A 137,701-nucleotide genomic window follows, 5' to 3' on the forward strand; every position below is an offset into this window, starting at 1 on the left:
GATGTATCAAATGAACAAATCCACAAGGGCCGTGACGAGGATTCTAACTTGCGTCCGAGAGCATCCCAGACGCTGCCTTAATCGACTGAGCAACGACATGGTAAAAAGAGTTGAAACCGAAGTTCTACTGAACTTGCTGGATTCTGCAGCCTCTCCGAGACACAAATCAGAGTTTTACACAACTATGTAACAGGATTTACATTACAGGATTTACACGAATCCTCGTCACGGCCCTTGTTGATTTGTACACCAAATCCCTTTTTTCGCGCTTAACCGCCCTTCACCCTACACCACAAGCACTGCACCTACGCCACACTAAACTCACCCCCTCACCCTAAACCTGGAGCCTTAAGTACAAACAGGAATGAGCGGAACCTGGTCGGCATCTTCATCATTCTCAAATTAAATAACTAAGATTGAAAGCGTAGTACATGAGCAGTGGAGGTTGTTCCAAGCTTGAACAAGTGTACAAGTGTGCAGCTCTACAGCCACAGGTGCTCGGCAGTTCTGAGCACACCTGTGCCTCGCTGACTCACTTGATAGGCGCACACGCGTGCGCACACCCGCCCATGGTTTCTTTACAAAGTAGGGCAGGAACCATCTTAAGAAGATTCATGCATATACCAAACATACCAATAATTTCAGAAATGCATTTCGTAAAACTTAGACAGGATAACTCGTCTTGTAACTGCAATTAGGCAACATACACGCCTAGAGACGTCGGGCAGCGTTTTATTAGTACAAGAGTTACGAAAATGTAATGAACTGTACGGGGCTACAGAAGCCAACTCGGCATAACATTTCAGAAATAAATACGATAGAAATTTAGGTCGGCTAGAAAGGCTAGGTCGGCTAGAAAGGCGAGGCCCAGGAGCTGGAGTTTAATCGTTCAAGCACAAACTAGTAAAACACATGAACCTGCACAGATGTACTGCGACTGGCAACAAGTGACAGCGCGCGCACACAGAAGTACACAGACTTGTATGGTGACCCAAATTCACAGTAGCATCTGCAAGTGAGACAGACAGACAACAGCATTTAACTATCTACACTACACCATCCCCACACCACTGCGCGGTTGATGACATCAGCTACAAATGTTCACGTGTTTTTTTTATTACTATTTATCTATTTGCAAGTATTTTTTAAATGCCTATGCGTTACTATGTTCAAGAAGGATAACTGGAGTAGAGAAGATGAAGCAGCAGTTTCAGAGCCGTTTCTATCTGATGAATGAATGAATGACGATGATGTATCCTGCAGTACACTAGGGCGAAACTGCACATGGCCTACTGACCAATACGGGTTCGCTTTATATTCAACTACACCCACTTATACACACGTCTAACCTACCCCCCCCCCCCCCTCCCACCCCAAAAAACGGCCACCAAGCCAAGTGTACAATTTTGTTATAGCAAGGCCAAATGTGTAGTGCCGTCACCCTGGTGCCACACTACACACAGCGTCATCCAGCACACCACCATCAAGCAGGCCAGGGCCTAAAAAAACAAGTTCAACAGGGAAGAGAGAGAGAGGAACAGCAAATAACATGATTGAATTCATATCCCTGTAATGTACAAGTCAGCAGTTCATCCCACTCAGTATATGAACGAGAAAAATAAACCTCTGATTCAACTACAACTAAAGATGACTAGCACTCCGTGTGAAGAATTGAAACTGTTGATAGATGTTTAATTGCCAAATGGCCTCCCTTCGAAGAGAGCAACAGTGCGAGTACTGTACTGGTTTTGGAGATGGGTGGTGGTTTTAGATTCAGCTATTGGGAACAAAAAGTTACAAGTAGCACGGGCTATGGTGAACCCGTAGTGGACTTACCTGGCACAGGAGCGGGGCTGTACGTGTGTATGGCTTTGGAGTTATTTAACCTCGTCTCTATAACCTTACAACTCCGACGGATCTAGGCTGTGCTGTAGTCCGGTAGGGATGAGAGGGGAGGGGATAGGGAAATGTGTGTGTGTGGGGGGGGGGGGAGGGGAGGGGAGCTGTGAACGAGGGCGGTGTTAAGTGATGGCGAACTAACTAGGCCGAGGCACACTTGCTACCTCTTCTCTTTTCTCCATCTGTTCCATTTTAAAATGTACACTTAACTGGGATTATGGTGAAATTGTACACGAGGAATCGACAAATCCAGTTTTCAGATGGTCAAAACCGTTATATTGCTATGTTGTATTAGCTTAGGTCAGGCTATGTTAGGCGCTTACTTTAGAGATGAATACGCTGGCGAAGGATGTAGGAGTGTAGTTGTGTAGGATGCGACTTTTAACCGTGTAGAACACCTGTAAATTCGCAGTTATCAAGTATTGGACCTTATAACATGTTACACTCGTCAATATATGTGTGTGTATAAACCTTCAACTAGACAGTTCTCACCCTAGCCTCCAGAACCGTTGGCGACTTCATCTTGTCATCACCATAAAATGTTGCCTGGGAAATCTGCAGTAATGTTGTCGCAGTGGAACACCAGCACCCATTCTCCATCCTCTCGCCCATATTACCAGGCAGCCTCGTGGCAACATTCCTCCATCACACCTTAGTTTCGCCTCTTATTACAATGTGTGGGTGTTTCTCTCCCCCCTCCCCCCCTCTCTCCGCATTACTATCCCCGTATCTGGAAGTCCATCTACATTCATTACGTGAATGCAAATTCGTTTACTTGACTGCAGTAGCTGTCGGGAAGGAGTAGAGGTTCGGTTGTTCCAAACCCAATCCTTGGGAGGAAAGGGGGGAATGTTGAACTAGTCATTCATATTTGACCCGTTGGGTAGATTTCTAGATAGCAACATAGTGAGTTCACCCCCACCCAGTGTTGTACTCCGTTGCAGGCCTTGCCGGTTCCGCTTGGGCACTGTTTCCTCGTCCGCTTGTGCTGGGTGTGTACGCGTCAGGAGGATACCTGGGGCATGCCTGTAGAGGGTTCTGGGAGTTCCTACTTGTACCTGCGAGATTGAGCTTCCGCTGTTGGACAATTCTTCAATATATGTAGATTATTTCATACGGCAAGTATAAATGATATGATAAGATGTAACAAAGTAATTATTTTTATTGATATAAAAAATACAGTAATAGGTCCACGTAAAATTGGGTTTGTGTAGAATTTTACTTTTGTCCGTTCGGTTGGTTTAGGTGTATTTACATTCAAGTCTGGCAGTGGAAATATGCTTCAAACTTTGAATATATATCATTCTAAAAGTACAACCATGACAACCAGGTGCTTATGTAAGCCAAATGAGCATTCTGAAGTGCCGTGGTCCAGCCAGAGCGCAATGCTAGAGTTGACGACATTCCCAGCGCCAGGAAGTAGCCTATGCTGGCCCAGCCTTTCAAACTGGTAAACTTTCAGAGTTGGTAAACATGTGAAAAGGTCTCGCCACAAGCCTATATATATCTACTAGAACCAACACTACTCTAGGAGGAGGCATATTCTATCTATTCTGGAATAGGCTGATCTATATTCTACCCAAACTTCCCAACAGCAGCACACTGAATGTACCAAAAAAGTCGTCAGTATTTATCTTACACCTGACGACGCAAAGCTGGTGTGGGATTTAAATATTTTTAACTACGAAAAATGACCGTAGTATAACAAACTGCGGTGATGGAACCAATTAATATTTATTAATTGAAGAAATGTATCAAGCCCACCTATAACACACAGCACATAACTGGGCAAAAAAAAGTAAATCCAAGACGCGTCACCTTGACAACTACAATAAAGTTTTTATACACGGCAGAAAAACTGGACCATCTGAAAGTGACACCCCCCCGCAACCCCAAGCCAAGTCTATCTTTCTCCCACGCCTCATACCGACGGACTAGTTACATCAACTAAAAAAAGGCTTAAACTTAATTAGTATAAACATTATACCTAATCATGCCTTGAGAAGACCCATTATTTGTTTTCGAGTGGATATACATGGGCCGCTATCTCTAAAAATGGATGGTTAGGATTCCTCCTAGTTATCAATATTTACTACAGAAATCTTAGTGACAAAGCTAAGCAAACTGGTAAGCCAAACAATTTTGTAGGCAAGTAGGTTCATATGTATTTACATAAATAGGTAAGTGGGTCGATGATTATAGACAACACGCCCCAGAAGTGCTGCTGGGGCAGCCGTGTGTAGGATGGGGAGAGGGAGGAGACCTTGCATTAATGGACTACGTGCAGCTGGACCAGACAATCTCCACCACTGTCGACCCAAGTGAAAACTAGAGAAGGGCTATCACCAGCCGGTGTTCCCCTTCCCTCATATTTTACACGAAAAAATAAGTCAAAACATAAAATACATATTTAAGACATACGAGTTACATGCTTCACCCACAGGTGGGTAAGAGACGCAAGAACTTGCGTAAAGGTCAACCCAGAGCTATGTAAAACAATGGGAAGAGTTCCGCAGGGGTCAGGGGTGCCGCAGGGGTCAGGGGTGCCGCAGCACCCTAGCGATGAAACAGTCACACTGGGCCAGTATTCAACAAGCATTTACGCATCTAGTTACGAACCTGTACATCTTTTTTCAATCTTTGACGGAGTTGTTTACATTAAACAGTATACGAGCATTAAAACTTGCTAATCAAGTATTATAAACAGTCTGATAGTGCTTCGGAGGTGCTTCTGTTTAATGTAAACAAAGCCACTAGGGATTAAGGAAAGATGTACAGGGGCCAGATTCACGAAAGCACTTACGAACCTGTTCATCTTTTCTTAATCTTTGGCGGCTTTGTTTACAATTATTAAACAGTTAATGAGCTCCGAATCACCAGGAGGCTGTTTATAACAATAACAACAGTTGATTGGGAAGTTTTCATGTTTGTAATCTGTTTAATAAATGGAACCAAAGCTGTCAAAGATTGAGGAAAGATGTACACGTTCGTAAGTGCTTGCGTAAGTGCTTTCGTGAATCTGGCCCCAGGTTCGTGAGTACTTGTGTAACTGCTTGATGAAGTCTGGATTGTATCTGAATGGGGTTCTACTCTAAGCCCGGCCCGGGGCCAGGCTCTTACTTGTGAGAGCTTGGTCCAACAGGCTGTTGCTTGAGTGCTCGCAAGCCCACATATGTCCACTACAACCCAGTTGGTCAGGCATTGCTCGCAAAAAAAACTATCCAGTTTTTTCTTTAAGACTTCCAAAGTTGTTCCGGCAATATTCCTTATACTTGCTGGGAGGATATCGAACAGCAGAGGACCTCTGATGTTTAGAGTGTTCTCTGATCTGAGCCCATGGATTCGATCAGAGTTGTTGATTTGTAGAACCAATTATCGCGTAACGTAGTGGAGGTGGGGTCCTTCCATTGTTTCAAACGTGGGTTGGACATGTATGAGTAGGATTGGGTGGTTATAAATAGCTCCGCCTCGTATGGGCCAATAGGCCTTCTGCAGTTACCTGTATTCTTATGTTCTATGGCACCCCAGTTCTTCACTGGCTCTTGGTCTGCATTTCCTTCCATATCGATTACTCCAGCATGTTTTACTGTGCAAATTAGGGACCTGGCCCTTCCAGTATTTGTCATGTACCGTATATATAATTTGCTACTCTTTTCCTTCTCCATTCTAGTCAGCACATTTTTGAGAGCTTTGAGACGATTCCAATAATTTAGGTACTTTATCCTGTCTATGCGTACCGTAAATGTTCTCTGTGTTCCCTCTATTTAATTCTCTCCTGCTCTGAAGGGAGAAGTGAGTATCGAGCAGTACTCAAGGCGGGACAGCACAAGTAATTAGAATAGTATTAGCACTAATGGGATCCCTGGATTTAAAGGTTCTTATAATACATCCTATCATTTGTCTAGCTGACTCTGTATGTACTATGTTGTGCCCCCAAAACGTTAGGTTGTCAGAGGCGGGACCAGAGCTGAAGCTTAACTTCTGCAGGCCTATGCCTGTTGGCGTCATTTATATTTATCTCCTGTTAAAACAACCGTGTATTAATCTTTAGTCAATTTTTCATCATGCAAACCAAGAATCTATATTTCTATCGGACTTGCCTTCAAGTTTATGAACAAAAAACAACCGACTGGCGTGTGATACCTACTGTGTGCAGCCTTGAAATCGTCTACACTTACTGATAAAAACCCAACCGGTATTACCAGACGTGAAAATGTCGCGCGCACATCACTTACCATGACCACCTTAGGCATCAACCAACTGAAGGCAGCACAAAACTCTACACCTCACTCGCGGGATACTACTGAGAACCCGTCATAGCATCACCGACCACAGGGCAACACCAAGAGCACACCGCAAAAACACAAAAAAAGGCTTGGCGAACGAGCATTTCCGGTGGGATTACCTGACGAGCCTTAGGGACCACAGCCTGTTGCGCGGGTTTTTATCGAGGTGGATTCTAGGCAAGCAACCAGAAACCTGGCTGGTGTTTGGGGTCGGGCAAAACGCCGAGAGTGAAAGTTGTGAGGCTTCTTGCACACGCGGCCCTCATCCCTACCCATCCCCAACCCACCCACCCACACTAGCGGAAGCTACATTAATGTTTGTATACCTTTGGGTTTTTTTTCAAATGTGCAGTTTTGCTATTTTATCACCTCGTCAAAATAATATATATCGTAATATATCACAAAATTGCAGCAGCATTACCAACATCCAGTCTAAAATTTCAGAACACTAAGTAAACAGTCTAAACAATAACATTTTAAGGTCAAACTTTGCAATATTAATTTTTGGGTCAAGTCGAACAGGGATGTCAACCTTTTTATCATATTATATCACCAAGAGGAAAACCAAGACAACGAACCGGCACTTGATAACCATTTCCTATAACTTGGATCACTGCAGGAGGCCTGGTCGGGGACCGGACCGCGGAGAAGTTGAGCCCCGAAATCATCGCAAGGTCAGGCACCAATATTAATAATTTTATTTATAGCCTAGCAATAAGTAGCCTTTCTAAATTTACTTATATACCCAAAACTCTCAGCCTGAGTATTTTAACTATGCTCAAAGAGGTCAAAATTAGGTTTTGCAGGTATACAATAATTTATAATTCTAAATTCTTATGTGCAGCTCTTTTACCGCTTTATATAATTAAAATTACAGTACGTATAAATGGACGAGTCTAATATGTATTATTCACTACTATGAACCATATCCGAGGAGAAAGAAGGCAGTGACTTTTCTTCACGTTTTGCACACCCTTATACCACAAATTTAGAACCTTGTGCCATAGAAACAGAACAGGAGCACACACTGCCCCGCTCCTGTGCCAGGTAAGTCCACAACGGGCTCACCATAGCCCGTGCTACTTGCAACTTGTTCCGAGTAGCTGAATCTTTAACAGAGAACCTTTGTGCCATAGAAACCTCCAACCTTTGTGCCATAGAAACCGCCAACCTTTGTGCCATAGAAACCGACAACCTTTGTGCCATAGAAACCGACAACCTTTGTGCCATAGAAACCGACAACCTTTGTGCCATAGAAACCGACAACCTTTGTGCCATAGAAACCGACAACCTTTGTGCCATAGAAACCGACAACCTTTGTGCCATAGAAACCGACAACCTTTGTGCCATAGAAACCGACAACCTTTGTGCCATAGAAACCGACAACCTTGTGCCATAGAAACCGACAACCTTGTGCCATAGAAACCGACAACCTTTGTGCCATAGAAACCGACAACCTTGTGCCATAGAAACCGACAACCTTGTGCCATAGAAACCGACAACCTTGTGCCATAGAAACCGACAACCTTGTGCCATAGAAACCGACAACCTTGTGCCATAGAAACCGACAACCTTGTGCCATAGAAACCGACAACCTTGTGCCATAGAAACTGACAACCTTGTGTCATAGAAACTGAGAAAATTACGTCTGGTGAAGACGAGAGGAGTTCGGGACGCGCCCTTATATGGTCTTTGTCACACTGGAGGACAAATAAAACCAGTTCATCAGGCTATTATAGTATGCAGCTCACGTCCCTGTACAACTGTTGCGGGAGGGTGGGTGGGAGGAAGAAGAAGCCTCCTGGACTTTATAGTGTAGTCCAATCTACTCGGAGGGATCTCTAGATGCAATTAGGAATGTTAAGGTAAGGAAGGTCACAGCCATTATATATTGCGAAATATATGCATTATACTATATATTATACTTATACTGTATTTTTGTGTCGATAGTGGGATGGAATGAGCTAGTGTAACTAACTGAAACAGAGGGTGGAGAAAAACAAAGTTCGTAATTACATTAGTTATTTGGCAACTGAGATTCCAGGTGAAGCGTAAGAAGAGACTAAGACCAATAAAGAAATGTGGGAAAGCACGATTACTTTTTTTGTTTGGAGTACAATAGGTACCCAAAGTACGTATTGCACCTATTCAGTACCTATGAACATCAGAGGTCAGAAACTGTTCAACACGCTTCCACTACACATTAGGGGCATAAGTGGCAGACCCCCCTCACAGTGTTTATGAGAGAAAAACACCTCTAAGGTATACCTGATCAACCCGACTGTGATTCATAAGTCAGGCTGCGAGCAGCCGCATCCAACAGCCTGGATGACCAGTCCATCGACCCGGAGCCTAATGTTTATTTCTTCAAATTTGAGATACAGAATATTAGTACCCATTCAGGTTACAAATTATTGACTACGTTAACCCTATTTTTGTTCGACATTTTTATCAGCAATCAAAATGCACCGAAGGTGGATTCAACCCCGCACACTTTGTACTCCTAAGCCCACGCCCTAGCCCACTACACCACGACATAAGAAACAATGCAACGCGAGCTCGGGAGTACAAAGTGTGGGGGTTCGAACCCTGTCCGAGAAGATCTAAGGTATACTATATGCACCGTTCTTCGCTCCGTCCTTGTATCTAAGCCATACTGCTGCCCGTCCTCAAAACAAAAGTCAAGGTCCATTCCATGCACTCGCCAAACCCTCTGTTTATGAAAAACGGTTTACACGCGCAACCCATTCGAACACATGGAACTGTTCGAACGTCATCAATTGCTAGTCTTGTAAACTTTTTTTTATTCACAAACAGGTGGTTTGGCGGGTGCATGGAATGTACTTTGGCTTTAGTTATGAGGACGAGATGACACGACTCCACTGATGACGTCCGAACACTTCCGGAATAAGTGCTTAGCTGAAGACTTTTATTCGAACCACAACACTGCAAATGCTTCACCCACGTACTACAAATACAAATAATCGCCAACAGAACCTAAACACCTAGCCTGACCAATGCCTAAATATGCACATTATGCTAATATATAACAATATTAATCTATGTTTGAGAAAACACATTTTGAATGAACATATTAAAGTTAATGAATGCGTCTTTGGGGTCGACCGCTGGATGGAATGGACTTGGTCTGAGGACAGGTTGCATGTTGGTTTAGCGCTTCTTTCTTATAAGAACATAAGAATAAAGGTAACTGCAGAAGGCCTATAGGCCCATACGAGGCAGCTATTTATAACCACCCAACTCGTATACATGCCCAACCCACGCTTGAAACAATCAAGGGACCCCACTTCCACCACATTACGCGGTAATTGGTTCCACAAATCAACAACCCTGTTACCGAACCAGTATTTACCCAGGTCTTTCCTAAATCTAAACTTATCCAATTTATACATAAGAACAGAACATGCGTCTATGGGGTTATAATATTTATCATCATCATTATTAGAGGAAACGTCAAAAAATTTAGTCTTAATCTGGGCGTCTACTGTAGAACTTTTAAACATAGAACATAAGAACATAAGAACAAAGGTAACTGCAGAAGGCCTATTGGCCCATACGAGGCAGCTCCTATCTATAACCACCCAATCCCAAACCTAGGATAAAACATGGCATGACTATATATTAGTATATCAGGCCTAAAAATATAAAGTAACTGTTTGGTTCCCGAGCCCATTATGTGCCTCTAACCCTTTTCATCACCGCCCGCGGAATGGACACGGGGTGCATAATTAATGACTAAAATGAATCGATGAAAAGGACCCCCCGAATAGCAAGCGAAAACTTAAAAGCAAGGCAACTGTGTACTAATTTAAAAACTTTATCATGCTCTAGTACGAACTCTGGCTGCAGGAGTCTCTTCACCATACTATAGAAGACAGGTTGATATTTCTACAGTTTACACGAGTGGAAGGTATTATAAAGGGGGGATATGAAGAGCTTAGAATAAATATATATATATATATATATATATATATATATATATATATATATATATATATATATATCACATACACACACACACACACATACAGTACTTGCTTATTATGAGAACTCTGAACTGTTGATTTAAATTTGAAAAATTTAGATTTAAAATGGGGATAGACTACAAATGTTTTGGCAACAATAGTTAACGAGTGGGATATGAAAAATCAACGAATTAGCCTTATGACGCTAATACCGATTGTAAACTAATAGAATGGATAGATAAACAAAACAACGGTTAGAGTTGTGTGCTGTGAATACGTGCAGCAGGAGAAAATCCACAGCAGCCGTGGTGAGGATTCGAACCTATGCACTGGGTATTCCCAGATGCGCACACTAAACGACTACGCCACATGGTCATATTTTCTCATTGATATATGGCGATAATGTGATTGTGTGTGTGTGTGTGTGTACGAGCAGCATGTCATCCTGGGAGGCTGAGCACAGCGGGACATCAAAACACACTAGGCTATTTGCGTGGCGGCAAGCATACACGACCGTTATCGTGGACGTCAACATGATAGCACAAGGCAGGAAACGGAACACGACACCACAATACACCTCTCGACACAATACACACCAGCACACACACATCACGTTCACCTGAACATACAGTATACCGCACGAGGTATACAACACTACCCACTCGCACGACCCCGACGCCCGTCAACCTAAAACATCAATTAATTAAACCAACGGTACAACATAAACAACAATTTTAACTGTTTATTTTGAGTTATATAGACGGAGAGTAGCGGGTGCATCAGCGCTGCCTGCTTATCATTTCATCAACTTCAACACACATCACCTTGATAATGGCACACGATAATGGTCTTGCAACCTGGGAACAGTCACAGCGGTGGTGTAGCAAGCTCGCGGTGTGGTCGTCCTCGCCACATTAAGACTCAACACCCCATGATGTGGCGAGGGAACTATGAAGAGAAAGCGCTAGGCCATTACGACTGTATATCGCTAGGAAAGGATCATGATAAGGATTTGGGATGGGACCGGGGAGGGAGGGAGGGAGAAGAATGGCGCCCAGCCATTTGGACGGTCGGGGATTGAACGCCGACCTGCATAAAGGTGTTACGGGCTCACCATAGCCCGTGCTACATGGACACTTCGTTCTGAGTAGCTAAATCTAAAACCATCTCGCGACGGGTGTTGAACAACCGCGGACCTCTGATGTTTATACAGTGTTCTCTGATTGTGCCTATGGCACCCCTGCTCTTCACTGGTTCTATTCTGCATTTTCTTCCATATGGTTCACTCCAGTATGTTATTTTACTGTGTAGATTTGGGACCTGTCCCTCCAGTATTTTCCACGTGAATATTATTGTGGCAGGTAAATTTTAATCCTACATGTATGGCAGGATTAGTGTTAAAGGATTTTAGTGTTGTATGCAACCTATCCTCCTAAAATTATGAAACATGGCAACTACGTTGCTTGAACGTACCAATATGTAATAAAAAAAGCTCTATTAATTTGAGAAAAAATTAAATGCAAACATCCCTATGCCTAATATAGCATATGAACATGTACTATATTAGGCCTAAGATAGCGTACATTATGCCTAGGATTGATTGAGCAGGTTTGGAGAGGTTCTTTAATTTCCTATTTTCTATACCATCATTTGGCCCAATTTACTAATACAAAATTGGAACTTTAAGGGTCCAACAGTACATATTGTACGTTTGACCAAGTGACTGCCATTAGTACCATCATTTTAAGAAGATGGGCCGAGCCCGGGACTCAATGTACCCAGAACTGTAAATGTCGCTGATGACAACACAACGATGGAGGGAAAGGGGCCTCTGGAGCCTCACTTGCAAATACTCTGCGGCGGTGACTACAGATGTCGGTGGGGGCGACAGGTGTGTGTGAGGGAGTACAAACGCAGAAAGTGTGTCATGGATGTTAAAGAGTGAGTCAGGCTGGGCTCGGGGTGTGGCTGTGATGGTGAGCAACACCCACATAAGCTGACTCTCATTATCCCTTAGTGCATACACAAACATGTCTCACGGGCTGTCACATCCTCCCATATGGGGGCAGGCAACACGCCACCATATTACTTGAATTAGTATATTATTTACATTTACCCCGTACCCATCCCGAGTGATACCTTAGTAGGACAGTTTGGAGGGAAGGAAGTCGATGTCGAACCCATATTATTTCTTCCCACTTTCCAAGTTTACATAAAGTTACGTCAGTCAACTTCAATGCAACGACTTCTCCCTTATATTTAGCCTATCATGATATCTTTCGAACCTTTTATTTTCCTTGCTTATCATTTCGTTCTATTTATTTTTGGCTACCATTTAAGTTCTTTAAAACGTAGTTCATTTACACGTCTTTTTTTCCAACAAAGTTTTCTAACAATGTTACTTCCGTTGTTTGTTTAAACACTGCTGCTTTGTCTATCGGTTACGTTAACCGGAAATGTATATAAATATATTTTATTTTGTTTAGTAGTTAAGATTTAGTCGCGACATACCTAGCGAGGGTTCTGGGAGTTATTCTACTCCCAGATCCTCTCCTCCCTGTGGCCAGACTGGAGATAACTTGATCCAACAGATTGTTGCTTGGAGCGGCCTGCAGGTCCACATATCTACTACAACCCGGTTGGTCTGGCACTTCTTGGACTGGAGTCGCATCCTTTCGTTTAATGCTACACACACACACACACACACACACACACACACACACACACACACACACACACACACACACACACACACACACACACACACACACACACACGTATCCAAACCCTCCTCTTTAGTTCATTTACTCTACGAGTAAAAAAAAAATTAATTTTAAATTTGGCCCCGAGGGGCGAGTTTATTGGGCAGCGTCAGTCAGCCAGCCAGCCAACTCCAGCCTTATATGGTTGTCCAATTCTATAGTTTAGTACTTTGCTTTAAAACGCTATCTACTCCTATTTCCATCATTTTTACATACAATGGCCTCTGTCTTAGAAAATCTATGATGGTTCTCTTCTTCCATTATCAACATTTCTTGAATGTCCTACTGCATCTCCTTTTGGCCTTTCAAACCAAGGACTCGCTGTGTGCTTTGAGACTTTCTTTACACATGGAATTAAATTCAACTTATCCACATTTTATGCTACACACACCTGATTGCTTTCCATACGGGTTCTCATTTTCTTGAGACGACTCCGATATTATCCTTTGCAGCGTGTTTTGTTTTCTCCCTCTCTTCTCAGGCTGCGAGCAGCGGCGTCAAACAGCCTGGTTGACCGAACCACCAACCTGGAGGCCTGGTCAGAGCTCGGGGCGGCGAGGGCATTGATCCACTACCACCAAGCACTAAAATACTTAAGACGACTTTCTTTGGGCCCCAAAAGCAATTTCATAGTCAATGCATTCCATGTTCGTCCCGGTGTGAAGACAAGGTTTTTAGCCATGTTCATCAATTTAGCACAGTTAGGATACTCCTCTCCGGTGGGCGAATGGGTGTGGGGGGGTGGGACGAGAGGTGTGGGGGGGTGGGACGAGAGGTGTGGGGGGGTGGGACGAGAGGTGTGGGGGGGTGGGACGAGAAGTGTGGGGGGGTGAGATGAGAAGTGTGGGGGAGGGATGAGAGGTGTGGGGGTGGGATGAGAGGTGTGGGGGTGGGATGAGAGGTGTGGGGGTGGGATGAGAGGTGTGGGGGTGGGATGAGAGGTGTGGGGGTGGGATGAGAGGTGTGGGGGTGGGATGAGAGGTGTGGGGGTGGGATGAGAGGTGTGGGGGTGGGATGAGAGGTGTGGGGTGGGATGAGAGGTGTGGGGGTGGGATGAGAGGTGTGGGGGTGGGATGAGAGGTGTGGGGGTGGGATGAGAGGTGTGGGGGTGGGATGAGAGGTGTGGGGGTGGGATGAGAGGTGTGGGGGTGGGATGAGAGGTGTGGGGGTGGGATGAGAGGTGTGGGGGTGGGATGAGAGGTGTGGGGGTGAGATGAGAGGTGGGGGGTGGGATGAGAGGTGGGGGGGTGGGATGAGAGGTGTGGGGGAGGGATGAGAGGTGTGGGGAGTGGGATGAGAGGTGTGGGGAGTGGGATGAGAGGTGTGGGGAGTGGGATGAGAGGTGTGGGGAGTGGGATGAGAGGTGTGGGGGTGGGATGAGAGGTGTGGGGGTGGGATGAGAGGTGTGGGGGTGGGATGAGAGGTGTGGGGGGTGGGATGAGAGGTGTGGGGGTGGGATGAGAGGTGTGGGGGTGGGATGAGAGGTGTGGAGGTGGGATGAGAGGTGTGGGGGTGGGATGAGAGGTGTGGGGGGTGGGATGAGAGGTGTGGGGGGTGGGATGAGAGGTGTGGGGGGTGGGATGAGAGGTGTGGGGGGTGGGATGAGAGGTGTGGGGGGTGGGATGAGAGGTGTGGGGGGTGGGATGAGAGGTGTGGGGGGTGGGATGAGAGGTGTGGGGGGTGGGATGAGAGGTGTGGGGGGTGGGATGAGAGGTGTGGGGGTGGGATGAGAGGTGTGGGGGGGATGGAAACCAGAGATTGTGCACGTGAAAGGAGGACGTGGGGAGGGGATGGGAGGACGGCGGGAAGGCTGAATGCGCTTATCTGTTTACGCAGCTGACTACAATTTCACATCTTGGTCCCTGCTTCTCAGGTTATTACTATCTGATGCAACTACACCCACCCTTGTTAAGCGCTAGTTTATATATCACTGGTTAGAATCTAACACATCTTAAAAACTAAGATATACTCTATATACGGCTTAAAATAGTGTATTCAAGACTGAAACACTTTTATTCATCACCACAATTGATGACTGAAAACAGTTGACCTAGAGATTGTACAGAGACCTAGAAACCTAGTACAATCTCTAGGTCAACTATTACTGCCAAGCATCTAATTCAGTGGGCGGGATTAAATACCCTCAAACTGCTAATTTTAGAACATACCTAAAACTGTTTTCAAAATGTCTCTGATCAGTTAAAATGCAGTTCATCAACAAGAACCAAAACATGCAGCCGCCAAACCCTTTTGTTCATTAATGAAGAACACTTTACACGAGACTACTGATTACGTTCGAACATTTCTCGAACAGTGTTTCGCTGACGACATTTGCACGAATCTGAACTCTAAATGCTTTACGCACGTACTACAAATGCACGTAATTAAACAAATTCTAAATATGCACAAGGTGCATATAATATAATGCACATTATAATATAATTTTGAGAAAATTCCTATTTTGAATGAACGCCACATTAAAAATGATGGAGTCTTTGGGGTCGGCCGCAAATAGATTGAGTCCCAGATTGTCCTCTTAAGAATTGTATACTTGTTTACACAAGATATTTTAGTAGTGTAACTCTTCTTTAGAGTTAACGCGGGCCTGCAGAGATTGTTTACATTGCACCTACGTTTTCAACGTTCACATTTTCCACTGCGTGCATACATCATGCGCTAGAAATCAAAGTACTATATTTTAGATTTATTGCATTTCCTATGCAGTTCTATTTACGTTCACCCATTTACTAATCTTAATTGCCTTTCATTTCGAATCCATCTACATATCTTTACTAATATATAAATTAAACCATGTGGATAAATCCAGTGAAGATAAAATGGAGCAAGAATGAGGTGGGTACTTGATCAAAGTCTAAAATTAGAGTGACGTAATTTGACACATTAGCACCAACTCAAAAGGTCTCTGTACGGGCTACCTAAGGAATTTCAGGGGAGGGAGGAAGGGAGGGAGGGGTTACAGAGGCTGCCATTGATAAAAGGCAGCTCCGGGTTGCCGCAGCACTATGGCAGGACGAGGATTGTTGCCATGCAGTGGTGGTAACGTTGGGATGGTGGTGGGGGTGGTTGATTGCTGGTCGTAGTGGCGATAATATTGCCATGTGGTGGTGGTTGTAGGTACTAACCTAGTTAGAGGATAGTAGTAGTCGAGTGAAAACTGATAACCTAGGAAAGTTCAGTTTAAATATGCACATAAATCACAGTAAAGTTATGGATCAGTTTAAGCCAAGAGGAGGATTCGAACCTGCACTCTGAGTACTCCCAAGCACACGCCTTAAACCACTGGACCATGAGATGCTAAAAAGCAATGTAACTCGAGATTTAACCTAATCCGCGAGGGTGTCCCGCAGCATAGACACACCTTCAGGTTGTACACTGAGCTACGGGTGGCAATGGGAAACACAAACCTCCAAACTTGACAATAACATATTTCACAGTAATGCCAGAAAGAGTCATTAGTAAAGGTGCCGATGAGTACAGCGACATTTAAAAAAAATTAAATTTTGCCCCGAGGGGCGAGTTTATTGGGCAGAGCAGCATGTACAACACTCCCCAATAGGAAGAAAACCCGCTGGGTTGTTCATCCTGTAGAGTACAGCGAGTTTAGTGGGAAAAAAGTGTGGGGAGGGGGTTGAAAATAACTACTGCCAAAAGCGACGTTATTTTTAAGAGGACAGGTTGGTTCACCTGAGGTCACAAGCACAACACAGTTCACACATCCCATCACTTTCCATCTTGGCAAATGACACCAATTTCACACTCCAGCCAAGCGTGGTGTGCAAGGCGCATTAATGTTTCCACGCATGCCTAATTTGATGTATTCTTGCGCTCTCTGCTCCCCAGTTCCGTGTCACATTCCTCTTTTTACACCAGTTTTCACTTCCATTAATGTTGTGAACTTTGACTCTAGCCAGGGTTATACAGCCCCTTTGAAGGACCTTCCCTTGTGGCGTGTCCTAACTCACCAAGCACAGTGTTCACAAATTAGTTGTTTTTGTAACTTCTACTTTAGATGCTTAATGTAGGCTATCAAAAACCAAGTATAAAACATGTCACAAAGGCTTAAGTTTAGAGGTAGTTTAATTAACTTAAAAACGCATTAGATGCATGTGTGGTCGAGAATAGAATTAACACAATTTCACAAGATTTTTACACAATTACACAATTTGGAAAACATCTCTAGCGCCATATAAATTCGCGAGAATAGTACACGCAAATTAATATGAACTGCAGCATACACAAGAAGATATAAACTAAATATATTTGAAAGAATGGGACTAGCATCCCTCTCCCCCCCCCCCCCCCCCTACATCAGCGTTGAACTGGAACACTGTAGCTCTGACAGCACAACCATACGAATCGTCTCTCAAGACTTCCACTTACTCAACACAAGGGTAGCAATAGTATCCTATTAGTATTTAGCCTGAAGAGGGGCTTCACAAACTGCCTACTGGGTCATTGGAAACACCCTTCTGATCCAAACACAAAAATGGTGTTACAAGAGAAGGCGTCATGCATACACAGGCAAACACCACCACCACTTACCCAAGCCCGTCATTTCAGTCGTACCATCTTACATACTACATACAGCCCAATTCACAAATTAATAATCAAAACTTAAGAGAGCGCTGAACTATAAAACTTCGTGAAGGTTTCTGATCCATTCACCCGCTTTAGCGTATGGAACTCGCCAGTAATATTCTGAAGTACGAGTTCAACATTCTAATTTTCAACAAAGAAGCTGAAAAGGAGTACAGAAGCACCGGTGGTATTGTCCTATTTTTACAATAGAGGTAGATAACCGACTTGACTTTATATTTTTGTCATGCAATTATTCTTAAGCTTTTCCCGTACCAGCTTTCCGCGGAACACTACTTGTCAGTTGTGAGCTACAACCAGAACCCTTACTGATGGCGTAACAAGAATCAACAGTCGAGGATCGGTGGTCAATCGTCTATCCCTGGCCACAGGAGGGAGGTGCGAGCCTGGCCTCAAGCCGGGCTCGGGAGAACAACATCTCTCGCAACTCTCCAGGTAAACCCTCTCCAGGTACGTACCCGGTAAAACTAAAGGCATCAAACCTCACATCACTGGAAGACACGAGACTTACAAGGGGTATTGGCAGGACAGACACCATGCTATATTGTGTTCATGTATCAAAAATGTGATACATGAACACAATATCTTTGCATCCCACTCCTCATCTATGGCAATAATACCTTTTACATATACCAGTCAGGAGCATGTATCCTAAGCTAACAATGTAATATGCACTAATATGAATACCCAATAATATTGCGTGTGTCAAGTGAGGTAGGTGACAAAGAAGCAATGACTTGCCATGCTGATATAATTCACTCCTGCCCAACCACCTTGTGTAGCTTTCAGGGATCAACAGCCCCGCGGCCCGGTCTACACGATCACATTCCACAAAAAAGGGCAGAGTATTCAAGGTACAATATTTGAATGGCATTGGTGTCTCAGTCACCCCACTTACTGATCAATAGTCATTCATCTCTTCTATAATTTGATCTCCTTACTGCTACACAACAGTTCCTCTGAGAACCTCCAGGAATATCAAGGCAAGTTAAATATCTACTTATGCAATATAAGGAATTAAGCAAGGTTAATATACAAGTTATGATATCGGCTGTAAAATAAAAATTCATTGCCCTGCAAACTATGAATAATTCCAATAAAGGAATATGCATATTGGTGTACATGCACCAATATGCATATTCCTAAGAATACGGAAGAGCAATGAACATGACAGCTGCAAGCAACAGCCTGTTGGATCAAGTTATCGTAAAGTGAACCTGACCCCAGGCCGGGCTCCTGAAGTAGAGCTACTCTCGAGACCCTCTCAGGTAAGATTCAGGTAAGAATTGGGGAGGGGAGGGGGGAGAAATTCTTCAAGTGATCCAATAAATCTTCCGCCATTTATGAAACATTAATTGCAAAACCAAGACTGGTCGATAAATATAAATGTTGAGCATTGCTTCTAGAACCATTATTGTTTTATGTAGTATTAGATCAACTCTTAAGAGAACTGCCGCCGATTATATAAATATCTCCGTATACCTGAAATAGGTACACTTGTTTTGACTGCTAGGCCTAGTGACACACAACTGTCATTACTACAAAGCTTAAGAGCATTTGTTTTGGATGTAGAAAGTGGGCAGCTGGAGAGCAGGAGCCTCCAGTCAGAGGCGTGGTTCTTGAGGTGAGTAATGCGCCCTCTGAATGCAGATGTCCTTAATCCACTAGCCTACCTTCTTGTAACATCCTAGCCTACAGCGCCCCACTACCCTCCAGCCAGAGTGACTGTGGGCTGTCATTCTATAAAACAAATCCGCACGGCCCCTCTAGAAAATACAATTCTCCAGCATTATTGCATCATATAGTGTTTAGGTCTGCGTGTAAACCGGTATATTAATCAAACCACTACATTAAGCTCTTAACACTTATCACCAAAACCATGGTGTTGGAAGTACCACCAGCGAGTGAAGAGTAGTTACTATCTGTGCCTGCAGGATCGACCTGTTAGCTCTTGTGGTAGTTAAGTGCTAAATATATATGCCAGTGGCGATAAAACAGTCTTGATATTGCATCATGTTTCACTGCCATCAATATATTCTCTAAATGAGCGAACAGGACAGGTGATCAAGGCCTAAGGGCCGCGTCCTCAGTTACAAGGGCGCTGTGGAGGCTGGTGCTATAATAAATAAGCCTAAGTATACTGTGACTCATTAGTCAATCGCCACAAGACAAGAAATATTGTGCAAATAGCATCCTCGAGATAGTGGCCAGCAGTTCACCTCTACACCTTGTGTGGGCGACCAGGTGAATAGGGGAGTGGAAGAGCGGGGGTGAAGTGGGGGAGGGTGAGACTGAGTCACTCCACCACGATAACCCCTCCCCCACGCTCCCTAACCCCCCCCCCCCCCCCCTCTACCCTTTACCAGCACCTATTCAACGACTATAATTCTCATTTCAACCCCAGGCAAAAGTCTTACAGTAATGGCCTATTTTGTTGACCAGACCACACACTAGAAGGTGAAGGGACGACGACGTTTCGGTCCATCCTGGACCATTCTCAAGTCGATTTGAGAATGGTCCAGGACGGACCGAAACGTCGTCGTCCCTTCACCTTCTAGTATGTGGTCTGGTCAACATACTTCAGGCACGTTATTGTGACTCATCGCCTGCAGTAATGGCCTACATTAACACCAAGTAACTTCCATGATCAATTATCTACATATTACCCAAGAAGCTCTGGCAATAAATTGCAAAACACCATAGATAAACCGAGATAAAACCTGTACCTGATACAGGTCATTCAGGAGTATATGGTCACTAACCATTTTGCTTTATGAAATCTGCGATTACGATGAGTTGAATAGTTGAATCGGAGGATAGAAATAACTTAAGCTATACACACAAAAATCTCAATAGCGTGATACATCAAATGAACAAAATCCACAAGGGCCGTGATGAGGGTTCGAACCTACGTCCGGGATGATCCCAGACGCGCCTTAGTCGATTGTGCCACGACACAGTCAAAAGAATTGCAAAGTCGGGAAGACCAAGTAGCACAGAAGCTTTGCAAGAATGTACCACTTAATCGCCAAGAATTACGCGCTTTCACAACCCATTGTACCTTCTCCTTTATACCGGGTATAAATAAAATAATTAAACCCAGGAACTTTGAATGCGCCTGGATTATACACTAAGGTAAACGACAGGCTATAGGGCCGATAGGCATCAACCTGTCCTAACCGCGTCGCATTTTGACTAATACTTTCCCAAAGGCCAAAAATCGTCGTGCTAAAAAATGGAAGCGGCTCACGAAATTAACACTGTCCCGTTTTCTGTGTTGGGTCCTCTAGGTTAGGATAAGGGCACTTTAGTACGACCGTTTCTTGACGTTAGGAAACCTTAAGAGGAAAAGCAGAGTATCAATGTGCACCAAGATTACTTTTTCGGCAGAGAATTAAGCACAATAAGGGCCCAGGACGGACGGAAACTTCACTTATTTCGTGTGGGGCTGGATTTATACAATTTATATATAGCTATATATATATATATATCGATTTACATAAATATAGGTCCCAGCCCACTGTCTGGGCCCTATATTCATATAATAAGAGTTTAATGTAATGTTAATGGGGAATGTACAAGGTGCAGTGATAAGTTCAAGGAACCGTTAGAACCATCACTAAACATAAGGAGTCACCAGAGATCCTGATCTTCAGCTAGTTTAATAACAAGACCAACAAATATTCAAAACTTTTGGCCAACTAATTTAGTCACCAGGAAGTGACGCGCCTTCTAAGGTTACATTACTAATACAATCAGTATTGAGGTCTATTTCCTCACAGTGTTCAAGAGAGAACTGGATAAGCACCTCCAAAGGATACCTGATCAACCAGGCTGTGACTCATACGTCAGGCTGCGAGCAGCCGCGTCTAACAGCCTGGTTGATCAGTCCAGCAACCAGGAGGCCTGTTCGACGACCGGGCCGCGGGGACGCTAAGCCCCGGAAGCACCTCAAGGTAAGGTAAGGTACTTGAGGTCGACACACACTAGCAGCAGCATTCTGGGGCTCTTAGATTATATATTAAATCCTTGTCCATTGGCAAGATTTCCGGCGTACCATTACCATGGACTGGAAACTTTGTAAGGTTATTGAAGTTTTCCCTAGCCAAAGGCGAGTGCGCGCGCGTAGTTACTCATTAGGCTACTGGTTAAGAGTCCGCTTCATACCTGCTTGTCAGCGTTAGACCCAACGGTGCTTGCTTAACCCGACTGGCAGGATAATACGAACATCTCCCACGGGCTAAAAAACCATGCCACTTGCTCATCTCGACTCTTCTACATGCAAAAAATGTACTTATAATCTGTAAAATATAACTAACACTATTTTACAACTGTAAATTCCTCGTAAATAAAACTACACAGTGAAAATGTTATGGACGTTCGACAAGCTATAAATGTTTCAAGAGGTTATACAAGACTTACGAAATCGAGAAAAGTGAGCCAAGAAAACCAGTGAACGAGAGCAGCAGCCCGTTTAGCAACTTGGTAAGCCGAGGAAAAAACTGAGTAACAAACTATTGTAATAATTTACGTAGAGCATCGTTGGTATGTTCTGTGCGAGCCACGATTTGGCTGAAGGGTATGTCAGTACATTAAAACCCTTAAAACCTAAAACTACCCTGCTATATTGTTGACCAATCCACACTAGAAAATGAAGGGACGACGATGTTTCAGTCCGTCCTGGACCATTCTCAAGTCGATGGTCCAGGACGGACCGAAACGTCGTCGTCTCTTAATTTTCTAGTGTGGATTGGTCAACATACTTCAGCCACGTTTCTGTTGCCTGCATACCCTACTATACTTAGGTTAAAGGCCGCCCTATATAATATACTTTTAAGTATGAATTCCCTATTTGTGTTAGTAGGGGGTTTGCACTTGTACTCTTTATATGCCTGTCAACTCTCACCACCTGAAGATGGCGAAACCTGACGTCAGGCTATTTCTAGCCTTATCAAGACCGAAGGGGAAAAACTAAGTATGAGACCACTGACGCGCGACGTTCAAGGACTAGACCAACATGTCCTTGAGAACACCCTAACCTGTCTTGGGAGATCCCATCTTGAAGTTTATTTGCCACTTTGCTACAAAAAAAATAGTTTTGGCGAAAAACAGTGTATATAATATATGGATGCTGGGATTATATTTACGTCCCTATCAAGGTCTAATACTACTGACCTACAAAGATCCAACCCCACAATAGTTAACTACCTCCTGGGTACCTATTTACTGATAGGTGAACACGCAAATTAGGTGAAAGGAAACTTGCCCAATCGTTTCTGTCCCGCCCGGGATTCCCGACAGACCCTTAAACAAATTTTTAAATTTTGCCCTTAAACAAGATTACAACTTCATACAAATATTAATATATAACTTACATATAAGTAAGGGCACAAGACATAGAAAAGGATGTATTCAACTAGAAGATACGAAACAATACTTGGCACAATGATAGTTTAAATAACTTGAGAGGAGATGTGAGGTTGAAGCAGAGTTGGCAGGGCTTGCACACGACCTTGCAAGTGTTCCCCAGGGCGTTAACGGATGGCCGCGGCGACCATGCTGGTCCCGCCAGGCTGGTTATGGCAACAACTTCCCAGGTTATATAGTAATGACACGCTGAACCACCGGTTGTCGTGAGGGTGACGCTAACAACTTCAATGTGCAGACGAGTCCTTATGTTATACTGATGCGCTGGCACCATGATGTATGTTATACATAGGGTCTACAGTGGTATACATGGTACTAATACTGGACATTTTATATTAACATCAGTTTATACAACAAAAGGGGTACTCCGCTTCTGTGTATACTGTATACAGAGATTACTGTAGTCTTGGACTGATGTATACTTGCTGGTTGATCAGTAATAATAACCCTCCAGAAGTTGATAAAACTAAGCCAAACACAAAACCTTTTACATATCATATACAAACTCGACAATAATGGCCACCATTAATGTGGATGTACAAATTAGAAAATTAGTACATGTATTGCTGAGGCTAATCTGACATTTCTTATGGAGTATAATTGGCATAGTTAATCCTCACACTTGAAACTTGATAATGTGGAGATTCATATGGGCATGTAGGTTAAATAATCTTTAAAGTAAATGATCTAAACGTAGGCGGGTGAGATTATCCTAATCTATGAAGGATGTTACTAGATGTCCCCGTGGCGTAGGGGTAAAACACTTGCTTGGCGCTTCGCAAAGCTTTGGCCTGAGTTCATATCATGGGCTGGGTTCGAATCCCATTGAATTTACTTGGCGCCAATCCTTAACTGAAGTCTCTGTTCACCCAGCAGTGAATGGGCACCTCGTTGTTAAAACGATTTGGCGGGTCGTATTCCGGGGAAAATTAGGATTAAGGACCTGGCCGAATCCTACGCGTGCTAGTGGCTGTACAATAATGTAAAAACTCTTGAATATATAAATAAACAAAATAGATCGCAGTCAATCGAAGTTGATGGGTGCTAGTGAAAAGATGAGGGAAATGAGAAAATCGAAAGACGAGGAGAAAGATTAATTACATTAAGCTTTCTCACTCTTCAATCATAGAAAACAACGCAGTGATGTTCAACTGAAGGCACGCTCTTGATAGGCCGGTCACGAAAACAAAGTTAAAACTATTACAGTAAAGACAATGGAATAATCATGTCGAGAGGCCTTGCATTTATGCTAAAAGGAGCCAGTAACCGTCACAACTGCACGCAAAATTACAAGTACCTTCTCCAACATGAAATGCGAAACTAATATTATTTAAGTCGCATGTTGTTTAGACAATCCATATGCAGAAGATGAGTCACAATAATGTGCCTGAAGAGTCGACACCAAACCACAAACTACTTTATAATAGTTCAGAACATGACCGAAATGTCTGTGTTCTTTACGTCGGTATCTGTACGTCTCTCCATGGAGGCCAGACGCATGGAGCTCTCAAAAGCTACAGCCCCGCTCCTGTGCCAGGTTAGTCCACTACGGGTTCACCATAGCCCGTGCTACTTGGAACTTTTTGTTCCAATCTTAAACAACTTTAGCAACAGCCTGGAGCCGACATCAAACTTTGCAGAGTAACTGTTGGGTGTAAGGGTACAGCCAATGATATTGGGGAGGGGGGTCGTAACTCGTTACCCTTTCATGAGGTCGGTGGTGGTGAAATGTTCAAAGCCAAGTCAGTCAAGTTATCAAGCCTAGCGAAAACTTTTCTGTGCAATGCGTCGGTGTATTGGTATATTTGTTATATGGCCCATTGCCCCAGTCATGGATTTGAGTGTGTTGTGATTGAAGCTGTGTCAAAACTGGTTCTGATGACAGATTCGCATTCTACGGTTACTACTATGTTTAGCAAACAGTTCAGTGTTTGCATTAGTAAAACTGTTTAGTGTTTTCAGGTTACAGTTGTGTGTGTGTAAACTTAAGTCTTTGAAAATGTAATAAGTTATTACGAAACGCGCTCAAGCGTCGCGTCAGACTAGAAATAAAAATGAATTTTGGAGAATTGATTTTTCAATTACCATCGACAGTAAAAAGAAAGAAAATTCGTGTTAGAATTATTAATCTTACTTTTTCGGTCATATATATATATTATATATATACACACATACATACATTATTATATTATATATATATATATATATATATATATATATATATATATATATAATATATATATATATAATATATATATATATATATATGTATGTATATATTTGAGGCATTTGGTAGGCATTTGAGCAGAGTTCCGTGCTGCGTTTCACTTACGAGATGGAAAAGGATGGGAAGCTGCCCTTTCTAGATGTAACAGTCATGGAAAAGAGCGGAGGTTTCCACACTGCAGTCTACACTAAGGAAACGAACATAGGAATGTGCCTAAATGCCAACAGCGACTGCCCAGACAGGTACAAGAGGAGTGTTGTTAACGCACATGTCGACCGTGCTCTCAGCCACAGCTCAGAATGGAAGCAAGTCGACGAAGAACTCTGTAGGGTAAGGCAGGTCCTAGTCAACAACGGCTTCTCCAATGGTTTCGTCGAAGACATCATAAGAAGGAAAGTGAAACGCCATGCAACCTCTGAAGAGACAACCAACACAACACCTATACCCCCTATTAGACTATTTTACAGGAACTTCTTTTCCACAGCTCATAAAATGGAGGAAAGGGTCCTGAAAGATATTGTTAATAGAAACGTTATCCCCACAGACAAAAATCAGAGGATACAACTGACGATTTACTATAAAACCAGAAAAACGGCCAGCCTACTCATGAGAAACTCTCCAGACACAAAGCAGAACGCTTTAAAAGAGACCAACGTCGTCTATGCCTTCAAATGCCCACTTGGGGACTGTAAGCTCCAAAAAACCCAGTATATAGGCAAGACAACAACATCTCTTTCTAGGCGTTTAACGATGCATAAGCAACAGGGCTCCATTAAGGAACATATAATCTCTTCCCACAACCAAACCATCGCCAGAGAAATCCTAGTAAACAACACAGAAATCATCGATAGATACAGCGATAGCAGACGGCTTGACGTTTGCGAGGCACTGCACATTAAGAAGTCAACACCAGCAATCAACAGCCAATTAATGCACAACTATATTCTACCCACCTCAAGACTCCGCTCCAATATAGAAGCATCAAGAAATATGGACCAATAGGCTTTCTACAATCACTTCCATTTCAATACCCATTGTTTCGTGTTCTGTCTTGTGTTGATGAAATTAATACCCTATTAAATACCACCTCACCCCATCCACCTCACTCAAATGTAGATATAAACAAATCGGAGATATGTAAGTTCTATTCAGTTGTGTATGTGTAAAGTCTTTGAAAATGTAATAAGTTTTACGAAACGCGCTCAAGTGTCGCGTCAGACTAGAAATAAAAATGAATTTTGGAGAATTGATTTTTGAATTACCTCCAACAGTGAAAAGAAATGTACGAAAGATTGAGAAAATTCGTGTTAGAATTATTAATCTTACTTTTTCGGTCATATTTAATAATATATGTCTACAGGAAAGACTGCTACCAAAATATACTAGTATGTATATATATATAATATATATATATATATATATATACACATACACACACACTATAAACATTTAAGTTACAAATTAGTTCATCAGCCGGGCTGTGGTGCGTACGACAGGGTGCAAGCAATAACAGTCTGGTTAATCAAGCCGTGTCAGTGCCCCCCCCCCTCCCCGGAATCACCTAAAATATTCCAATCACTCCTTACCTGCCTGCCTAGCAAGGCTGGCTAGTGGGTAGAATTTTAATTTTCTTTCTTTATTATGCACCCCATACCCATCCCGTGGGCGGTGGTGTAAAGGCTTACAGAGGCACATAATCGGTTCAGGCACTGAACCCTTTAGTTCGTTTAGGTAAGCACATTATCTTTTGACGCTAGTTACAAAGTTATTATTGTTATATATACATATACACATACTCAATATACATGTACATATACATACGTATACATATATACAAACACAAACATATTTAATCACACACACAAATACACACATCAATAATCTTTTGTCACAAGTGATTCAACAAGTCTCACAAGAGTCACTATACAAGGCTAGTGGGTAGAAGGCGTGCTGGATTACAAGTCCCGCTGCCAGCCAGCTTTACGTACCTGCAGCTACGTTAGTCATTTTTCCATGATACACACTACAAAATAAACAAAGGCTGTAAGTAGTACTGTCCAGTATATATACCATCTCGATACAACCTTACAATTCGGTGGGCTAAGTACACACGATGCTATTAATAATTCACAGCATACAAGCTCGTATTATTAACAGCAAATTAAATGAGACATATTTAACATGTTCTGTATAGTTCTAATGAAGCAAAATTGAGAAAACAAAGAACCACTACCCCACACAAACACACCTAGCCTAACCAGTGTCCAGAATATATGGATGCTTACTTGTAGGGTGTGGAGCTGGGACCGGAACTCCACCCACTCCCACACCCTCCCCACTCCTAAAACTTTATGCCCACATTTTTTAAAATATTTTTTTGAAGTGGGGGGGGGGGGGGGTCTATCTGTACACAATTACTTCCCCAAATTGATCATCATTGATCATCAGCCTGTGGGGTTTCGAAAGCAGAGACATGTATCAGAGTTATGTTTTTCAACGAGTAGAGTGGCTATATTCCAAGAGTGGGGCGCGGTTGCCATATTTGGGAGGGAGTCTGGGCTGGTGCGGGGGTCCATGCGTCACAGGATCACATCCTCCTGCGCCCACCTAAATTCAACATCCACGACACTCTTATTGCCTCTTCACAAAATCACTCAATAAAACAATTACACAGTATAAGAATTAAGCTAGTTAACTCGTACACGTCATTCTGAATTACGGCACGATAGAGGACATACAATGGGGGTTCTGAGGTGAAGTCTAGGGTCACCCTGCCCAACCATGTTTGGTACGAGAAATTGGAACGACCCTTTGCCATGCAGTGACGGAAGAGGGAGGGGGGGAGAGATCTACAGATTTAAAGTTTCCTGAACAATAATTTTTCAGCAGACTTATTATGATCTCTGAATCCTAGCCCAGAGTTTCTAACAAATATTCGGTGCAATAGGTACGCTCAGAGCGCCCTCTCAACATCAAAGGCCAAGACTTTTCAGTACTACTCTACGTACAAGGGGCATAACTGGCCGACCTCTTACTGTGTTCAAGAGGATACCTGATCAACCAGGTTATGATTCATACGTCAGGCCGCAGCTGTATCCAACAGCCTGGTTGTCCAGACCAACCAGGAGGCCGGGTCAGAAACCGGGCCGCGGGGACGTTGACCCCAGAAACCAACAACAGCCCTGGAAACACAAATCGTAACTGTCTCTATTTTCCGCTTGTTACAACATGTAATAAAGTTGTTACATTTTGGCTTAACGTGTTTATGACGTATTAGAACGTTGTTACAACTTGCTATATTGGTTGTTATAACTGGTTAGGTGTTAAATCTTGTTCCAACGTTGTACCAACGTAGTTTCGGTGTGTGTTTGGCGGGAGGTAGTCAACAGACAGATCAGACATGTCAACAGGCATGTAATAAACCAGTACATGTTTCCGCAATCATAGTGACTTCGATTTACATTTATTAAACAGTTTACGAACTTCAAAACTTAATCCACGGTTAGAGTTGGTCCTAGTGGACCAAACTCTCAAGTCTGGCCTCGGGCCGGGCTTGGGAAGTAGAACAACTCCCAGAACCCCATCAATCAGGTATAAAAACTGTGCTTCAGAGCTCAAACTGTTTAATAAATGTAAACAAAGCCACCATGATTGAGGAAAGATGTAAAAGTTTTTTAAGTGGTTGCAAAAAATGCTTTATGAATCCTTGTCCAGGTAATTGTGAATAACATGACCTGGTCGTTTGTATCATGCTACAAAAACATTTCAGGTGATGGTGATTTGCGATTCATGTGAAAAGCGCTCTCCAGATATGAGAATACTAATAATGCAAACCACAGAAGTCTTACAGACCAATGAGCGGCAGTTTATATTTATACCCAACCAAAGTCACATGTCTAACCAACTCTTGAAACCACCCAAGTTACCTCAAGGTAACCCAGCGTCTGTTACCCCACAAGGTTGCCCAAGGTAACCTCAAGATAACCTACGTCCATTGCGTTACATAAGCTGTTCCTTGCCACCTATTCCCCCCCCCCCCGGTCTCTTCTGAACCTCAAACTTGTCCAATTTGTACTCTGTGTTCCATGTTCTATCTTGACTATATATTTAGTACCCAATTAAATAATTCCCCTCCCCCCTTGTGTTTTATCCTTGAACCCATTTGCATACTTCAATTATGTTCCATCTAGGCCAAATGGTTTTTTTTTGTAATCCCTACATATGGAAGTACAACCTGTCCATCGTATTTTGACGTCAAAATCCCCAACGGACAAAATATGCTGTACAATAAATCATAGCAGTTCACAAACCACCACGTTCTCTGTGGTGGGTCCATAGGATAGGAATAGGTTCAGGCAATGGAGTTGTTTAATGCCCAAATTAAGTCATCCTTCTTTACACCCTTTCAAGATAATTAGTCCAGTCTAATTCTAGTGCACGATGCCTAAAAGTGAACTGCATAATCAAAATGTGGCCTAAACAATGGACAACAAAGCTGAAGAATAACATTGGTCTTGTACACAAAATCCCACTAACGTGATATATCTGAGAAAATCAATTGGAGCAATGCTGTGGGCTCGAACCAGCGATCTGGTAACTCCCAACAACGAATCATATTCCCTGTACCACGACATGGTAAAGGTTACAACAACTTGAGAACCCGTATGACATTTGGAGGTCCTGCTGAAACCTACTGGTGTAAGTAAAGGAGTCTATCAGTCATAAGCTTCCTTCAAATGCGCGAAGAAATCCCACTTAACCTTTACCATGTCGTGGTGCAGGGGTAAGGTGAGCTGCTGGGAGTATCCAAATCACTGCTGCCAGCCACCACATTGCTCGAATTGATTTTCTCATTTGTCTTAAGTTAATCTTAGCATCATATTTGCTCTTTTCAGAACACTCATAATTTGATTTGTTTGCCAAAATCCCTATTTTTCAAGACCCTCAAGATTTGTCTTCGAACGTAATTGCAATTAAAACACTTTCCACCTGGTATTGGATAGATGTTCTTATTTGCAAGGTTAAGAAGAGTACCATTTTTTAGGCTTAGTACACAGACACCACATTGTGGAGAAAAAGAAATTACAGCACAGAAATTATAAAGCTAGTCAACATTTGGGATCATTGTTTCCCTTGAACGCTGCTTCCGTCAGCTGGACAATACGCCCCGTACTGTTAGAAGCTCACAGCTCTCACACACTTACTGCAAAGTTAATAAATAACATGACGTGCTAATTAAAAAAAAACAATCAACCAGCAATCGATTAACATTGCTAGCAATACTGGGAAATTTGTTTTTGTTTACTTAGAAACTATTTAACATTAACACCGTAAAAACTGTTGTCTTAAAATTAAGTCACAAATATATTAAGTCACTCAACAAACTACAATAGTTACTAAATTTACGTTTAATCATACACCCTGAGATGGTAAATTTAATTACATCCGTTCAGGCGTGATGGTGGTATACCTTTCTCTTGTCCCCCCCCCCTCCCCTAGGAAACGGATTTCCGAAATACACAATCAGGCTTTGTTTCACTTGTATGACCTTTATTAACGTAATACCCATTGTATTTTTATCAACGCTGCTGTTTTGTATTCAATTATTCTCTTGTTGAGCTAAGAACCTGTTGAACATTATTCCTTCATGTCTGGCCAATGGTGATGGGATGAAATTCTTTACATTGTTTAAAATCTAAGGGTCCCAGTAATAGTCGGGTTCGTTCTTTAACCCTAATCGAGAATTTCGGGTGGGACAGAAATAGTTGGGCGGGTTTCCTATCACCTAATGTACCTGTTCACCTAAAGTTAAAATCTGTTTACGTATCTAAATATGCCTACGTAGAATGAACAAGTTTACCAAGACCAAATCGCGGATACGAACCTAGGCCAGGGTTCGTATCCTGGCCGGGGAGGATTAACTAGGCGCCAATCCTTAACTGTAGCGTCTCTGTTCATGCAGTGAATGGGTACCTGGTTCGTATTTTTTTTTTTTTTTTTTTTTACAAGATACAATGGGTTGGTGTGATTACACAAGACTGGGTATTTTTATATTCTTGCAAGACCACTAACACGCATAGCGTTTCAGGCAGGTCCTTAATCAAACATAAAAGGCAAGATGAAAATACACACTAGCAAAGTTTTATAACTACAATAGAAATTGACTGGTGATTACACTTGTGAAGACGTACTTCGTACCAATATTGGGGAAGTGGGTAGTACAAGATAGAATGAGAGTTTGAAACAAGATAGGAATCCATGAGGATGATATTAGTTACTTTTTGGTTTGTAAAAGATTTGGAGAGTCGAATTCCAGGGAAACTTGAGAATACAGATTTGCTCGAAAAGCTAAGCCTGCTAGTGGCTTCACAAGAATGTAAGATTGATTGACTGGTGAAGATTAAGCCACCCAAGAGGTGGCACGGGCATGAATAACCCGTAAAAGAATGTAAGAACTCTTGTTTACATAAATATGCACAAGCGCACCTTCCCTCCCTCCCCCGGCGTTTCCCTAACAATAGCCAACATCAAGTAACATTTGCATCACTACTAAATATTAATCAGGTTTTCAACGATATTCACGAAAATAAATACGAATGTACCGGGAAAGGGATTCGTTGAAAATCGTTGCTACACCGAGTTCTTAAGGTCGGAAGTCGGGTGTGGGCGGCAGCGACGGTTGGTTCCCTTGAGTGTGGCTTCCGCTGTGCGCTAGCCCGCGTCCTCACACTTGCCAGCTGTCTATCTTACCCCCATCATCTTACTTATCCAGGCGACATAACTGCACACGCTGCTCTAGTAAATGTAAGTCACATCCGTACCCAGCCCAGCATGCACAATATACGAAAAGCATTCTTCAAAACTGTTTCATTTACGAGGCGGCTCCTATTTATAACCACCCAATACCACTAATATACATGTCCAACCCACGTTTGAAACAATCGAGGGACCCCACCACCACATCGTTACGCGGTAATTGGTTCCACAAATCAACAACCCTGTTACCGAACCAGTACTTACCCAAGTCTTTCCTAAATCTAAACTTATCCAATTTATACCTATTGTTTCGTGTTCTGTCTTGTGTCGATACTTTTAATACCCTATTAATATCCTCTTTGTTATGTTCATTCATCCACTTGTAAACCTCTTATGTCACCCCTAACTCTTCGCCTTTCCAGTGAATGCAATTTAAGCTTTTTTCTTCATATGACAGGTTTCTAATTTGGTGAATTAACTTAGTCATCCTACGCTGGACACGTTCAAGTGAATTTATATCCATTCTATAGTACGGGGACCAAAACTGAACTGCATAATCTAAATGGGGCCTAACCAGAGCAAGATATAGCTGAAGAACACCACCAGGTGTCTTGTTACTAACGTTTCGATTGATAAATCCCAGTGTCCTATTTGCCTTATTACGAACATTCATGCATTGATCCTTTGGTTTTAAATTCTTACTAATAACTCCCAGTTCCCTTTTGCAATCCGACTTCGCAATCTCAACACCATCTAGCTCGTATCTTTTAACTATCATCATTACCTAGCCTCAAAACTTTACATTTATCAGCATTTGCCAATCTTTTGACCATTTCAAAACCCTATTTAGATCGACTTGAAGTGACAGCCCTTCTTCCGTGTTTATTTCCCTATCAACTTTTGTATCAGCAAATTTGCAAATGTTGCTACTCAAACCTGAATCTAAATCATTTATATATATTATAAACAACAGAGGTCCCAGGACAGCTTTGAGGCACTCCACTTACAACATTTTCCCACTCTGACTTAACCCCATTTATACTAACTGTTTTCTTTGGTACAGCCATGCCCTAATCCAACTTAATATAGCACCCCCAATACCATAGGCCGCTATCTTTTTAATCAGTCTTTCATGTGGCATTATCAAAAGCTTTGCTAAAGTCAAGGTACACAACATCACAATCCTTACCATTATCAACTGCCTCAACTATGCTGGAACAAAAAGATAGCAAATTTCTTAAAACATGAACGGCCATTTAAGAACATAAGAACATAAGAACAAAGGTAACTGCAGAAGGCCTATTGGCCCATACGAGGCAGCTCCTATTCTATAACCACCCAATCCCACTCATATACTTGTCCAACCCGTGCTTGAAACAATCGAGGGACCCCACCTCCACAATGTTACGCGGCAATTGGTTCCACAAATCAACAACCCTGTTACTGAACCAGTATTTACCCAAGTCTTTCCTAAATCTAAACTTATCCAATTTATATCCATTGTTTCGTGTTCTGTCCTGTGTTGATACTTTTAATACCCTATTAATATCCCCCCGGTTATGTCCATTCATCCACTTGTAAACCTCTATCATGTCACCCCTAACTCTTCGCCTTTCCAGTGAATGCAACTTAAGCTTTGTTAATCTTTCTTCATATGAAAGATTTCTAATTTGGGGAATTAACTTAGTCATCCTACGCTGGACACGTTCAAGTGAATTTATATCCATTCTATAATATGGCGACCAAAACTGAACTGCATAATCTAAATGGGGCCTAACTAGAGCAAGATATAGCTTGAGAACCACTAGATATAGCTTGAGAACCACCATTTGTAAAACCATGTTGAGAATCATTTATTAATTCATGTTTTTCAAGATGCAGACGAATTGTATTGGAAATTATCAATTCAAGTAACTTTCCCACAATAGACATTAGGCTAATTACCCGATAATTTGACGCAAGTGATCTATCTCCTTTCTTAAAAATTGGTACCACATTAGCAACCTTCCATGATTCTGGCACTCTGCCTGACTATTGATTTATTAAATATGGTAGACAGTGGCTCGCAAGGCTCCTCTTTGCATTCTTTAAGCACCCTGGCAAACACTTCATCCGGCCCTGGGGATTTGTTTGGTTTAAGTTTTACTATGTTTAATTATATCCTCCCTGGTAACTGCTAAACTAGTCAACCTGTCCTCGTCCCCACCCACAGACTTGTTCAGCTGAAGGCATATTAAGTTCCTCTTTAGTAAATACAGAGAAAATATTTATTAAAAATACTACTTATCTCTTCGTCATTATCCGTTATCTGACCTGTCTCAGTTTTTAATGAACCTATCCTTTCCCTAATCTTTGTTCGTCTATACTCGACAGATACTGCTCTGTCGAGCAGTATCCTCCCTCGCAATAGCAGCCACATAAGGATTGACGATTTAAATGCGAGCACAGCATGCAGTATATCCTTTCATGACCAAAGATCAGTCACTAAAAAATCTACCACTTACGTGCTATTCATGCCCATGCCACCTCTTGGGTGGCTTAATCTTCATCGATCATCGTTCCCGTCACACTACTTGATAAAAGGACGAACCGAAACTTCGTCGTCGCCATCTTTTAGTGTGTGGTTTGGTCAACATATCTTCAGCCACGCTGTGACTCCTCGTCTGCAGTTTTTTACTTAAAAAGGATGACACGTTAAGATTCAACAAGCTTCCCGAAGTTCATTAACTATCATTTGCCTGAAGGGCCACTAACATTAGTGGCCTCGACGAGGACAGGAATTATGCCAGCGGCTTGTCAAGTGCCCCCCACCCTTTTTGTCTTCACTTTTTCAAACTGGATTTAAAGTTCAGCAGAGTTTTGGCATTTACTGCTTCGGCGGGTAGGCGGTTCCATTTTTTTTATATTCAAGTTCTAACATTCTTGTAAAGCCACTGGCACGCATAACGATTCGGGAAGGTCATTAATCTTAATTTTTCCCTGGAATACGACCTACCAAATCGTATAAGAACCAGGTACCCATTCACTGCTGGGTGAATAGAGGCTACAGTTAAGAATTGGCGCCCAGTCAATCCTCCCCGGCCAGGATACGAATCAGGGCCAAAGCGCTCGCGAAGTGCCGGGCGAGTGTTTTACCACTGCGCCATGGGTTTATAAACCCTGTGGATGACTTGACAGCCTATGCAATGTGGCCAATTCTCATCTACACGGTACAGACGTTTCTCGTACAAACAAAAATTCTCCTTTAGGCCTACTGGCCCAAGTGAAGTAGCTCCATTTATATTTGTAAAAATCCTGTAAACTTTGCAGCAGTTACATTAATATACCGTAAAACGGTTAGATATTAAACCGTACCTCTGTACCACTTTCTTTCCCTAAACATAATCTTATCAAATTTACATCCATTGTTCATGTTCTAGCACGGCTGCATGCGTCCCCCAGCCCTAGCTAGCACGGTTGCATGCGTCCCCAGCCCTAGCTAGCACGGCTGCATGCGTCCCCAGCCCTAGCTAGCACGGCTGCATGCGTCCCCAGCCCTAGCTAGCACGGCTGCATGCGTCCCCAGCCCTAGCTCGCACGGCTGCATGCGTCCCCAGCCCTAGCTCGCACGGCTGCATGCGTCCCCAGCCCTAGCTCGCACGGCTGCATGCGTCCCCAGCCCTAGCTCGCACGGCTGCATGCGTCCCCAGCCCTAGCTCGCACGGCTGCATGCGTCCCCAGCCCTAGCTCGCACGGCTGCATGCGTCCCCAGCCCTAGCTCGCACGGCTGCATGCGTCCCCAGCCCTAGCTCGCACGGCTGCATGCGTCCCCAGCCCTAGCTCGCACGGCTGCATGCGTCCCCAGCCCTAGCTCGCACGGCTGCATGCGTCCCCAGCCCTAGCTCGCACGGCTGCATGCGTCCCCAGCCCTAGCTCGCACGGCTGCATGCGTCCCCAGCCCTAGCTCGCACGGCTGCATGCGTCCCCAGCCCTAGCTCGCACGGCTGCATGCGTCCCCAGCCCTAGCTAGCACGGCTGCATGCGTCCCCAGCCCTAGCTCGCACGGCTGCATGCGTCCCCAGCCCTAGCTAGCACGGCTGCATGCGTCCCCAGCCCTAGCTAGCACGGCTGCATGCGTCCCCAGCCCTAGCTAGCACGGCTGCATGCGTCCCCAGCCCTAGCTAGCACGGCTGCATGCGTCCCCAGCCCTAGCTAGCACGGCTGCATGCGTCCCCAGCCCTAGCTAGCACGGCTGCATGCGTCCCCTAGCCTTAAATAATGAAAAACACAGCCCTACAGTAACATGAAAACTCTCAATACAGTATTTGGATAATACAAAGTATATACCTTTTCCAACACCCTAAACAAAAAAATTTAATAATATAATAAAACCCAATGAATCATAAATATCACCAAGTCGTCCGCGGTAAACTTATAATTACTCCACATTTCTAAAGAAGGCCCATTGCTTACCTTTCAGCTAAATTAGCATAGACAGTATAAATATCCCTGGCCAGTCAACACTTGCACACCCCGCCCTCCTCTACCACACGTCACGGAGGCAGTTTTGAAACTGAGCGTGGATTGGCGGGTCCATGACGTCAGGTACTGCCCCGCCACGCTAGAAGTTCTCGTACGAACACAGTATTTTACCCTGTTACAGTAAAGCTATTTATTGGTTATAAAAAAGGTAAATATTTATATATATGTATATTAATATATATATATTCAAGTATCAAAATTATATAAACGCCTGAACATAATGACGTATTTATATTTTACATCATGTATCATACGTCTCACAGCGCCGCAGGGAAAATATAACACTTTAAACCACCAATAACTGGCAACAAATGCAGTGTTATATGCATATATGTAAAATATGTATATATACATATATAAAAAAGGAAGGGAGAACGACCCCTGGCTGGAAGAAGAGGGACCCTTAGCCTTGGAGGAAACCACACATAACGCATTAGAGGTAATGCTTTGGTCCTCTCCAATACTGTTTCTGTGTGCTTTTCTCCTACCACCCCCATATATATATTATATAAATATAAATATTATATATATATATATATATATATATATATATATATATATATATATATATATATATATATATATATTACTAGTATGTGTAAACGACCTTCCAGAGGGTATAGACTCATTCCTCTCAATGTTTGCTGACGATGCAAAAATTATGAGAAGAAAAAAACAGATGAAGATAGACAGAGACTACAGGACGACCTGGACAAACTGGAGGAATGGTCTAGAAAATGGCTGCTAAAGTTCAACTCAGGAAAGTGTAAAGTAATGAAATTAGGCGAAGGGAGCAGTAGGCTGAACACAAGGTACCATCTGGGAGGTGAAATCCTACAAGAGTCACATAGAGAGAAAGATCTGTGGGTCGATATCACACCGAACCTGTCCCCAGAGGTCCACATCAAAAGGATATCATCAGCGGCATATGCTAGACTGGCCAATATAAGAACTGCCTTTAGAAACTTGTGTAAGGAATCGTTCAGGACCCTGTATACCACTTATGTAAGACCAATCCTGGAGTATGCAGCTCCAGCCTGGAGTCCATACCTAGTTAAACACAAGACGAAGTTAGAGAAGATTCAGAGGTAAGCCACCAGACTCGTCCCGGAACTGAGAGGAATGAACACACACTGATTAAGGCAGTGTCTGGGATGCTCTCGGACGCAGGTTCGAATCCTCGTCACGGCCCTTGTGGATTTGTTCTTTTGTTCATGGGAGGAATGAGTTACGAGGAAAGGCTAAGGGAGCTGAACCTCACAACCCTGGAAAACAGAAGAGTAAGGGGAGACATGTTAACCACCTACAAAATTCTCAGGGGAATTGACAGGGTGGACAAAGACAAACTCTTTAGCGCGGGTGGAACACGAACAAGGGGACACAGGTGGAAACTTAATACCCAGATGAGCCACATAGACGTTAGAAAGAATTTTTTCAGTGTCAGGGTAGTTAACAAATGGAATGCATTAAGTAGTGTTGTGGTGGAGGCTGACTCCATACACAGTTTCAAATGTAGATATGATAGAGCCCAGTAGGCTCAGGAATCTGTACACCAGTTGATTGACAGTTGAGTGGCGGGACCAAAGAGCCAGAGCTCAACCCACGCAAACACAACTAGGTGAGTACAAGTTCATCTAATATCTCCATCTCACAGGATGGTTAGTCATACATGGAATCAGGAGAGAACATGTAATGTAAGGCTGGTCTACTAGGCTCCACTAGCAAAATCTGGGTAGAGCTCAAGAATATCTTCCAATATTCTTGAGTGTACGAAGTAATTACAGAGCTTAAGAGTACTTCATACCATTTGGTCTGAAATCACTGATAACAGGGCAACCACAGAGATAGTGTTGATTCGCTCTTATTGAATGTATATGCGCGCGGATATAGTTCTCCAGTTTTGAATGTGGGCGTTTATGTGAAACTATTAATATTACACTCAAAATATACAAATTCTTAAAAGTATATCATGGTTCCCATCACTTGTTTGAAACGTTTTTGTTATCCAGCTTATAATTTTTGTTCCCCTAGTGACATCAAGTTCCAACATGATTACTTAGGATACCGGGTTAAGATTTTGGGTATAAAATAGGTATTTGAATAGGTATTCAGTATAACTAGGTATTTGAATAACCTTGCTAGCTAACACGGTTTGTAACATATAGCCATATATCTCTACCAACAAGTGATACAAACTACCAGCGATTAATACTTATAGTCTAGCCTGAAATTATTAAGACCTTACTGATGACTTGTGGATATGTGGTCCTCTCTGCATAGTAGCATGATGATAGATGGCGTACCTATATAGGTACGTGTTGTTTTAGATTAATTTGATGTCTATTAAACTTGGTTAGAGTTCTCGGTAGTAATTTAGCTTCATATAGAATTGGGTATTGCAGAAATTACTGTGTATGCCTAAGTTTGTTAATAAAAAAGTAATTTAGCTGGCCTATGGGTGAAAAATATACTTTTCTGTTATTTGTCCAACCTTGGGTCTTAAACCCTACTTCTACTTAGCTTGTTGAGCTTGAAGCTGTTGCTCCTTGAGTGAGTTACAGCTTGTGGATCTTTCAAAGAAGTGGTTTGATAAAGACAATATAAAGTTATATTCACTACATCTTTTCAACTGTTCACAAATCCGAAATATATATAAATATATGATAAAATTAAATTAAAAGAACATTATGGCCACTGGTTGGTGTTATCGAAGTGGCATGATAATATGAACAATACAACTTGCCATTCCTTCACAAACAATTCACATCCGTACAACTCAACTACTATCACAAATTCACAACTCCCTACAACCAAGACCGTTTACATGTTCCACGATCCCACCAGCTCACACCAAGCACTGACCTCCGGTGTCAAAACCACACCATTTCAGAAAATTAGGACTGACACTCAAGGGGCAGAAAGTCTTAGTATAAAGTTATGATATGTTTACAGCTAAGAATTATATGTACAAACAGCACAACACACCCACCAATGTGACATTGTAATTGCTAAAATTAAGGTGGAATATCAATACTTATGGTAAGTGGATGCTGGAAATCTCCCAACAGTGAATACAGCAGTTGTAAAATATGGAAACGCGAGCTGGGACACATTCTCCACCACCGTGTGCGTGAATGTCCCGATATGGATGATTTCAGATCAAGTAGCATGAGATACTTTAAGTTTTGTAACTATTTCATACACTCGCAAAATGGAAGATATTCTCGTGCTCTACCCAAAGTTTGCTAGTGCAGACTAGACTATCATCTAATTTTTCTCCTCATTTCAGCATAATCTAACCATCCTGTGAGATGGGGATATTAAATAAGCTTCTATAGCTAGCTCTTGACCTATAATTTGTAATTCCTCATTTATAATAATAATAGGAATACAGCGCATGCCGTGTGCATCTAAGATTGTTTAAAATGCTTAAGCATGTTTAAAATGTAATTGTGTAATAAATATTAAAATATATAGTTTTCAGTACAGGGGTATAATTTTGAGTACAGGGGTGTAAACCCATGGAACTGCCTACCCGCTGAAGTCGTAAATGCCAAAACAACTGCTGAATTTCAAGATCCAGCTCGATAAAATCACCGGGACAAATGGGGGAGGGGGGGGGGGACATTTGATAACCCGCCGGGTATCTGTCCTCGTCGAGGCCACTAGAGAGATAGTGGCCCTCGGGTAAATTCAGGCAAATTGGCTACTTGCAGAAGTGATGTTGAGCGTACGACACGTGCGGCGAGGGAGGTGGTGCAGCGGTGTCAGACGTGGTGCACGTGTCTGCGCCAGGGAGTGACACGTAAGACAAGGCAAGAGTCTCCCTCGCACCTCACAACACTCCCTCACGTCTTACCTCACGTCTTCCCTCACACTGGTAAGGCCTTCTCTTCTTAGCTCTACATTGCCTTATGATTGAAAGCAAACAGTCAGCTTGTGCTCTAACAGTCTAGTAGTGCTCAAACGCTGCCCTCAGCGTGGTTAATAATAATAATAATTTCATGTGTCGGGGACAGGCAGCCAGAGCGTATATACATATTTCCACACTAGTGGGGGTGACAATTTATACATGTTAGACATATATCGAAGTCTCCCGCCCCATAAAGGTCGAATTACTGACCCTCCCCAGGATGCAACCCACTACCTGCGTACCTATTTACTGCAAGGTGAACAGAGGCATTAGGTGCGCCCCCCCACTTTCCCTAATCCTCCAAAACCACTACTGTCCCGTTCAGGATTCGAACCCGGAGTTCCAGAGTGTGAGTCGACCCAACTGTACTGCTGGGACGAGGTTGTTACAGTATGGATGTAGCTGTAATATTTTCTCTCCCAGAGATGGTTTGCCAACAAATATTTAGTTGTATTAAAACTAACTGAACCCAACCAAACTTATTATCAAGATAAATGCAAGTCAATGTCGTCAAGTCACTCACGGTGTACATAACAAATTTATCCTTTTAGTTAGGCTAGGATAGGTTTAAAGAATTGTGATGATGTAGAATGAATTATTTCTCGACTTTTTTAACAATTCAGTATAACCTAACCCTACCTTGCTCAGGTTTGTCAAGTTGTACACAGGCATTTTGTCAAAGCTCATTTTCAAATTATTTTCAAACTGACAAAACTTTTAACAAAACAGACAAAACTGACAAAACAGCTGCGCGTGCTAGTGGCTTTACAAGACTGTAATTACCATAATTGTATCCTCACATTCCTTATGTACATTCTTGTATATGCATAAATAAAATAATAATAAAATAAAATTTTATATATAGTTGGGTTAGGAGTTAATAGCTTAGGTCAAGCTGTTAGGTTCTTTTAGGTCAGGATTGGGTTGGGTTTGTGTTTTCAGTTTGGTTTGGCTTGGGTTTTAAAATCTGCTGGTTAATTTTCTTGTGCGTATGTCTTGTATACATGTACAGTATATAACTGCCCAAAATGCTATGCATGCTAGTGGCTTTGCAAATATGTTGAAATACCAATATTTTGTAATCTCACAAACCCATTGTACCTTGTAAATAAATTATTATAATAAATATTATTTAATATTGATTTAATATTTATTATTTAATATTATTTTTCTGTTCCAGATTTTTTCAAACTTCTTTGGTGTTCTATATTAATTATGTAGAGTACTCGAGGGGTCTCGATTGGGTTAGTTCTCGACATACAAATAGGAATACCAGGTTTGAATCCCATGCTGGTCAAATCATTGGGCACATTTCCTTGCACCCAATTCCGCTGTTCACCTAGCAGTAAACAGGTGGCTGGGAGTTTGTAAACTCTTGTGGCGTTACGTCCTAGGGGTCAGTAGTTCGACTTCGGATTGGGTGCTGGGATATAAGCTTAATAATATGCATATACTGTATATGCAGGCTGCCAGTTGCCTGTGTATATATGCACAGTATTTAATTATTATGCACTCTAAAACTAGAAGTTAAATTGTACTTAGGTTAATTTTTATAATGAAATTTATTTTAGTATAACGTTTCCATAAAACAATACTGTATTAAAAATTATTACAATGTCAACAGGAGAAAAATGTCTTCCATTGGCTTCCAATTTGTTACATTGCTGAGTTTGGCAATCTGTGGTGTTCTTTCTTCTCAGCCACCAAAATCACAGGTATGAATTAATGACATTAAATTTTTTTTTAGGATAATTGCAGAGATTTTTAAGTTTTTAGCTTGGTGTCTTTGATGGGTTTACTCACCTAGCTTATCATAAAATTGTAGTGTCACTCAAACACTTCAGCGCTAAAGGTACTTTTCAACCAAGTCACAAATGTTCATAGTTTTGTTCTGATCATCGATACATCAAACATGTGCAACTTTATGTAATCCTACCACAGTAAAAAAATGGGAAATGTCTTTGGCTAGGTTAAGTATTGGCCATAACCTCATGGTCACTTAGAAAGACAGGTCTTTCCTCCATTGTCAAAACTGTATCGTCCTGCTAAGGGCCATTCACTTCCTCATAGAATTCCCAGATTTTCAAAATGATTGGAAATTTCTCTTTCCCAAGTACATTTGAGTCACTTGCCCCCCTTGATAAAATCCTTTGATAATGCTAATACCTTTAACTTATGTTCTCATTTTGACATTCTGAATGATACCTAGTTATTATTTAATGGCATACAATTTGTTGTTTGTATTTCTAGCCATCTATCTCTCCCATGGGTGCGCATTGCATGATGAAGGACTTGATTGGAAATTCACCATCACTAATTGTATTAGTAATAATTTTTAAATTGACATTTTTTCATATATGAAAAAACTGAATTAACAATTAATAATGCACAATATATTTTGCAGACGAGAGTTATTGTATGCATCATTCACTGACATTTGGTAATTATATTGCCACATTGGTTTTCAGAATGTTTTATTTTTCAAATCTTTCGACCCTAATTTAGTTACTGTATTTGTTGTATTCAAAATTAATGTTATTGACAGGTGGTAAAGTGTGCAGTGTGTCGCAGTTTAGTTAATGAACTACATGCAGCCATCAGTGAGGTAAGGAAGAACTTAATTTGTTAAAAGACAGTATGCCTAATGTTCCTTATACGATTTATTAATTGTAACCGATGACACAAAATGTTCATGGATGAGTTGCTACTTGAATCTTGGTCAGTACAGTTTTGAATGAACTATGAAAAAACAGGGTACAGGTGTGTGCACAGTATAAGATTTGTAAGGTGATAATGGGTTTTGTAGTTCTATTCCAGAATTTATTTGAAAATCCCCAATCTCAAGTGCCCCTTATGGGACCATAGCTTATGATGGGTCCCCTTCTTTTTGTCTTAACCTTTTCCAAATATATGTAAAAAGTTTAGTACAGTACTTTTTTGCTACAACAGTTTCAGGAGGAGTACTGTTCCTTGAAGCAAGTTAACTGTCATTCACAGTTTTTTCACCAGTCTGCTGGATTTCTATCCCATGAAAGTGGGAAATGGGGTAATGAATATGTTTGTATGTGTCTGTTGAGAGGGTATACACCCAGTTCACCTTATATACTGAATGCTATAGGTTTTATATAGGTTTTCAACAATTGGTATTTATTTCTACAAGAAGGTATAATAAGACATCAGTGCACAATGAAAGTTGAAATGATGGATGTGGTAATTATATTAAATTTTTGTTTATATATACAGCTGTATACATGTACTGTGAAAGAATAGGGGTGGTAGGAGAAAATATTAAAGTGTTCGGTGAGAATCCACAAGGTCTTTTATGAATACTGTACTCTATTTTCTTCGTTGAGGCTATGGGTCCCTACAATTGCACCAGTGGTGGTACCCCTTAGTACTATATATATATTTGTTTAAAAAAATGGTGCTAGACCATGATTATTAGAAAATTGTTATACTGAGGTGCTGTGCTGTACAGTACTGTACTTTAATGATATTTTATTTCATACTTAGGTTGATCCAAGGAAAAAAATTGATGTTGGCTCTTATCGTATTGATGCTGATGGGAAACAGAAGTTATCATCTGTGAAATATGCTGGCTCTGAGGTAAGGATAACAGGATATGTAATGCTTATTGTGAACACTCGTGCAGATAGTTCAATTGTATGGGGTTGGGGTGTGTGAGAGTTGGAAGGAAAGTATGTGTCTATGGGGGTTTGGGAAGGAAGATTACACCTCTATTCTGCCTTGCCAGTGCGGCAGGATCCGGGTTTTCTTTCCTTATAGCTCGGGTCTCCTCGCCTCAGTAATTGAGCTTAGCTGTATATCATACCTGTTCTCTAGGGTTTTTTAACCACTGCACTGTGCAAAGCACCTTAAGGTGCTCTGAGGGTTGTGTGATTTTGTTTTTAGACCATATTTTAAGGTTTTTTAATGTTTTCATCGCTCTTTGTGATTTGAAAATTAAATGATTGAGTTTGGAAACATTTTGACATTATCATTAGCTGAACATTTATAAAAACAACAAAAATATGTCCTTAACAACTGCACCATGAAATTTTTGCCCAAAACAGGTGTGCAGTGCAGGGGTTAAGGCTCTTTTATCCAAATTCCTCAAAACTTTTTAAGGCTCAATTTTTGCTATATCTTTGTTTTATCCTAATCACTTAAATATTAGAGTATCTGTACTGTACTGTGTTGCACTGTTTATATGAGAGAGTGCAGGGAACTAAAGAATAGGACCAGAAAGGCAGGGAGTGTAGAGAGAACTAGGCTTGAAAGTCAACAGGAAAAGCTGGAGAGAGCCAGAACATAGTACAGTACATGATAGGGGAACGGCTTAAGCAACAGACAATGCTGTTTCATACCTACATGTGGAAGAAAACAAGATTGCATAAACAGGATAAAGAAATAAGGAAAGTCCCCAAAAGAAACCTGATGTGTTAGGAGTTCAATAATAGATTCCTCAAGGATTGCAAAACTCATCCAAAGTGAAGGCCAAATGGGCAGATGACGGTAGGACAATGCTCCTCAGCATAGTTGCTGAGAAGGAAGTATAAAGAAATGATTTATGTGACAGAAGCAGACTCGTGTCACTTTAATGTGTATTCCATATAAAATATTGGATAAAATGAATGAGGAGTAATTGGTGGAGCATCTGGGGAGGACATAATTGGTGACAAGACAGGGATTAAAACATTTTTTTTTGTGTGTGTAAAGATGTTGTAGCATTTCCTACTATAAAAGTCCTGTTAGTGGTGATAAATAACCAGCAAAGGGACAAATATACCCAAATCTTAATTCTCCCTAATTCAAACTTTAATTTGGGGAGGTTGCATTTAATATCTCCTAATGGTGAAGTAGGGCTTAGGCAGTGAAATAGTTAATAAATATAAATTTATAATATAAGGGCAATTGAGGCTTCAGCTAGATGGATCTTCTGCATTTATAAAAATTGCTTTTCAGTTGCACATGATGGAGTTGATGGAGACTGTGTGTGGAAGCATGAAGGATTATGCTCAAGCACGTCACAAGGAAACTGGCAAGCTAGAGGCAATGAAGCTAATTGTTAATGGCGCTATGAATCCACGTTTTGGTGAATATGAGATGGTACAAGATCCAGATCTCAATAAAGGGCTACAATTTCATTGTGAATCAATTGTCGAAGATTTTGAAGATGAAGTAATTTTATATTTTAAAGAAAACTCGGAATTAGATTTAGAGGAATCTCAGGATCAATTCTGTAGGAAATTAACAAGGATTTGTGATGGTGTAAGAGATGAATTGTAGTTTATTGGTTGTGATTAGTTTATATTTAATGTGGGGCAGGGATTTGTTATGAATTATATAGATTGTTAACATTTAGCACATTTTTATATGCAATATATGTTGTGAAGTATATGGTAATTTTTATGATTAATTTATATCAACCATTGCACAAAAAGCAATTTCATACTAAAATATATTTATTAGAGATTACTCAGAAAAAATTGTGCTGCTTAATCCAGGATATTTTAGCTTAAAAATTGTTCAACTGTGTATTAAAAATAATAATATCTAGCAACATATGTACAATATTGAGGGACTGATTAGGCACAAAATATATAGGAGAATAAAGTTCATGAATCTCTGGGCAAACTATAATGAAATCTACATTCCATTAGTTTAAGTACATTCCATGCATGATATAAACCATACAAGCCATTTATTTAAATATACATATATTTTATATGAAGGAAAATTACAACTTTAGAATTAATTTTACCACATGACACTTATATTTCAGAAAGATCTTTGTTACATGGCTGATCTTAAATATGAAATGTAGTCTTGGTGGAAATTTGCTTTAAAGGCTTTTGAATTTACATATTTTTAATGTTAATGAACTATTATACTTTGGGAGGAAAATCCATTAGTCTGATTAGAGCTTGGCTACATTCTGTCTTCAGATCTTTTTGTCAATGTACCAGAAGGTTGCCAATATACAGTACAATAGTAATTCAAAAGTTTTTGTACCCACATTATACCTTAATAGTTATATTATTATTAAAATAACAGTAATTAAATAATGTCTTCGAATAAATTTATTATCCCCTTCCCCATGAGTACTGTACTGCCACATTGGAGGAAAGGCAGTCGAGTGGTTCGTGAAGCCTCTCTTCTGGTCAAAAGGTAGAGGCTTGACTTAATTTTCATGCTTGACCTGGATTATATTATACATAACATACTTAGTAAGAGGGGGTTTGCAACCTTAATCTAGCAGAACTACTGTGCTCACATTTTTTATTGATATTTTTTTCAATCATTTGTGATTAGGAGGTACTGTATTACCTTTTTTGTTCAGGAATCGTCTCCCTCCCTGCATCGGTGCTCTTCCTGCTAGTAGTACATGTGTTGTCGTGATGCATCAATGTTTGGTCTCGTTTCTCTCCCACGTGTATAAGTCAGGTCATACCAGACCAGACTACCAAGCTTGGTCGAATCACTGTTTGAACTGTGGTGCCTATCATCCAGCCTACTCAAAATCCTGTGGGCACGTCATTGTTTGAAATTCTAAGAGATGCATCCTACCTGGATGCAAAGAAATGTTGCATCTCCCTACCATTACATATTTTTAATGAGTTCATATGATGCTGATTAACTTGGTGCCCTTTATTCTCTGCTTCACCCATATACCTTGGTCCAACTTGATACTAAACAGTTTGCCAATTCTCTAAGTGCCTAACTGCCACCTCTTTCTACCCCTCTCATAACAATAGTGACTTCTTGTGTAGCATAGATCCACCCACATTCATATGCTGTGACCCCCCTATGAAAAACTTGAATGATCTGACTACATTCGTTTTATTACAAATCACATTTGTCAGGCAGCATTGGGAGGAAAACAAATGGAGGTGTATTCACCTAGTTGTGCTTGTGGGGGGTTTTAACTTCAGTTCTTTGGTACTGCCTTGCAACTGTCAATCACCTGGTGTAGAGATTCCTGAATCAGTGTATTCTCCTAGTTGTGCTTATGGGGGGTTTAGCTCTGCACTTTTGGCCCACCTCTCAACTTTTTTGTCTCTCAGCCCCCCTCCTCCCAGGAAGCAGCCCGTAACAGCTTTCTATCTCCCAGGTACCTATTTGCTGCTAGATAACAGGGGCATCAGGGTGAAAGACACACTGCCTACTTGTTTCTGCCATCAATGGGGATCGAACCCGGACCCTAGGATTACAAGTCCGAAGCGCTGTCCACTCAGCTATCAGCCTCCCCCCCCCCTAGTAGTGTGTGCTACCCCCAGTGTAATTATGTGCTATACCTGATGTTTCACCATGTTCTCGTACACAATTGATGAGATTTTAGTGCCTCTACCGCATAGTTCCGTTTACTGTGGTCCTGCTGCTCCACACGAATTACAGTAGTTCTCTACCAACTCGATCCCTCTGACTCCCATCTTTCCCTTACTTTTAGATGTGCCTAAATTTACCCTCAAAATGTTGATTGTATTGATTACAATTCAGGATACTTTATCCTTTTTGCAAATTGTCTGGTCACATTATGTACAAAGTGTAAATAATGTGACGTTTCTTGTATATATATATATATATGTCTTAATTTTTTCCCCATGAGTTTATTATATGGTAATAGATCTCACTGGTATTGCTTTCTATAGTTTAAAGATTTGAGCAGCAACCTTGTTGTGTTGATTTAGGGGCGACGACGATTATGGGCCTGAAGGCTACCATTTTTCTAATGACGTTGATAGGGACAGGAAGCTGGCGGCTTATCAAAGATTCCGACGTTACTCCAGATAACCACTGTGGATAGTGTTTTCAATTTACCAAATTGCACTTGTATGTTATAATACACTGTCACAAAGATCCACAAAGTTCCAGTCATTTATTTTACATGTACTATACACTTAAGTCTATTACCGCTATAAATATTAAAGTTACCCAACAGTTGTGAGCTAAAGAAAACTGAATCGTTGACGTAGGAACACAACGGAGCTCTTGCCGCAATCATAACATTCTGTTATCGGCAATATGCTTAACGATCACCAAGACGACGACTGCTAGATTGTTATCGTTTTCAGGACAAGAAACTTGTTAGACTTACCGCGTCTCCATGCCAAGGTCAAAGCTGTTCGCGTGGTCACCCAACTAGTTATTGGCCAGACCCAAGAGTGCTTGATGCGCACATCATCCACTGCTCTGCGCCATTGCTGTCGGCATCATTCACAGACCTACAGTGTTGATTGGAAGCATAACCTGCTCTTTGGTCATGACCAACATAACTTAAAACCAAGTATAGTATAATTTACACCAATTGCTTATAATTAGCATAGCTAACACCTAGTTCGTACGCCTAATGATGCTGCTGCAATCGTACAGTCATCAGGAGAGGAAATTTAGTTAGATAAATGCCGGGTCCAATTCCATTTCTGTATCTAATTAATGCAGGTAGGCTTTATAAAATAAGGCGAAGAATTAGGTGTGACATGATAGAGGTGTGCAAGTGGATGAATGGGTATAACAAAGGGGATATTAATAGATTATTAAAAGTAACAATGGGTATAAATTGGATAATTTTAGATTTAGGAAAGACCTGGGTAAATACTAGTATGGTAACAGAGTTGTTGATTTGTGTAACCAATTATCGTATAACATAATAGAAGTAGATAAAATACCCCATACTGTACTTTTATTTAGAAATTTTAATACACTTCCGTTCACAGTTGCATACAAAATCTATCATATTGTTTCGGATCATATAACGCATTGTATCGGGGACAGGCAACCAGCGTATATATATATACATATTAGGCTTATATTGAGGGATCCCCTGCCAAGGTCGAATTACTTGACCCTCCCCAGGATGCAACCCCACAACAAGCTGACTAACACCTGGGTATCTACTTACTGTCAGGTGACCAGGGGCATTAGGTGATAGGGAATACACCCAACCATTTCAGTCCTGCTCGAATTTTTGATTGAGAGTCGAGAATGAACCTGTCTGTACTTAATTATAATAATAATAATAATAATAATATTATTATTATTTAATATTTGTATTTTTAGTTGGGATATCTATCTTACACATTACCAACAAGCAGGCACAAAAATTATGGGGACAATAGACAGGATAAGAGTGTAGAGAATGCAGGAGTAATCCATGCATCCAAAAAATAATGTCAGGAGTTCCAATTACTTCTACACAAATACCAAAAGCCTAGTAAATAAATTTGACATTGTGTGCATATACAGTACTGAAGTTGAGAATCCAGATGTCACTGGGATCAGCTTAACATGGGGATGAGGATATAATTGGAAAGAGAATTTCCACTTTTACAGTACCACCCACATTTCAGAAAGAACAGAACAGCAAGATCAGGTGGTGTGATACTATACATATACAGTACAGTACTTATGATAGAGGACTTGACCAACAAGTAATGAGGAATAAAGATATGGGATCCTCAGAATCAGCATAGTGCAATAGCTCAATGTTTGAATGAGAGGAAAAAAATGAAGTAAAGAATAATCCCATAATGTGCAAAACAACCAGGAAGAGCTTATCTAATTTTTATCAATTGCTTTATGTTCTCTTTTGTATCAGTACACCACAGTTCCTGTGGTGTAGTTGGTAAGATACTCTCCTGGGAGGATTTGCTGGGTGTCAATCCTAAACTGTAGTTTCTGTTTACCCAACAGCAAAATCGGTACCCGGTTGTTAAACGATTTGGCAGGTTGTATTCCAGGGAACATGGGATTAAGGACTTGCCCGAAACGCTATGCGTGCAAGTGGCTGTACAAGAATGTAAGAACTCTGGTATATATAAATAAATAAAATAAATAAATAAATAAATAAAAAGTTGTAACGGGGGTGGGGGAAATAGCTCTATCTTGTCCATTATTCCACCCCCCAGTTAACTAACGAGGCCGGGGGAAACAGCTCTCTCCAGTCCGTTATCCCGTCCCCAGTTAGCTAACTATTCTAGAGCACTCCCAGAGTTCCTACGGCAACCTCTCTCGTTCAACACCTTGTAACCTAGGTATTCGACTACCTAGGTGCGGCGACTACAATTGCCGTAACTTGATCAGCTACCCGAAATCCTAGAGAGAACTCTAGAATACATTTCACTGCCACAACCGCATAAGAGAAAAGAAAGGGAAGAAATGAATAGTGAAGTAATTAGTGAAGGTTTGGGGTGAGAGAGGTAGAGAGGTGGGAGGAGCGAGGAGGGTCATTAGCTGAAAGTGAGAGTTTGGAGAGGGAGAAGTGTAAATAGGTAAAGTAGAAAAGTAGATAGTAGAAGTAGAAATAGGAAATGCTGCCACCATCCATTCATGATCATTACATACAAGACAAGGAATGGAACTTGTCTGTATTACAATATTCTCAAAAGATGTTATTACCATGCATCAACTCCAAACATGTACTCATTAATATCATGAAACCAGTAATCACAGAGGCTTTCTCACCTCAACTCAAAGCTCTTGGGAACAAAGTTAAAAACAATTTAAAATAATAAATTCATAATTATATTTCATATGAAGTATCATACTTTAAGCAATTCAAATGTTCAAGAAATATGCAAAGTGAGTCATCATCCAAGAATTTGAGAACCCTACAACTGACTGCCCCTGATCATCACACAACATATGTAAACACGACCAAGTCACCTTAATGTTCAACTCACCAAGTGTCTGCCTTTAGCTGGATAGAGGGGGGGGGGGGGAGTCTGCAGCTGTCAGGCAGCGTCACCCCCGTCCGACCGACAGCCTGTCTCGGCTGGTTGATACCTGGTTGATGGGGTTCTGGGAGTTCTTCTACTCCCCAAGCCCGGCCCGAGGCCAGGCTCGACTTGTGAGAGTTTGGTCCACCAGGCTGTTGCTTGGAGCGGCCCGCAGGCCCACATACCCACCACAGCCCGGTTGGTCCGGCACTCCTTGGAGGAATAAATCTAGTTTCCTCTTGAAAATGTCCACGGTTGTTCCGGCAATATTTCTTATGCTTGCTGGGAGGACGTTGAACAACCGCTATGAGGCTGTTGTCCTCCTCTGCTCTACTGCCTGGTCTATCTGTTAATGCTCTTGAATCGATAGCTCTCCGAGTATATATTGGGAAACCTAGTAGCTAACTCCGCCCACAAGTAGATAGCCTCCGGCTCTCTCCCAAGCCACTCCTTAAACGTCGGCATGTTTGAAGGCCAATTATCAGATTAGCAGAGGCAAGGTGAAATTCTCATGGCTGACCTCAGGTCAACTTGAGGTCATTAACGCTTAGAGGTGTGAGATCCAGGCCGACAAGCTGGCGCCTTCTCAAATTCTTGTCTCTGACTCATGTACTCTATGTATGTATTAAATACACCTAAACCAAACACCTTACGGTGTTACAAAGTATACTGTATATTTAGCACCCTGTTATTATAATAATAATTTTATTCACAAGAAGGTGCAATGGGTTGGTGAGATTACATAAGATTGATATTTGTACATTCTTGCAAAGCCACTAACACGCATAGCATTTCGGGCAGGTCCTTAACCCTTAAACCACTAACTATAAATAGCAAACATCCCCAGGGTGCTCAAGGAAAAAATTGTTCTGAAAAAATTATTTTTCTTATGACATTGTTAAATAGCCTTCAGGAAGCACAAAAATCCAAATAAAAACTCTAGCTCTTGTGTTTAGCTGTAGTTGCTTGGAAAAGTTGCATATTTTTAGTTGAGGTGCCGCATAGGAATAACTTTGTTGATTTATTTTCATTGTTTCTCAATTTATTAATTTAGTCTTTTCAAGCTAACAGGTTGTATTTGTGTGTCAAAGTTACTGTCTATTATGTAAAACTTTGAAAATATAAGTATGTATGGATATACAAGTAAAGATATAAAGACACCCACATACTTATTCATAATAATACATGTATAAATATATTTTAAGCCTAAATCTTAAAATTGCATATAGCACACATTTTGCCTCAAATATATACATAGTAATCACTCATTTGCTGTTGCTAAAAGTTTAGTGCCTCCTCTATGGCTGCCCTAAACATTCAGATACTCGATGGTGATGTTGCCAAGCAATGGTCATCATTTTCTTACAAAGGCCCTAGAAGGAAAGTGAGGGACTCAGGATTTTTTTTCAAGATGGAGGATGGTTGCTGGTGGTCTGAGGAAGCAGATGTGAGCTCTATATATGTGCAGGACTATTTTAACTTTTAAATATGCAAATCATATATATATATGATTTGCACCGTTTTGTGATAGTTACTCAAATCATATATGTATGATTTGTGCTGTTTAAGGGTTAATCTAACATATCAGGCAAGATGAAAAGGTGTTAATATCCCCCTTATTATATCCTTTTGTGCAGGGCACTTTACAGGTGGTGGCAGAAGTGGGTGAGAAACGGGGCAGAGATGTGTTGGGTGGATGTATGGAGAAGAGGTGGGTATGGTGCTGGTGAAGATGGGATGCATAAATAGATGGCAGGTTAGATGGATGGTAGGTCACTACAACATGCAACTGGTTGTATTCATATGGGAGCTTGTAGTAAGTTTAGATTCGAGAAAACCCTATGCAAATACTGTACGGGTTTGGAAATAGGTTATAATTTATGAAACCAATTTCCGGGTAACATAATTCAGCAGACATAGAAGCACTAGGTTGTGTTAAATGAATGTTATGATAGATTACTGATAAGAGACACCATGAGTGTAGTCACTCTCACTCATTCCCCTGTAACTACACAATTAATTACACTTAAGAACTTTACTGGCATAGTAATTACACAAAATACTGTACCCACCCATCCAGGCCAACTCAAACCACACTTACAACATTTTCTAGGCCTACCCCACACACCCCACTAATATATACCTGACCTTCCCTACCAACCCATAACTACACCAATCCATAGAACCCCACTACACCCTCCCCCAACCATACCTCATCAACCCCATACCCCCACTAATAAATTACACTTTTTTTTTTTGAGATATATACAAGAGTTCTTACATTCTTGTACAGCCATTAGTACGCGTAGCATTTTGGGCAAGTTTTTAATCCTATAGACCTTGTAATACGACCCCCACGATGAATCGTTTTAAAACCAAGTACCCATTTTACTGTTGAGTTAAACAGAGACTACAGTTAAGGATTTGCTCCCAGTAAATCTTCCCCAGCCAGGATATGAACCCTGGACAAAGCGCTCGCGGAACGCCAGGCAAGTGTCTTACCACTACACCACGGATATTGAGACACTACAAACCTTACACCTTAGGAAACATGATTTCATTTGGAATGCCCTTTAAACGGAGAAAGGATCTCGTTCTGAATGCTATTACTGTATTGTATTTATTTTGTGACACGAATGTTGCTGTATAATGCAGTATATAAAATGAAATCCATGGGTTCCCTACCCATTTAACACCTTACCAAGAATCTCTAGTACTGTATTGCTTAGTAGATATTATGCTTATGTTTTTCACACAATAAATATATTTGCAAATTGTCAAATTCTGATTCCTAACAGGTTATGGACCAACCCATCTTCTTACAAAATACGTCTCTTTTCACTTGAATGCATTATGGCCAAAAATGGCCGTATTTTAATTAAAAAAAAATGAAAATTAATTTTCCAAATGAAATGGACCCAAAACAGCAAGTTTTGTGTCCTCTGGTAGGTTAGGAGGGCAGGAAATTTCCATTTCAAAACATGAAAACCGGTAATTTAAAGTGTCCTCTCCTAACCTAACCGAGTAAGCTGGAGGACCCAAAACAGAAAATGGGACAATACGTCAATTTCGTGAGTTGATTTCATTTTATATTACGACCATTTTTGGCCTTAGTGTGCATACGAGTGAAAAGCAACATAATTTGTAAGAGAACGGGTTGTATGGTTAACACACTAGAAGTGCTTTTAAACTCCATGCATTTTATTTCAGAGCATTAGGCATTTCTTCAAGTACGAAAATGGAGTCGTCAGCAAATCCTCTTGTGAGCTATACTTCGCCTGCTGATTCACCTGCAGTATCTGATCACTTTTCACAAAACACATTACATCAGTTATCACCAAATTCTAGTAATGAACAAAATAGATTATCCTCGAGAAGTGATAGTGGTCTTCTAGATATTTCTGAAGAGGTATGCAAAGTACAGACTGGTGCAAACTGGTATGCAACAGAATGTAATTTCTTTTAAAATGGAATGTCTTTCTTTTATCATAAAAAGTATCTGGTATGTGCTCTGTTAGTCATTCTGTGAAAACTTTTTCATTAATTGGCATTTGTATATTTACACTTTTCAATGATACTGTATTAGTATTTTAATCGGGGAAACGAAAAAAATTTCAAAGAGCTGGAGCAAAAGAAAATGAGTGAAGTAGTACTCTAGTCCTATTAATAAAGTAAGAGTTAATTAATGAATTAAGAATTAAAGTAATGTTAATGAATATAGTGTTATGGAGTAATGAATAACTTTACTTATTGTGGCTGTTCATGTTAATTTGCAAAATTTAAGTCTGAAAGAGAAAATGGTGTATATGCACTATGTAATGTCAGAATTGAGAATTGATCTTTTTGTGTGTTTAGAGTATAAAATCCTCGTGATATTGTATCTAGGAGTTACAGAATAATAGTAATGGATGATTTGTCTGAATGGTAAGATGGGGAAAGACTAAATATTTACACAGTGGGTGGTATCATCATCCCCAGAATAAATGACAATGGGTGTAGATTGAAAGATTAATAGTAGTACTGTATTATGAAATAGTTTTTTACTGTATTACTAATATAGTACATACTTTAAATATAAGGATTCTGTAAAGTATTCATAAACATACATGGTGAATGGCAACCTTGTACAAAAGAGGTTAATGAACTAAAATATAGCATATGCGTGTGATAAATATTGAATGCTTATCAATTTTGCTGTGATAAATGGAGATGTATAACTTGTCAAAAAACCAGCGTTGAATATAATGAAACGCCATTTTCTGGGCGAGACCCGGAGGCTCCCCGAGCTTAACCGGCTTATATGCTAATGTCAGACTTTGGCATCAGTCATGTGTATGGAGTTCTAGGGCCTACCGGGGACCACGGCCAGAACCTGGCCCCCTCAGAGAGGCAAGGGGAGCAATGGCCTATAGAAACCCCCGTGTGGTTGGAAGCATTCTATGTCTGCCATCGACCGGGTCAAGCATCCAGAAAGGTAAGCATTCCAAAACAAACCCCTATTCTGGTGAAAATTGCTACCTAAAGCCAAACTAGTGGATAGAACTCTTCAACAGAAAACAAGGAAACTAGTATGAAGTCATACGTCACCGCGCCGCTGTCTGCGCAGCTCCCCCCTCCCCGGGATGGGGAAGGGGGAGCCCCAGACCTCCCACGCCGGCTATCCACCCATCAGTTCTGAGGCTGGATGGCAAAACACGCGAAAAACCGGTGACCAGAGGGAGGGAGGGTTGCCGGGGAGCCTCCGGGTCTCACCCAGAAAATGACTTTCATTACATTCAACGCTGGTTTTCTGGGGGGAGCCCCGTCGGTTCCCCTGAGCTAACTACCCACAGAGGAAGGTCAAAGGGACAGAACCGGGAGGCGGACACCACGCACCCCCCCAAGGAGGCGAGACAACCGGCAGCAAACGCCAACCCAAGGCGCCACAGCCCCGAAAAGTCCCGGGAACAACACGAGAACAACGAGCAGCAAGGCCCCTGCACGAACACCAAAAATCCATGCCCGAAAGACCGCAAGGCCACGTCACCCAGACGGCAGCGAGAGCAGCGAAACCACGAATGCCATAGGCATGAGGGAAGAACACAGGCAGCTTAGCCGCAAGAACACGGCTGACCACCCGGGACACTATCACCCGCGAACCGGGAAGAACAGAACCGGATCAACGCAAAACGCGCTCCGGACCCAAACACCGTGGCACGCAAACAACAGCGGAGGGCCGCCACTGAACACAAAAAACGACACACCCCCGGCCCGACCAACGAAGCACCAACAAACCCTGGACCCCTCCAGAACGCAGCAGCCCCACCCCGCGCCAGAAAAGATGGAGACTGCTGCCACCGAACAACCAAAACGCTAAAACCGAAGGAGCAAGAAAACTCAGCGACTCAACCCCAAGAGGCAAAGGCCAAAAGGAAAGAGCCGACGAAAAAACACCGGAACCGAAGGGGCACTACCAACCGAGGAGAAGACAGAGCACGCTGACCAGAGACCAGGGTGGTGCAAGCAGCGCACGAACAGGCCGGAGGTGAAACGACGCACAAGACAGCTGACTAACAGTGCAGAAGCAACACCAAGACCGAAAGCAAGCTGAAGCGGCTCCGCCCGCGCCGCACGAAAAGAGGCGACAGTATGTGGCAAGACGACGGCCCCCAACCCCCACCAGAAAACCAAGCCGAGAGTAAACCAAGCTAACAAGAGTAACCACCTAAGAAGAGACAGGAAAAGGAAGGACCGCCAAAATACCCCATACAGCCGCCAGAGAAGCACGCAGGTGGGACACCTACCACGAAGCCACCCGACTACCAACCAGAGGCGAGACCACGAGGCAGAACATAAGCAGCCCCGACAAGGCCCCTTCGAGCCCAGGAAAAGGCGGAGCCGCGGGAAGATCTTGGGCGCGACCACCGAAACCCAGGCGGCACAAGGAGATGGAACGTCTGCCGAACAGAAAAACTCCCCAAAGCATGCAAGCCCGCCAGGAGTTCAGAAACGACGGGTCCGACGCGAGACATCGCAAGACCTCCAAAAAACCAAACGGCAGGGCAAGCTAGGAAACCAAAGAAGGTGGAAGGGTCGCCGCCAGAACAGTACCCGAACCAAGGGGTACGAACAATTGCAATAGACCGAGACAAGGAAGTACATCACAGGACACAGGCTGACAAACGCCTAAGAACACACGCAGAACACCCCTGCTGCAGAGGAGGCAGGAAGAAAGAGCAGAAGTACTAAAACCCCAGGATAACAACCAGGGGTGGACAATCAGGCAGGGACAGAAAAACCCCCATGCAATCCCCAGGCACAAAACGGCAGCAAAGTGCCACTCCACAACTGGACACAGGAACAAGGACACGCCACCGTGAAACACAGTACCAATGCACACGTGCAGCAGCAGCAACAGGCACCACTGCAACATGCAACATGTAAATAGCAACTCCCTTCTGCAAAGGCAGAGAACGGAGCAGGCAGACCCCAGACAGGGCCAACGGAGACACGACAAAACCCCGCAGGCCCAGAAACCTGCACCAGGCGATCGACAGCGGAGAAACCCCGCTTGATACCTGCTGGATGAGGTACTGGGAGCTCTTTTACACCTCAAGCCCGGCCCAAGGCCAGGCTAGACCGGCCAGAGGGTGGCCCACCAGGCAGCTGCTAGGAGCAGTCCACCGGCCCACATACCCCCACAACCAGGACAGGCCGGAACTGCCATATGAAAACAGGCTAGTGCGCCCTGGAAGTCCACGGACGAACCAGCAAGAAGGCTTATGCTCGCAAGTAGGTCGTGTAACAAGCACAGACCTCTGATGGTAATACAGTGTTCCCAAATGTGCCAATAGCACCACTGCACTCCACTGGTACTATCCCGCAAGTTCTACCAGATAGGCGGGACCCAAGAGCCAGAGCTCAAATCCTGCAAGCACAGCCAGGAGCCTTACCAGGTGAGTACAGAACCAACCCTACAACCCCCACACCTCACAACATTAAAAAGGAGGGTCCCCTGAATGACTCCAGCATGGGTTGGACATGCACATGAGGGGAACAGGAAGGGTTGAAAAAGGGACAGTCACTGGTGTGCGAACGGTCTCAGTCGTACAAAAATACCTAAATAAAGACAGGTATATAAACAACTCCGCATCCAGCGCCCGGCCAAAAGACGCCAGACCGCAGAACTCGCCTGGCGAACGGTGGCACGAACTTGACACGACTCAACCGTGCCCAGAAGAACCAGGGAGCACCGCCAGGTGAAAACGCCAGAGCCGGACCCTGCCGGACCCGCAGGAGAGCAGGGAGAGGCGAAGGAGGCGGTCCACACCCATGACACAGGGAAAACCGCGGTGTCCTCCCCACAACTGGGAACCAGGACACCCCCGGCGCGAAGGGGCACATACCGCAGCCAGGGAGAAGAACGAGAGGCGAAGCACTGTAGCAAAAAGGGCGCAAAACACCAGCACTGAAACACCGCCCAGACCAAAACAAACTCCACGGCGCATACGCATAACACGCTGGCTGAACCGCACACCCTCTTGGCGGGAAGGCGCCAGCCAGGACTACTGCACGAGAAAAGTAGCCAAAAAGAGGAAGCAGGAACAATAAAACCGGCCAAAGAAGCAAAGAGCCCAAAAAGGAACCCAACCGGGCAACAAGTAGCCCAACCGGGCGACAAGTAGCCCAACCGGGCGACAAGTAGCCCAACCGGGCGACAAGTAGCCCAACAGGGCGACAAGTACGAGGAGCCGACAGACGTTCCAATAATGCGGGAAGTAGCGAAAAACCTTCCCGCACCCTCGAGAACACAGAAGCCAACACTAGTTCCGAAGGCACACGAAGGTGCAGGCGCACCCAAGATCAGAAGTCACGCAGAACCCCATCGAACGGGGAAACATGACGAAAACACCGTCCCAAAAAGGGGTGGGAGGAAACATCCACCCACAGGACAGAACCAACCGACTCAAAGGCCAAGGAACCGAGCCCGGGGAGGGGCCGACACCCAACAGCACGTACGGCGAGTGGGGAGGAAAGACCCCACTCCGCGTAACCACAAGCCCCGCCTAGAGAGGGATAAAAACCCCCCACGGGGTCCAACGGGGCCAAGGCCCCCCAAGTCAGCCCCTCCCCAGCCCCGGGAACCTACACGACAGGCCCCGGGGCCGAGCCGTTCCCCCAAAGCCCCGGCCGTACCAAAAAACCGGGGCAGCCGTGAAAACACTAAGGAAGGGAGCCCACTGGCAGACTCATACAACACGGCTGGAGGAACAGGCTCAAATGCCTCCGTCACTACCCCGGAAGGGGAATTCCCCGAGACTGCCCGAGTCTCAACACCATCAAAAACCCCGCCCCGAACCCACAGACGGTAAGGAACCGGATGCAGGCAGGAAGGGTGAACCAGGGGAAAGACAAGGGGGCGTGGATGAAACCGAAGCAACCAACACCCCCAAGTCCCAAAACGAACTACAACGGGGCAGCCCCGGGGCTCCCGGGGAGGAAACCATGAGAACGTTGCCACCACCAAGGCTCAAGTGCAACGCCCCTGCTGCCTGCACCCGCTTTGTTAGCACAACTGGGTAATCAAGCCACAACGAGCAACCAAACTCGCAGGACTCCGGGTCGAAGGTGTCACCGACCCCACAGGCAGCAGACGGAGGCAAAACAGAGAGTCACCCAGAGACACAGGGTGAGAGCAACCCTCAAACTCGCTGGAAGCGAGGGGGGGACTCTGGGGTCACATTATTATAGACTGTGGGTTGGTTGGTGTTGTCGTCGTTGATCCTTCTCTATGGACAACCCAACCCACAACTCGGCAGAGTGCTTATACTAGGAGATCACCCTTGGCGCTTCTGGCTCTTGGAGAGGGGCTCAACGTCACACGTTTAGGGGATGCGGCTCCAACACTTAGCCTCGTTGTCACGTGCACACACCCACTCGAGCCGCTGTGACTCCCCACTCTCTCCTTATGAGATATGATCTCCTCAATCCCCTATGACTTACTAGTATTACCTCTTACCCTGTCCACAGCAGTGGTTCTTGGTTCTTTCTCTCTCTCTCTCCTTCTTTACTACTTCCTGGGAAGCCTCACTAGGACAAGGGCAAACACCGGCAAATTGGGATACTTTTACTGGACAAAGCACATACACGATACATACACACATATAATAATAATGAATCCTATACTCTATAATATTACAATCAGGTTGCACTCCAACACCATCAGAACTCTATGATCAGCTTATCAAGTGGTATCCTATCTCCTGGTTCACCACCTGATACTATTAACCTCCTCAAGTTGATCAAGCCTACATACACTGTTGCACTATCAGCAAGATAATGTATATATAGAAAACCAGCATTTGAATGCAATAACATATATCAGTATAAATGTTCATTGATACACAACAATGATTAATCGATCACTGTCAGTCCTCGAGCACATACATCTGTAGGTAATCAAGCCTACGACTGCAACTCTAAGCTTCAGAATAAATCACTCCTTGACATAAGAATGCAAACAGTCACTCACCTCTCACTGCGTCTTGCACGCTAATGACAACCAAACACTATCAACTCCCTATAAGTAATCCACCAGAACTTCCCCTTCCACCTCTGGAAGTTCACTACCCTAATATCCTTAGGTTCTTCCGGGCTTCACTACCAGGATCCTCTGCAGCTCCTCCAGGCTGCTATCATGAAGTTTCCTTGAGCAACTACGGTGCTTCACCCTTCTGCTAGGGTCCTCCACAGCTCTCTTGGCTGCTACACCATGAAGTTTCCCCGAGCAACTGTGGTGCTTCTCCACCTCTACAGAAGCACGTGACACTCCTCTTCACTGCTGCTCCTCCTCACAGCTCGAGGTCCTCTGCTCCACTACCTTGGAGTCTCATCAGCTACTTCATCTGCTGGCTTCGAAGTTCTCAGCAACTTCTTCCCCAAAGACAAACCTGCAACCCATCGACACTCCAATAAAATGTTCCCCTTTAACACATAAACAAAAATAACCACACAATATGCTTGCCTCAAACCTCTATCTGTCCTCTACATACAGTGAGAGTGGACTCCCCCGCTTTGGGCGGGTCCATACTCCACCTCGCCTGGCGGCGGTCCTCACTCGCTGGGAGGGTCTTCCTCCATCAGGAGCCAGGCTCCCTCAGTCGTCCGCCAGCGCTCAGAGGGGGCGGACGTCGCTCCGTGTTCCTCCCTCTCCACTCTCTTATTTCAGGCTTTCTGCCTTATTAAAACATGTCTAACTTATAAAATAAACATCGCTACTGTCGCTGGGCACACGACCAACTACAAGCAATCACTATGAACTGGCGTATATCGTGCTTACCACAGGTCGTCTGGTCGAGGGCGCTTCTTCCTCTGACGAGGCTTGGTCAGGGCGCTCCACGGCCCACAATAATGCCTTCGGGCGGCTTAATATTCACTAATTATCGCCCACGACTTGAGACCACACGTCCCCAGATCGATTCCACAGCTGGTACGTCTGCACACTTCTCTTCTCTTCGAGATATATCACTAGGGGTTCCCTTCTGACGGGAGCTCAACGGAGCGCGGCTTCCCCCTGCGATGTCTGGCACTCAAGTGAGGTCAAGGTCCTCCGGAAGCGAGCCTCACGCCTCCAGCAAAATGTCCACATCTCCTCGCCAGTCATTTCTCTGTTTTCTTCTTCATTGCCCATAATCTCAAACTGTTATACATATCCAAGCAACTATTTTTACATATGGGTTATCACCTCAATATTTGCTAGACCTTCTAGTTAGGTCAGGCTTGCTGAATAACTCTCAAGAAGGGAGACTCGTTTCTCCTGCAGGCTGAGATCATAACAACATCCATCGGACCCGCGCGCCCCCAGGGGTTTCCCAGGGTCCCGAGCGTTTACTATAAGAGGACTCGCGCTCAGGTAATCCCAGGCAGGATAGTGCTAACCGGCACCTACCAAAGCTACCAAACAACTTTCTAAGAGCTGAACCCCCGGGACGTGTACACTCATGGGGACCTAGCAGGGGGTACCACCAGAAAATACTCAGAACACAAGGGACACAAGGGGCAAGAAAGAAGGCAGACCCCCCCACCAGGTAGATAAACAAAAGAAAAAGAAAACCCCGCAAGAGGACAGCGTACCCAAGCGGAACAGAGCCGGCCGCTATGATTGGTAAAGACAAGCTGCACAGTACCCTGCGCCCCACCAGTGCAAAAACTGCCCCTTACTCTAAGGCGAACAAGGGAGACAGAACACCCGAGCACACAAAGAGCGGCCGAAAACCAAGCAGTAAACGGCCAAGCAGGGGCAGGACCCAAGGAACTTGTGGAAGGTGGCCCCAAGCCCCAAGGGCAGTACTTACAGGGCACCTAGGAAAGGGAACCCTAGGCGCATGCAGCCCGAGTACTGGAGAATCATTCCCGGCTCACGCACCACCTAGAAAACAGACACCACACTCTAGGTACAGTGCTGAAACAACCACTGGAGCCGGAGCACATAACCGTTGCCTATAGCATCAGCCGAAGAACTGATGGGTGGATAGCCGGCGTGGGAGGTCGGGGGCTCCCCCTTCCCCCTCCTGGGGAGGGGGGAGCTGCGCAGACAGCGGCGCGGTGATGTATGACGTCATACTAGTTTCCTTGTTTTCTGTTGAAGAGTTCTATCCACTAGTTTGGCTTTAGGTAGCAATTTTCACCAGAATAGGGGTTTGTTTTGGAATGCTTACCTTTCTGGATGCTTGACCCGGTCGATGGCAGACATAGAATGCTTCCAACCACACAGGGGTTTCTATAGGCCATTGCTCCCCTTGCCTCTCTGAGGGGGCCAGGTTCTGGCCGTGGTCCCCGGTAGGCCCTAGAACTCCATACACATGACTGATGCCAAAGTCTGACATTAGCATATCAGCCGGTGAAGCTCCGGGGAGCCGACAGGGCTCCCCCCAGAAAATACCCACTAACTGTAAAAAATATTTTTAGTGTACTATATTTGTATGGTGAAGGTAGGAGTTATAGGATGCTAGGAATATCTCCCTTAATCACCTAAAGCAATCAAACCTTATCTTTTTCCAGAGCTCTGTGAACCCTTCTCTTCCACCTGAACTAGAAGAGTCAGAATGTGCAGTGTTGCGTGGGGATGCCATTGGAAACACAACATATACTCACCGCTGGGTCTTAAATACTCTCCTAAAAATTACACAGGTGAGCTTTGTATATTCAGTATAATACCTTGTACATATGTTGCAATATACAAAATAATATACCTTAAATATGCAAAAGCAAATTTTAGAAATAGGTGCAAGGGAGGAAGGGAAATTACAGATTTTTTGAGCTACTGCCCAGAGTGACATTTGATTCCATTGTCAACAGATGGCACTATTTGATAACCCTAGCAATTGATTGATGGTCAGAGTACTGTATCTGGGCAAACAGTTAATTTTATTAACTATTAATTTACATAACTTGGAAAGGTTTTTCTAGGCACGGCACATGGAGGGAAGTCATATCACAACAAAGACAGACCCTCTTATTTATTATCCCATTCCTCCTTTGTCCATGTGTTGCATGGCAGTGGACTATATGCGTTTATGATCATTAGTTTATCATCCTGATTGCAGATCTCTAGTGCTATTATGTCAACTTCTCGTGGATTGTCAATCATTATTTCATTTACCTTTAGATGTTCTTTCACCAGCACAGCAACACCACTGCTTTTCCTAGTTTTTCTGTCCCATCTGCAAACTGAGGACCCCCTTGGGAATATGACCTCATTTAAAATATCATCTTCAAGTTTTATCTCTGTGAGTGCAACTGTCTGGCATCTGCATCTGTATTACATCACCTAACTCCAGTATCTTTGATCTCACTCCATCTATGTTAGTGTATACAATTTTCAGGAACATGTTCCCTCTCTCCTAATTTTTCACTACCCCATTCTCTAGCAATTTTATTGGTTTGCCTTTTTGTACAATTTTACTGGTCTGCCTACCCCTATCACTTTGTAGAAAAAGAATTGATTTCTTTTTCATTCCTGCTCTCATTTAGACTTTTGCTTCTGAGGTTTAGTTTCAGCTTGTCTCTGTCTTCTCTTGAAAGATCTTGTCTTAATGACCATAATTTTCCTTCCTCATCCCTTTGTAATTTCCTAACATTCCTTAGTACTTCCTCCATCTGTTTACCACCATTTAGAGTGATCCTCAAAGGTCGATCTTTCCCTTTTACTACCTGCCAATTCTCCTGTAGTCACAGACATTCTCTATGGTTGTAAGACCTTCCATGAGCCCAACAATTTTATCTACTACTTTTGCTTCTTCTACAGCTCTTTCTAATCTAGATGTAATCTCCTTTTCTTTGCAACCAAGATTATTAGGGACTTACCTCGATCAACTGTGTTTTGCACCAATTTCGGGTTTGATGTGAATTTCTTTCTGACTTCCAGCCTAATGTTTGTTTTATCCTGGTTGCTGCAGTGTTTGGCCTCCTTTACTGCTTCTTCTATTTTTTCTTTCTCCTTGACTACTTGTGCATAGGTGAGTTGCATATCCTTCTTGCACTGTTCTATACCCTGTGTAACTTCCTCCATCTGTACTGACAAAAGCTGTTTTTCCTGTTGGATTTCCTTACCTAACCTATTGTAATCATTTATGTTTAAATTTGCTTTAACTTCTTCCAAAGCTATTTTCAAGAGTTTATTTTCCTCTTCCATGGCTTCACAATTTGTTTCCAACTGATTCTTTTCCTTGAGTAAGTCTTTCACTAACCCCTCAAGACCTAATACCTTGATACTCAAGTGGTCATTACTTTCTCTCAATTTGCTGATTATTTCTACATGATAGTTCAGAGTAATATTTGACTTTGCCAACTTGTTATGTAGACTGCTTATATTAATGCCTTCCTCATTGAAACCACCAAAATCTACCTCTATTTTGTTTTCCTCTTGCCGGCAGCCATCTTGAATTTCGTTCTGTACTGTGAACACTAGGGCAACTTTTTCTCATCCAATTTTTTCACTTCCCTTGGCACATTCGTGTTTTCTCAGCTATTTTTCCAAAGCACTACACTTTTATGTTCCTTGGGATACCACTCACTATCATCAACCTGTTCTACAATACTTAGCAATTGTGAAATATCTTGGAGCTCCTCTGATGCAGGTGTTGACACAAGGGGGGGGGGGGTCACTTTCACATGTTTATTACTTGTGGATTACTCTATGTGAAATAATTTTTTTTTAATATCTTAAAAATCTAAAGCATATTGATAGTACTTCACAATGAAAACCACCTTGTTATTAAGATGACAAGATTTATGATATAATTTTGCCATTGTTAAGTGCATATATGTGTATGCAAATTATTGCCACCGAGTGGTCCGTCTAATTATCCAAAGCTACCCAAATCCTCCTAGCATTAGATGGACCCAATTTTGTTATAAAATTATATTATTTCAGAATAAAAATATGTTTTTTTCATGCTGTACATTCAGCACCAACATTATAGTGACTAAATATATCACAGTTCTTCATTACTTACATAATGCTAGGAAGCTTTGGGTAGCTTTGGGTAATTAAACAGACCCCCCACAAAGTGCACCACCATGAGATAAACTTCACTTTCTTACAAAATATTGATTGTTTTCACTTTTTAAATAATGCATAACTCTGTATAATAGAAGAAATGACAACTCCTGCATAAAAACATGAATATTTGTACTACAGTATACGAATTTGAAATATACAGTATGGCTCATTTTAGGCTCTACCACAATATCTGATGTCTGAGAAACCCGACGAAGAAACCATGAGCACTTGCACAGAAGCTGCGAATGATGAAGTTAGTATGCTAACCTCGGAAATACAGGTAAGTCTATTGTGTTCTCAAATTGTTCTTTGCAGTGGGTGTGAAGACTAATTCAAAAATATGTTGAGGGTCAGGAAGGTTATTGGACTGAATGCAAGCTATGAAACATTAGCTCTCCATGACAAAAGCAAAACTTATTTTTATGTATTTTTTTTATGTCAAACAGTGAATAATATTGAGTAGAAAATAATCAGCTACTGTTTTGTTACAAGTGTTAAAAAAACTTGCTAACTGTGCAAAATAAACAGATTGCCCCAGGCTATGATGCTGTGTACATCACTGGTAAACATCTAAAATCCCTATGCTTATAAGGTTCATTGTTTTTTGTCACTATTACCACACCTGCTCTTAATATTTTTGTGTTACAAACTCTATGATATGCTACTTTGCTTTTTTATGTTAGAAACAATACATGTACCAATTTCATACTCATTTGACTACTGCTTTCCTCCCCTAACATGTAGGTTTTCTGTAATCAGTACAATGGAATTTTGGTTGTGTAACGCAGCTTGCAGGAAGAGTATAAAATACATGATTAACAAATACTATAGAGGTTTTCAAAGAGTTACATTTCCTTAGCCTGATGAAGAAGATACAACAAAAAAGAATGACAGTATACTAGAGCTGGCAGAAGATGTGGAGAATGCTGCATGCCAGCTGTGGGACATGACTGCAGAGCCAGATGTTGTGCATTATCTTTTGAGTTTAAGCGTTGTGGATATTTTGCATTTGGCAAAGGATGTCATCACATTGTCTCGTGCACCTAGACTTACCGTAAGTATTTAGTGTGTTTCCTTTCAGGTTACCATACTGTTTGATAGATGCTGAGGAATGTAATGTAATATTTGTAGAGAAGGAAAACATGTACTGTACTAACAAAATCCAAACTAGGTGTTAGATTAAGGAAATTGAGTGACACTAAAGAGGAGTATATCCTACATATGACAAGTCCCAAGAGGAGAGAAACTACATACTCCACTCCTTTTCAAGTTTTTCTTTGCTGTATTTGTTTGTTACTTTTCTGGCCATGGGATTCCCTTGCTCATCGTTATCTTTTGTTAAAATATGGTTAGAGATTATAGTCTTATGCTAGAGTGTCTGACTTGGCCACCAGGCTGCTGCTATTCATTAATGTTGGGCAAGTCATGGCCATAAGTAGACCTATTCATGGAAGGCCCCTCAGGATTTTTACCCAACTGGTCAGGGGGGTTGGGGGGGGTTCTTCAGTAGCTTTGCCTATGGGGGAATTAGTGACTTGGTCTTCCTCAGAAAGTGGCTCCCAATCATTTTGCTTTCCAGCTAGCCAGGGATGGCATATTGACAGTGCTTGGGGTCTTTTAACTCCTTATCACTGAACTGAAATCCTAGCTGTAGCCTTCACAATGTGTTAACTGGTTACAACTAGTATGAAGTAATAGGAAGGTCTCCCTTTTCCTCCTGGAGAAGTCTCTCTCCTCAGGCTACTTCCTATTTTTTTTTTGCTTGTTCTTGGGAAGTCTCCCCTATTGTTTTGGAAGGTTGCAGTCTCCCTGGCCTGGTAGACTATGCATATGTAATGTATCCTCTGTATTGTCTGGCTGAAGATGTTTCTCTACAAATATGCTTGTTGCTAGTTCAGGGACTGGTACTCGTAAGCACCCCCTGGACATGCCAAATAAAAACTACTGCTGGCTCCTTGCCTCAAATACTTATCAATGCACAGGCAGCTCCTTGTCTTATGTGGCACTGATCTTGGAACAGGATTCTTTGATGTTGGATGTGCTGTATTTCATTTAGAACCAGTGGAAAACATGTAACACACGGTCTAGATGCTTTTGGCAGTCCTCCAGAAACTGGCTCGCATGTTAGCAGCCTCTGCTGTGGCCAGTTCAGCCCTTGTGCCCAGCCCTATTCTTCAGTTGTCCTGTGTCTAGAGACATCGTTCCACTGTTATCTGCTTGCCTCTTGACTCTCATTGCTGGACTGTTTGTTTGTCATTCCTTGTCTTTTAGTACAATGCACTCTGGTGATTATTTCCCATGGCTTCAAGGAGTGGTGCAGCTTTGTCTGCTACTGGCTAACATGCAGTGTACTTTCCAGTACCTCACTAGGGTTTCTGTCCTGCTCTGCCAGTGGCAGGCTTTCATCTACATGTCAGTCTTCTTCTAGTGAGGCCTTGTACCTACTAGGGGGTACGGCAGCTGTTGCTCCAGCGTCTTTCTTTTCACCACACTTTCACTGGCTGTCGAGAATATTGTTTTCTGTGTACTGTATATGAAAGCATCTTTCTGACGAGTACACTCAAGTACTGGGGTACTCCAATTATCACTCTTCCGTTTCTTTGTCTTGCCTGTGCTTCCTTTCCCTGTGCTAGTGGGATTTTGTGGTGCTGTTATTACTACTAACTGTTGGTAGTTGGGAATAGTAACCATGCGAGTCATTCAAGTGTCATCGTCACCACCATTTCCCTCTTCCATGAGGCAAGAGAGTGGGGACAGTTTGAAAGTAGTATGTCTACTTACCCTGACTATTACAGTACAGTATATCCTCAACAGGTGTCAGTAGGATCATGCCCTATGGAGCAATCAAGTGTACTGTTCAGGAAAGTAATTTTCATATTTAGTACTGTATGTATAGTTGAAGCCTGAGTTGTCTCACATACAATATGTCATATCTGGATAAATTTCTCCTGCTCATGTGAAATTGGGAAATGGTGTAATTATTAAATACAATTTTTTTTGTTTACAATTATAACCTTTTCAATGCAGGAGGTTGTAGTGGGTGTTGTAGCCAACCTCTGCTGCCAGGCTGTTGGCTGTGAGAAAGTTATTGGTCACCATTCACTTCTCAACTCGTGTTTGACTCTTCTGCACACAACAGATGATGTACCTACCCTTATTGAAGCTTTTAGACTGTTGAGACTCTTGCTTTGGCACTTAACGTACCGTGTGGCACCTCAAGATCGTGCACTGAATCCAGTCATCCTTGCCCTCAAGAATCACGAGTCACTCAAAGAGACACTAGTATTTATGTTAAAGAACAGCCTCAGTGGTAAGTAGCTAAATCCATTCTTTGGAAGTTTAAAGTATATAGTTTAATACTTGTATTGTAAATTATGTTGCCCATTTGAGAGAAGTGTCTGTCTTCTATACTATATATATATACATCCATCTTCTATATTCTATACTATACTATACTAAAAAATAAAGTACTATACTATATATATCTTTTTTTTTTTTTTTTTTATGTATCCACTGATAGTCTACCAAAACAAGGATGATGCCATTGTAGATTAACAATTGTACAGCTCATAGTTTTTAGTGTATCTTAGCATTGACTCCCACTTTTATGTGGTCATAATTTGCATGGCCCAGATCTGTTTGTGTGTTTTGACTAGCAATGCAAATAATTAATGATAAATTTGAGCCAATGAAAGACTCGCGTTATTCTGAGAATGGGTTTTCCAAACATGCTCTCATAAATATGGGTTTAAAAAGGCTGTAGATATCTCTCTTCTGCCATGGGGATCAAACCCAGGACCTTGGTTTATACTTGTTAAAGATAAGACAATGTTAAATTTCTTTGACTCTAGGGTCACTTCAAGTCAACTGTAGAACAATAGCTAGATAGTCAATTGGTTCATGAAATGTAACTGTCTTAGATCACATGAAACACAATGGTCTGCAGTAAAAATATTTCTCTGGGAAAAGCTGGTCAAAGATTTTTATCAGGAAAGACAATGGATAAGCCAATTCATCAGTGCAAGTGTATTTCAATTGCACTCACTTAAGATATTCTAATCAGTACACATTGTTTATGTGCTTCAAAAGTCTCTTAATTCTTAAAAGTGGCTAAAATATCTAGGTATGTAAACCTACCTTTCATTGCCATGATAGCTAGAGAAAAAACATTTAGGATTAGAAACAAGGATTTATATGTACTGTACTGTATTAAATTCTCTTTTGTTTCACAGACTTGTTCCTGAGTGCTCTCTCTCAGTTCCTTGAGGCACTAATGTATATCTGGCTTCCTGATGATAAGTGCTACATGGCTGCCTACTACTCGGAATCAGGTTAGTATTATGTTTTATCAGCAATTGTGGTTTTGCTATTTAATAATAATATATAAACCACAAACAAATTTGACTAATTGAAATTATTAGTTCTCCCTAACTAATATACTTATGGTTTACAATATTTTTTTCTTCTGGTTCTTACTCAATGACCCTAATCAACATCTCAAGGAAAACTTCATTGTACTTATTTAAAACTGCCATCACTTGGGCCAAATATTGCATTTGTCTCCCCACTAAACAGAAGCCTGTTGCCTTCTATAAGGGAAGGAGACAAATGCAATTTCAAAAAGGTAGAGGATAACAGAAGTGAATGTGATCAGATGTACACATGGAAATTACCAGGGACTGCCCACCTGCAGACTAGGCAGACCATAAAAAGGCAGAATAAGCAATTTGGAAAACTCCTTAGCTACTGAAAAAGCAAAGGTCACATGCAGGGAAGCAAGGTAAAAAAAAAAATCAAAAGTTACTGTGAAAGACAAAATTACATGACGGAACTAGATGTAGCTAAAGCAGCAGGACTGGACCAGGTATCACTGTGGTTACTGAAAGAGGCGGCAGGGATTCTGGATTACCCACTTCAGTAACCAGAGCTGTCAACATAACACCAGAGACTGGTGAGCTCCAGGTAATTTAGAAAAGACAAATGTAGCTCCAGCATTTGAGAAAGGGGACAGACACAAAGCATTAAACTATAGACAATTGTCACTAACATGCATTCCATGTAAAATTCTGGTAATAGACATCAGGAAAAAGAATAGTGGAACACCTTAGAGAAAGGAAACAGAGGGGAATATGATGGACACACAAGATACTGTGGGGAACTGAAAACAGCTTACTTAAATTGAGAGGAAGTAGAACAAGGTGACATTAGTGAAAACTAGAAACACAATCGTGTCAGATGTAAAGAAATTCTTCATTGAAAGAAGTTGTCAAAGGCATTTTCATCCTCAACTTAAGAAAAAATATTACACAGAAGAATATGAAGAGCTTTAACTAGTGTGTCAGGTATAAAAGCGCAAAAGCCTGATCATAAATGGCAAGATCCTGTTTTACCATAGCCACTGACAGGAAAACATTGATAGGTAAACACTATTATCAATTAGCAGAGCACTCTTTTTGCAGTCTCTGCAATAAAGGAACACTTTTAAAGGATTGAGTGTAAATGAGCAGGATTTTATTAGTGTACCAGTCCTACACACATTTAAAAAAAAAAAAAGATTCATGTTTTACTAGTGTGAAATGTCCGTTGACCCTGACTGCATAGTTTTGTCCCTGGACCTTGCCTAAGAGAGGATTAAAGTGTTGCAGACCAAAAAGACATTCAAATTTGAATGTAATTTACTTGTTTTATCATGAAATGACTATTTATCATGCATGTAATGTAGCTTTTCCTTACTACTTTTAACATTGTCAATGTTTCAGGACTGGTTGAAGGTGTTGTTGAGGTAATGAGACATTTCTTAAAGGAATGGAAAAAAAGTGGTAGCCAAGAACAGCCAGTTGTTGTTCATCAAGGAATTCTCATCTTGTACAGCTTTGTGGCCACACCTGCAGCACATATTATTAGTGAGTTCTACAGCCTTTACTGGTGATGTCTTTCACACTCAGTACATAACACGCAGTGTAGCTACTGCATGTTTTGTACTGAAGCTGCACTGAGTAGGACTTGGAATTACTGTGTGTATGATATTTGACTCCTTTATATACTACAGTGGCTACCGCAATACGTACTGTACAACAACCTTTAATGCATTTCTGCATATTCCTCCATTTTAATGTTAAACACTGTGCACACACATTTTCCCACCCAGATCTCATTCATTACCTTCAATCTCTTGTATTTGGTTGTGAAAATGTTAACTTTTCTTTCATTGTGCATCATTTATACATAGCTGTTTTGCATCAATACTACGTCTTATAGGTTGTTCATTTATTTATTCCTCAACTAAGTGACAATTCCACTTTGTTAATAATCATAGCCTTGGAAACAGGTCCTCTTATATTGCTTGGATATCCTTGACACCTCCCAGTTGTCTGATCCCTTGTATTTTATTGTTAGGGTAGGGTATTATTTTGTTAGTTGTATCTTTCCAGTAGTTGGTTTATCTGCGTTCCTCTTGTATGATCTTTTCTTGGAGCTCTTCTTGGTGTTAGGGTTTAGGGCATTTGTATCCATTATTATCGCCCTTTTATCAGTATTCTATTTACTATCTTGTGTCAATGTGGGTTTGTGCCTGAAGCTTGCGTGTTTCACTGGGTGTAGCCTTCTTGATTTCCCTCCTTTTTTGGGTGTTGGGCACTTCTCTGTCCTCTGACTGCTATGCTGTAAATCTTTTGCATGATGACAGCTCGGGAAAAATGTTCAGTTTTTCTCTTGCTCCAGAGCCTGGCTTTATATTTTGGTAACATTATTTTTATTCACATTTTTTCTTTCTTTTCTTAAATTTAATATTAAGACCTCTTGGTCAAAGTTCTATTGGTAATAATTTTTTGTTTTACCGTACTTTTATTAGCCAAACATGCTATGTTTCAGGGTTTCCAAATATTTTCTGAGCTAAGGCCCCACAGCTGCTCCATGAACCAAGGACCCATATAGCCTATCCCATATCACGGAGAAAAAACATTTTAATGCTTCTTGCAACAAACATTTGATTCATAAGTCTACTACTGAGTAGACTGCTAGCCACTAGAGGGCAACAAGCTATATATCAATAGGGTAATCAATAGTAGTAGTCAGCAGCCCTCATTTACTGCCTGGCATTCACCTGCATGATATGCATCCTTTCAGTAAAGTTTTCCCACCTGGTTGTTCTAAGTCTCTACATAGGGATTTCCATGCTTTGGTACTTCCTTCACCAATATAGTTACCCAGTCATTTGCATATGTCAGGATTTAGTTATCCACTTTGAACAAAACCTCGAATGCTGATACTGATTGTTTAAAGCCATCTGGTTTCAGAGCCATTTGGCATAACTTTCAGCACATTTCCTCTCAAGTGGATTCACTACCTTAGCAGTGCCTTGAATCCTTGGTGCTGGGCTCACTGTTACATATATGGGTACGTGTAAAACCATAATCTTTTGATTCTATGCTTTTCCTTCAAGTTAACTTGTTGAGTATATATTTGTTTATTTTGGGCACAGGTGTCAAGTTTTTTTTTTTACCCTGATGCCAACTCTTCCTCTTCAATTCTTTGTCAATTGGAGGATTATCATTCTTTTCGCAAGTATGTAACCATTATCTAACGTTGAAGATAAGTGTGTTTGAGCCTCAATCCCACTATGGTGCTGCTGCTTGATTAAGGATTTGAGCACTTGAGTATAGGTGGTGGTGGTCCACACCATTAGATGATGTGGGTTCATAGCAGCCTCCACTCTGCTACAAAGAGGATATTGAGTTAGTACTCAACACTTGTGTTTGTTTGTCTTGCCCCTGAGAGGCTCATAAGGGTACTTTTCTTCCTCAGTACCACTGGCTGACCCTTCCTGTAGGAACACACTGTCAGCCAGCCTCCTATACTTGTTCCAGACATTACACACTTTGACTCCTGGCTCTTCAGGGTAACACAGCTACTTGACCTGCACATAAATCTCATTTGTTAATATCAGTTTCTTATTCTGTTTTGAATCTTGACGTTTAACCTTTATGCAAAATTGCCTCTTTGTAATTATAAATGGCACATTTTATATCTTCAGGTAGTTTTGATCAGTACGAGTCTCTCCTCGAGCCAATCTTAGTAAGCTATGTAGAACACTTAGCCAAGGTGGAAAATGTAGAGGTACTTTTGGATGGAGAGAATGCAGAGAGACTGACATATGCCTTGGGCCTCTACGAGTTACTTGTGCCAACCATGCGACACCCAAATATACTGCTTACTGTGGGGAAACTGTTGGCCCTCACCCATGGAGCTAGTCATCACTACACTGCCATTCAGAATCAGGTATGACCACAATTAGAATACAGTATTACATAGCTAATTGCTGTGAAACCTTTAAATGTAATTCATTTTAATGATATCCACTGTTACTTAAAATGTTATATATAACTATGACAATTTCATTTGATTATGGATAGTATTCAGTAACAGGTAAAAGATGTGTGACAATCAGAATCTACAGAATTGACATTACAGGATCTTTAGAGCCCCACATTTTAAGAGACTTTGAATGCAATATAGGCCTGAAATATGTCTTCTTTGTTTTGCATGTTTCAATAATATATTATAACATTTATTTGCAGACTTTGCAAGAAGCAGGAATCCAAGACAAAGATAAGATTCATAGTTTAAAAATGCGTCGAAGGAGTAAGAGCAGGAGGAGTAGAAGCTCAAGTGGTGAAATTATGGAAACCGAGTTTCCTGGAGCAATGAAAAAGAAGGAAAGAGAATCAGAACAAGAAGTTATAGTTAGCAGTGTTTCCACTAAAGAGACTGAGTGTAAAGAAGTAACTCAGAGTACTTCACAGAATTTAAAAAGTGTAAACTTGGTTGACTCTACAAATCCAAGTGAGAACTGTGAACGTGCCTTATTTGAAAAGAATGCAGATAAGGAAATTAAAAGTTCTAGCAGCAGTTTAGATTTATGGATCTGGAATAAATTCATTTATAAAGATGTTCCTGACAAGAAAAAGAGAAGTGCAAAACTGAAGAACACAGTCGAGAGCTTGACTGATTATTGTGTTCGAGTGGTTCGTTGCTGCCCTGACCTGTGTGCTGTGTTGACAGCCCTTAATGAGTGTCATGTTCATGAAGTACAGCTGTTCTTTAGAGCTGTGCGTTCTCGAGAGCCTAAACTTGTTGGCCAACTTCAAGAGCAGTTGTTGGATACAGGCTCTCACAATCGCCTTGTAACCATATTATCCGACATGTACACATGACAAAATTTTAATCTTTAATTTATGTAATGGATTATTACAAATAAATTAGTAGTACTATATGATAATATGCATATACATATATCATTGTACTACTTCCTTACTCTACATTCTCCCATCCAAACACCTTGATTCTAGTTGTGAGTGGATATTTAATGGTCAAATATTTGGTGGAATTCCAACCCCCCCTCCCCCTCAGGCACAAAAAATACTAATTTTATGTACTGTACATAATACATTATTGCATCACTAGATACTTTAAACAAAACACTACAGAATATTGGTGTTTTGGTCTCACTAAACTACACATAGGGAGCGTATTCTCAAACAAATACAGGGAAATATTCGAATAGTTGAGGTTCGTTACAAAGGTTGGGGAGTATACGTTGGTATACTTGTACAGGCAGATCCCCAACTATGAATGAGTTACATTCTGAGACTTGTGTTTGTAAAGCATTTGTTTGGAACATGGATCGAGATTTTCCCATAGGCGCAATACTATAAATGGAATATGCGTTCCCAGGCCAACAAAAATCCTCACAAAATCAACATGTTTGGGACATTTAATATAAAAAAAACATACATTATTTACCTTGAATCATGGAGTTATCTTGCTTGTCAAAGTTAGCTGTTTCTGAAGAGTGAAGTGGTATACCTACATGAATAAATAAATTAAAGTACATGTGCACTGCATTGGTGGTCTGCCATTTTGTAATTGACCTCATGAGTAAATGCCTCCCCAACCTCCTCCTATCTCCATCCCAGGGTCTCACCCCACCAACAGAGTAAACACGATCAAATTATGTGCGTGTGTCACTGAGGACTTTAGGTCACTGATGGGAGTGTATCACACACACACACACACCTACACCCCCCATGCAACCACTCACCACCACAAAAAAAAAAAAAAAAATTCTATGGGTGGTCCTGGATACTTTAATCCTGGATACTTTAATCCTGGATCCTCAACTGTCACTTGAGGATCACACAAAAAACATTGTGAGAGGAGCATATGCTACACTTTCCAACTTCTGAATTGCTTTTAAACACATAGATGGTGAAATATTGAAGGAATTGTTCATGACTTTCAAGGAGACTAAAATTGGGGTATGCAGCAGTTTTATGGTGTCCACATCTCAAGCAGCATACAGTATCAATAAACTGGAAAGTGTGTAAAAACATGGTATTAAATGGTTTCTGAAATTGAAAAACAAGACCTATGAGAAGAAAAAAGCGGTGACATGAACACTATGTACTGTACAAAATAGTAATAGAAATTGCTAAAGAAATTCTTAAAACTCGGCACTTAAAAGAATAAGGGGTCAAAGATTCAGCTAAGAAAACAATGGTGCCAAAAAATACCAGAACGTTCTCCTTTGCAGGAATGGTAGACAGTTGGAACAAGTCCGAGTGTTAAGGGAGAAGGCGGTGGCAAAATAGTCAGTAGTTTCTAAGCGTTATATGACAGAGTACAGTACTGGGGAGACGGGCCACCTCGAGTGTGGGTCTCATCCTGTAACTACCTTACGGTTAGGTAAGGTAGTTACAGGATACTTAGGTAATTACATGGTACTAAATAATCCAACTAATTCTAGTAAGTGGCCCCCAGGCCTTCATTCCAACATAAATCGGTTGACTCGAGGTTTAGATCATGCTCGCTGACTGCGGCTGTTGGCATTTTATAATATTTATTATAAAACCACTGATTAAACAAAGCATTTTGGCAAAGTCCAAAGTTATAATTGGAACTAAATCGTAAAAGTTTGTAAACTTTTATGGATAAATGAGGTTACACACGTGTATATTATATAAAATTTTAGTTCAAAGCTATTCTTTCACTTAGCTAATACACTTCAATTTTAAGTACTTTATATATATATATATATATTATATATATATACATATATTATATATACATATTATATATATATATATATATATATATATATATATATATATATATATATATATATATTAGTATATTTTGGTAGCAGTCTTTCCTGTAGACATATATTATTAAATATGACCGAAAAAGTAAGATTAATAATTCTAACACGAATTTTCTCAATCTTTCGTACATTACGCTTCACTGTTGGAGGTAAATAAAAAATCACTTCTCCAAAATTCATTTTTATTTCTAGTCTGACGCGACACGGGCGCGTTTCGTAAAACTTATTACATTTTCAAAGACTTCACAAATACACAACTGATTAGAACTTACGTATCTCCGATTTTATATCTACATTTGAGTGAGGTGGGAGGGGTGATGTGGCATTAACACAAGACAGAACAAGAGGTGATATTAATAGGGTATTAAAAGTATCAACACAAGACAGAACACAACCAATGGGTATTGAATAGAAGTGTTTGTAGAAAGCCTATTGGTCCATATTTCTTGATGCTTCTATATTGGAGCGGAGTCTTGAGGTGGGTAGAATATAGTTGTGCAATAATTGGCTGTTGATTGCTGGTGTTGACTTCTTGATGTGTAGTGCCTCGCAAACGTCAAGCCGCCTGCTATCGCTGTATCTATCGATGATTTCTGTGTTGTTTACTAGGATTTCTCTGGCGATGGTTTGGTTGTGGGAAGAGATTATATGTTCCTTAATGGAGCCCTGTTGCTTATGCATCGTTAAACGCCTAGAAAGAGATGTTGTTGTCTTGCCTATATACTGGTTTTTTTGGAGCTTACAGTCCCCAAGTGGGCATTTGAAGGCATAGACGACGTTAGTCTCTTTTAAAGCGTTCTGTTTTGTGTCTGGAGAGTTTCTCATGATTAGGCTGGCCGTTTTTCTGGTTTTATAGTAAATCGTCAGTTGTATCCTCTGATTTTTGTCTGTAGGGATAACGTTTCTATTAACAATATCTTTCAGGACCCTTTCCTCCGTTTTATGAGCTGTGGAAAAGAAGTTCCTGTAAAATAGTCTAATAGGGGGTATAGGTGTTGTGTTAGTTGTCTCTTCAGAGGTTGCATGGCTCTGTAGGGTAAGGCAGGTCCTAGTCAATAACGGCTTCTCCAATGGTTTCATCGAAGACATCATAAGAAGGAAAGTGAAAAGCCATGCAACCTCTGAAGAGACAACTAACACAACACCTATACCCCCTATTAGACTATTTTACAGGAACTTCTTTTCCACAGCTCATAAAACGAAGGAAAGGGTCCTGAAAGATATTGTTAATAGAAACGTTATCCCTACAGACAAAAATCAGAGGATACAACTGACGATTTACTATAAAACCAGAAAAACGGCCAGCCTACTCATGAGAAACTCTCCAGACACAAAACAGAACGCTTTAAAAGAGACTAACGTCGTCTATGCCTTCAAATGCCCACTTGGGGACTGTAAGCTCCAAAAAAACCAGTATATAGGCAAGACAACAACATCTCTTTCTAGGCGTTTAACGATGCATAAGCAACAGGGCTTCATTAAGGAACATATAATCTCTTCCCACAACCAAACCATCGCCAGAGAAATCCTAGTAAACAACACAGAAATCATCGATAGATACAGCGATAGCAGGCGGCTTGACGTTTGCGAGGCACTACACATCAAGAAGTCAACACCAGCAATCAACAGCCAATTATTGCACAACTATATTCTACCCACCTCAAGACTCCACTCCAATATAGAAGCATCAAGAAATATGGACCAATAGGCTTTCTACAAACACTTCTATTCAATACCCATTGTTTGTGTTCTGTCTTGTGTTGATACTTTTAATACCCTATTAATATCCCCTCTTGTTCTGTCTTGTGTTAATGCCACATCACCCCTCCCACCTCACTCAAATGTAGATATAAAATCGGAGATACGAAAGTTCTAATCAGTTGTGTATTTGTGAAGTCTTTGAAAATGTAATAAGTTTTACGAAACGCGCCCGTGTCGCGTCAGACTAGAAATAAAAATGAATTTTGGAGAAGTGATTTTTTATTTACCTCCAACAGTGAAGCGTAATGTACGAAAGATTGAGAAAATTCGTGTTAGAATTATTAATCTTACTTTTTCGGTCATATTTAATAATATATATATATATATATATATATATATATATATATATATATATATATATATATATATATATATATATATATATATATATATATATATATATAAAATACATTAAAAGGTGAAATTATATACAGTACTGTATATCATTGAAATTAAAGTTGAAAGATTATATAATATTAAATACATATGTAATATTTTAATTACAATTTACAAAGTACTGTACAGTAGATATAGATTTACTACAGAATTAAAATTCCTAGAGTTATGTTATATAAGCTGTATCTCCATTAAAATATGTACTTATAGACAAGGTCTACAGTGTGTGGTTTTGCTGGAATGCACTGTAATGGTTTTAAATATTTAAACAGTTTTTACTTTAGAGAGTTTAGGCTATTTTGAGGTTTCTTTTAAAATGATTAAATACTGTATAGGCTTTGACTTCTGGTAAGCATCCATATTTTGTGCCCTTCTGAATTCTGAAGAGATTCAAAAGATTTCTCGGGTTGAGCATGTGATGCAAATTATTATTTAGGATCCTATAGATGAAGAATGCACTGGAAAATGTGGGAAGGGAATGTACATTTAATAGTTTGAGATGTGAATAATGGTGTATGTGGTCTCAAGTTGGAGTTATGAAGTTGGTTTATATAAAAACATTAAACTTACTAAAATACAAACAGATTTATTGAAAACTAGGTTAACCTTTTTGCTACATACATCATTTTTTCAGCCTAATTCTTACCAAACGTCAAAATGTAGATGAAAAAGATTTTTGAAAACGAAAAGACGAATACAAAACAATTCAAGTCGATGTGTTTCAAATATATCGAATATTCTGCAATTATGAATACAACATAAGCATACTTATTACTGATCCTTATGTACTGTATTTTAGTAGAAAAATACAACATAAAATTAATTCTGCCATCTTATTTTTCCTACAGTAATTTGTGTTCACTGATCAATGTTTTATAATTGTTTGACAATTGATGACATCCAATGGTCCAATGGTAAATATGTTTGTCAGTGCAGTTTATTATTGGGTGAAACTACCCATTTCTCTTTTGATCTTGTATTACTGAATAGCACCAGTACAGTAATCTGAGAAAGGAATTGTGAACGAAAGCTAGAGGTACTCTTTGCCATTTCACTGGAGTCTATACAAACATGCCTTGGACCTAGCAAAACTTCTCTTGATTGTTTACTAAGCATATAGTGGAACCTCGATAATATACTGAAACATTTTCCCATAAGAAATAATGTAAATTGAATTAATCCGTTGCACACACCCAAAACTATTAACGTAAAAACACATTTAATACAGAATACTACTCATATTTTTTACTATACCTTCACTGTCGAGGGCTCTTGTTGGCGTATGAAAGACGGCGAGGAGGTGGGGGGAGGAGTTCCCTTCCATTATATTATCACGCAGTGATGACATTTCTGGAGTACTCTCTCTCTTACGTTTTGCAGGCATACCACTAGGACCTGGTTGTGGCTCACTACTTGCTTGCCTTACTAAGAATGTCTATAGACACTTGTTTTTCTCTACGTTTTAACACTTGTCTGTAGCGAGACATCACATTGTCATTAAAATGGTTAATGCAAAGGCCTGCTACAACTTTTTGCAGTCTTTTCAGCAAAACTTTGCAGTTCTTTCCATACTGCACATATTTTCCTCAACTATTTTCTTTGGTTGAACTTTATTACTGAATTGTTTGGGAAATATAAGAACTTTTATATTCAGAAACAAAAAAGCAGAAAACAATTAAATTTTTCACAAAGAATTCAGGTGTGGTCATCATTAGGAGGGATACACTGGTAAACTGAGCATACCTCGCCCCGCACCTGACCCATACAAGTATCGATAAACGAGTCAAACTTCGTACACCGAGTCAAATTTTATGATCACATTGACTTCGTACACTGAAAAATTTGTACTCTAGGGCATTCGTAGACTGAGGCTCCACTGTAATATATCCTATATTAGATTTCTGTAACCAAAGCATTGAAAGAGTTAAGATTTTAAAAGCCAGGTTAGACACTTGTAGCCTACAGCAATAACAAAAGTTTTTTCAGCCACACCAACTGCTGAAGAACAAGAGAAGGGGCAACACATTGGAACTGCACAAACAAAACTTAGTCTTTGTAGCAATTAGGTCAATGTAGTTGTTAGAACTGTTAAAGCTCTAATTTTAATGGTTAATGTTTTACACTGTACCATCAAGAGGAAGGTAATCATGACTCATTATCTTCACATTTTATTGACCGTTATCCTAGAACTGTAATATGAACGTATTCACAAGTAAACTTTAAAATGGCACTCACAATCTTTCAATATATTTATATTCTATTTTCCAGTGAATAAAAACTCTGAGAACCTTAAAATTTCCATTGTTACATCACACAAAGCAATGAATGTTCATCATACTGAATGCCCAATAGCTCAACAAATTTACCAGCCTGGAATGGGCTAATCATTATTACACAAGTAGGGTTAAGAGTAAATACTGATCATATATAAATATAAAAATTGCTCTCTTGTACTGTTTATTGACATAGAAAATCAGCTTAACAGATAAAGTTTATCAAACAATATATGTACACAAAGGGAATACTTCAAATAGTACATCTGTCATCTAATTTAAATATTGTAAAACTTGAACTCAATATTACCTTAGGTCTGAGGTCAAGTAATATTAATGGCATTTTACAAAAGTGACACTGAATTATATAATTGCCTGCCAAGAGGTTTCACCTACTATATTATATGTACAAGAATTGGCCAGGTGATAATTAGGATTAGAAATAAATGTTTAAAATATGTTATGGCATTCAGTAATTGCAGTAACAGTGCTTTACCAAGGAACTGGTGTTGCCTATTATTTTTGGATGACAAAGAGCCATATTAAATTTTGTATATTAATGTTCAAATATAATGTACTTAGCATATGACCTTATTTTCCATACTTGGATCTGAACTACAATTTATTATCCCAAAACAATTTCAGTCCAATGAGGCTTGTTACCTCTATATATTAATGTTCAAATACTAATTTGGAAGAATGAACATACAAATTTTATTATTGAAAAATGTCAAAGAATTAATTGCACTTTCTTAAAAATAAAGAGTAAAGTAATATTACTGAAAGTTGGGTTACTGTACAGTATTTCCATTTTCAGACAAATTAATTGTTTGAGCAACTGCTCATGAAGGATAAGCATTGGTCATACAATTAAGTTAAAGCAATAAAAGCTTATCCACTGTACCAATGTAATTAAATTTTTCTTTTTACTACTTGTTGCTTTCTTGTGCAAATAATAAATATTACTATTAGATAATTTGGGCTTTATTGGGATTTCAAGATTTAGTCCTTGATTTTAGTCTTGAAAGACTGAAGTCATCATACAGTAAAACTGTATATCTACAATTGACTTGCTCCCCAAGACAGCAAGTTTCATCCAATTATCATGTTCCTTATTACAACACACAGAATGATGCACAGCTCATTTAATACAACACTAAATCTGTTTCAAATAAAAAAGAACCAATGGAAAAAATGCTCATTTTGTAGTACATTTATAGTTGGGAGCTTAAACAGACATTAGACATTAATACTGCACTAAACACAAGATTTTAACAAAATTAAATCAAATACATTCTTAGCATTAACTTGCCATACTGAAATTCGAACAATAAAACAGCCTCTTTACAGATTCAGCCACAAAATCTTACCTTTCCATAATATTTACATTAACATTGCAAATATGGTCATATGTTTAATACGTTTACCACAAATACAATATTTGTTATTACGCGATGTACAAATAGCTCCCAAGAAGGCTATCATTCTTAACGATATAAAAAAGCCCAATAAAAATAACAATTCCATATTTCCATATGACAAGCATGCACTGGACTATTCTTCAACAAGTTTCCCTTTCTACAACGCTTTTCCTGTACTGCTCGTAAATGTTACTCTTCACGGGTTATTTTGTTCCCCATTTACTTTCTAATGAAAGTCTCACAATTATTTTCTAGTTCTCTTCTCTTATTCCAGCTACATAACAAAATACAGAACAGTACTGTAATTACATGGCCTGTACTATTACACTTTGTACACAAATTCTTGAGTAAGAGCTATACTATATGTACACAGTCAAAATTACACTAATTTCAATAAGTATCCGAAGACCCAATGCACATTTTTATCCCTGCCAAATGTCGAGGTACGTCAACATAAAAATTACATAATGCATGGCCTAGATGCTTCAAAATAGACAAGCACAATAACATTACATCCAGGATTTCATTAACGCATTAAAGAGTCATTCCATGTCAATTCACGCAAATATTGGGCAAATTTTCTGGCATCCTCTCTGATTTTGATGCAATTTGGTACACACATAGAGATCTCGGCGAGAGAAAGTGACGTTTGTCTCACATTAGCAGCTAAAACAGTTGCAGATACATAATCTTGAATTTTGCAAAAATGGGTAAATTTTCCTTGCTCATGCTTTATTTTAAAAGGATGCACCTTAGCTTTTATGGCACAGAATTCATTCAAATACCATTTTAATGCTATTAAGTGGCTCTCCACCTTTTAATTCTATGCATATTTTAAATCAGGATTCAAATAAAAAAGTTTACCTTAAATTTAATCTTTGACCCCTGGGAAGGTCATTTGACACCAACACAGAATTTGTCAAACTTGAACAATTAACTGGTATGTGTATACAGTATTAGGATTTAACATAATTTGTATGGGTTATTCTCTCAAGTTTAGGACCTACATTCATTTGAATGGATCTAACCTTAGCTGAATACCTTGACCTCAAGTAAATATCCAAACTTTGGAGAGCCATAACTCGGGAGCCATTTCAACTACAGCGGTGAGACAAATGTTGTTCTATTTCTCTCATTAATTTAAAAAATTTTGACTATATAAAATTCAATTTGTAGTGTATTTCAGTGTATCTTATCAATGCTGTTTATTTTCAGGTCAATAAAATGTTAGAAATTATAATGTACTCACCTAGTTGTGGATTGAGGGATTAATGTCCTTAATCTTGGGTGCTATTGCTGCCACCATTTTGCAAAACACAAGAGCATCATCTTTAAAGACATTCATCCCTTAACTAAATATCTGCTAAATAGAATTCTATTACTTAAAAGTCACAACAAACCATAATATTAAAACTATTGTAGGGAGTTAGCAAAATCTCCGAATCCACAGTCTACAATGTACAGTGAAGAATCCGAGGCAGAAACCATAGAAGATAACGTTATAAAACCATTTAGCATTTGAGGCTGAAGATACAGAAAATAATGCAGCTGATAAGTATGACCTAGCTGAAATGAATAGGCAACTGGGCAAAACAGAAGAGACAACAATAGAAGCAAGCAGAGTATCTTACAGCTCACATCATGCAAAAAAGAAACTTGAGAGTGGAAGGAGCCATGTAAAGGAAGCTTGAATAAAACATGCTAGGTATTAAATTTCAGCCACAGGTTATGATGAAACAGAGATCAAAATTCTTCAGCAAAAGAGAACTTCAATAAAGTGACAAACCAAAGTGTAAAAATAACATTCTAGCACTCCTACCAAAGACAGCAGAAATAAAATCATGCAGAAATTAAAGTGTTCCGACTACTGTACATGGCTTGGCAAGCAAAGCGTTTGCTGGCAGAATTTGTAGTAAGTACTTTCAACACCAAATCCACAGCTGAGGAAATGTCTGCCTAATGCAGTTGCAGCTAAAGTAATTAATTTCTATCACTCTCCAGAAGTGAGAAGAGAAATGCCAGGGGTGAAAGAGAGCTGACAGAACTTGGGAAAGAAGGCAAAAATGTTTTAGTATTGTGTAACTTGAAAGAAGCATTTACAAATTTCAAAGAGAAATATCCATCAATGAAGATTGGATTTTCAAAGTTTGCAGAGTTTTGGGAAAAGGAATATGTGTAACCTGGGGCGAGTGGCACACATTGTGTGCATTAATACTAAATATCAAAATGTTAAGCTCGTGATGCCAGCCACTGAAAAGGTTCTTTAAGCATAATTCAACAGACTGCCTAAGTCCTAATGTGGGTGGCCCACAGCATCAACATCACAATATAATGATGGTCCTGATACAAACTATATTTGTCACTACAGCCACTGTTTTGCCCTTCACCAGTGCAACCCACCATAGGAAATATACATTTCTTTTGGGAATGTACACCTTGCCTGTATATCTTGGAAGTCAAGGAAGAAAACAATGAAATAAACTTAACTATCCTTCACCCACGTGGACCTGCACACACACATTTGTGTATCCAACTCCACCAGATGAACAAGTTATTGATGCAAGTGATGTGATAACGATAGCTTAGTTACCATTACTGGCCACATCTACACATTGACCAAGTCAAAAATGAATAAGGCCACAAACAAAATTCAGCAGCAATCGTGAAGAACAGAGGGGCTGGCAGTGAGGATCATTATAGTACTGAACATATAAATTTAAAGGTTCTGTCATTTCAAGACATGTACCAAATTTATATTGAATTATGCCCATCTTCATGTGTAGGTGGTAATTAACAAGTATTAAAGTTATTGCCATGTTTGTGCATTGTGGTTAAATTTGACAATGACTACAAAAATGATATAACCAAATGCTCATCAGGTAGGTGACTGGCAAGCGTGTAGGGAAGGAGGAAAGCCATGAAATTCATTCCAATGAAGTGGGGATGGAGGGGAAGAGGGGTGGGTGGCTGCTGATTTGCATATCCAGAAAATTTTATGATCAAAAATTTTGAAATTAATGAAATAGAACAATACTGTATATGTCTTACCATCATGAGACACATGAAATCACCACATGAGACCAGAAGGCATGGCAGGATGTGCAGAATATCCCCGTTGAAAAGCAGAGGTGTAACAGGTCCTCTGAGGGAGAACCCTATCAACATCAGAGGCCCGAGACTGTTCAACATGCTTCCACTACGCACAAGGGGGCATAACTGGCCGACACCCCCTCAGTGTTCGAGAGAACTAGATAAACACCTCCAAAGAATACCTGATCAACCAGGCTGTGACTCATACGTCAGGCTGCGAGCAGCCGTATCAAACAACCTGGTTGACCAGTCCAGCAACGAGGAGGCTTGGGCAATGGACCGGGCCGCTAAGCTCCAAAACCAACACAAGGTAATCATTGTACTTAAAATGGTTCTAGAATTATGCCTCTACAAAGTTTGGATAGACACTTGAGGTCAGGGTTTTCAGCTAAGGTTAGGGCTATTCAAATGAATGCAGTTCATTTACCCCCCCCACACACACACTATATATATATGTAATAAACTAGTATACACATTTATACCAATTTTGAGTTTGAAAAAATCCTAATTATACAACAAATGACCTTTCCAAGGTCAAAGGTTAACTGCAAGGTAAACTTTTTCATTTGAACCCTGATTTAAAATATGCACAGAATAAAAGTTGGAGAGGCATTCATGGAGAGGCTTTAAGATATTTGAATGAACTCTGCATGTGCCATAGGAGCTGAGATACATCCTATTGAAAAAAGGCACAATCATGGGAAGATTCCCCCCTTTTTTTTGCACAATTCAAGCTCCCACATCTCAGGAACTATTTTAGCTACAGATGTGAGACAGGTCATTCACTGTGAATTTTCTCTCGCTGAGATATGTACGTGTACTAAATTGCATCAAAATAGAAAAGGGTGCTGGAAACCAACTGAGTGAAGTGACATGGAATGACCCATAACAAATGTAAATATGACCACAGTTCGAGGAGAAACAAAAGCAATATCTTGACAAAAATATAAATAAAAATAAAAAATAAAGTACCTACAAAGTTCTATACAGTATTTTATGAGAGTATAGTAAAGTACAATCAATATCCTTTCATGGTAACAAAACCCAATATAAAACTTTCCTTAATTCCCAGCCCTGAATGAAATCATTCTACCCATGATAAGACATGAATAAAGAAATCTGAAAATATTCTTTGCTCTTATGTTAGTGGAATATTATAGAAATCACACATTATAATTAAAGAAGTATTTATTATATTACAGTCTCTAATCAGAATAATTTCAAACTGCAACAAATAGCTTGATACTTTTGGCACAGCAATATTTTCATCCCCAAGTGCTGTCAGTCTTATGCATGCTGAAAGCTTATTTACATAACCATGACTAAAATGTTCTCAGGAAGCTACTATTTATATCTGGGCTTATTCCCTCATGGTTAATTAGGACTGCATTATTGTTACACAAGTCAAAATATAAGTTGTCATAATTCAGACAAATCCTCATCAATATCAATACACGCCAGACCTAAGTACTGTAAACGACAATGTCAATTATGCATTCATAGTTTTACAGTTCAACGGTTCGAATTCCATATACCAGTGCCTTTCAGCAGTTCGTTTTCAGGTACTGTACTTAAAACACCATTTCTACCAAAGTAATAGCCTTTTAAGTTATTTGCGTAAAGGAGAAACAGATTAAAATAGAGAGACGCATGATAAATGAGAAGACAAAATATACAGTATGTAAAAGAAAAAAAGACAGATTAAGGCAAATACAAGATTAATACTTAAAAGCTTAAGCAGCCTGAAAAGTTTTTAACACATTTTTCTAACAATCTGGACTTCATACACTATTGAAATTAATGAAAAATAGTATACAATTATCAGTTATTGTTATCATTATTTTCATTTTCATTATCACTACTAGAATCACTACTTGAAGAGGAGGATGAAGAGTCACTGGATGAGGAGGAGGAGGAGGACGACGACGAAGACGATGATGAGGAGCGGTGTCGCTGGCTGGGCGGCTTAGGTGCTGGTTGAGAATCTGCATCATAATTGCTATAATATTCATAAAGATCAGCATGTGGTTGGCTTTTATGAGCTACTTTGAGAGTAGTAGTGCACTCAGGACAATACCAATTCCCCTCTGGAGCAGCCATAATTCCCACACATTCAAAATGGAACCACTGGTAGCGACAAGAAGGATTGTCACAGCCTATCATATCTGACACCTCATCATATGGACACTGACAAATGCAGTACAGTGTTTCATCTGCCTCCATACTGCCTCCATCGTCACGAGGACCCTTCTTGGACATTCTTTTTCGTTTTTTTGGTGGTGGCTTTCCACTAATAGTAGTCATGGATTTCTTCCTCTTGTTTCCTGAATATGACTGGGTTGATGTATTTGCAGCCACACGAGTTGCAGGCATATATATGCTGCACGAATTTTCAGGAACTTTATGTACACGGTGTCGGGCAGGGTGTACATTATCTAAGTGGTACTGTAAAGCTTCAAGAGAATGCCAAGGCGAAGCCCCGTCACAATATGGACAGTCATAACTAAGTGTCTGACTCTTAGTAGCTTTATGTACCATAAAGAAATGCAAGCTAAGAACTGTCCACGATTCAAAAGCTTTGTAGCAAAAATTACACATGTATGCATCATTAACCCTTACGTGGTCAAACATTGTGTGTGTGTCACTAAGATGCACAACCAGGTCCACAATCTTATTAAGGCGTGGTCGGGCTTCACATACACGGCACACTATTTCTCCACCAACATTGAGCGCTCGTTGTGCTTTATGGGCATAATAAAGATGAAAATAATAGGCTCCGTCCTCCCGAAAAACCAAGCCACACAAACAACGAAAAGTTCCATTAGGTAGCATTGCACGTTGGTGATAAGCTAAATGGTGGTCATTAATATCATCTGCAGTGGTGAAAGAATGATCACAAAAAGCACAATCATTGAGCCCCAAGTTTAATACAAGTTGTGGGTGAACCAGGTACATATGAAGCAATTTTCCCGCTGGGTCATTCCAAGTCAGATGGCACGGCCCACACCGTACTCCAACAGCTCGGTCAACAATCTGCACCATGTTTTCTCGCACTATAGGTGATGGTGGATTTTCATCAACTGTTCCCCCGATCGCTCCCACTACACCACTGGAACCATCCACCAATTTTCTTCTTTTCTGCTCTGCATGCTTCCCTTGAATATCCAAATGATGAGTTTGCAATTCCTCATGCTGGTACATATCAACTTTATCCACCTGTACCGATTCCAATGGTTTCTGTTTGTTGCTTGCTTGCTTTCCATGTGTATTTTTCTTGTGATGAACTGCTGTTGTTTTTTCACTTTCCGAATCTGAAGTGTCCAAATCTGATTCTGTCATTGCTAACATGACCAGCCTCGTCTGGAATTCTTCTTCAGCTACCTTGTCATCATCATCAATCTTGCCAGATGGCACAGCAGGTGTCACTGCTGGGCCTTCCCACTCTGAACTGTCTGAATCTGTATCACTGGCCATGTTGCTTTTGTCCTTCACTGACTTTTCCAAAGACGTTCTATGTTTTCGGCTTTTATATTTACTGAGGTCTTCACTAGAGTCAGACTGGTAATTTGTCGATTGGCTTGGGTGGTCAGCAGCCACATGTTTTGCCAGCAAATTTCTCGACACAAATGCTTGTGTACAATGCTGACATTTATGCGGTCGTTCTCCAGTGTGAATACGTGAATGAACTCTTAGTCTTGAACGAGTACCAAAACGATCACCACAATGGTCACACTTGTGAATTAACTGTTTTTTGTGTATATGAAGAACATGTTGAGTTAGAGACACCTCGGAAGTAAAACATTTTCCACAGTGGGGACATGTTTGTGGGTTGTGTTTCCATTCTTTGTGTTTAACAAGATGGTGATCACGCACAAACTTTTCCCCACAAACTTCACACTCAAATTTCTTTTCAAGTTTGCACAAGTTGTAATGAAGTTGCCGTGACTTTTCTTGCTTAAAGCGCTTACCGCATTTAAAGCATGGAAAAGTGTAACCAATCGACGGAGAAGCTCTAGCTTCCAGTACTACCATAGTTCTTTGGGTACCATCTAGTCCAGAGAATACAAAAGGGCGTGCTTCACTTGGTAAATGGGATAAATGGAAGGAGTGAACTAAAAATGCATAGAGGCTTCCTTGAAAAGTCCCACAAGTACAAGTAACAAGTGCACGTGGATGAGCTTCATTCATATGTAACAAAAGGCGAGGTAAAAGTACACTTACACCACATCCTACACATTGACCTGTAAACTTGTCACTAAGATCACGTAAAATGTTCTCCCCCATAGAAGTCTCATCGATATCAGCATTTTCTCCCAGACCTTTTGGCAAAGGCTTTGGTTCTCCACGTCTACTTTGTCTCTCTCTTGGTGTACTCTTCTTTTTCAATGAGCACTCTACCTCTGGTGCAGATTGAACAAGATCAACATCTGATGACCGAGACTTTGTGTGTCCTGGGAGCACAGCTTTATCCGTCTCCTCGCCATTTTGTTGTAATTCTGTTAAAACTTCGGTCATAGTTCGAATGGTTTGGGCCACAACATTGTTAAGGGTATCAACCAAGCCAAACGTTGGTGTTCCTCCTTCTGGTGGCAAGTGACCTGAATTTTCTTGTTTGTCAAACGTACCGTGTTCTTTTGTTGGAGGAGTTTTAGGGGATAGCGTAACTGGGGTATTTTTTGTGCTCTCTAAGTCCTTGATTTCTGTGGACAATGTTGCTTCTATATTAGTAGGTGCTTTTGATATAACAGAGTCTGCCTGACTACCATTTGGGTTAGGTAAATTTGGGCCAGGACTAGGTGGACATGATCCACGTGGTGAATTTGGTGAAGCAGCAGCTGTATCAATCTGTAAAGGTGGCTCACTACCACTGTCATCATCCTCATCGTCTTTCTGTTCTGTCTCATTGTCTTCCACTGTTTTTGTTTCATGAACTGCAACTCCAAATGGCAAAGTGCTTACATCCGTCTTTGCAGTCTCGGCTACTCCAACAGCAGGAACCTGTGGTTCATCTGATATCGACTGTACTGTCTCCACTCTCTCTCTCTTTAAGGTGGTATTTTTCTCAGCTGAGAACATGAGGTCAGTGGTAGGTGGAGTAAGTTTGTGGGGAGACATAGATACTGTGCACAATGACCCACACCAACCAGGAACAGCATCATCCTCACTTTCTGCAGTCTCCTCTCTTGCCTCACAGTTATTGCCCATTTCCTCCACTGAATTCTCTTGGGTGTTTCCTTGAGGTGTGTCCATTAATAAAGGAACATAGATTAAAGGGTCACATTGTGCTACAACACCACCAGTTGAACTAATACCTACAAGAATGACACATCCATCTTCTTTATATAATACTTTAGGATGCTGAATTTTGTACTTTTCTTTTACTTGTTGTTTATATTTAAGACGTACCCAAACAGCGTCCAAAGACCTCAGATCATGACAGGTAGTGCGATGATGTTGCAAGGATGAAACTGTAATGGCATGATAAGGACAGATTAAGCAAGCAAGAGTGTGTGATAACAACTGATGACAAAATAATGCCAAACGATCCTTGAACACTTTGGTCATATTACACTTTGAACAACAGTTAGGTAGCTTAACATACTTTAGGTGGGGTTTTATTGTTTGTCGATGTTTAGGGGAGTCCATAAGGTGATCATAAAGACAAGATGCCTGTGGAGCACTGAAATTACATGATTGAGCAGGACACTGCCAAGGTGGACCAGCCTGGCACCGATGCAAACCAAGACGGCAGTGTGCACACAGAGGAGCTGGACTCAAGTCTGCATATCTTAATGTCAGAGTAGTTGAGCATCCACAAACCACACAGGTTGTCCATATTTTTACAGTAGTGGAAGGAGTTAGGTGGTGACCTGCCCCAATTAATGTAAACAAATCTCCAGTATGACTATACCAGACTGTATTTAGTGCCTGAGCATCTAAGGAAGAGAGAAGTCCTCCACGCCCTCCACGAACCCACTGAAGAACTAAACTTATCTCGTCCAAGTTTAACTCTTCATCACTGGGAAGATGACATGCATTAATGTGGGATGCTAGGTGAATAGATGTAGGAGCAACTGTTTGTCCAGGCTTGGACTGTTCATCTGGTTCAGAGTCACAATGAAGTGTTCTGCATGTGGGAAATGGACAAGGGAAAACATGAAATGCCCAAGAGTGCACCACCCAAGACAAAATATTTTGCCCAATTAAATTTGTAGGGCAAAAATTACAAGTAAAATGTGGAACACATTTTTTAACATATGTATGGCTATATACATGAGGAAGAAGTGCACTTGCCCACTGGCCACAAAGTACACACCAGCCTCCTGCCAGCTGGCTCTTGTGGTTTGCAATTAGATGGGCAGTCAACTGAGACTGACTACTGGGATATGGATAGCCACAGAGAAACCAACATGAGAGGCTGTCTTTCACCAAACCCCAGCACCCTCCACACAAGCCACGTGATTCATTTAACTGCGGACTCACAATAAATGCTAAAGAACGCTTACATATTAGACAACGTGCAAAAGATATATTATTATGTAAACCAAGAGCTAACATGGAGGCCAGGGAAGATCGGTCAAGTGGAGGCAAAACATGAAGGAGACGTAACAGCAGCCACCAACCATGTAACAAAGTATCACTCAATAGATGAACATTAACCAGGTGGTTCGCTAAAATCTTCGGGAAGGCATGTGGAGCACACACCATCAGGAAGTGCTGAGGATTTTGAACAACAGCTGGGGTGGTGCAACACTGGTGACATGTCCATGATAATCCCTTTCCTGTCCACCACACACTTGCCTGTGGAGATGGAGAGCTCAAAGTCAGCATACTTGACATCTGTCCATGTACTAGAAGTTCGTGTAACTGTCGAGTCGGCTGTGCTAACAGACACAGGCACACTCGACATGGAAGAGTAAGATTTGAAACCGACCCGGCCATTGTACATGATGCAACATCAGCAGACAAATCCTCCAGCATTCGCACAATGACGGGTTCATGATGTTCCCATAAGTGTGCATGATACTGCACAGCTCCAATCATTTTTCCACAGTGGCCTTCATCCAGCATACACTCGTAAATTCTCCTGTGACCAACTCTTCGATGTTGATATTTTTCTTCGTTAGTTTCAAATACTAACTGACATTCATGACATGCTTTTTTATCATCTGCTGAGTCCACTGGTCTTAAGGTTTTTCTGCTAAATGGTTGAACATCACTAGTGCTAATGCTAGCCGGAATCAGATTATGGCCTATAAGCTTTCTAGATCCGTCATCACTGCTGTGTGAAGTAACAGAAACAAAACCTTCAAATGCTTCTTCAGCCACATCATTATTTCCAAAACATTCTTCTTTCCATTTTTTTTCTGGCAAGGAATTATGGAAACCTTCAAAGTTGTTTACCCTACATTTTTCATCATCTAATGATCCAAATAGCTTTTCGTATTCCCCTAAAGTTATAACCGTTTTTGTAACTTCATTTTTGTCAATCACATCATTCTCTGTGCAATCACACTTATATCCCTGTTTTTCCATTTCAATCCCTTTATCTTTAAGGCAATGTGGTTCAATTTCTTTAGGTATTTTTATTACACTAATACTCAACCCAGTATCACTACCGTGTTGTGAATGTTCAGATTTTTTAGGCTTTCCTGCAATTGAAATTCTTAAATCATCTTTCTCAATATGTTCTCTCTCGAGGCATTTAGTTTCTTTTAATATTTCATTACATGAATTCTTGATGTCATCTTGCCCTTCAACAGTGGCAATCATTCCATGCATTTTACTTACATTATGACAATTTTCATCTATATCCATTTCTCCGAGCTCACATTTTCCTTTATATATGCACTCTGTTTCTGACAACATAATCACATCACCTTTAACTTTTTGGTGTCTCTGAGGTTTATCATCATTGTATTCACTATTGCTGCTCTGTGTGATACGAGAATGGGGAATAATACTTATGTCTTTGTTATGCCAGATAGATTTTTCTGCACTTTTACAAATTTGTTTAATTTCTTTGCCATTTTCAGAGTCATGTATAGGTTTGCTCATATCATTATCTACTCTTGAAAACTGTGCTTCAGATGACAAGTCTTCATTATTAATTTTACCTTTAGACAAACTATCTTTTCTTGGAAAAGGGGTCTTTTGGATATTTTGTCCAATAACATCCATTAAAATTTTATTTTGTACACATTCTTTTGAACTCGTTACATCACTATCAGTTTTACTAGAGTCACTCGAATCACTATCATCATCTTCTGAAGACTCAAAGGGTTTATCCCTTTGGATCATATCTTTTAGTACTTCACTAGGAGTATATCCCGTTCCTCCCCCTCTCACCACTGGGCTGCTATATGATGCACTATCTAACACTACTTCACCACTACATTTGTCAATGGATGCTGCCATTTTAGACTGATTGGTTTCCTTTTCTTTCTCACAAATTATATGCAACTCTTTAGATACACTATTACTTTTGGGAGAACAACAGGGTAAAGGCTCCTCTTTGTCCTGCTCTAAAGAAAGGTTTGAAAGTCTACTGATTTCAGTTTTAGTTTGAGAGCCTGCCGAAGAAGGGTCATCTAAGCCTATCTGCCCAGAATCATTAGATACATTAATGGCATCAATATTATCAACTGATGTAAGTGAAACACCAATTTTATCTTTCAACTGTTTTTTCTCACTTACTTTTATCACTGCTACACTATTTATGTCACTACTGTTATTCTCCAGTTTATCACTGCTATCCCCATCAGTCTTAATGTCTGTAACAGATTGGGTAACACAATGTGATCCAGGTAACCACTGCCTTGTACTAACTAAGGTTTGTACTTCACTTATATTTCCAGGAGGGTCTAGATCGTTTGTTGATGTATTTTCTTCAATACTGGGAGCAATATTTTCTGGACTATCAACTGTCTGTTGACTATTTTCAAGAGTATCTTCATTGGCACTGAGAGATCTCTGAGCATCACCATTATCAACATTTTCCAACTGTTCTCTAGCTACTGACTCATTCAGCCTGGTATTCTCCTTATCACTGTCAGCTTCTGTATTACTTGTAGAAGGTTCTTGACGTAGAGGTTCTTCTGGCTTTCTATGTTGACCTTCTGAGAAGTCTAATTTACGATTGGTGCTAATGGCTTCATCTGTATTTCTTCGTTCTACATGCTTGCGCTCCAGTCCTTTGTGACTCTTATCACCACCAGAACCAGAGGCCTTGGTAACTTCCTGCTTCTCACGACGCTCATTAGCCTTAAGGGATTTCACAATGATTTCCCAATCGTGCATGATATCTGGTAAAGGTGCTGTTCGAGATCTCTTTGTTTCAGGGGAGTTTTCTTCTTCCTCTCTTGACCCTCCAGAAATTGGTGGGTATAGTAATTTTCTGGCTTGGCTGCCCTCTTGATTGGGTGATCTTCCATCACGTGAATTGCGGCCACTATGATGCACTTTTCCACTTGCATGCCGTGACTTTCTTGGCCGTTCAGATTTCGTCTGAGAATCATGAAGGGTATTACCAGATGTGCGTCCAGGTGTTGCTAAGGAGGTTAACCTTGGAGAAGCATCTGGAGCAAATATCTGGCATTGGCCAGATTCAGAAACACTACGAGTCCGTCCAGTACGTCTTCCAGCAGGGGACCTGAAAGAATAAATAAATGTAACATGACTTCTTGTAAAACATGTTTTAATAATTAGGACATTATTAAAGTTATTATTACATTGTTAAAACACAAATTCACACTACGGTAGTCATCTTTAACCAATGAGCACTAGGACAGGCACCTTATCCAGTCAATGTGCAATACGACACTCACTTCAACAAGTCAATCACAGTTTGGCAAAATTTATATTAAAGAAACCTCAAGCTTTCCCAATTCACAGAACCCCAAGCTTTTCCAATTAACAGAACCTCAAGCTTTTCCAATTAACAGAACCTCAAGCTTTCCCAATTAACAGAACCTCAAGCTTTTCCAATTAACAGAACCTCAAGCTTTTCCAATTAACAGAACCTCAAGCTTTCCCAATTAACAGAACCTCAAGCTTTCCCAATTAACAGAACCTCAAGCTTTCCCAAAGGATCAATGTTGATGCAAGGGTCAGTGTTATTCTTCACAACTGGTTATCAGAGTTACCTTATACCCAAATTATCAAATCCACTAGGATTGTGATGAGGGTTTGAACCTGCGCACTGGATGTTCCCAGCTGTACCTTAGTCAACTGTGCCACAACACGGTTGTGGCACAGTTGACTTTGGGCGCAGCTGGGAACATCCAGTGCGTAGGTTCAAACCCTCATCACGGCCCTTGTGGATTTGTTCATTTGATATATCACGCTATTGTGATTTCTCTGTGTATACCCAAATTGTTTTTTAAATAAAAATCATAATTTAGGCCAGCAACATTCACAGGGTATATATTTTGCAAGCAAAGTATTTAAAAAATTATGATAAGTACAAGGGAGGAATTAAGAAAACTTTCAGAGGAATATGTCTGTCTAGTAGTTGGACTAGCAATTAACAGTACCGTATATAGTGACCACACATACATACATACATACATACACACACACACTCTCTCTCGGCCACAGGGAGCCGGTGGCCGAGCAGACAGCACGCTGGACACGTGATTCTGCGGTCCCAGGTTCAATCCCGGGCACCGGCAAGAATCGATGGGCAGAGTTTCTTTCACCCTATGCCTGTTACCTAGCAGTAAATAGGTACCTGGGAGTTAGTCACCTATCATGGGCTGCTTCCTGGGGGGTGTGTGGTGTGGAAAAAACCCAGTAGTAGCAGAAACAGTTGATTGACAGTTGAGAGGCGGACCAAAAGAGCAGAGCTCAACCCCCACAAGCATAACTAGGTGAATACAACTAGTTGAATATACAATACAATACACACATTCAGTAGTTTCAAAGCATTATATGACAAAGAGTGCTGAGAAAATGGGACACCACGAGCGTAGCTCTTATCCTGTAACTACACTTAGGTAATTACACACACACACAAAATTGAAATCATAGAAAAGGTAAGTGTTCCTAGATCACATTATTTACTTGAAAACAAATGGTAAAAGCTTTAGTAAGAAAAGACCAGTACTATATATACTATATTCATGGAATGGGAGCAAATGAACAGCAAAAAGAGGAAATGAGCTCTATGAAATTCTATATCTCTATGGGGTGCAAGGAAGTTTATGCTGGGAACTGTGTTAATTAATGGAATGGCTTAAATCTGCAACCAAGTAGAGAATAACAACTACCCATGACCATACCAGTGCAGAGAGACAGCTGAACTACAGCATAACTGTGGCATATTTCCCAAACCTTTTTAGGTAAATAGGGTATACCAGTGTTAAAACAATATGTATTCAATAAAATTTATGTTGATATGCTGCAGTTTTATTAAAACCAACAGTATTAATTAATTACTACTGTATAAAAGAATTTGTTAAAGAAATAAACACTAAACATAGATATCAGGGAAGGAAAAAAGTACACTGTTTTGGTAAGTCTCAGATCATGATCAAGTTGAAACTAGGAAAGAAATGAGTCGAGATCAGGAGCAAAGAGCAAAACAGCATGAATATCATTAAATGTACATGATTTTACATACTGTTCAGGTGGTATAAAAAAAAAATTCTCACTGGGAAGAAATAAAATTGTCAAGCAAAAATACAAGCACGAGCATGATTGATGACCAAACACACCAGAAGAGGAAGAAACAACAACACGTCGGTCTGTTTTGGACCATTATCAAGTCATTATCACTTACGAGTCGATAATGGTCCAGGGACAAACCGAAACGGCGTCGTTTCTTCATCTTCTAGTGTGTGGTTTGGTCATCATATCTTCAGCCACATTATTGTGACTCATCCTCTGCAAGAGCATGATTCTCATGACAGATATAGTCAGTAACAGTTTCATTTTAAGTTAAAAGGAATACAAGTCAAGGGTTCTTAGATGGCTTTAGCTAAAAAGAAAACAGTCAAGAATTTGCACAAAGGAGTATTAAATTGAATGCTTACAATCTGATTAAATTCAGATATTAATTTTTGTATAGATGCAAAATTAGTCATCAGGGAGTCCCTCTACTGACAAATAGCAAATTAACACAGTACAGAAATGCCAATTTTCAAATTATATCTGGTAATAAAACATGTCAAGAACGATGATGCAAGAAAACTAGATACGATTTATTACTATTAGGGCAATAGAAAAACATATCCTTAGGTTTGTAAATCTTTGGATATGAACAGAGTGGTGTAAACGAGTTCACAAAGTAAAAGTAGATGTAATAAGTACATGTTGATGCAATGAGTACAGGCTAGTGTAACGAGTACAGGCTAATGTAACGAGTACAGGCTAGTGTAACGAGTACAGGCTAGTGTAACGAGTACAGGCTAGTGTAACGAGTACAGGCTAGTGCAACGAGTACAGGCTAGTGCAACGAGTACAGGCTAGTGCAACGAGTACAGGCTAGTGCAACGAGTACAGGCTAGTGTAACGAGTACAGGCTAGTGTAACGAGTACAGGCTAGTATAACGAGTACAGGCTAGTGTAACGAGTACAGGCTAGTGTAACGAGTACAGGCTAGTGTAACGAGTACAGGCTAGTGTAACGAGTACAGGCTAGAGTAACGAGTACAGGCTGGTGTAACGAGTACAGGCTAGTGTAACGAGTACAAAGTAGAGTAACAAGTATAAGCTAGTGTAACAAGTACAAGGTAGTGTAACAGGTACAGGCTAGTGTAACGAGTACAGGCAAGTGTAATATGTACAAGGTAGTGTAACAAGTTCAGGCAGGTAATGGAGCTGGGATGGAAAGTGGAAAAGAAGGTAAAAAGAAGAAGAGACTGGGCGCAAATCCTTAACTGTAGCCTCTGTTTAACTCAACAGTAAAATGAGTACTTGATTGTAAAAATGATTCTTCGCGGCGGGGATCGTATTCCAGGGATCTGCCCGAAACGCTACGCGTATTAGTGGCTGTACAAGAATGTAACAACTCTTGTATATACTGTATCTTCAAAAAAAAAAAAAAAAAAAAAAAAAAAAAAAAAAAAAAAAAAAAAAAAAAAAAAAAAAAAAAAAAAAGGTAAATTGTGGAGGATGTTATAGAAGTTGTAGGGGTTATGTGGTCATATCCCTGGATACATTGCTAAAATTTAAGAACAATAGAGCATTGTGGTGTGTACACAGTTAATGTATCAATATCACTGCTCTCGAACTCTAAGACAAATATAGCACATATCAGTTTGGATAGCTTCAGGAAGCCGATGGAGCTTCCCCATAGAAAAAGCCAGGAATTTAACATCATTGAACTTACTGAACCGTGTTTATATACTGATGGATGGCATAGAAGATTATAAAACTGCCATGATACAGTATTAGGCATATCAAGACATGTAGGGAGAAGCAATCAGCTAATGTTTCTAGTGCAGGAGATTACTTGCGTAAATGTGGAAAACAAGCAGGAGACGTTACCATTTCACCTGAGCAAATTTATAATAATAATAATGAGACTTTTTTGTGTAACATGTTAAACACACACATTGACTCTTCTTAAGAGGTGGAAGTGATCCTTCTGGTGGATATTAGAAGAATAAACAGAGGGTAGCTGTAATCTGCCATGTTAATGCAGCTGGCACACACAAATTATTTAGTCTATGCAACTATGCAATCAAATCAGGTATCATGGCCTCTTGTTGGATCATGGGACCAAGTAAAGCTAACAACGCACATATTACTGGACAAATCTTTTGCTTGCCTCTGGTCAGTTTCATAAATATAAAACAGATTTTAAGGATTTGGAGAAAAACAGACATAGCAAGAAGAAGACATTGAGAGGAACTCCTTGCATGCCAGTGGTACTATAATGAAGAAGCATGCCTTGCATATGTTATTGGAATTCAGGCCTCATAACAAAAAGGGACACTGGTAATACAAACACTTAAATTGAAATAGATTGTGGTAGAAATTCCGTTTATTGAGACAATAAGCAGGACAAGGACAATGTCGTGAGAACAAGGCAAACTGGAAAATGAAAGCAGGGGAGGGGGGGTTAGTCAGAATTTAGTTAAGCCCTTATATAATATATGGAATCATATGAGGGATGTTAGCACTTGGGAGATAAAGAACAATATGTAAAAGCAATTTTTAAACACAAGAACAGTGTATGAATCAACTTTTAATTCAAAACTTTTATAAAGCTTTCCAGAAAACTAGCATTGAACTACTGTACCTGCACCTGGTTCATCACATGACCTAGATGCTTCAACAGCCAAAGGAACACCAGCAGCTTCACCCACCAAACTAATAACATCCGCAACACATACCATCCTAACAACTATAAACCAATAGTAAATTCTTCAACTTCATAACAGGATTAGAACTTCTCATATTGTTGAGCAAAAAAGTACACACGTGGGATTTTCTCTGAAATTTTCAGGATGATTAAGTTTGTGTGACAACACTTTTTTTTGGCTCATTCTGAGCTGCAGGCATCCAGAAAGTAAATTATTTTCAGCACAGTACAAAATAAAATTTTAGCTTTGTGCCTACCTTTTGAAATAGTACATTTATCCTTGTACACTGATTGATCTAACACAAGAATTTGAGACACTGAGCATTTTTCTTTAATTTTCTTTGTCACACCAATTGGAAAACAGCAGTGACTGCACCACAATGAAAATACTGTAGAGAAGAATGTAGCGAATACAAGAATTACAGTGGCATTAGTTAACTAAGTGAAGTGGGCAAACTGTATGGCAGAACAGTGATTGGAAGAATACAGAAAATTATTAGTCTAAAACATGATGGGTTCTGTAGTGGAAGAGGGTGTGTATATCCAACCCGTTCTCGCACTTTCGTATAGTCAATATTGACTTATTAAATACGTGCATATGTGACATACTAAACATACTAGTTTACCTTGAAAAGCTTCATAGAAAACACTGACCTTACCTAACCTTCTTAGTATGTTAAGATAAGCATCTTATTGCTTCGTAATTACAATTATTACTTACCTATTATAGGTATAGGTTAAGTAATAATTGTAATTACGAATCAATAAGATGCTTATCTTAACATACTAAGAAGGTTAGGGAAGGTCGGTGTTTTCTATGAAGCTTTTCAAGGTAAACTAGTATGTTTAGTATGTCACACATGCATGTATTTAATAAGTCAATATTGACTATACGACAGTGCGAGAACGGGTTGGTATATCCAATACTTGCAATGTGACAGCTTACTCCGTACAGAATACACGTGAGAAAGATTGTAAGGTGTAAAGAGCCCCTTTGTTTCATATAAATGTAGATTGAATGGTTGCTCAATATATACATTGATGAGATAAGAGGGATGTCAGTGTTAGACTATTAAAGAATATTAAAGGAAAATGTAAGCCTAGTGTACACTTTATGTAAGTACTGTATTATATTTGAAGAGTATCTAATTTGATATATAGTTTATGTAGAGGATGTAGAAAATATGCTTTTAGCACTGAGTAGTTGTTGAGATTTATACAGACTAGTTTGAACGCCAACTAACCCCTCCCCCCCCCCCCTCTAGCAACTGGGAAGGTACTACAATGGATACAGGATGAACTCTCAGATAAGAAACAGGAAACTGCGAGAGGAGAGATTTCAGAGTGGAGAGAGGTCATGAGTAGGGGACCACACAAGTAAGCATTAAGACCTATTCTGTTTTAATACATGTCAATGATCTGTAAGAATACTAAAGACTTGCTCATATCCATGTTTGCAAATGATGCAAAGTTAATGAGAAGAGTTTGGACAGAAGACAACTAAAAGGATCCAGACAAACTTCAGCTATGGTACAAAAAGTGGCTACTGAAATTAAACCCTGAAAAATGCAATTATGAAAATAAAATTGGTATTAAAAAGACCTCGGGAGCAGTATGAGATAAAGGGTAGACAATTTCCCACCCTTCATAGGAGAGAGATCTGGGATTGATGTAACATCAACTCTGATACTAGCAGTACATATTAACAGAACAGTGTCAACAAAATACGCAAACTGATACCAGAGGTACATATTAACAGAACAGTGTCAACAAAATACGCAGACACCTAAATAAAGCCGCCATCAAAATACTGCATACACCACATGGGATACCCACCCTGCAGTATGCAGTCCCAGTATGGAATTACCATTTGAAGAAACAAATACAAACTAGAGAAAGTAAAGATACTCGGTAAACTGGTCTTGGAATTGAGAGGAATGAACTGCAGGAAGGAGTGGTTGTAGAAACCCTTATGTATGGAATATGTAACAACTGTGATATGATAATGAATAATAAACTAGAACAGTTAGAATTTATAAGCTGCGATATGCGAGGTGGTAGGAGAACAGAATAAAGAATTTAATTGTCATGAAGAAACGTGGAATATCAAAGTAGATAAACAGCAAAACCAAGCATGCCCTGCTGTAATGGTTTAACCATGTTGAATTAATGGAGGATACTAGACTGGTGAAGGATGAATTTGAGGGTAGGAGATGGAGAAGAAAGCAGAGATGATGATGAAATAGTTTTGATAAAGTGGGGATTGAACCTTAGCAGGAGGGATATGGGAAGGGGTAAGGTTGCATGGAAACAAGCTTGTAAAGAGTGAATATACTTGCTTGTACTGCACATAACAATTCATGTGACTCACTACACACCTGGAATTATGAAACAGTTGGGTACTATTTTAAAAGACCGATGGGCTGTGGGGGGTACTTGCTTATTCATGAAGGTATATAGTGTGAATTATATAATGAATGGGTAAGTTATTTTGTCTTTTTACTATCTATAACCCCTTTTCCCCCCATTTTTTTCTGGGCCGATACCTTCTCACCCCATATAAGTGACAAATAGGACAATTGACATTGAATGAATATACTGTATAATTACTCACATATGTTTTATCTTTTCTAGGCTAATGGTGATAATTTGTATATGTAAATACTCTACTTGTAGAGTTTATGGCACTCCTTTTCCGCTTTAAGTTACCGTATAATTTGAAACTCACCACTACTATCTCCGCTCTCAACACCTAGATCATATACACCAAGTACACTTTCAATCTTTCACACATGCCTTCAACACAGTAAAGTTAATAAAACCCTAATAATTTGAAAGCAATTCTGCATGTTATGTTCCGAGATATTGACCAGAGGCCCATATCAATTTATTTCCCTGCAGTTATGCAGACGTACACTTTAAAACTCATAGTTAAAATTATAAACATCAAATCTAATTTTTCTTGCAATATAATGCAATAAACATAAAATTGGTTTTAATGCAAAAGGCTTTTAAGTAGCAAGTATTGTCTTAGATAAAGCATGTGTGTAGAAATTTTGGTGCATCTATATTCATTTATTTTTTTAGATATAGCTCATGCACCACTTCCCTGACAATGTGTTAGATGGGTTCAAAAATTTCCCACCATGGTGTTACATGACCCAATAACAATAAGGAACTTCCTCACTTCACCATAAGGAAGTGACTGAATTTTCAAGTACAAACACGAAGGCGTCTTCCAAACATCACGTGAACACCCCAAAACAAATCTATAATCATTCTGTTATAACTATACGGTATCCCTACCATGGGTTAATATTGGTTTAGGGTAATACATTATTTGAACACATTACCGAGTAACAGACATGGGATTGAACATACATATGAACGAGTTTTGGTGGATACAAGTACAAGCTGCCTCTTATGAACTAATGGGTGGTTATCTATGTCTGGCAAGAAGTCACCAGAAGGCCTAATTGAGATTTCGGTATACAAAATCTTGTGAAGATAGAAGTTATAAAATGTACAAGAACACTGATCACATACAAAGTACATGCAGAGAATATGCTGTTGAAAAAATGGTTTTATGGACAATTTTGCCATTAACTTATAAATGATGATTCTATAGTGGAAAAGTTGATCTTGAGGATGAGAATAAATGCAAAAACCCACAATGGATAAAAGAACTTGTTGAGCACAATGAATAATGATGATACACTTCAGCAGTGCAGAAATAGCTGTCACTCCTACTCACTGAATGTAAGCTGAGGACACACGTGTGGGATGAGGGGCTGCTCTGTGCTTGATCCGACTCATTTCTTACAGGAAAGGAGGCACAGTTAAAATATAAACAGTAGAAAGATCGTTTAAGTTTTGAGAATTTCCATACAAAATTTCACACTAATTCAATTAGCAATTGCTGAGAAGATGCTTACTAATAGTGACCACAGTTAAGACAAGACATCGAGAAACAGACTGACAATATAACAGCTATACCCAAATAACTCTTGAAATTCAGGGGCTAAAATCTAGAGCTTCAATAATTTACACAAATTTGCAAATGAAACAGCTGTGCCTTAAAAAAATCTCTGGAAAAAAACAAAACTCCATAGATGAAAAGAAATAAAGCATGTAAAATTAAACCATTAATCTTTTTTTGGCTGTAAAATAGTTTTTTGTTTTTTTTTTGCCCTGTTGAATGCAGTTTTAAAAACTTGCAAGCCTGTATTTTCTATTAGCAAGAATGTGGTTCAAGTAACAAAACCAGTGTGCATTTTCCCAAGACACACACTATCATTATAAACATATCAATGAATGTAATTGTCAAAATAAATCTACTTTTAAGGGGGGGATGGTTTCATTTAAGGTTTCATCAATTTATATTTATTAGAAAAAAATTGAATGCTCTATTTACATATACTGAACCATAAAACAAAACAAATATTTATATACAGTACATATAAAAGAATCATTATACAATAAAGAAAATGGCCCCAGTGCCTTAATAAGAGGTCTTGTGTCCCTAATGTACAAAAATATCATCATAAATACAACAAATAAACATAATTACAGTGGCAAAGAATTTTATGAATTAAAAAAAATAAAAAAAATAAAAAAAGGAATAATTCTGCCATATTTTTTGCATTTTCAAATTACTGTATGTTTGCTCTCCCTGATCTATGTTATTTGCAGCATTTAACAGGTTTTGATCCCAGTTTTTAATATCAAATGACCTGGTCAAACATTGCACAATTTCAAAATGTTATTCTAGGTACACAGACAGAGGCCACTAATTACAGCATAAGCACATTTTTTTTTTTTACTTCAAACACTATCGCTTAAAGCATCAAAAGGGTTCAACTAATGAAGAACAAACGATTCAGTATAAAATTTATCAACCAGTGAGCCACATGCGAATGTTTCACACCCATCTTTTATTGAGAAATTGATGAAATATTTGCTCCTCAAAGTTAGCAGAATTCAATGTAGTCAAACCACGAGTTCAGATTTGGTTAAACAAAATTGTGTAAATGGATTTCTCCAGGTCATATTGTTACAGGAATGAACCCAATCGGATGAATAAAAAAATTCACCTGCTAACTGGGTAGCTAAGAGTGGCAGGCATACAAACACATTACCTCTCCCCAGCTATAAACCAAAGATTTCAGACTCGATAATGGTCCCAAGTAAACTGAGGAACTGCAGTATGTTATTTTCTAGATGGGATGTTGTCAAACAGCTTGAAAAGCATTTTAAAAGGGCCTTTAGAGTAGAAGAAATGTTTTATGGTTGGACTGTATGAAAAGAGGGTTATCATAATCAAGAGAAACATTCAAATATTGTTTTTGGCACTGTGTTTAACAGTTCCACATTAGAAGCCGAGGTGGTGGGGTTGGTCGAAGAGTCTAGCTCTGATTTTTTTTTTAAAGTTCTTACAACATCTAAGCCTGACTGCCAGTTTTCTCTCTCTCTCTCCTTTACTAATACTTTGTGTGTTGCATAAGCTTGCTAAGGCAAGTCCATGTCTTTTCCATGTATGTATTTTTTAATACAAATTGTGGCAAGTTTTTAACCAAAATACTGTACTTCACATATTACTGTATAATATGAAGAAGACAAATGTTCCTAAGAAGACATTATCTGAAGGTGACTAGAACAGATTCTACAGTAGATCCAACATAGATTATATTCAGAAAATACAAAACAAAAGAGGGTACACAAAGATTTACTTACACAAAACTATCAAAGTGAAATTACTAGTAATTATTGGAATACTCTTTGATGAGGCTTACTTTGTCATACCACAAAATGTGAATATATGACAAAAATGCATTTTGAAATACAGTATATACCATACATATGTTTGCCCATGTGTCTGTAAGCACACATCTTACTCAGATGGGTGCATTTAAGCAGTCAGCGCCCTTACATGACTGGAAATGCCGTCATGTTTAGATATGTCACGATATAATTTAGTGTTTACTTTGCTTCCTGTTTTTAACTAGGGCCATTAATTCTTATGTTGTCCTCATCAATCTCTCCAGCTTTCTTATATTTTGTAAGATAAACTACCTTAAAAATTGCCGTGGGGCAAAAGATGGCAGCTCAATTAGATTTAAAATTTGCAAGGTTCATAATTGAATGTTATATGACAAGAAAAATAATAAAATACGAAATACAGTACATGGAATGTTAAGGCTGACCTTATGCAGGAAATGATCCCACGACCATTTGGTGCGATCTGTGGAGCACCCAGACCACCTCACTTCATACTCAAAATGGTGATAAACTGAATGAAAGGTCAGTGACTGAGATTATTCAATAGATGATGAGGCAACCTCCTGCAGGGGTCAGCTGCAGATTCACACCTCTGTATTTTCCATCAGCAGGCGGGTACCAAACACCCCTTACCACTGTATCCTCACCAAAGGCACAAGATCACTCCTGCAAAAGGTCTTAGTTATGAGAGAAGTTGTTAAATGTAATATGCTCTAAATGAAAGTATTTAAAAGGTGTTACTGTACTTAAGAAAATTCAGAGAAATTTAGTTAATTATTAATTAATTATATATATTGGATTTTAATTAAACATTTTAGGTGGGAGATCAAAATAAAGAATGTTTTGGTTTAAAGCTTAGCAAGGTTAAATAAGTAAAGGCCAAGTTAAGAAAAGAAGCACTGTGAAGACATGCTTGTTGTTTCTATACCCCAATATAATGTTTCGGTACCCCTTTGCACATGCCAAACCCAAAACACACAAACTATAAACTTTGAGCTCAATGTAACTAGTTCTACCAAATCCTTGATAAAAATAGGTGTCAATACTCAATCTTGCCCAACTGAAGTACATATGCAGCCAATATATACATACACTACATGTCTGGCTTATATCAAAGCTCCCCCCCCCCCTCCTGGGGTTGAAGTACTGATCCCAGGATGCAACTCCACAACAAGCTGACTAACTCCTGGGTACCTATTTACTGCTAGGTGAACAGGTACATTAGATGATAGGAAACACACCCAACTAATTCTGTCCCTCCCATGATTTGAACCCAGAATTCTCAATTGCGAGTCAAGAACGAACCGACTGTACTAATGGGACCCATATTTTTATATAGTATGTATATGTACAGTATATGTGTGTGTGTGTGTGTGTGTGTGTGTGTAATTACCTAATTGTAATTACCTAAGTGTAGTTACAGGATGAGAGCTATGCTCGTGGTGTCCCGTCTACCCAGCACTCTGTCATTTAACGCTTTGAAGATACTGACAGTTTTGGCCTCCACCACCTTCTCACCTAACTTGTTCCAACCATCTACCACTCTGTTTACAAAAGAGAATTTTCTTATATTTTTCTTTAGGTCCACTCGGCCGCGAGGCCTATGCGTACTTACTATTTGTGTCTACAGAATCGAGCTATTAGCTCTTGGACACTGCCTTCTAACCAATCTATTTTTCCTCTATTATATCTACTACATATATATTTCTCTCTAACACATCCACACATCCCCAGAAAGCAACCCGTAGCAGCTGTCTAACTTCCAGGTTAGAATTTCGGGAATTTCTCCTTGTCAATTTGGTTGATTCCTGTAAGAATTTTGTATGTGGTGATCATATCACATCTTTTTCTTCTATCTTCTAGTTTAGGCATGTTTAATGTCTGTAGTCGCTCCTCGTAGCTCTTGTTTTTCAGTTCTGGAAGCCATTTTGTAGCATGCCGCTGCACCTTTCCAGTTTCTTTATGTGCTCCTTGAGATTTGGGCGCCATACAACTGCTGTATATTCCAGTTTTAGTCCCACAAAACTGATGAACAGTTTCTTTAGTATTTCACCATCCATATAATTAAAAGCAAGTCTTTACCTGGAAAGTGACACATACGCTCCTTCACAATGTTCTTTGTGTGTTCCTTTGGCGACACCTTACTATCCAAAACCACCCCTAGGTCTCATTCTTTATTAGAGTTCTTTAATTCCATTCCACATAATTTGTAAGTTGTGTGTGGTCTATTTTCTCCGAATCCACATTCCATAACACATCATTTATTCACATTGAATTCCATTTGCCACTTTATGCTCCAAGCACTTATTTTATCTAGATCAATTTGAAGGGCATTACAATCATCTGCACCTCCTTTCTTCCCCAGTATCTTAGCATCATCTGCAAACATGTTCAAATTCAGAAATTCTGTATTCCTTCTGATAGATCGTTTATGAAGACGATGAACATTGATTACTGGTGCAAGAACTGAACCCTGTGGTACTCCGCCTGTAGTACCACAGGGTTCTGTAGTAACACTCCTCCAGTCAGATACATTGTCTCTGATTACTGCTCTCATCTGTCTATCAGTTAGAAAGTTTTTCATCCATGTCAGAAGTCTCCCTGTCACTCCTCCAGCTATTCCAGTTTCCAGAACAGCCTTTTGTGTGGGACTCTTGTCAAAAGCCTTTTTTTAGGTCCAGATAATTACAGTCAACCCAACCATCTCTTTCCTGTATTATCTCTGTGGCTCTATCATAACAACTAAGTAGATTTGTTACACATGATCTTCCTGTTTGAAAACCATATTGTTTGTCCGTTATTATGTCATTACTCTCTAGGTGTTCAATCCATTTGGCTTGTACTATTGTTTCTAGTGTTTTGACTACCACGCTTGTTAATGATATGGGTCTGTAATTTAAAGGTTCCTCTCGACTACCACTTTTATAGATTGGTACAATGTTTACCTTTTTCTGTAAACTGTACTGTATCTGCTAAGATTCCTGTCCACAAGAATGTCTGGAATATTAATTGGAGTGGAATGCTCAGCTCAGTTGCACATTCTCGGAGTACCCAAGGTGAAACTCCATCAGATCCAACTGCTTTATTTCTTCCTAGCCCCTCGAGTAATTTTTCCACTTCGCCTTGAGGTACCTCTATGTATTCTATGGCTTGCTCTGGAATTGGCATTAGGTCTGGTTCTATGAAATCCTCATTTTGCACAAATATACTTTGGAACTGTCCATTTAGCATTTCACACATTTCTTTTTCATTCTCAGTAGTCCTGTTCCTCGTTCTCAATCTCTGGATTTTATCCTTTACATGCAGTTTGCTTTTAATGAATTTATAGAAAAGGTCTTGGTCAGTTCTACATTTGTCTACAATACTTTTCTCAAAGTTCCTTGCTGCCTCTCTCCTCACTGTTGTGTAATTGTTTCTTGCTTGCTTGCAGTGCTGGTATGTTTGTGGGTTAGGCCTCCTCCTATATTGAACCCATTTTGTCTTTTACTCTCTGGCCCTCTCCCAATTTGTTTAACCAATAGTGTTTTCTGGTTCTGCATCTCTATTTTAGTATGAATATGTGTATGTATGTACTTTTTTATATCCCAAATTTTTTTTCTATCACAAATGATAGAACATCTACTCACTAATATTGTAATAGTAAAATGATATACAGTACAGCCTTTGATTCCAATTAACCACAATGAGGGAATAAACAAAGCTGGTACTGTGAGCTGGAGAGCTAATGGCAGGTGCTAACCCAGGAATGTCAAATGTGTCACAATGCTACAGAGGCTTAAAAGATCTTTACTATTTGTTTTCTCATTTATGTTTTGTAAGCTGTGGAATATGAGAGGGTGTAAATGACAAACTAAAGATGTATGTGGTAAACATTTTCAGAAAAGAAGGGCTTACCGGTTAGGTTTATGTGAAACCAAGCAAACTGGGTGAAAGAAGGAATGGGATGATCATATAAGCAGGAGTGAGAATATGAAGAGCGGAGAGAGTATGGCAATGAATGACTTCTCAGTTCAGGATGCATGTTTGGGAAATTCTAGTATGAAAGCATTAAGGAGACCATGAGGCATCCTTCCTTTGTATATTGTACACTGCTCTGAAGACTAACCAAGAAAACACAAGAGAAGCTAATGCAAGCATCCATCATCGTAACAGAAGAGACTACAAAGAACATGACAAGAACAATACAGACAGAAGGCCTGTCTGTAGAACAGTTCCTGTTTATACCAAACCAAACTCATTCATGTCTAATTTACACATGAAACAAGCCAAAGATTCCATGTCTTATTATGTTACCCAAGAATTTCTTCCATAAATTTACAAACCACATCCCAAAACCAATATTTACCAATGTCTTTTCACAATCTAAACTTATTCAGTTTGCATTCATTGTTTTGTATTAAATTTTTGTCAACAGAGTTAGCACCCTATTAATATTCGCCACATTGAAGCAAAACACCAATGATACGCTGCTGAAGTGGAGATAAGTCTGGAACCCCTCAGGAGAGAAATGTTTGAATGGGACATAAATAACTACCTTTTCTAATGGGTGATGAGATATCACATCAGTGACCAAGACCGGCTCCCTGGAGAAGGTCACTAGTTGGTCTAGGTGGACTTTGGTAAGCCTAACAGGCTTGCAGTTGCCAACTATTTGAACCCATTTTTTTTTTTTTTTTTGAGATATATACAAGAGTTGTTACATTCTTGTACAGCCACTAGTACGCGTAGCGTTTCGGGCAAGTCCTTAATCCTATGGTCCCTGGAATACGATCCCCTGCCGCGAAGAATCGTTTATGCATTATGCGAAGAATGCATAATATGAACAACAGCACAATATATACTGTACGAAGTGTACAAAGTACACTAACTTAATCAAAAACATGGTGAACCCAAACAACCCACCTAACTTAGTATAAAAAACATGGATTTTTGTAGGCTGCCATACTTTTCATAGAACAGCACTTTATAATTTGTATTTTGGGGACCATAACATACAAAATGAGATGTATTAGTTAAGATGACAAGAAGCAATTATCAGTGGCTGGCCTGAGACGAATTACAAAAAGTAACAGTGAAACACACACAAAGAAAATGAGATGCTTAAAATTGCAAAAATTCCATTCACTGTAAAATCAATGTGGAGTTGGAAGACAATGCTGCACAGCATGTCAGAATACCAGGTGAAGCTGTATTTTAAGTAGAGCTGGAGAAAAGAACAATCAGTGGTAAAAGGTCTTCATTTTACTTCCTTTTATTGTAGTACAGTACTGTATTTCCACTGGCAACCGAGGCCAACTATTCTGCTACTCTAATTAATGAGAAACCCTTTCTGAACATACCGAGGCACATTACTAGATGGTTCCTGTTCCACGGGAGGATGCTGGCGGCTGACATAGCTGTGATCCATCATCAATGAAAACGCATTTACACCTGTAAGAACAAATTCGGCTTTATGCTTGCTAATTATATTGCTTTTAATTAAATAGTGCTAAAGGAGAACCAGTCAAACATGCTCTCACAGATTAACTAGATAAGGTTTGTGATTTTCAAAGCAATATATACTGTAAATGTTTAAAAACCTAATGAGCCTAAGAATATGTCGACTACAGTACTGTATGTGTAATTACCTAAGTGTAATTACCTAAGTGTAGTTACAGGATGAGAGCTACGCTCGTGGTGTCCCGTCTTCCCAGCACTCTTTGTCATATAACGCTTTGAAACTACTGACGGTCTTGGCCTCCACCACCTTCTCACTTAACTTGTTCCAACCGTCTACCACTCTATTTGCAAAGGTGAATTTTCTTATATTTCTTCGGCATCTGTGTTTAGCTAGTTTAAATCTATGACCTCTTGTTCTTGAAATTCCAGGTCTCAGGAAGTCTTCCCTGTCGATTTTATCAATTCCTGTAACTATTTTGTATGTAGTGATCATATCACCTCTTTTTCTTCTGTCTTCTAGTTTTGGCATATTTAATGCTTCTAACCTCTCCTCGTAGCTCTTGCCCTTCAGTTCTGGGAGCCACTTAGTAGCATGTCTTTGCACCTTTTCCAGTTTGTTGATGTGCTTCTTAAGATATGGGCACCACACAACAGCTGCATATTCTAGCTTTGGCCTAACAAAAGTCATGAACAATTTCTTTAGTATATCGCCATCCATGTATTTAAATGCAATTCTGAAGTTAGAAAGCATAGCATAGGCTCCTTGCACAATATTCTTTATGTGGTCCTCAGGTGATAGTTTTCTATCTAGAACCACTCCTAGATCTCTTTCTTTATCAGAATTCTTTAAAGATTTCTCACATAATATATAGGTTGTGTGGGGTCTATGTTCTCCTATTCCACATTCCATAACATGACATTTATTAACATTAAATTCCATTTGCCAAGTGGTGCTCCATATACTTATTTTGTCCAGGTCTTCTTGAAGGGCATGACAGTCATCTAAATTTCTTATCCTTCCTATTATCTTAGCATCATCAGCAAACATGTTCATATAATTCTGTATACCAACTGGTAGATCATTTATGTACACAATAAACATCACTGGTGCAAGAACTGAACCCTGTGGTACTCCACTTGTGACATTTCTCCATTCTGATACATTGCCTCTGATTACTGCCCTCATTTTTCTATCAGTCAGAAAATTTTTCATCCATGATAGAAGCTTACCTGTCACCCCTCCAATATTTTCCAGTTTCCAGAACAACCTCTTATGTGGAACTCTGTCGAAAGCCTTTTTTAGGTCCAGATAGATGCAGTCAACCCAACCATCTCTTTCCTGTAATATCTCTGTGGCTCGATCATAGAAACTGAGTAAATTCGATACACAGGATCTTCCAGATCGAAAACCATACTGTCTGTCTGATATTATATCATTTCTCTCTAGGTGTTCTACCCATTTAGTTTTGATTAGTTTTTCCAATACTTTCACTATTACACTTGTCAATGATACAGGTCTATAATTGAGGGGGTCTTCCCTGCTGCCACTTTTGTAGATTGGAACTATGTTAGCCTGTTTCCACCCGTCTGCTACGATTCCTGTACACAGGGATGCCTGAAAGATCAGGTGAAGTGGAATGCTGAGCTCAGATGCACATTCTCTCAGAACCCATGGTGAAACGCCATCTGGGCCAGCTGCTTTGTTCTTACCGAGCTCCTTGAGCATTTTTTCCACTTCGTCTCTAGACACCTCTATGTGTTCTATGTTGTTCTCTGGAATTCTTATTGTATCTGGTTCCCTAAAGATTTCATTTTGTACAAACACACTTTGGAACTTTTCGTTTAGTGTTTCACACATTTCCTTTTCATCTTCCGTGAATCTATTTCCCATTTTCAACCTCTGAATATTATCCTTTACCTGCAATTTGTTGTTTATGAATTTATAGAATAGACCTGGTTCTGTTTTACATTTGTCCGCAATCCCTTTTTCAAAATTTCTTTCTGCCTCTCTCCTCACTGCCGTGTAGTTGTTTCTCGCATCTTTGTATCGCTGGTATGTTTGGGGGTTCGGCCTCTTCCTGTATTGATTCCATTTTTGTGTCTTTCGGTCTCTAGCCCTCTCGCAATTTCTATTGAACCAATCCTGTTTCCTAGTTCTGCATCTCTGTTTTGGTATAAATTTTTTTGTGCCTTTATCATATATTTCACAAAACTTGCCATACATCTCATTCACTTCCTTGCCTAGCATCAAGTCTGTCCAATTATACTCACTAAAAAAATTTCTAAGGTCACCATAATGTCCTCTCCTGAAGTCTGGTTTTTCAACTGCTTCAACCTCCTTATTTTCTTCCAGCTTATAACGCATTGCATACTTTATTCCCAAAAAGACATGGTCACTTTTACCCAAGGGAGGAAGGTACTGAATGTCAAATATCTCTTCCTCCTTCCTGGTAAATATCAAATCTAGCATGGAGGGAACGTCCCCTTCCCTCATCCTCGTAGCTTGTTTAACATGTTGATACAAGAATGTTTCCAGGATGAGGTCTACAAATTTACAGGTCCAAAAATCTTCTGTTTTAGCTTCATATGCTTCCCAGTCTATGGATTTCAAGTTGAAGTCACCGACTATCAACAGTCGTGATCTATCGTTATCCGCTCTCGCTATAATCTCTCTCATTATTGTTATAAGACCTTCACGTTTACTATCTAGCTCCTCCTTTGACCATGTGCTGCTTGGCGGTGGACTATATGCATTTATCATCATTAGTTTATCATCCTCATAGCAGATCTCTAGTGCTATTATGTCAACTTCTTGTGGATTGGCAGTCATTATTTCCTTCACCTTTAGGTGTTCTTTTACCAGCACAGCAACGCCACCGCCTTTCCTAATTTTTCTGTCCCGTCTCCAAATTGAGTAGCCCCTTGGGAATATGACCTCATTTAAAATTACATCTTCAAGTTTTGTCTCCGTGAGTGCAACAATGTCTGGTGTCTGCAGCTGTATTACATCACTTAACTCCAGTATCTTCGATCTCACTCCATCTATGTTGGTGTATGCAATCTTCAGGAACTTGTTCCCCCTCTCCTTATTCTTCACTCCCCCTCTCTCTATTGATTTTGTTGGTTTGCCTTTATGTACCACTTTACTGGTTTGCCTACCCCTATCACTTTGTAGAAAAAAGAATTTATTTCTTCTTCATTCCTGCTCTCATTTAAATGTTTTGCCTCGGCGAGGTTCAGTTTCAGCTTCTCTCTATCTTCTTTTGAAAGATCTCGTCTTAACGACCACCCTTTCCCATCCTCATCCCTTTGCAATTTTCTAGCATTCCTTAGTACTTCTTCCATCTGTTTGGCACCGTTTAGGGTGATCCTCAAAGGTCGATCTTTCCCTTTTACGTACCTGCCTATTCTCCTGTAGTCGCACACATTCTCTCTGTTTGTAAGACCTTCCACGAGGCCAACAATTTTATCTACTACTTTAGCTTCTTCTACAGCTCTTTCTGACCTAGATGTTATCGCCTTTTCTTTGCAGCCAAAAATGATCAGGGACTTACTCCGATCAACTGTGTTTTGCACCAACTTCGGGTTAGATGCCAATTCTTTTCTCACTTCCAGCCTAATGTTTGTTTTATCTTGGTTGCTGCAGTGTTTGACTTCCTTTACTGCTTCTTCTATTTTTTCCTTCTCCTTGGCCACTTGTGCATAAGTGAGTTGCATATCTTTCTTGCACTGTTCTATTCCCTGTGTAACTTCCTCCATCTGTGCTGACAAAAGCTGTTTCTCCTGTTGAATTTCCTTGCCTAACCTATTGTAGTCATTTATGTTTAAATTTACTTTAACTTCTTCCAAAGCTATTTTTAAGAGTTTATTTTCTTCTTCCATGGCTTTGCAATTTGTTTCCAATTGATTCTTATCCTTGCGCAAGTCTTTCACTAAACCCTCAAGACATAAAACTTTGCTATTCAAATGGTCATTACTTTCTTTCAATTTACTAATTATTTCTACATGAGAGTTCACTATAGTATCTAAATTTACCAACTTGTTATGTAGACTACTAATATCAATGCTTTCTTCATTGAATCCCTCAAAATCAAGCTCTGTTTTGTTTTTCCCCTTGCCAGTGGCCATCTTGAATGTTCTTCTCTGCACTGTAAACACTAGGGCAACTTTTTCTCATCCGATTTTTCACTTCCCTTAGCACTTTCCTGTTATCTCACCTATTTTTCAAGAGCACTATACCTTTATGTTCTCTGGGACACCACTCACTACCATCAACCTGTACTACAATACTTAGGATTGTTGAAATATGCTGGAGCTCCTCTGCTGCAAGTGTTGACCCTAGGGGTGTCACCTTTTTCATACATACACCTTTGTGTATGTATATATGTGTGTGTGTAAGTGTATGTGTGTATGTATGTATGTATATATATATATATATATATATATGTCGTACCTAATAGCCAGAACGCAGTTCTCTGCCTACTATGCAAGGCCCGATTTGCCTAATAAGCCAAGTTTTCATGAATTAATTGTTTTTCGACTACCTAACCTACCTAACCAAACCTAACCTAACTTTTTCGGCTACCTAACCTAACCTAACCTAAAAAGATAGGTTAGGTTAGGTTAGGTTAGGTAGGGTTGGTTAGGTTCGGTCATATATCTACGTTAATTTTAACTCCAATAAAAAAAAATTGACCTCATACATAGAGAAAAGGGTTGCTTTATCATTTCATAAGAAAAAAATTATAGTACTGTAAATATATTAATTCAGGAAAACTTGGCTTATTAGGCAAATCGGGCCTTGCATAGTAGGCTGAGAAGTGAGTTCTGGCTATTAGGAACGACATATATATATATATATATATATATATATATATATATATATATATATATATATATATATATATATATATATATATATATATATATATATATATATATATATATATATATATAAATGTATATATATATTATTCAACTACAATTACATAGGATGGAATAGGTACATTTAGGATAAAGAGCAACAAAGAACCTTCTCCAGATATTTCAGAGACTGTTACAGCTAATACAGCACTGAATGTGAATTCTAGGTTAATTAAATACAAATGGGATTCAACAAAGATTTTTTTAAATTTATATATACAAGAGTTCTTACATTCTTGTAAAGCCACTAACACGCATAGCATTCCGAGCAGGTCCTTAATCTTAATTTTTCCCCTGGAATACGACCCATCAAATCGCTGAACAACCAGGTACCCATTAACTGCTGGGTGAACAGAGGCATACAGGTAAGGATTGGGACCTAGTCAATCCTCCCCAACCAGGATACGAACCCAGGCCAAATCGCTCGCAAAGCGCAGGGCGGGTGTCTTACCACTGTGCCAAGGGGACTGCAGTGGCAACCTTGTGTTGCATTTCTGTGATGATTGTGTACACCCAATGTAAAGATGGGAAGAAGGAGTAAGAATGTGGTTAAAAGTGAGTTAAGTAGTTAATTATGAAATTTGGCTATAGTAAAATTGTAAGTGTGATGAAAAATATGAGCAAATGGGTAGACATTAGGAGAAAGAGTGACAAGTAGTTTGGAGAGAGGGAAAGCTGTCGGATTCCATTTTCTAACACAGAAAAATTAATAATGCCCTACCAGCAACTGTTTTTCCCCTCCTCCTATAATGCCTTATAATGCCTAGCTTCCAGCAACTTGTGTGTTGCCATAGAAAATACTACAGTTAATCACTAACATGCAGCCATGAATTTGCACCGATGTTCACCAATAAAGAAAAAAATAATAATAATATTTTTAATATGATTAATTTGGATGCAGAATACAATATACAGAAAATCTGAATTAAACCAAATACTGTATCTACAATGTAGCTCTTTTCGTGCAGTGAACCAATTGAGCATGTGGCAGCCTATAGTATAAAATAAAATATAAAAGAACTATAGTACTGTACATATAATTGAAGGTTATGCAAAGACAAAAAAAAAAAAAAGGAAGTTTTGATGCCTGCAACAGAAATAGTTTCAAATCAATACAAATAAATAAAATAAAAAAATTAGAAGTAATTATTCACAAATAACAATATATAGCTAGAATGTGCTCCAAGAAGGGGCAGTATAGCACATGCAAAAATCACAGTAAACTTTTAAATTTTGAAAGAAAATTAAATAAGACGGAACAACATAAACAAGTAACTAAATAAGCACACACAAACACAAGAATAAATAAACATAACTGTGCCTCAAAACTGTGTAACATCCAAAAGAACACTCCACTGCATACTTATACAAATATTAGAGACTTACGGTTGAGAGCATTCTATGCTGTAAAGCTGTATTGTAGGTTTTCACATACAGTATTGATAGATTTCAGAGGTTCCCATCCCTTGCAGCTAATCTTGTATTCTTCTGCACTGAAAGAAAATCAGAAAACCTTTGTCATGTTAAGATAATAAAAGATTGAAAAATCATTTAGAATGTTATTTAACGATAAACCATCAAAATGTATACAAATATTGTAATAAAATACAGCTGACCCTTACTATAAACACATGTTTAAAGGCACAGGGACAGGGTTTAAAAGTCCCACAGGGTTCTGTACCTAGACCTATCTTGTTTCTGATATATGTAAATTATTTTCCAGGGGGTATAGACTCATTTCTCTCATTGTTTGCTGATGGTGCTAAAACTGAGAATTTTAAGACCGAGGAGGACAGCAAGAGACTACAAGATGACCTGGACAGACTGAAGGAATGGTCCAATGTCATGATTGCTGAACCCAGGTTCACTCTGAACACAACGATTACACAACTATAGCTCCTTTTGATTACACAACTATAACGCAGACAAGGAGTAATGGTTTCAAGCCCAAGAACCCACAGTGTAGGATTGAAAACAGGAGATACTTTTTCCACCCACAGGGTTATAACCCATGGAACTGCCTACCCGCTGAAGCCATAAATGCCAAAACTCTGCTGAACTTTAAAATCCAGCCTGAAAAAATCATCAGGAGAAATGGGGGGACTTTTGACATGCCGTCAGCTTCCTGTCCTTATCGAGGCCACTAGTGTGTTAGTGGCCCTCAGGTACATTTTGTTAAATATTTTATGTATGAATTTAGATGTATATTTGATAGGATTTGGCATATATATGTTGGTATATATAAATACAATTTACATCAATATGCAATTAACCCATAACCCTACACAAAGAACAATCCTTACTTTGAAGGCAATTCCCCCCCCCCCCCCCCCCATTGTACCTCTATTTGTATAAAATACTATACTGTACTGTAAACCCAAAATGTTTTGTCATTAAATTTTATGACCTATCTATCTTACCCAACTTTATCCAATTCAACCTAATCTAATCTAACCTAATCCAACCTAACTTAACAATCTAACCTGACCTAACCCAACCCTACCTGACCTATCAAACCCTCCAATCCCATCTAACCTAATCCAATCAAACCCTCCAACCCTATCTAACCTAATCCAATCAAACCTTCCAACCCTATTTAACCTAATCCAATCCTACCTAACCTAATCAACCTAACAATATATATAATGATTTGAACAATTATAAAATAAGCTTTGTTGAAATGTCAGTGTCTGATTCAACTGTACAGTATATATATAATACTTGCTCAACAAGTATGCTAGCATGTGTGTATACTATATTAAGGCCACCAAAATTTGTATAGGTATATGTATGTTACATGTATTGAATCCACAATTGTGCTTGCATGGGTATGCAAAATGTATTACAATTTTTCACAAGAAAAATTATAATTTTTCATGTGTGTTTTTCTGTACATATTATATGATATGTATTATTAGCACCACAATAATATTTATAGGCTATGTATTATCAGCTCCACAACTGTACACATTGCATACATATGCTATGCATATTATGGACACTAAAAATTGGACTTATATGTATATGTTGTAATGCCTACCTATGCTGTATGTGGAATGGATCAGTGGATGATGTGCACATTATAAGACAACGTTGCCCTTTCTATGGAACCTGTATAAGCCTAAAATAGGTTCATGTCCCCACTCCCCTGATAATGATAAATGGTTCCAAACCAATTAGTCATATGTAACTACAGTATTAAATTTTGTATACAACCACAATGTACTTAAAACAGTAAACATTATACTGAATCTCTTACTACAATATATATGTATATGCTTCCGATTATTATACTATAAACACCCCTACTCTCCATTTTTAACGGTATAACTACTTGTAACACGTTCAATCAGGGGATTTGCAATACCGTGTACACACATTCAGATTTATATATAAATCAATGCATAATGAGAGTGAACATAGTTACAGAGATTAAAAGTTGCTGTTATGTCTCTGTAGCCGCCCAAACTTCTACCATAACATGTACTGACCTATTGATTATTTATGCTCTTGTATCTTTGATATATTTTGAAATAAACCTCACACTCCCCTTTACAACATACAGAGTACTCCTCCAGAGTAATACAAGGAGGAAACACATTACTCTACGTATGTTACCTGTACTGGAAAGGGTTATAAAGGGAATGGTTATAGGTATTTATATACAAAAATATTTTAGATTAATATAAACAAATTTCCTGAACATTGTTTACGATTCAAGCATGCCGTGATACATGACCATATAATGAATAGAGCGTACGTCACATTGTTAAGGCGATAGTTACAAGCGTGAGGCTATACACGACACCAATTAACACACAAGTTACGTCAAACAACCACCACTCGCACATATGATAAATATTCAACAAATTTTGTTGTTTTTATCCACTGGTGAAGAAAGATATAATTCAAGCCTACTTCATTCAAGATATAAACACAGATTTATGGTTGCTTCATTTGAGAGGGAAAATATAGACTGTTGACCAACATGGTAGTGAGGTGATACAGGCTGAGGTGATACATGTGTTGTGAGGGGCAGGAGTGTGGCAGCTCTCCCTCCCTCCCTCTCTCTCCAGTATATTTTTTTGGTTTTATCAACCAATACCACTAGGCTCCCATCTATATTATAAAAATCTCCCTTGTAATATTTAATTTTGGTTGACAATGGCCACCGGGGTTCAAGAGGGCCTGGGAAGGCGTAGGAAGACTGGAACAAGAACTTGTCATACATCTCCTCACCGAGCACGTCACAGGGCCTAGGATCGCCATCTTGCCTAGCCCCCAGTCCTGGTGACGCGTCCTCGCCGGCCCCCAAGCTGCCCTCCGCACTGCCTTCACTCCACTAGCTGCTGTCTACTACCTCTACCATCACCACAAGGCCTTCACACAGTCACTGTCAGTGGTGGACACGCATACACAAGAGTACACACGGATACACAGCCATAAGAACTAGCATGTGTACGCCAGGTTCTGTAAACACGCGCGCCACTACCGCATCCCTGCCACACGCACGAGTCATACTCATACTCTTCATATTAATGATAATGATGCTACTCGGACGTATGCACCTCCGGATTATTTAATAAAGCTATCCTATTTGGTGTTTGTTGCATAGTTTCCTATCTTGAATGCCACATATGTTAGTATTTACACAAAATCTTTGTGTAAAGCATATCGTACTTCAAAAAATATATTCTAACTATATATATCATAGATAATGTAGTAATAGCAACAAAGGCAGTAGTACAGGATAATACATTTCTACTGGAGTTTAAATGCAATTTACATATAACGTCTGTAACGCGATTCGCCTCAACAGGCAATAATTGAGCATTGTATGTAGAGCTGTACTCCTGAGGTGGGTGTTCCCGTGGGTACTAATGCATGATCGTAGCCCCATATTCCCCCCATCGCTAATATAAATATTGATGACATATATACGAAGGGCCGCTACTTTTTTGTATATAACATAATCCCCTCTCTATATTAAAAACAATTATAATAAGCTTACCTTTTTTTTCTTCTGGGTATACATCCGCTCGTCTCCCTGAACTGTGTAACTAGCTCGTCAAGACTGTGACTTGCTTAGCAAATGGAATTTTGCGGTCGAGTCCCTGAGCCCATTATTTACCTCTGTTACCCTTTCCACCACCGCCCACAGGATGGGTATGGGGTTATCTTGAGATGATTTCGGGGCTTTAGTATCCCCGCGGCCCGGTCCTCGACCAGGCCTCCACCCCTAGGAAGCAGCCCGTGACAGCTGACTAACACCCAGGTACCTATTTTACTGCTAGGTAACAGGCATAGGGTGAAAGAAACTCTGCCCATTGTTTCTCGCCGGCGCCTGAGATCGAACCCAGGACCACAGGATCACAAGCCCAGCGTGCTGTCCGCTCGGCCGACCGGGGTGCATAATAACTTAACAAAACTAAACTAAACTTTAAGAACTGAAAAATAAATCCACAGGAGTATTGCATTGAATTCAATAGTGTGTACTTACCTAGTTGTGCTTGCGGAAAAGGGGGGGGTTGAGCTCTGGCTCTTTGGTCCCGCCTCTCAACTGTCAATCAACTGATCTACAGGTTCCCGAGCCTATTGGGCTCTATCAAATCTACATTTGAAACTGTGTATTGAAAGTGGGGAGTCAGAGGTAGAACTATTAAACTCAGAGCCCGAGTGCATGGGGAATTGTCTGAAATCCCACTTCGGCTTCAGTGGAAGCCTGGGGATCCTTGTGGGTGTAGTAGTACCCCAGGTTGCAATTCTTTTTAACCATGTCGTGGCGCAGTCGACTTGAGCGTGCATCTGGGAATACCCAGCGCATAGGTTCGAACCCTCATCAGGGCTCCTGTGAATTTGTTAATTGAAATATCACGATAATGTGATTTCTCTGTGTATTTAAGAACTGGAAGTGAAGAGATTGAGTCACAATAATGTGGCTGAAGATATAAAGGCTACACCACAGACTCCGGAAGATGCAGAGACCACGACGTTTCGGTCCGTCCTGGATCATTATCGAGTCGATTGTGATGGGAACGAGGTTGTTTTAGACAGCTATTCAGCTACTTCAGTGGAATACAAGTTCGAAGTAACACGGGCTAAACTTTAAGAACCCATAGTCGACTTGGAACAGGGGCCAGCATGACTGCATATTACTTACATTTCTTAAGAGAATATTTTCGTGCAAATGAGAATAAATAAAACTATTGTAAAGTAATTGTAAACTAATTGTAGAGGTTTAAAGACTCTATTGATGGGAGATTCAATACATATGGGGTCCATATGTGCGTATGTACCCTATTTCAAGCTCAACAAGCCACAATGTTGTATTTGTATCAATGATACAATTAAAGCCACTTGTATCTGAGAACATAAGAATGGAGGTAACTTATGCACTATTAGCAGTTGATAATGGTAAGGATTGTGATGTTGTGTACCTTGACTTTAGCAAAGCTTTTGATACAGTACCACATGAAAGACTGATTAAAAAGATAGAGGCTCAAGGTATTGGGGGTGCTATATTAAATTTAATTTAAGTTGGATTAGGGCATGGCTATACCAAAGGAAACAGAGTTAGTATAAATGGGGTTCTAGTGAATTTATATTTATTCTATAGAATGGCGACCAAAACTGAACTGTGTAGTCTAAATGAGGAATAACTAGAGCAAGATATAGCTGAAAAACAACACCAGGTGTCTTATTACTAATGCTTCTATAAATAAATCCCAGTGTCCTATTTGCCTTATTACGAACATTTATGCATTGATTTTTTTGTTTTAAATTCCTACTAATTATAACTCCCAGATCCCTTTCGCAATCCGACTTCGCAATTTCAACACCATCTAGCTCGTATCCTGTAACTCTATCATCATTACCTAACCTCATAAATGCTGAGGGCATAGAGGGGAATTGTCTTACTGTGGATGAAATGCTAAGTGATCATTTTGCATTACAAATACAACTTAAACTAGATAAAAAGAATGCTTGCCTTCAGAGGAAACGGTTAGAGTTTAGTGAAGGAAAATTAAGGGGTCTTGTTGGTCATATTAAGTCTTGGTATGATACTTATAAATCAGTTTCGGCAGAAGTATTTTATGAAGATATAATTAAGGAGGTAGATGTATTTAATACGACATTGAACAGAAGAACATCTAATATAAAAAAGCATCCCCCCAGAAAAGAAAATTATACTCAGGACAAGATGCTTAAGGGGTGGACATTAACAATGAGGAAAGCTCACAAGGGATTGGAATAGGAATGGTAGGACTGAGGAAGGGAAGAATGCTATGCTGGCAGTTGCTAGGCTGTGTGGATAGAAGAGAAAGGAAATTAGGAGCAAGTATTGGCAGGAGTTTGCAGTGAAAGTTGGTGGGAGTAGCAGAAACTTGAAGGAAATCTGGCGAGATGTAAATAAAGTAAGGGGTAAAAAGTAAAATTTTGTTGCACATCCTGACCCACAAGGAATTGCGAACGGTCTCGTAGATAAATGGGCGGAAGCTGCCAAACTTAGTTCATTGCCCGCTATAACGAGAGTCATTAGATTCTTGGAAAGATCTTAGAAAGGATTTTATACTTAAAGCCGGTAACAGTGGCGATGTCACTTGCACAGATATTACTAGAGATGAACGAGAAATGGCGATTAAAGTTGGGAAATCTACCGCCCCTGGGGAGGATGGAGTAGCTTATGAAATACTTAATGAACTAGCCATTATGAAGAAAAGCCCACTGTTAGACCTCTTTAATATTAATTATAAAGAGGGCAGTATTCCTAGTAAATGGAAAAAAGCTATCATCATCCCTATCCCTAAAGCCAATGGAGAGTATAGACCTGTGTCCTTAACCTCGTGTTTTTGTAAAATGATGGAGAGGATAATTTTAAATAGACTTTTATATATGATAGGTGATCAGCTGTCTAGTAATTTGTTCGGGTTTCTCAGAGGTAAGGTACCTCTGACTGTATTATTAAATGTCTAGCTAATAATGATTACTATAGAATTTTTATTGATTTACAAGGAGCTTTTGATAAAGCCAACAAAGAGGTTATCTTATATGAACTAGCTGGTCTTGGTGTTAAAGGGAGATTATTGCGCTGGATAGGGGATTATCTTCACGAAAGAAAGGCTCAGGTGTGGTATCAAGGTTGTATGTCAGGTGTGAGATCTTTTGAACTCGGCACACCTCAGGGAGGAGCGTTGAGTCCCACCCTGTTTAATGTACTAATGAATAAGATAGCGTCTGAGAGATACTCAAATGGGGTAACTCTTATCATATATGCCGATGATATTTTGTTTCAGTTCAAAGAGATTTCAAAGGTTCAAACGCTGCTAGAATCCACTCAGTAAAACATCTAAACTATTGGGACCGACTAAAGAGCCTAAAACTGTACTCCCTTGAGCGCAGGCGGGAGAGGTACATAATAATTTACACGTGGAAAATATTAGAGGGGCTGGTCCCAAACCTGCACACAGAAATAACGTCACATGAGACCAGAAGATATGGCAGGATGTGCAGAATATCCCCGTTGAAAAACAGAGGTGCAACTGGTACTCTGAGAGAGAACTCTATCAACATCAGAGGCCCGAGACTGTTCAACACGCTTCCACTACACATAAGGGGCATAACTGGCCGACCCCTCACAGTGTTCAAGAGAGAACTGGATAAGCACCTCCAAAGGATACCTGATCAACCAGGCTGTGACTCATACGTCAGGCTGCGAGCAGCCGCGTCCAACAGCCTGGTTGATCAGTCCGGCAACCAGGAGGCCTGGTCGACGACCGGGCCGCGGGGACGCTAAGCCCCGGAAGCACCTCAAGGTAACCACCTCAAGGTAGGTGTTGGATAATTTCGGAAATCTGTGTCACCATATGGGACTGGTGGTTAATGAAGACAAAACTAAGTTTGAATGTAGAAGTCGGAGGCCCATTATATTGAAAATAAATTGTAAAAATATAGAGTTAATATATATAAATATTTAGGCATATACGTTGGATATACCCATGAGAGTTTGGAAGCCGAGATGAACAGACTGTTAGGTCAGTGTCGGAAGAGATTACAACCTCTGAAGGCCTTGGCATGCTGTGGAAAGGGAGTGGGAGTCCCTGTGCTACGAATGATATACTTGAGTACTGTAAGATCTCTTATTGATTATGCTGCACCTGTCATTTCTTGTTTTGGTAAAGGTAGGATGGGCAAGTTGGAGAAGGTACAAAATGAAGCTATGAGAATTATCTTAGGATGCCCAAGAAATGCTATGATTAAGATAATGAGGATGGAGTTGAATCTGAAGAGTATTGTGGATAGAATTTCAGAGATAAATGTAGCCTCTGCCATTAGATTAATGAGAGGTGGGGGAGCTAATGAATTGGTCCTCTCAGTTCAAAAGGTGGAGAGTAATGAACAATATATGATAAAGACGAGAGCATATATGAGTACCTTATGCTCTAATGTTATAAAGTATGATGTTATTGCAGAATATATTGCTCTGCCAAAGAGACAATTCACACCACCGTGGGAGGATTGTAATGTAGATGTAGTAATTATTCCCTTGCAAACTAGATTATTTACCTCTGTATGAGTATGTACGTATGTACGAGATGGGAGAGCTGAGGGCAACTTATGATTGTATAATTAGAAAATTACCTACAGAAAACGCTCTACATGTATATTGTGATGGGTGGGATGGGAAGGCTAGGGATGGGAAGGCAGGATGTGGAGTTTTGATCAGAGAGTACACTGACATCGGCACTGTAGATACTGTTATTAGCCGCCGCTTAACTGACAATGTCTCTTCAACTCAGGCTGAACTCCAAGGAGTATTAGCAGGATTACAGGAAGTAGTCAAATGTGGTAAAAATGCCTACTTCTTTATTGACAGTAGAGGAGCGTTAGAGTCTTTAAATAGCAGACGCCCAGTTTACCAGAATATTGTGATTGAGTGTAGAGAGAATGTTAAGAAATTAGAAAAAATGGGTATAAAGTAAGATTCATGTGGATCCCTTCACATGTGGGAATACTGTTGAATGAGGTAGTTGATAAGATAGCGAAAAGAGCCACGGAAAAAAATTCTTGTTGATGTTGTATGCCAGATAACCTTGAAGCAAATCAAAACAAGAATCAAGATGATCCAAGAGGGTAAAGAAATGGTAAAGAGAATGGCAATGGTGGACAGTAGTAACACACTTAAGAATTATTCAATAATAAATACAAACTCGTCCTTCACCTATGGTAGAGGAAAGTCTACTTGGAAGGATTCAATTTACATGAGATTAAGATTAGGATACAAATATATCTGGCAATACGGTGTTGATGTCAGTGAAAAAGATAAGGAGTGTAAATTATATAGTATGCCGCACGCCCACACCTTAGAACATTATGTATTAGAGTGTCAACTTATTGATAACTATAGAAATAAGGAAATAAGTAGTGTACCACATCAAATTGTTTGGATGTGTGGTAATGGTATGATAGACAGAATACTTAGGAGCTACAAGAATTTTGCCCCAAGAGGGTAACACTTATATGCTGTGCTTATTATATTAACCTGCAATGTTAAATGGGATTCTTGTACTGTATTGTGATTTGTGTATTTATATTCACTGAATTTGTGCGCCCCTTGAAGGACTTGAAGTGGAGGAGGGTAGAAATAGCCTAAGCAACTCAATCCCTTTGAGATGTATTTTTTTCTTGTCTCAATAAACTTAATTGAACTTGAACGTGAACCTCAAAACCTTACATTTGTCAGCATTAAACTTCATCTGCCAATCTTTTGACCACTTCAAAGCGCTATTTAGATCGTCTTGAAGTGATAGTGAGTCTTTTCCTGTGTGTATTTCCCTCCCGATTTTTGTATCGTCGGCAAATTTGCAAATATTGCTGCTCAAACATTGAGATGCTCCTTCATCTACAGGGCTATAAACCCATGAAACCGCCTACCCGCCGAAGCCGTAGACGTCAAAACCTTTGTTAACTTTTAAAGTACAACTGGAAAAGATCATCAAGGCAAATGGAGGGGACCTTCGACCAGCCGCCGGCTTCCTGTCCTCGTCGAGGACACTAGTGTTAGTGGCTTTCAGGTAAACTCAGGTATATGCCTTACCGTTCGGATACAAAAAATTTGCCTAAGAGCAGAGCCACCAACACTAGTGGTCTCGACGAGGGCAGGAAGCCGGCGGCTTGTCAAAGGTCCCTCCCATTTGCCTTGATGATCTTTTCCAGTTGAATTTTAAAATTTAACCACGTATGTGATGCACAATAAACTACGGCTCACAGGATGAGTATGGGGTGCACAGCATATAAATTATCGATCACAGGATGAGTATGGGGGTACACAGTAAATTACCGCGCACAAAATTAGTATGGGGTTCACAATTAACTACCATGCACTCACAGAATGAATATGAGGACTACAATAAACTACCGCTCACGGAATGTACTGATTTCAGGATAATCAAACAATTGATGACTCCAACGCGCCTCTATTATTAATTTAATAATAAAAAAAAAAACAGGCATCTTCATGATGCCAATATCAGTGTACTCGCGAATGAAGGCTCCAGGGAAGTAGAAATAGCCTAAGCTACTCTATCCCTTTGAGATGTACTTTTTCTTGTCTCAATAAACATACTTGAACTTAAAGACTCCACATATCCTACTTTTATATCCATAACCACTGGAGCCATCACAATACACATGCCGATTTATTTTTAATTTAGTTATTATTCTATTTTTACCTTCACCTGTCCTGCTGTCTCGTTACATACCATTTTTCTTCTGCCAGTTCAACAATCACCGCCTTTGTCTTACATTTCTCGCAGAGTTATCTTGAGATGATTTCGGGGCGTAGCGTCCCCGCGGCCCAGTCGAGTCTCCTTTTTGTTACACACCCGGTACCTAATTACTGCTAGGTGAACAGGTGCATCAGGATGAAAGAAAATCTGGCCATTTGTTTCCGCCTCCACCGGGGATCAAACCCGGAACCACAGGACTACGAATCCCGAGCGCTGTCTACTCAGCTGTCAGGACCTTGTTTGGTGCCAATTTTTACCTAGGTAATGATATATATTTTGTAATCTTGGGAAATGAAGTTCTTATTTATCATCTCTTGTTATACTTTTAAATACATTATTCGTTTTTGTTCATAAATTTAATTATTTACTTCCACCTTTTATACTGAATTCATCAGTTAATTATAGCTTCTCCACCTCTCATATTAGTCTAATCGCCGAAGCTACATTTATCTCAGAAACCATTCCTAAATACTATGTAAGTGTAATTCCATCCTCATTATCCCTATCGTGGCATTTCTCGGGCATCCTAAAATTATTTGCATGGCTTCGTTGTGAACGTTCTCCAACTTGTGTACCTTAACCAACACAAGCAACGACATGTCAATCATCCAATGATTGTTTAAGCTCCATACATTGTTTCATCAAAACTTTCTGTTCCTCCTGCAACTCTTTCATGGCCTTGTGACCCTCAAGCAGACATGTGCAGCATAATAGATACCAGACGTCACAGTATTGTAATTATGTATGTCATGCACAGCACAGGGACGCCCACTCCTTTCCCTCAATATTTACCTGAGGGACACTCTCTCTCTCTCTACAATGGCTTCGATGGCGACAGGAAGCCGGCGGCTTTTCAAAGTCTCCCCCCCCTTCATTCTTCCCGAGGAATTTTTCTATTTATATTGTAAGTTGAAGTAATGTCTTGGCATTTACAACTTGTGCGGGTAGACGGCGTCAAGAGACTATACCGACTTTTGTTATTGTTTTATGGAACAGATGATACTCATAAATATTTACTTTTTTCACGATCATTAAGTCCAATATTATAACTATTATCACGTGTTAAATTTAATATTATCATTCTAATCCTGTCCTTGCCGGGGCCACTATTATGACCTCCAGGTAAATTCAGGTAAATATGGTTCACCTTTTAGGGTTTCCCATAGTCGGGCTCAGTTAGGCCTATCGAGATCTCCCTAAGACAGGCACCGATGACTACAGGATGCAACCTATAACAGTTGCCTAAGTCCCGGGTACCTATTTACTACTGTAGGTGAACTGATGCGTCAGGTAAAAGGAAACAGCCCAACAGTCGGGGATTGAACTCGATCTTTGGTTATGAGCAGAGTGCGTAGACAACTGCGCTACGGGGCCCACACGGCTATTCTCAGCATATTTCCCTTGTTCTTGCAATTAATTTCTACATAATCAGTGTATTATAAATCTTTAAATAATTAGAACAAAAAACATTATTTTGCTCAATTACTTTTGTTGTTAGCGTTCTCGATTGAGAGTCGAGAACGCCAAATTCAATTAATAACCCGACAAATTGCCTTCCCGCCGAAGCTATAAATGCCAAACCCCACAAGAGTTGCCTTTTCCTCAGGACTCTATTTACTGCTTAGTGAACAAAGGCATCAGTTGTAATGAATAGTGACCTTAGGCCACGCTCTGCCCGGAAATCGAATTCGAGTCCAATCGGTTGTGTGCCAAATATGCTGATTATTGCGCTACAGAAATAAAAATTGTATATACAACCAGCACATTGTGCCTGTGCTTGTGCCAAGTTACTCCAATGAGTACATGTTCCGAGGTTTCTCTAGTGAGAATATGTTCCGAGGTTTCTCTAGTGAGAATATGTTCCAAGGTTTCTCTAGTGAGAATATGTTCCGAGGTTTCTCTAGTGAGAATATGTTCCGAGGTTTCTCTAGTGAGAATATGTTCCAAGGTTTCTCTAGTGAGAATATGTTCCGAGGTTTCTCTAGTGAGAATATGTTCCGAGGTTTCTCTAGTGATAATATGTTCCAAGGTTTCTCTAGTGAGAATATGTTCCGAGGTTTCTCTAGTGAGAATATGTTCCGAGGTTTCTCTAGTGAGAATATGTTCCGAGGTTTCTCTAGTGAGAAAATGTTCCAAGGTCTTACCAATAAGTATATGTTCCAGGGTTTCTCTAGTGAGTACATGTTCCAAGGTTTCTCTAGTGAGTATATGTCCCAAGGTTTCTCTAGTGAGTATATGTTCCAAGGTTTCTCTAGTGAGTATATGTCCCAAGGTTTCTCTAGTGAGAATATGTTCCAAGGTTTCTCTAGTGAGCATATGTCCCAAGGTTTCTCTAGTGAGAATATGTTCCAAGGTTTCTGTAGTGAGAATATGTTCCAAGGTTTCTCCAGTGAGAATATGTTCCAAGGTTTCTGTAGTGAGTATATATTCCAAGGTTTCTCCAGTGAGAATATGTTCCAAGGTTTCTGTAGTGAGTATATGTTCCAAGGTTTCTGTAGTGAGTATATGTCCCAAGGTTTCTCTAGTAAGAATATGTCCCAAGGTTTCTCTAGTGAATATATGTTCCAAGGTTTCTCAAGTGAATATATGTTCCAAGGTTTCTCTAGTGAGTATATGTCCCAAGGTTTCTCTAGTGAATATATGTTCCAAGGTTTCTCTAGTGAATATATGTTCCAAGTTGACCAGACCACACACTAGAAGTTGAAGGGACGACGACGTTTCGGTCCGTACTGGACCATTCTCAAGTCGATTCAATCGACTTGAGAATGGTCCAGGACGAAGAGAATGTTCCAGGAGAAACCTTGGAACATTTACTCATTGTAGAAACCTTGGAACATATTCATTGGACCATACCAATGTATGGTATGGTCCAATGTTCCAAGTCGATTCAATCGACTTGAGAATGGTCCAGGACGGACCGAAACGTTGTCGTCCCTTCAACTTCTAGTGTGTGGTCTGGTCAACATACTTCAGCCACGTTATTGTGACTCATCGCCTGCATATGTTCCAAGGTTTCTCTAGTGAGTACATGTCCCAAGGTTTCTATAGCGAGAATATGTTCCAAGGTTTCTCTAGTGAGAATATGTTCCAAGGTTTCTCCAATGAGTAAATGTTCCAAGGTTTCTCCAATGAGTAAATGTTCCAAGGTTTCTCCAATGAGTAAATGTTTCAAGGTTTCTCCAATGAGTATATGTTCCAAGGTTTCTCCAATGAGTAAATGTTCCAAGGTTTCTCCAATGAGTAAATGTTCCAAGGTTTCTCCAATGAGTAAATGTTCCAAGGTTTCTCCAATGAGTAAATGTTCCAAGGTTTCTCCAATGAGTAAATGTTCCAAGGTTTCTCCAATGAGTAAATGTTCCAAGGTTTCTCCAATGAGTAAATGTTCCAAGGTTTCCCCAATGAGTAAATGTTCCAAGGTGTCTCCAATGAGTAAATGTTCCAAGGTTTCTCCAATGAGTAAATGTTCCAAGGTTTCTCCAATGAGTAAATGTTCCAAGGTTTCTCCAATGAGTAAATGTTCCAAGGTTTCTCCAATGAGTAAATGTTCCAAGGTTTCTCCAATGAGTAAATGTTCCAAGGTTTCTCCAATGAGTAAATGTTCCAAGGTTTCTCCAATGAGTAAATGTTCCAAGGTTTCTCCAATGAGTAAATGTTCCAAGGTTTCTCCAATGAGTAAATGTTCCAAGGTTTCTCCAATGAGTAAATGTTCCAAGGTTTCTCCAATGAGTAAATGTTCCAAGGTTTCTCCAGTGAGTAAATGTTCCAAGGTTTCTCCAATGAGTAAATGTTCCAAGGTTTCTCCAGTGAGTAAATGTTCCAAGGTTTCTCCAATGAGTAAATGTCCCAAGGTTTCTCTCGTAAGTATATGGTCCAAGGTTTCTCCAATGAGTATATGTTGCAAGGTTTCTCTAATGAGTATATGTTCTGAGGTTTCTCCAATGAGTATATGTACCAAGGTTTCTCTAATGAGTATATGTTCTGAGGTTTCTCCAATGAGTAAATGCTCCAAGGTTTCTCCAATGAGTACATGTTCCAAGGCTTCTCTGGTGAGTATATGATCCAAGGTTTCTCCAATGAGTAAATGTTCCAAGGTTTCTCCAATGAGTAAATGTTCCATGGTTTCTTCAATGAGTATATGTTCCAAGGTTTTTCCAATGAGTAAATGTTCCAAGGTTTCTTCAACGAGTATATGTTCCAAGGTTTCTCCAATGAGTAATTGTTCCAAGGTTTCTCCAATGAATAAATGTTCCAAGGTTTCTCTAGTGAGTGTATGTTCCAAGGTTTCTCCAATGAGTAAATGTTCCAAGGTTTCTTCAATGAGTACATGTTCCAAGGTTTCTCCAATGAGTATATGTTCCAAGGTTTCACTAATGAGTAAATGTTCCAAGGTTTCTCCAATGAGTAAATGTTCCAAGGTTTCTCCAGTGAGTAAATATTCCAAGATTTCTCCAATGAGAAAATGTTCCAAGGTTTCTCCAATGAGTACATGTTCCAAGGCTTCTCTGGTGAGTATATGATCCAAGGTTTCTCCAATGAGTAATGTTCCAAGGTTTCTCTAATGAATATATGTTCCATGGTTTCTCCAATGAGTAAATGTTCCAAGGTTTCTCTAGTGAGTGTATGTTCCAAGGTTTCTCCAATGAGTAAATGTTCCAAGGTTTCTCCAATGAGTAAATGTTTCAAGGTTTCTCCCATGAGTAAATGTTCCAAGGTTTCTCCAATGAGTAAATGTTCCAAGGTTTCTCCAATGAGTAAATGTTCCAAGGTTTCTCCAATGAGTAAATGTCCCAAGGTTTCTCTAGTGAGTATATGTTCCAAGGTTTCTCTAGTGAGTATATGTTCCAAGGTTTCTTCAATGAGTATATGTTCCAAGGTTTCTCTAATGAGTATAAGTTCTGAGGTTTCTCCAATGAGTATATGTTCCAAGGTTTCTCTAGTGAATATATGATCCAAGATTTCTCCAATGAGTAAATGTTCCAAGGTTTCTTCAATGAGTATATGTTCCAAGGTTTTTCCAATGAGTAAATGTTCCAAGGTTTCTTCAACGAGTATATGTTCCAAGGTTTCTCCAATGAGAATTGTTCCAAGGTTTCTCCAATGAATAAATGTTCCAAGGTTTCTCTAGTGAGTGTATGTTCCAAGGTTTCTCCAATGAGTAAATGTTCCAAGGTTTCTCCAATGAGTAAATGTTCCAAGGTTTCTTCAACAAGTATATGTTCCAAGGTTTCTCCAATGAGAATTGTTCCAAGGTTTCTCCAATGAATAAATGTTCCAAGGTTTCTCTAGTGAGTGTATGTTCCAAGGTTTCTCCAATGAGTAAATGTTCCAAGGTTTCTCCAATGAGTAAATGTTCCAAGGTTTCTCCAATGAGTAAATGTTCCAAGGTTTCTCCAATGAGTAAATGTTCCAAGGTTTCTCCAATGAGTAAATGTTCCAAGGTTTCTCCAATGAGTACATGTTCCAAGGCTTCTCTGGTGAGTATATGATCCAAGGTTTCTCCAATGAGTAATGTTCCAAGGTTTCTCTAATGAATATATGTTTCATGGTTTCTCCAATGAGTAAATGTTCCAAGGTTTCTCCAATGAGTAAATGTTCCAAGGTTTCTCCAATGAGTAAATGTTCCAAGGTTTCTCCAATGAGTAAATGTCCCAAGGTTTCTCTAGTGAGTATATGTTCCAAGGTTTCTCTAGTGAGTATATGTTCCAAGGTTTCTCTAGTGAGCATATGTTCCAAGGTTTCTCTAGTGAGTATATGTTCCAAGGTTTCTCCAATGAGTATATGTTCCAAGGTTTCTCTAATGAGTATAAGTTCTGAGGTTTCTCCAATGAGTATATGTTCCAAGGTTTCTCTAGTGAATGTATGATCCAAGGTTTCTCCAATGAGTAAATGTTCCAAGGTTTCTCCAATGAGTAAATGTTCCAAGGTTTCTCCAATGAGTAAATATTCCAAGGTTTCTCCAATGAGTAAATGTTCCAAGGTTTCTCCAATGAGTACATGTTCCAAGGCTTCTCTGGTGAGAATATGTTCCAAGGATTCTCTAATGAGTATATGTTCCGAGGTTTCTCCAATGAGTAAATGTTCCAAGGTTTCTCCAATGAGTAAATGTTCTAAGGTTTCTCCAATGAGTAAATGTTCCAAGGTTTCTCCAATGAGTACATGTTCCAAGGCTTCTCTGGTGAGTATATAATCCAAGGTTTCTCGAATGAGTGAATGTTCAAAGGTTTCTCCAATGAGTACATGTTCCAAGGTTTTTCCAATGAGTAAATGTTCCAAGGTTTCTCCAATGAGTAAATGTTCCAAGGTTTCTCCAATGAGTAAATGTTCCAAGGTTTCTCCAATGAGTAAATGTTCCAAGGTTTCTCCAATGAGTACATGTTCCAAGGCTTCTCTGGTGAGTATATGATCCAAGGTTTCTCCAATGAGTAATGTTCCAAGGTTTCTCTAATGAATATATGTTTCATGGTTTCTCCAATGAGTAAATGTTCCAAGGTTTCTCCAATGAGTAAATGTTCCAAGGTTTCTCCAATGAGTAAATGTTCCAAGGTTTCTCCAATGAGTAAATGTTCCAAGGTTTCTCCAATGAGTAAATGTCCCAAGGTTTCTCTAGTGAGTATATGTTCCAAGGTTTCTCTAGTGAGTATATGTTCCAAGGTTTCTCTAGTGAGCATATGTTCCAAGGTTTCTCTAGTGAGTATATGTTCCAAGGTTTCTCCAATGAGTATATGTTCCAAGGTTTCTCTAATGAGTATAAGTTCTGAGGTTTCTCCAATGAGTATATGTTCCAAGGTTTCTCTAGTGAATATATGATCCAAGGTTTCTCCAATGAGTAAATGTTCCAAGGTTTCTCCAATGAGTAAATGTTCCAAGGTTTCTCCAATGAGTAAATATTCCAAGGTTTCTCCAATGAGTAAATGTTCCAAGGTTTCTCCAATGAGTACATGTTCCAAGGCTTCTCTGGTGAGAATATGTTCCAAGGATTCTCTAATGAGTATATGTTCCGAGGTTTCTCCAATGAGTAAATGTTCCAAGGTTTCTCCAATGAGTAAATGTTCTAAGGTTTCTCCAATGAGTAAATGTTCCAAGGTTTCTCCAATGAGTACATGTTCCAAGGCTTCTCTGGTGAGTATATGATCCAAGGTTTCTCGAATGAGTGAATGTTCCAAGGTTTCTCCAATGAGTACATGTTCCAAGGTTTTTCCAATGAGTAAATGTTCTAAGGTTTCTCCAATGAGTAAATGTTCCAAGGTTTCTTCAACAAGTATATGTTCCAAGGTTTCTCCAGTGAGTAATTGTTCCAAGGTTTCTCCAATGAATAAATGTTCCAAGGTTTCTCCAAGGAGTAAATGTTCCATGGTTTCTCCAATGAGTATATGTTCCAAAGTTTTTCCAATGAGTAAATGTTCCAAGGTTTCTCCAATGAGTAAATGTCTCAAAGTTTCTCGTGAGTTTATGTTCCAAAATTTCTCCAATGAGTAAAAGTTCAAAGATTTCTTCAATGAGTACATGTTCGAAGGTTTCTCCAATGAGTAAATGTCCCAAGATTTCTCTAGTGATTATATGTTCCAAGGTTTCTCTAGTGATTATATGTTCCAAGGTTTATCAAGTGAGTATATGTTCCATGATTTCTCAAGTGAGTATATGTTCCAAGGTTTCTCCAATGAGTAAATGTTACAAGGTTTCTTCAATGAGTACATGTTCCAAGGTTTCTCCAATGAGTATATGTTCCAAGGGATCTGTAGACATTGTATGTGCCAAGGTTTCTCTTGTGATTACATGTTCCAAGGTTTCTCTAGTGAGTACTTGTTCCAAGGTTTCTCTAGTGAGTACATGTTCCTAGGTTTCTCTATTGAGAGTCTGTTCCAAGGTTTCTCTAGCGAGTATATAATCCAAGGTTTTCTCAAATTAGTATATGTTTCAAGGTTTCTCCAATGAGTATATATTCCATGGTTCCTCCAATGAGTATATATTTCGAAGATTCTCCAATGAACATATGTTCCAAGTAATTATCAAAAGAAGGCACCAAGCAGGGAAGTACATGTTCCAAGGTTTCCCCAATGAGTATATATTCCAAGGTTTCTCCAATGAACAATTTTTCAAGGTTTCTCAAAGGAGTATATATTCCAAGGTTTCTCAAATTAGTATATGTTGCAAGGTTTCTCTAGTGTGTGTTGCAAGATTGCTATAATGTATATGTTGCAAGGTTTCTATAGTATGATTATTTCAAAGTAGCAAAAGTTTGTTAAAACATCCAGCCTGATATCTGGACAAATTGGGAAGACCTTTGGCAAGCAGCTGGTTTCCTGTTTTAGTCAATGCCACTAGAGTAAATTCAGGTAATTTAATGTTTGTTTTTCTTGACAAAGAAAGAAAGAAAGAGAGAGAGAGAGAGAGAGAGAGAGAGAGAGAGAGAGAGAGAGAGAGAGAGAGAGAGAGAGAGAGAGGAGAGAGAGAGGAGAGAGAGAGGAGAGAGAGAGGAGAGAGAGAGAGAGAGAGAGAGAGGAGAGAGAGAGGAGAGAGAGAGGAGAGAGAGAGAGGAGAGAGAGAGGAGAGAGAGAGGAGAGAGAGAGGAGAGAGAGAGGAGAGAGAGAGAGAGAGAGAGAGGAGAGAGAGGAGAGAGAGGAGAGAGAGGAGAGAGAGGAGAGAGAGGAGAGAGAGGAGAGAGAGAGAGAGAGAGAGAGAGAGAGAGAGAGAGAGAGAGAGAGAGAGAGAGAGAGAGAGAGAGAGAGAGAGAGAGAGAGAGAGAGAGGGAGGGAGGGAGGGGAGAGAGGGGGGGGGGAGGAGGAGGAATTAATTATCAAAAGAGGGCGCCAAGCCGATGAGACTATGTAAAGAGAGAGGAATAGATGGGGGGGGGGGGAGAAAGTAGTGTGGCTGGAGTTAATTAGTTGCAGATTTTGTAGCTGCCAGAGTGAATGTGGGTAATAGGTATCATATACTGTACGTACATTTACTGTATTGTGTGTGAACTAGATGTTAATGGTGAAGCATTGGATGTAGTTTGTTTAAATATAGTACCTGGAATGTTTGGTAGATGAGGAATTTATGCAAATTAAGTTCAAAGTAGTACAAGTTGGGGGGGGGGGGGGGAATATTTATTTCAACGAGAACCCTGAAAAGAAAGATATAGATATTACCTATTAAAGATAAATATTACCTACTCTATTCCTTATATAGGAATAGAGTAGGTAATTGATTCAGCTGAACCACACTGAACTTTTCATTTTACCTTAATCTACCACCGAAGTATGTAGAAGTGCAGTCCCCATGGCACAGTGGTAAAGCACTTGCCCAGTGCTTCATGAGCACTTTGGTGTGGGTTCGTATCCTGGCTGGGAAGGATTAACTGGGCACCAATCCTTAACTGTAGCCTCTGTTCACCAAGCAGTGAATGGGTACCGGGTTGCTAAACGATTTGGCGGGTTGGGGAAATTTAGCATTAAGGACCTGCCCGAAATGCTATGCATGCTAATGGCTTTACAAGACTAAGAACTCTTTCTTGCACAAAAAGAAAAAAAAAAAACATACACACAGTATATATATGTTACCCCTCACCTGCAATTTTTGGCAGACTTGACTAAGATGAAGGTAAATGGAGATTGCATACACTGCAAACAGGTGGTAAACGGTGAGCCTTAGTGTTATGCTCTTCATTTTAGGCTAGAAGAGAAGCTTCATAAGCCACCTTCAACTGTTCTCTGGATCATTAAAACAC

The 137,701-nt window shown here is 40.1% G+C and overlaps 4 protein-coding genes across 19 annotated transcripts in view; 2 read left to right on the forward strand and 2 right to left on the reverse strand.

Annotated features, from left to right (window-relative positions):
• Myo61F (Myosin 61F) overlaps nucleotides 1-36,537 on the reverse strand; it is a 123,083-nt gene extending 86,546 nt beyond the window's left edge. For 2 of the 4 annotated variants that reach the window (XM_045727664.2, XM_069321688.1), the window contains exon 1: nucleotides 36,413-36,537. The gene's annotated coding sequence lies outside the window, so the exon portion shown is untranslated. The remainder of the gene's footprint in view (nucleotides 1-36,412) is intronic. The other 2 variants (XM_045727673.2, XM_069321687.1) reach the window with 1 other exon arrangement.
• A 3,686-nt stretch (nucleotides 36,538-40,223) lies between these two features.
• On the forward strand, nucleotides 40,224-46,466 carry sel (canopy family protein seele). Of its 2 annotated transcripts, XM_069321693.1 has the most exons (6): nucleotides 40,252-40,361; nucleotides 41,575-41,670; nucleotides 42,019-42,109; nucleotides 42,940-42,999; nucleotides 43,908-44,000; nucleotides 45,360-46,466. In XM_069321693.1, the coding sequence occupies exons 3-6, from the start codon at nucleotides 42,026-42,028 to the stop codon at nucleotides 45,681-45,683; spliced, it is 561 nt and encodes a 186-aa protein (XP_069177794.1). In that variant the 5' UTR covers nucleotides 40,252-40,361; nucleotides 41,575-41,670; nucleotides 42,019-42,025; the 3' UTR covers nucleotides 45,684-46,466. The 2 variants fall into 2 exon arrangements, with proteins under 2 accessions (XP_045583648.2, XP_069177794.1); XM_045727692.2 differs by lacking the exon at nucleotides 41,575-41,670 and having other exon boundaries at nucleotides 40,224-40,361.
• A 1,879-nt stretch (nucleotides 46,467-48,345) lies between these two features.
• On the forward strand, nucleotides 48,346-75,658 carry LOC123746277 (uncharacterized). Of its 3 annotated transcripts, none has more exons than XM_045727640.2 (10): nucleotides 48,346-48,681; nucleotides 54,323-54,521; nucleotides 63,152-63,280; nucleotides 65,830-65,934; nucleotides 66,514-66,708; nucleotides 68,682-68,964; nucleotides 69,887-69,985; nucleotides 71,414-71,557; nucleotides 73,687-73,931; nucleotides 74,231-75,658. In XM_045727640.2, the coding sequence occupies exons 2-10, from the start codon at nucleotides 54,351-54,353 to the stop codon at nucleotides 74,864-74,866; spliced, it is 2,007 nt and encodes a 668-aa protein (XP_045583596.1). In that variant the 5' UTR covers nucleotides 48,346-48,681; nucleotides 54,323-54,350; the 3' UTR covers nucleotides 74,867-75,658. The 3 variants fall into 3 exon arrangements, with proteins under 3 accessions (XP_045583596.1, XP_069177791.1, XP_069177792.1); XM_069321690.1 differs by lacking the exon at nucleotides 48,346-48,681 and adding an exon at nucleotides 52,760-52,823; XM_069321691.1 differs by lacking the exons at nucleotides 48,346-48,681; nucleotides 54,323-54,521; nucleotides 63,152-63,280 and adding an exon at nucleotides 65,066-65,229.
• A 5,466-nt stretch (nucleotides 75,659-81,124) lies between these two features.
• On the reverse strand, nucleotides 81,125-121,357 carry LOC123746247 (uncharacterized). 10 transcript variants are annotated; one of them, XM_069321697.1, is made up of 6 exons: nucleotides 120,443-120,724; nucleotides 117,590-117,691; nucleotides 111,181-111,271; nucleotides 106,267-106,507; nucleotides 103,818-103,881; nucleotides 81,125-95,405 (listed from the first exon to the last, which is right to left on the reverse strand). In XM_069321697.1, exons 5-6 carry the CDS (start codon nucleotides 103,877-103,879, stop codon nucleotides 87,575-87,577), a joined length of 7,893 nt encoding a protein of 2,630 aa, XP_069177798.1. In that variant the 5' UTR covers nucleotides 103,880-103,881; nucleotides 106,267-106,507; nucleotides 111,181-111,271; nucleotides 117,590-117,691; nucleotides 120,443-120,724; the 3' UTR covers nucleotides 81,125-87,574. The 10 variants fall into 10 exon arrangements, with proteins under 10 accessions (XP_069177798.1, XP_045583559.2, XP_069177797.1 ...); XM_045727603.2 differs by having other exon boundaries at nucleotides 117,590-117,696; XM_069321696.1 differs by having other exon boundaries at nucleotides 117,590-117,696; nucleotides 120,433-120,724.
• Between the last annotated feature and the right edge of the window lie 16,344 nt (nucleotides 121,358-137,701).

The sequence above is a fragment of the Procambarus clarkii genome, chromosome 10 (assembly GCF_040958095.1).
Source record: "Procambarus clarkii isolate CNS0578487 chromosome 10, FALCON_Pclarkii_2.0, whole genome shotgun sequence".
NCBI classification, from domain to species: Eukaryota; Metazoa; Arthropoda; class Malacostraca; order Decapoda; family Cambaridae; genus Procambarus; species Procambarus clarkii.

Excerpts from the sequence above, each read along its gene's own strand:
- LOC123746247 (XM_069321695.1), bottom strand. The coding sequence starts at position 111,251 with ATGATGGATCACAGCTATGTCAGCCGCCAGCATCCTCCCGTGGAACAG. Across the intron at positions 95,406-111,180 it reads CCATCTAGTAATGTGCCTCG|GTCCCCTGCTGGAAGACGTA; the intron begins GTATGTTCAGAA and ends TTATTCTTTCAG.
- sel (XM_045727692.2), top strand. The coding sequence starts at position 42,026 with ATGTCTTCCATTGGCTTCCAATTTGTTACATTGCTGAGTTTGGCAATC. Across the intron at positions 43,000-43,907 it reads TACATGCAGCCATCAGTGAG|GTTGATCCAAGGAAAAAAAT; the intron begins GTAAGGAAGAAC and ends TTTCATACTTAG. Across the intron at positions 44,001-45,359 it reads TGAAATATGCTGGCTCTGAG|TTGCACATGATGGAGTTGAT; the intron begins GTAAGGATAACA and ends ATTGCTTTTCAG.
- LOC123746277 (XM_069321690.1), top strand. Across the intron at positions 63,281-65,829 it reads CTCTCCTAAAAATTACACAG|GCTCTACCACAATATCTGAT; the intron begins GTGAGCTTTGTA and ends GGCTCATTTTAG. Across the intron at positions 68,965-69,886 it reads GTTAAAGAACAGCCTCAGTG|ACTTGTTCCTGAGTGCTCTC; the intron begins GTAAGTAGCTAA and ends TTTGTTTCACAG.